Here is a 144,179-nt window from a genome sequence, read left to right on the forward strand (position 1 = left end):
GAAATACTCATTTGAATGCATTTTTGACCCTAAGTGAGCAAACACAGCAACCAACGAGGGGATAGCTTACACATGTCCAATTCTTCAGTCACCGAATGACAAATAGATTCCATTGAAATGCCCATAGCCTCTGCTATCTCTCTAACTTTAATTCAGGGGCCAACCAGTACCAATTGGTGTACTTTTTCGATGTTATCAGTGGTTGTTGCAGTTTTTGGCCATCCTGAACACTCATCGTCAGCCAAACTAGTACAGCCACATTTAAATTCCGCTGCTTGATACTTCACAGCCATAACTGATGCTATAGAGTCCTCGTAAACAGCTCGTCTTTGATTTGCGAAGGCATATTGTCTTCCAAAAACAAATATTTAATTAGAGCTCGATACTCCAAATTTTTCCATTTTCACAAAAACTCTTGCAAGGTTCCACTCAAACGATTGTCAAACAACAACTAAGAGTGTCTAAAATGACTGAAATTTTGGCAAGTACCGTTCAATGCATTCAAAAATACCACATTCCACAACTTTGGTTGATGAGTGACACAATCTTCATGTTGGTATGTTTTCAGATTACTCTTGTATGTTAAACATTATTTAGTCATCCAAAAATGACCTATTTATGGTCAAACACCATTAGATTTGCCGTCTTACGACAAATATAAGGTCCCTTATAAAAATGAGGAGATTCTAGAGATAGTTTTCTATTTTAAGTCAAGACATTTATCTCTTCTCCAGCTCAATTTTAACCCATATAAATAATAAACATTCAATGAATAATTCAGTCAAAAAATATGGTGGTTTATGCTTGATCAATAGTTCAACATGTGGATATCAAAACTGTCATGATTCAGCTTTAGGAATAAAGAACGCTGAACATGTAGTTATCCTTAAATTTTGAGACTCATTTTGAATAGACATTTGTATTTTATATACAGGAGCCTTAAACACAATCATTTTCTTTATTAAGTACCAACAACATACTTATTTTCTTCTATTTCTAGACTTTCCCATGCTGAAAAGTACACTTGAAGCATGCTTTGAGATGTGGCATTTTATGAGGTTGGTAAGGATAAATAGATGCAAAACACTGGATGAAATGTATGCAAGATACCCATAAGTCATTATTCCTTGTATTATCAAAAGTTTTTATTTATATCAGCAATTTTAACCCGTGTCACTTTAATACAAATGTAATTGAATTCGTACACAGGAATAATGTTTGCATACTTCATTTGGTTATTAGAGGGCACTTTTACTTTAATGTTTGATGATTTATGCCCACTATTTGTACATGATGGGAAAAATATTCTGATTCAAAACCAGTTTCCATAATCCAGGATAAGTACTATAAGAAATTCCAAAGAAACTGCGGGAGATGACACCACAATCGGCTAAATCTGAATCCCAAAAAGACCAAGTCGATAATCTTTGGAAGCACCGCCAATGTACATATGCTGCTCGCAAGTGATCTCCCTAAAATAAGTGTTTTAAATATTCAAATTGACTACTCAAATACAGTGAAAAGCATAGGAGTTTATCTAAGCAGCACCTTAACCTGGCACGAGCAAGTAAATGCCATTTCTAATAAAGTTCACAAAACTCTTTACAAAATGAGGCATTTCAGACACCTAATCCCTAAAACATCACGCCAGAAGCTTGCTCAAACGTTAGTATTACCACATCTCGACTATTGCTCAGTTGTCTACGCTGATGTGAACAAGGAGCTAAGAACAAAATTACAAAGGCTCCAAAATTCTTGTCCACGATTCATCTTTAATATGCATTTTAATGAACGTGTAACTCCTTACTATAAAATGTTGAATTGGCTAAAGCTCGATCAGAGGAGAATGCTTCAAAAGGCCTCACAATTATTTAAAGTTCTGAATTCTAAAACCCCTTCATATTTATATCAAAATTTTATATTCAATTCACTTACAACAAAGAGATCAACCCGCATTACAAAAACATTCCATCTTCCCAAATACTGCACGGACCAACCTTATTACTGTTCTATCAGGCTAAGTATTTAACTATTGTTCTTTGTATTTGCATGTATGTATCGTACCATATGTTTCGTTCAACTGATGTTAAATTATGTTTTGTGACCGGTTTCATTACCTTATTCTATGCATTATGTAAACCTGTTTCACTCCATAGGTTTCAAAACCTCATGTAACATGTATTCTGCTCCAAGGGACTTTGCTCCCAGAGCAATAGAAATTGTTTATTATTATTATTACAGTAATTTTTAACAGAGTCATCTGCTAATATGCATTCATATGCAACAATTTCAGAGTGTAAAAATTATTCACCTTGACCGGAATTCGAACCTGAATCCTTCAATGTCCGGTCAAGTGCTTTAGCCAATTAATTTCAGAGTTTAGGAGGACGCTTTGATAGCTTAACTGGCTAAAACACTCGACCAGACACTTGAGGGATTTGGGTTCGAATCTCGGTCAAGGAGAATGATTTTTACACTCTGAAATTGATGCATTACTATCAGTAAGTTATTCATAATTGATGCACTAGAAATTATTTTTTGTTCTCCTTTTGGATGGTACTTCCTTTAAATAAAAAGGATAAAAAACTGGAGGAGAGATTTCAAATTTTATTAAAAAATAAAATCAGTTTTGCAAGTACATACATAAAAACCAGGATGGTGGGCATCAGGTGGGAGTAGTATACCCCTTTCAGCATTACAAATTTTTCAGGGATCCCAGGAAAAAATAAAGGTATTATAAATAAAAAAATCCCAATAGCTACATAAAATGGAAAATTTCAAAGATGGCATCAACACTTTAAAGCAGACTGCTGACATGTGAGACATTTGTCATGAGCAGGGACACACAGACCATAATGAGCATTAAAAAGATTTTCAAACTTGGATTAGATAACGTAAACTTAACCATGAATTTGATGCTACTCATAATTAAACACAGATTAATCCCAGCCTCTTCACTCTTTTAACATTTTTATCGTTTAAAAGTTACCATACATTAAGTAAATATTTCAGATGCAGGAAACTGAACATATGAAGACTTAGAACTAGATTCAAACAGTAAAAATAATTAAGAAAACAAATAACAATTAAAAAAAATTAAAGTTCACAAACTTAGCAAGTTGGTATTCTTTTATGATATGCAAAAGCACACCACAAAACAAAAATCAAAATGCTGCCACTCATTTCAGTTAGTTAAAAACATAAGGAACTTTATTTTAAGTCTCTACTTCAAAAGAATGCTTCCCAAAAAAAACCTGATATGAAGACTAAAAATAGCAATCTTGTACAGGAATATATGCAAGGCAATTTGCCAGTAAATCAGATAGCAACCATAAAGAAGAAGAACATCAGCAGGAAATTACTACAACAATAAATGTTTGTATGCACTGCAATTATTGCCTTAAAAACGAAGATTTTAAGGCACCCACTAAATATATATATATATATATATATTTTTTTTTTGATTTGCTAACCACCAGGAATTAACATTCTGAAGCATTAGAGTTACACATTTATCAGCTTAACAATTACTTTCAACAACAAATGAACACATGATTGCTTTCTGAAAAATTATTTTAATGCTTTGCTGGTAACATCAATTTATTTAATCCACTTTTATGTATTATATGTAAAGGGCAACGAAACTAGAACAAATTAATAAGAATAATGTAGTACACTCAACCATTTTGTGCAGATATTCAGCATTATAAAAGCCCTGGTTTAGTGTATCACAGGAGCCAATGGTTGATTGGGAGAAGGATGGAAGTATGCATGACAAAAGTTAGTATATAAGCTATTTCAGAAAATTTCTTTGCGCTAGACGAAAGCTGATAAAATAAAAATACAGGACCGAGGATATTCCCCGATTTGAAAGCAATTTAGGTACTAATACATTGTAATCACACAGTAAAGGCATGTACAATAACCAGACATTAGTCTCGCATACCGTAATGTCCTCGAAAATGAGCTATTTTGTACATGCTGACAAAAATCAACATATTCTTCAGGCACAGCCATGCGTGAATTAAAAAATACACACCCTTTTTATTCCAAAATTTAATATAGTAAGAGAACCACGTGCAAAAATCAACAAAACGACCACGTATCTACAACGCTCGAATGCAATGGATCATTAATCACGAACATTTAAAAATTAATCTTCAAAGGGAATTTCACATATCCATAAATTATCTATGCATTACTCCAGACAAATGGACGGAGTAAGTAATTATTTAGTATGAATTATTTTAATACATCTACACTACTAATCCTGTCATTTCTATCCAAACACACTAAAGAGATTGAAAGTCATTTTCCCCCTGAGATTTCAAAAGATGCATCTAATGCATGACATTTGATGCTTTTAAACAAATCGATGACACACCACACTTTTTTTCCATTTAAATCACAGATAATTTGAAAACTTTATACCGGTTGGCACATGGTAGATAAAAAAAAAATCAAATCGATTCATGATGAAACGGGTAGATAAATAATACTTGGTAAAAACCTGACGAAATCAAATGAACAACGTATACATTTACCTGAAAGGAAGATGAGTTGGAATTGAAAATCTCTACAAAAATGCTTCAAAATGACAACGATGGAATAAAGTGCTGAAAAAATCGAAAATTAAATCGTTTAAAAAACATAAATACTATCTGTCAAATACATTTTATCCACATATGTAAAACAAAAGCTCAAGTTTAAAATTTAATTCACTCTTTTCTACATAACCTTTCGGAAAAATTGTAATTTGGAAATTATTTCCTTTAGGAACATCAATATTATTCACAAAAACCAAAGTGTTTGACATGAAAATTACCGATAATAAAGGTGAGTTTAAAGATTTTATAGAAATTAATACAAACATGGCCAGTAACATTCATAAATTATAATAAAAAATACAGTAAACCCTCATTATTCTGATAGTGCAGCATCCAAAAATGGCAAATAATTTAAAGCCATGACCAGTTCCACATTTCACAATACTTTTTTGTATCCTATTCACATAACATCTAGAACAGTTTACCTCCACTCATAGCAAAGGCTTTGCATTCTTTTCCCCCTTTTTTCCACGAAATCTAACAAATTGAATCATTTCTCTCAACTTAGGATAAATATTTTCACTGCAAATCAAGAATATTTCTCACGCTTTCAGGTTGATTAATTACTAGGCTTGTACCTAATTCACAAAACAAGGAGATGTTTGCAAGGTTAACAATCCAACATATGGTAAGCAAACATTTAAGTATTCAGCTTTATGAATCAGTCGCCAAGAACACCAGTTCATTCTGGGGTTTCCATGGCATGGATTCAACGAAATCCGCATGTTTTCCAGATTTTCATCACATTTGTCGACTTGCAACTGACAACGAATGCGGTGAAAACCTGAGAAACATGCAGTTTCCCTAAGAACACTTGTAGTGAAGAGTTATCGATCAATGAATTTCCTTCTAAACATTTTTATTTACTCTCTAATCTCTTTAGTTTTTCATAAAACTTTATCGGTTCATTTTCACTTTAGATTATGGACCTAAGTTACATTTTTTCCTTATATTTCACTCATAAAGGATATTTTATTGCCATAGATATAAATATCAGAGATACTACAAATTAAAGCAGACTATTGAGCCTGGGCATCATGAACCTATTATTAACAAAATTTTCTTCAGGCTGCATTCAGACTAGATATATATTTTGTGCCACGATCACAATATTTAGCTATCAGTAATTGAAAGAAACAAAATTGACATAAATTTTATGAGACACAAAATTTAGATGCATTTAAAAACAGTCACAATTGTTCCTTCTGCCCATTTGAAGAAGCATAAAAACAGCAATTAATTGACTTAGAATATGGAGTAATTTTATCAACATGAAATCATTTGGGAAGAATAAAATTCACTAATGGTTAAATATAATGACGAGCGAAAACTATACAATCAACAACTTAAGGATTCATACAAGATTTCAAAGCGGTATATCACATGAAATAGTCTTGAAAGTAAGAAACAAAAATATGAGGCGGTATCCAAAAATAAACGGAATAGTGCCATGGTTGGTGCAGTTTTATGTCATATGCATGTATGTCTTCCACTAGGTGAGCATAGCACAAATCAAATGTTTCCGAGCCCTGCATAGGCATTGTTGTCATCTCGTAAGGTTGTCTCCACTCACAAGAATCTGTATTGTGAAAGCAGTTTTGTTTTGCTCCTTGGTTTTCGTATTGGCAGATTTAAGTGAACAGCATGCCAATGTGAAATTTTGCTTCCTGCTTGGGAAAAACAGCAGAAAACTATTGTGATGTTAAAAACAGCTTACAAGGATTATGCCATGGAAAAAACTCAGGGGCACCAAAGGTTTTTCTCATTAAAAAAAAAAAGGTGAAAAGTCACTAGATGACAAACCTCGCTTTGTCTGTCAACAACAATCACGCCAATGGAAAAACTTCATAGTCACCTTGCCCAAAAAAGCTCACTCATTTGTTTTTATAATGTGAGAGGGATAGCGCATTCCAAATTTGTCTCAACAGGTTAGGCTGTTAATCAGGCTTGGAGGTTTTAAAGAGATTACCTAACAACGAGCGACAAAAAAGGCCTGATTTGCAGGAGACGAAGGACTGGTTTTTCCACCATGACAATGCAATGGCTCATGCAGCCATTTCAGTTCGCCAGTTTTTGGCCAAAAACAACATGCCTTTTACTCACATGACCTCACACTATGTGAATTCTTTTTGTTCCCTCAAATGAAGAGGGACATGAAAGGACAACGTTTTGATAACATTGAAGCAGCTAAGGAAAAAAAAACAAGCCATGGGCTATCAAGCATCTAAACAGATGAGTTTGAAAAATGTAGCCAGGAATGGAATTGCAAATTGGACAAATGTATTAAGCGTAATGGAGAGTAGTTTGAAGGTTATGAGGTTGTTTTGTAGAAAAGAATTAAATACAATAATTCTTTAAAGAAAATAATTTTGGATAGTTTTGGGTGACTGCTCGTATAAAGCTGAATCATCCACCATTTTCAAAAATCTGCCATTAATTATCTTCTCCTAAATCACTAAGAAGAATCATGAGCTCTACTATACATATTTAAAAGCTGCCTTTTGTTCACTCCTTTACAGTTGAATATACATTTCAATTATTATTTTACTCTAATAATGCTACTTCTTTTTGTCTTGCCTTGTTTTTTATATTTCTATGCATTCAAATGAGTCTACACTATTTGCTACAAGGGCACGCACGCATGTAAAATGAAAAATGCAACAAAATTCTTGAACTGTCAAAAATATGAGAAAATTTTCCTTTCATCAATGATTGGATAGATAAGCTATGACTTTAAAAGTGAAATTATGCTGGTATTGTGTCTCTAGTATTGCTAATTGGGTATTTCTGTGGGTGTTATTGTAAATGGATCTTGTACGAGTTCAAGAAGCATGACAATACATTTAAAATAGAAGCAAGGCAAAAGAAGAGATTACTGACGAGAGAAGAAATAGGACCATTGACCGCATCAGTTCAACTAGTAGTCCAAAGGTCACACATGATTCTCTTAACACCAGGGTCTCAACATGAAATGTCCAGTAAAATCTAACCCCATAAATACTGAAAATACAGACTAGCCTGGCTTGGATTCAATAGCATAGGTATCGATTTTTATAATTTCTAAGCCTAGCATTTGTGTCTGAAAGTGGTTTTATCTGTAGCCTATCATTAAAAAACCTAAAATACTTCTTCCTAAGGTCAACATGGCATGTAACTTAAAAGACAAGTGCAACATTTTGATTTTTATTCTGCGAAACTGGGATTAGGAGAAATATTTTCCTAAAAATTCACTTTTTTTTAAAAATCTCAACACTTCAGAAAAATATTTTTTGGTTCACTCAGCATCAAAATAATGAGGTTTTACTGGATGATAATTAAATGAACAAATTTTATCTACATGCCATTTTCAACCTGCTGTCGGACAAGAATACAGTGTTTTATTTATACTTCAAACACTTCACTAATTGGCTACCATACAACACTAGACATTAAAAAAAAAAAAAATTTGAAAAAGTTATTTATTAGGCAAAGCCCTCAGGTATATATAAATTTGTGCACCGCATCTTTTGATTTGGGATTGTAAAAAAAAAAAATTATAAAAATTAGAAGCATTGAGAGCCATTTTTTGTTGGTAAAAAAAAGTCAATTCAATAAGAAATTATACCACAGTCATTATTTGGTACAATATTTGTGGGAGTATCGAAACTGTTTCCAACGCTCCACTAAACATGACATCCTGATGTAAAATATTTTTACAAAAATTAGATATGACGTTCTTGATAAGTTTTTTATCATTTTACTTTGTGTAGTTATCGAAATTCTACCACTGCGACACAGTCAACATCATCCTTGCTGCTGAAATCATTCACTTATCATGTAGTGAATATTTCATTTTCAAGTATTTACAGAGCTCATCAACTGAAGGATGAGAATGAGATAATTTGCACCATTAGGGATGTGGTTAATTTGGTACAGGTAGGATTTATAGGAAAAGAGGGGAATGGTGGAGGGAAATTCTGCATCTATAATAGCTTACTATTAATGAAAAGGACCACGGGGTCATAAGATTTAACGTCCCATCCTACACACTTCACTCTAAACACTTTTCACATGGCAGCCAGTAAGTACCCCAGCCACTTCATCAACTCGATCCCCACATGGGGGAAATATAATGGAAATCAAATTTATGACAAACATAGATCAAAATAAGATAATGATCTGCAGGAAAATATATTACAACATGAACATTACATTATGGAAGCAGAATAATGGCAGAAATAAAATAAGAATGGTTAGCTTATGAAGAAGCATGACTACCTGTGATGAAGGAAAATGTGAATTACTTTGGGAAGAACAACTGAAGACGTTCCACTATTGTGTACTTACAGCTTATTACGCAAGAACAAACAATTAAACAAAACCGGGTAAGGAATACAGTAAAACCTTGTTTTTTTACAAAAAACCAAAATAATGAAAGCTTCCAAATACCTGGTGCTCAAAATAAACAAAACTTAAAAAAAAATTTTCCATGCAATACTGAATTTGATTTGAAAACAATCATGATGTCAATTCACATGACCATTACAACACAAGATAAATTGACCCGTGAGGTATGTAATTAATTTTTTTATGCTATCTAATGGAAAGAAGTATTAACCGTACAATGTGTGTTTTGATGAACAAATATATGAAAACGAGTTCCGTAAATTCAGATATTAGGGTAGGGGGGCCAGTTCCTTAATCCCTGTGCCCCCGACAGTTTCCAAAGAAGATCTGGTATCTGAAAAATTACACGGCTTGGGTGAAGCTGAGGGTGCCCAAAGGCATGCCCAGCAATCAACCAATCAAAATGGCATTAAAAAAACGAGCAAATTCAAGGAAGAGTGAAAATAAAAGATTTGCTTGTAGACCAGTGTGAAAGGAAAGATTAAACACAATATGACCTAAAACAATTTCTTAGGCAATGACATAAAAATCTGTTATTTGGATTTATCAGCCTTGATCAGATAAATTTCGAGACTTCCTTTATTATTTTAAAAATAAATATTGAGCGATGGTTTTAGTTTCCAAGGTACCCTTGTCCCTTCTAAATTCTTTGAATAATTTGGTTTAAAATCATTAATTACTTAATATCTGATAACATATCCATCTCTTTCGGGGAATCTCTTCCGACAGTCACCGATGGTGAAAGTCTAGAGTGATGGTAGGTGATTTTTGCCAGTTGTCAAGAAAAGGAGAAAGGAAAATTGAACATTTTGCCGAGATATATAATGAGTTGGCAATAAGGACAACTTGTGAAATTCAAGATATTAAGCTATTAAAAGTGATGCGGATTATATGCTAGCCCTAAGGTTGGTACTCTTTCACTTATTGTGCCAAGGGTACTGGGCCACAAACTCAAGGTTGGCATCAGTGCGTCTACTGGTTTGGTGTAACATTCATGTTGATGATTGGGAACTTACATTAAAGTAATAAATACTTCCCCATGCTCAACGTAAGTTGGATTTATGTCATTAATGGAATACACAATACAATACAATTCAAAGTAACTATTGTTCAGCAGGAAATAAGGCATCCACTACTAAAAAATTTGAACTCTCAATGCGATGGTGACTAATAGTGAAACGAAGAGGAAGAATTATAAAGATTGTAATTAATCTGTAGATTTCACAGAAAATATCTCATTTACAACTCATAAAGAACACCTCAGAATTGAAGGGGGAATTTGGCGGTCAGCTTCAGTGTCAGGCAAGGGGCCAATTTTAATAAAACAATGCAACAATTTAGAAATAATAACTTAAAAATTCAAAAGTACACAAAGCCAAAAAATGCTCATCAAATGGATGCGAAACATCAATTTCTTTTTGAAACAATGAGGAGGATGTGCAGGAAAGAAGGTAGACAGACGTTCATGAATACAAAAAAGAAAAAAGAACTGAACAGCGGAGAATAGCAGAAGACTAATCCTTAGGTTGGTAGATGCTTAAAGATAATGCGTCTCTAAATGCGAATTAACCTGCAGGATGGGCATATAAATTTCAATATTACAGGTACATTCATGGAGTCAATCTGAATTTTTTTCAACCTTGAATGCACTACCCAAACTCAACAAGAAAATTTAATAAATGGACAAAGTGAATGAAAATTCGAAAGTATAATAACAGGACAAGAAAAATACCAAAATAAAAATTTGAAAGTAGGTATAGTGATGGGATAAGAAGGAAAATAAATGAAGGTTTTAAATTAGCTATTGTGACAGTACAAGAAGGATTGAAAAGCATGGTGATGCCAAGAAGCATAATGAATGAAGATCTGAAAAGTGCAACAGGCTGGTTTGATTTATCATTAGGGGCAAACTTTGCACAAGCGTTTAAGAGGCTTTATACGTTGAGAGTCTTACTTTGTGCATAGTTGCGGTATAAATACATTTTGCACCCATAGAGACTTATTAGGATACAACAGAAAAATGAAAGCATCTAGCAGACGAAAGAAAAAGGAAATGAATGAAAAATCAACAAGATAGCATCTATGAAATGCATTTTGAAGTGAGAAACCATGCAAAAATACTCTTACATTTTAAAATTCAAGCAGATGAATAATCCTCAATGACAGACTCTAATAAATGATGAATAAAATATGAATAATGAGAAACATCAAGAGAAAGACGGGTAGGCATTAAGAAGCTAGTCGAAAGAAGAATTGATGGGATGAAAATATCTTAGGACTGAGAACCCAAGGGTATTAAGATGGTTGCAGTGGCTAAATGTACTGGCTTCCTACCGAAAGGGTCCAGGTTCGATTCTGGAGGTGGCAGATACTTTCTACTTGCACTTATTGGAGAGAGTGAGTATGCCATCTGTCGGATAGGACGTTAAACTGTAGACCCCTTGGTGCCTTTTCATAAGAGTGGGATAATGCCAACGCCGCTTGTTTCTCTCAGCCCACTCAGTTTCTCTTCACTCTTTTTCCTTTCTCATCCATCCCTAATGGCACAAATGACCTTAGCTGTCAGTTACCTCCCCTAAAAACTGCTTGAGAACCCAATATGATATTAATGATGATGTTTATGACTTAATCAATATCTTTTGCTAAATTTTCTCAACCTAAATGTTAATTTTTTCATGGGCAGTGTAGATTTATCCTCAAAATGAAGAACAAAAATAAGGATGAAACTGGAATCTTGAGTGAAAGACCTGAAAACTGTTGGAAAAGCAATTTTGTTTAAATTAAGTTCCACTCAAGAGAATTGAAAATGAAATACTCTCGTTTCTCAAGCTATCAGTTAAGACCAATGAAATAACATAATATAATGATTCTGTTAGGGAAGGCTTTCATGATCCTTTCAAAATATTTGTGCTATAATCATTTAGTGGCATAGCATAGGTATTACCATAGATAAGATATCTACTATCCATTGTTTCAAGATCAATCAAGCACTATCAAGAATATCTCCGGGTAAAAAATTGAGAGACAAATAAATAAGGTATTTTGATAAGAGCTTTTTGGAGAGAAAAATATGCATTCTGGATGAAAACGGAACAAGTTATACTTAATTTGAGTCAATCAATGACCATGAACCTGCAATAGTGCTCCTGATTTTCCAAAAAACGCGAGAGAAACAAAAAAAAAAGAATAATATGACGATCTCCTAAGCACGGAAAAACACCATTGGTGTGGTAATGGATGAATCAATGAAAATGATCGAGAATTTTCAAAAAGCAACAGAAAAATATGGCAGGGCTTGACAAATGTTTAGTGAGCAACAATACTGTTGTTCACTAAAATGTTTGTTCAATGGACATGCCACAGAGTAGACTTAAACTCAATTTACAAAATGGAAAGGAAAAATATGCGTAGTTCAGAACTGAAAAAAAAGAGAGATATGCATGATTAATTGGATAATATAGTTGCAACACTCCCTCGGACCTCTTGAGACATGTCGTTCTTCGTAATATTAAAAAATTATGCGTGCATTACAATCCAACTTTGTACTCTTGTCAAAAAAGTTACTTAATAATATTTTTTTATCGAGTATCAACCCAATCAATCTTCCTTTCAGGTAAATTTTGTGCTGCAAAATTTCCGTCACAGTCATTCAAAAATGCCAGTCACATATTTTAAGAGGCAAGTCAAATTCTATGTCTATATTTTTCATTAAAAAAAAAGCCCAAAGCATCTGATTAAAAAAAAACTAATTTTCAAAAAAATCACATTGTTGCGTTACACTTCGTGGCAATTTCTGTCAAAGAATCACATATTTTAAAATGAGAATCCATTTGCATTGGTCCCAAAATGCACTTGTCATCAAATACATAAATTTCAAACAATATGCGACAAGAAAAATGAAAAGGAAACCAATGGAAAACCTAAGGTAAAATTTAAAAAAAAGACTTGTTTTATATTTTTCAGTCGAATTTCGTTGACATTCTTAGAAACGACGACAATTTTTCTAACTTTAGGGCAAAATAGTTGAAGAACATTTAACAATAATAAAAAAAAAGATACACCATCACAATAAAAACAACAACAACAACACATTACTACTCTCAATCGTATTTTTTTTTTTTGGCACTCAGGAGAGAGAGATACGAGAATTTTCTCATAGTCACAACTGAAAATATTCTATTTTACACACATCACACACATCCAAGAGATGATACCTGCAACTGTAAAAACTAGAAATTATAAAAAATAGCAAACTCTTACCACTTTTTATATATATATAAAATATCACTCCTCATTCAAATGATAAAAAGTGGCAAATTTTGCCAAAATCGTTTTCTGAATATTAATGCACTCCACTAAAAGATACTCCCCACCTTTGTATAGGAATCACACAAGGCTTCAAAACCACTTTTGAGCTCTCTTGCTTCAACATCGTTTAACATGAAGATGTCATCCAAAACTCCATGAGTCCGTCTTTACTTTTAACGGGCATCAACAGGATTCACGAGTTCTGCACGGATACGTCGTGTGGTATAGGAGTAATAAATCATAACATCAACCACACTGAACATAGCTATGTCTTGTCTCGGAGATGCCCTCGTCACTGCTTTCCTTCCAGGAAGATACCACAGAATGGATATTGTATTCGTTCCATGTTTCTTATAACTTTGAACAGAGGCCGGGAGTTTCTGCGAAAATACCAAAAACAATGAGAGCAACGTAGCAAAGGCAATAAAATGCATGCACGTGATGATTACACACTCCACCCTTTATTACACAAAAATTGGTAACGATACCCATGAGATGTAAATTATTTGTCTTCAAACCATTTTAATATAAAATAACATTTCCTGGGCCCATAAGACAGACTTTTCTTTATTATTTCAAAGTGCAATTAAAATCCAGCTTGCGTCTTATCTCCTACATTAATAGAAATTTTAAAACACCAGTCAGCATACTCAACACATAATTCTTGAAACTTACATTTACATACACTCGGACCAAGATGCCAAACCTAAGGAGGATCGCATCGAAAGAGTAGTCCTTTGCATTAACCACAACAGCAGCTTCCCTTAAGCCACCTTCACTCCTACTCTCGTCTAAATCCCCAGCATTTTGACTCCCTTGAATACTGTTGATTAAGGGCAATCCATTCTTCTTCCCTTTTTCAACCTGGAGCCGAATCCAGAGGCGAAAGAAAAGTTCGTTACTTGCCTCTGAGGCTCTCTTGGCCCCATAATTTTGACTGTTACAGTTGGTGGCTATTCTGAAAAGGACGAAAAAGGAATGGTAAACAATAATCCTCTCAAATATGGTGACATTTGGCTACAGTATAGTGCAGTTAGGGCCAAATGAAATCACCACTGGTCAGAGAGATATACGAATGTACATAAAATCTCTCAGGATTCTAATTCCTAATTTACATTGGCATTAAACCCAAAATTGTCACCAGAGATTGCTGTTGACAAATTTCAAATCATGGCATCTTCACAATTTTAAATTAATTTATGATAATGATTCTTCAACCATATTAATGATGAAACAAGCACGTTTAGCTCAACACTTTTTAAATTACTGCAGCTTATTTCAATTGGGCACAACAACTAAATGATTAATGAATAATTGATCGAAGCACTTTTCCACTTGATAAAATTTTTATTTCACGACCGGGTTGCTGCAGAAGTAGCTGATAGGTTGCTGCAGAAGTAATGAAACATCGTTCAGAAATACAGTCAGGTTAGTAATAGCGGACTAGCCTTTCCCAAAGCCAGGTTGTTCACTGGTTAACATATGATCCATTAAAGGAGTTTACTTTTCTCTCACTAAACTAAAATATTTGAGCTATGGTAGATTGTTAATTGGACAACAGTTTCTCAAATGTTGTTTTTCCCCTTTTTTATGCACAGGGATTACAATGGAGGATGACACTAGAATAAGAATCAAATACTTCCCCAAAATTAGATTCTTTAATGCTGCGGAATTATTTTTCCAGCAAATCTAAAGGTGAATGCATTTCCTTTGTTTGAATTAAGACCATATATTTGTTGGAGTGGTTCGGAAATCAACGGCACACAAAGAGTTAACGGTGTCAACATTCTACTAATCACTCACTAAATTTCAAACACTCAAGCATCATCTATTCACTTCCCCTTATATTTCCTTACTTCTGTATTTCCATAGGGTCACTGGATGGTGGTGGAGAATATCCCAATGAAGCAGCAAGAAGACGATGCACCATTATGTCTGCGTAACGTCTTATGGGAGATGTGAAATGAGTGTAGAGGGGTACATTCAAGGCATAGTGCTGTGTATACACTTCATCCGACTCTTCTTCTTCTCTGTTCTCCAACTTCCACTTCAAATTCTTGTTTTCTGTTTTCTCAATTCCAGCTCCCAAGCAGTAGTAATCAGCACGCTAGTTTTGAAAGAGAGGATACATATTTTAACTCACTGGATGATTCACTCTGCAGGGTGATACTTATAATGTTTTAAATTCATTCCCATGAAAAGTCATGGTAGACTGGACGTCACACTTTTCAAATTAGATCAAATAAGAGGAAATCTGCTAAATTTAACCTTAAGCAACTTTCCTTGAATTCAATTCCAAGTGTTAAATAAATATCTAGTTATAATTTCGACAATGCGATATATCAGAAACTCAATGCTACAAGTCAATAATCCATGAATATCTTCGAGAAATGCAAAAAAGTTTACAACATATTTTCTTAATATTTTTTAACAATATTTGCTACATATGTTAACCTTTTATCAACAACTTAATAGCTAACTTACTACAAAGCAAGCAGGTAATATTCATGAATCATAATCTTGAAAGATACAATTGAAAATCAATAATTTCATCACATAAAATAATAAAATAAAAGCATGATGGAAGTAAACTTACCACCATAGGTTTTGCGCACAGATGGTTCAAAACTAAGTCGCGTGCTCTCGTCAATTCCTCTTCATTCGGAGGCATGCTTAAGGGAGATGGAACAAAGTTTTTACTCAGAGAGTTAAAGTTATTTCTCTTGGTCCTAACAGCCTTCCCTACTTTATGAACTGGTTGAGCATTTCCTCGATGGCCCACTTCATTCCCAGTCTCCTGGACACTTGGCTCCTTTTTAACGCGTGTGCTATCCCTTGGTCTTAAATTATATTCTCTCACGGGTTGATTGTCAGCCTTTTCATCATCTATAGTGGGCTTAAGACTTAAACTACCCACTTTTTCATCCAGGCCATCCATTTCAGACTTCAATGGAGATGTATGAGAGTCCTCTTTTGAAGTATTTGGTACCGGGCATGCTTCCAAATCTACGTCCTTGTCAATTTCTTCGATTGTGCTGGTCAAGCCTCCTTCCTAAAAGTGTCATCAATGTGATATTATAAATAAATATATATAAAAAAATATATTTATATTTATATATATACATATATGCATTATATATATATATATATATATATATATATACACACACACACACATATATATATATATATATATATATATATATATATATATATATATATACATATACACACACACATACATGTATTATATGTCTATATGTATGTATGTATATATATATGTATATATATGTATATATATATATATATATATATATATATATATATATATATATATATATATATATATATGTATATGTGTGTATGTATATATGCATATATATATATATATATATATATATATATATATATATATATATATATATATATATATATATACATATACATATATGTGTGTGTGTGTATATATATATATATGTATATATATATGTATATATATATATGTGTGTATGTATATATGCATATATATATATGTATATATATACACATATATATATATACACATATATATATATACATATATATATATATATATATATATATATATATATATATATATATATATATATATATATATATATATATATATATATATATATACACACACACACACATACATGTATAATTTCAGCACAAAATTAATTAGTACAATACAATAAACACACTTCACAATAAATTAATTAAAAATTTTAAAAGGTAAACTGTCATATGCAAAGATTTAATATGGATAGGATAACTTTTACAAAAGAAAAGCACTTACAAATGAAATGACATGTTGCCTTTTAATTTTGGAGCAGTAGAATATTTTTCAGACAATTAAAAATCTATTGAATTAAGGTTAACACATCTAGTTTACATTTTCACTACCAAGGATGCCAATGGGCAATCCCAAGCAACAGCCGCCATTGAACATTTTACTTAAATTTTCATTCACTCTGCGCATTTAAGGTTAAGACAGCCACAGAGAATAAACTATATTTAAATAAAGAGAAACATGATACCTGAATTATCTGCTCCTACATACAACATGAAGAAGCCTTTTTGTTTGTTCTTAATAGGTTTTTTGTCTTATCACTCATCTGAACTGAATTCAGCTCAATTCCCTCTTATGAAACCCAGGACATTACTACATTAAAATTGTCACCCAATCCTCACTCCTTCCCTCTAATTTCACCCTCTTGACACGTGCGTGAGTTCCCTTAAAGCAGTGAAATATCAAATTCGTCATGGAGGGACTGGAAAAAGTTTACCTCTAGTGCTTTAATGCAAGAGGCGAAGTGGGAGGGTGTACACAGAGAACCTTGTTTTTAAGCTTTAGACTACTCTGATTCTGAAAAATTTGTAACCTGTCAAATACCAATCCAACTCATAGCAAAGAGACATTCTCAAATACACTTTATTTAGCTGCATTTTAATTGAGCATGCTGCGTGAATGTATCTTTTTCTGGGTCAGCATCTCAATTTATTGAAATGCATTCATCTAACATGACCCAAACTGAAAAATCAAACACCACTGACCACACCTGAACAAAGACATGTACACCTGCTCGATGGAAACGAGACAAAATTAAATAGTTAATGGAGGAGTAAGAAACCATTATTAAATCATTATAGTTTACCCATAGTGGATAACTAATGTAATGGAATAATACACACTCACTCCAACTAAACCCCAAGAAAAATAACAAATGAAATGTTCAAACAATGAAAAAGTGCTTGTGAGTATCCAGGGTTCAAAGAAATAAAGAATAAACTCTATTTCTATCCACGGTGGATCTAGAAAACCTCTAAGGGGTGAGACATGTCAGCACTGAAAAAATATAATTTCGAAACATTTTTCCTCACAAATAAATTTGAAAATCACGTTGGATTCTACATTGATTGATTTATAATTTGGAATAAATTCATTATTCCAGGCTTGACTTTGAGGAACTTATACATAACAGAAACAAATAGTACAACTTTTTTTGTTCCACTTGTTGTTTTATCCTTACAACCTGGGGTTCAGTACATAAGTATAATCTTTGGGTCAATTTTCAAGCTTTGCCTTTAAATATACTTCTTACAGAATTGTAATCCGAGGAAAATCATCTTCAACAAATCAAGTATTTTTAGTTCAGGCAAGTAGTAAGACTCATATGTTATCAACCTCATCATGCATTTTGCCAACCTCTTTTTAAATATCTTGGAATATTAAGTGTACCTTGCGTACATATACTATCATGCAGTGACTTATGCTAAGAAAAACAAAGATTGATTTTACAATGAATAATAGTTATCACTGTTTAATCACAATACCAGAAGATGTAAAGATACACAATGACTGTCCAGAAAGTAACTTATGTTTTCAAATAAAATATGTACCTAGTGACAAGGCGATATTTTATTATTTAAATTTGAAAGACACAATCTTAAAACTATTTTTCCACAGAGTCGCCATTCAAATTGAGGCACTTATCATAACGATACACAAGCTTTTCAATTCCGTCTCCGAAGAAATCTGCCGCCTTACATTTTAACCACTCATTTACACCAGCATGTAATTCTACATCATTGTCTAAGTGCTGCATTGTAAGCCAAATCTAGCGAGAGAGATCCGTAATCATAAATTAGTGATTTCCATGAATTTTTTCGTTGATTTTTACCATCAGTTCATGTGTCACAAGGCTAAGCCGACCACTGAAGTCCCCGTCGTGAACATTGGTGTGGCCATTTTTAAACTGAATGTGCCCCTACCTCACTCCACCTTCACTCATTATTCTGTCTCTGTACACTTCAAAAAGTTGCTTATTAATTTCAATTGCCTTGTGGTTTTTCACCAGTAAAAACGTAATCATAGATCGCAGTTCAGTACTTGTGGGATTTTCAATTGCAGTGCACATTTTAACAGTTCGCGTTGAGCAAAGTAGAAGAACCACAGTCTGCACACTACCACAGCAGGATGTGTACTAAGTGTAGGGATGGTTAGACACCAAGATGGTGGCTCTAGCCCTATCTACTGACATGCTAGGCCGAAACGTAAGTTAATTTCTGGTCAGCCTGCACACATCTGAAAACAACAAACCTGTCTATGGTAGCTTAAGGACAAATAACAATGAGCACAAAATTGTTTAACAACCTACCTAGCCATTTGAAAAAAGAAGACAAGAATTACACCACTCAAGAAGAATCTATATGAATATCTGGTTGTTGAGTGTTATTATAGTATAAATTAATATTTTTGTAAAACTTAAGTGCATATTAGTTTCCTGTCATAACTGCATTTGTATTTATATTTGTAATTATGCGACACAAATGCAATAAAAATCAAAAAGATGGGTTACTTTTTTCAACACCTAATATTTAAAAAAAAAAACTCTGAGAACACATTAAATCTCAAGGGACAAATCACTGACCTCGATATTTACATTGCTGCAGGCAATTTGATGAACGGCTAAAGCTTCAAATTCCTCGGGCACATTCTCATTTTCTCCGCTTCCTCCGAGTGGACAAATAGTGGAGTCAACCTCGGTATCATGACAACCTTCGATAGAATCTTTGACGATTCTGGAGTCACGTTCGAGATATCCCATCCCATAGTGTCTCAACGAAGCATTTAGTGCACCGGCACTGGTCGTGGAGATATGTATGCCATAGTGCATCAGTTCTTGGGCAAGGCTCTTCAACATTCTCATCTTTGGTCTACCATGACGGCGTAGAAAGGCATGCTTCGGGTAGATAGAATGAAGTCGCTGGGCTGTTAGGATATTAGCCATTAGCATTAACTCTTCAATCATCCTGTAATTAAAGAGGATGAATGGGTAAAAAAAAGTTTTCATTTTTTTCATTTCGTGATTTTATTGATATCTGAAATCAATGGCAACATGAAGGTTGGGTGGTAGTAGTAGTAGTATTTTTGAGATTAGGCGACCGACAGCTGAGGTCATTTGCGCCATACGGGATGGATAGGAAAGGATGAAGGGTGGAGAGAAACCCGGCGTCGGTATTAGCCTACTCTTTACGAAAGGCGCCAAGGGGTCCGCAGCTTAACGTCCCATCCGACGGATGGGGTACTCACTCAAAGTGCCCTCCACAAAGCACCTCAAGTAGGGATCGAGATACCTCTGAAAAATATTCAACACCGCCGGGATTTGAACCCGGGCCCTCTAGGTGGGAAGCCAGTACGTTAGCCACCGCACCATCTCGATCCCCCACATGAAAGGGTGAGTAGTGTTTTGACCCAGGGGATGTAGCTGATTTTTTTTCACACGGCTTAGAAACTTGGTCATCACGACAAGAGGATAAGTATGGTTTGGAGGCTTTTGAGATGTGGATATGGAGAAGAATACAATAAAAAATACAATAGACAGAAAGGTGAGCAAATGGTGAAGTTCTGGGCATGTTGGGTGGAAGAGGGATGGCTGTAGAGGAGAAATTCATACAAGGCAGGGCAATCTCGATGCAGTAGATTCTGTAAGAAGCAATGGGATGCTGGAAGCGGTGATATGAAGGGGAAGAATGCTGGGAAAGTGAGGTATAAGGATTATAAGAAGGGGGATTTCAGTTAAAATTGAGGGATGTAGAAAGTATACGGACCAAAAGAATGAATTATTGTGATGTTTAGTATATTCTGTGTCATGTTAATTAGATCTTGCATGGTGCATCGTGCTAGGTTCCATTTAAAACCTACCCTGGTTGACTTTGGCTAATAATAAAGTGTGCACGATAAGAGTTAATTGATACCAAAACCAATAACAAATATATTTATAGGGTACTTAATAGTTTGCTTCTCGCCCCTCTCCGAGCTCCCCTTGGACTGAGCCCAAGGGCATGTGAAATTTGAATGTCAGGGTGGAAGGGGGGCCAGTTCCTTTCCCGTGTCGTCGGTGGTTTCCCAGGAAGATCTAGTAGCCAAAAAAATCAATCATGCAGCTAGGGTAAAGATGAGGGCGGCCAGGGAGTTATGCCCAAGAATCGAACCCAGGCCCTCCGGTCTACCAACTGGACTACCACATTCCCATGGTAGACTACCAAATAATAATGATAATATGACAAAGCATCAACCTTACCTGTGACTTTCCTTGCTCTCATAGACAAAGACATCTTTCGGCATGCAAGTGACGTCGTCCAACATGAAACACAATTTTGGCTGATAGATACTCAGAGCGCCACCACAGAAATCCTCACTGTCCTCTTCAGCATCATCCGCACTATATGCAAACCGTCTCTCTCTAAGGATAGCAGTGTACGGTCTTATGCTATTCACAGCCCGGCATAAGTCATTTATAGTATATCCATTATGAACTGTTGGAAAATCCTCATCTGACCAGTCACGGTCAGGGTTGTCGATGAAAGCCTGTAATCAAATTCACAAGAAAAAAATGACCATGTGCACAAGGAAACCAGTTTGCCTTGAAAGTTAACTAAGGGATAAGGAAAATAAAGTGATAACTATCTATCTTGATATCAACCTGCATATTCAATAACTGATTTTAATCTAGAGATAGATGGTTTCAATATACAACCCTGTTATTTCAGCTAAGTTTTCTTCCAAAATACACAAAAAATACACTTATTTAAATTTTTTCTTTGGAAAAATTTGTAGATGAATTCACGGTGAAACCATCCATTTTGAAAAAAAATGTCCTTCAAATCATCTTAATCTTGCAGTGCATGCTTTAATAATTTTTTTCACAAATATACATGGTTTGTATAAAAAGTAACATTTTTTCCTGATGTGCGCATTAAGTGCTGCATTCAGACCGTTTGTTAAGTGTGCGCATGATCGCAGATTGTATAGGCATTGATAAAATGACAGTGCAAACCATTATCACTGAAAATTTGGCAGCGTAAAAGATATACGCTGAATTCGTCCCAAAGGTCTTGACGGATGACCAAAAGCCAAGACGAGAGTGCTTGCGAAGACCTTCTACAATGGCATCATGACGATTCCCCAACCCCCTTACAGTCTCAACTTTGTACCAGCAGACTATTTTCCATTGCCAAAAGTGAAATACTCCCTCAAAGGAGACCTAAATACCATCAAAGAAGATTGATTGCGTGAGGACCTTCTGGAATCTACCTACCAAGGAGTCTTCGAGTCATGGAAAAGCTGCTGGCAAAAGTGTGTGTCGATGCTCAAGGTGTGTACTTTTAAGAATTTTGAGGCATTATAGCAATATCCGAAATAAATCTATTTTTCCAAAAATTTTCCTGATACTTTTCATACAATCCATGTATGATTTTAATCAAGTAATCATTAGTAAATCCATTTAAAATATTTGATTATTCAATGCAACAATTTCAGAGAGTAAAAATCATTTGCCTTGACTGGGATTCGAACCCAGGTCCCTCAATGTCCGGTCAAGTGCTTTAGCCACTCTAGCCACTTTAGCCAAAATTTCAGAGTTTAAGAGGATGCTTCGATAGCTTAAGTGGCTAAAGCACTTGACCGGACATTGAGGGACCTGGGTTCGAATCCCAGTAAAGGGGAATGATTTTTTCTCTCTGAAATTGTTGCATTGAAATGCACATTAGTGGATGACTCCTTTAAAAGTTACTGTTGCGGCATCTCCTGCAGTTTCTTTGGAATTTGATTATTATTTGGGGTTCTACAATTTAAGTTAAGTTTTGGATGAACAGACTAGATAACAGTATATCAGAACATTCATTGCCTCTCTTAAATGAACACAATCTGAAATGACAATAAAATAAGTCCTCCTTCATCTCTGCATACTTCCTTCCTCTTTTCTTTTATCTAAAATGCTTATCCAATCCCATTCCCTTGTTTAATTGCCAGACGTCCTCAACCTCTATATCACATCTTTAACATCCCATTGCCGATCAAAATGCTCAGCATTCATCTTAAATATTTACTTCCCATTTCTCCCAAAAAAAAAGCTCTCTTCCTCCACCATGCTTAGCACTCCCTCATTTGTTTTTCTAATCATCCATTCCACTTTTCCCTTTCTCCTTAGGTCCATACTACTTTGACCACCTTGGTCCAAAACACTACTGAGACAGGGAAACTATCCCACCCATTCTACTTTAAGAACTCATTTATTGATATTTAACTTACCTTTCCCCTTTCTAAAAAACCATATCACTTTCATTTTCTTTTGTATTTATCCTCATCCCATTTCTATTGATCTGACTTTCTAATTCACTCGGCAAATTTTGCTAACTCTTGGCTGACTGGTAAAATAAATTTTGTTCATCTGCAAAACCTGATTTTATCACATCAGGTAATGATGATTACTTTGTAAGTCGAAACCTAGGTCATGCACAATAAAATATACGTGAAAGAATAAAGTATTTTCTTTTCCGACATGAATCGCTTCCACAAATTGATGCCTTAAACCATTCTATTCCTGATGTTATCATTCTCCCCAGACTTTCATTCCCATCTTCAGTTCTTACCATGCCTACTAAACCATTTTCTCCACATAAACGTTGCACAGTCCGGATGTTAATGGACACCCCTGCCTTACTCCTCTTCCTAACACTGTTCATCTAGTCTCTCCATCCACCACTTACATCTGAGCAGTCTGAGACATGCACAGGTTGTGTATAAGTCTCCTATCCCTCCAATCTATTCCTATTTTCTACAGTAGTTGTAGTTTTGGGGAAGGCGACCAACAGCTAAGGTCATTTGTGCCATTAGGGATGGATGGGAAAGGAGGAAGGGTGGAGAGAAACCTGGCATCGGCATTAGCATACTCCTAACAAAAGGTGCCAAAGCATCCGCAGTTTAGTGTCCCATCCGACGGATGGTGTACTCACTCTAAGTGCTCTCCACAAAGTATCTCAAGTAGGGATTGGGATACCACTGAAAAATATCTGCCATCCCCAGGACTCAAACCTGGGCCCTCTCCATGCGAAGCCAGTACATTAGTCACTGCACCATCTTGATCCTCCTATTTTCTGCAGTAAATTAATTAATTCTACCAAATTCACTCTTTCAAATACTTTCTCAAAATCTACAAAAGAGGCAAATACATCCTGAATGCATTCATTCTATGTTCCTCTCTATTATTGATCTCATTACTGCTCTGGCATCATGCATACCTCTACCCTTCCTGAAGCCAAATTGAACATTCCCTAACTAAGTAATCATATGCCTTGGTCTCCATCCTCTTACATAAGGATCCTGCGGTCCACATTTGTTGTGTGCGAAATCAAACATTTAGAAAACAATGATTGTCGTACATATTGAATGGCAGGTGGTAAATGTATCGCACATGACTACCTTATTAATAAAACAAACTCAACATCCAACTCGGAACTAAAGAAATGACTTACTTGAGCATGTTCATAGGCCAACTGAGCACATGAACAGATGACGGAGCGAGAAAATTCGTGAGAAGTTACAGTCCAGGTTCTCATGTCAACCACCATGATTAGTGAGAATGCTAACTTATCTTCACCAGGCAATAGGGAACAAAGCATACACAGGTCCTTAGGCAGCATGTGGAAAACCTAGAGGGAAGAAACGGTCACAATGATACAAATTTTATACAGCCAAAAAAATGGAGGGAATAATTTACATTTAATTAAGAATTATACTTGTGGATAAGGTGCATTCAAGTTCTTAAGTCTTCTATGAGTACAATGGAAGATGAGGTAAGGTGTAAAAAATTAATGAATATGAACAAAACTGGATGTACAGTACACAGGGTTCGTACATCTGCTTGCCAGTAAGAAGCAATTTCAAACCTTAAAAATGGCATTGTCTATTGTATGAGGACAGCTTGTAATCATCTGTTTTGTTTGGAAAAGGCTACTTTGAGACTTCCACCGGGTCTTCCGCCTAAGGGTATCATCAATGGAGGAACTGACCCGGTGGAAGACCCAAGTAGCCTTTCCCACAGCAATTCGATGAGAAAGCACAAGATCAGTTTTCTTCACTTGCGTAGTTTACATTCAAAATCCATTTAAATTCATCTTCCATTGAATGAAACATGTGGTGATAGTGCTATGGATGTGAAATATGAGTGATCGTAGGTGCAAGACAGTTCAAAGAAGTCCAAACGTCATGCAATAACAAACCCAAAAAGTCTGGGGGTGAACGAATCTGAAAAATTTTCCAGGGAGGTTATTAAGGACCCCTTTCCCAGGAGTAATAATTGCAGCCATGGAATCATGGTGTTGACATTACAATGACAGGGGGACGATGACGAGAATTGAGAGAAATTTCAACTTTCTGGTGTTTCGAGTAGTTGGTCTTGTAACTCGAACGCACCTAGTAGTACTACCAAAACTCTTTTCTTTGGTGTAGGTTGTCATAGCCATTTTCCACTTTTTGTGGTCATATTTCATTACTATTTTCATTCATGCAAACATAATAGTGATTTCCTGAAGATAGTAACTAATCATGCATGTGGGTTGTTCAACAATTCCTTACAAAAATCCCAGATATGGCACTCTTAGTATTGGAAAAGGTTTGCTTTTCATAAGCATCATTTCTCCAACGTGTGCTCTAAAATTAGCCTGCGTTGTTAGGACTGAGAGGGTATAACTTCAAACTATAACATTCAACTGATTTCGCCAGAAAAATACTATTACGTAATTCTTTCTGACATCAGGAATAGGAATAGGGATGCCTTTATTACAGATTTCGTTAATATCACGGCTATGAGTCTGTATTTAGCAACTGAGTTTTAATATTTCCTAGGAACTCATTCCTAAAAAAATTCCCAAATAAATCGTAAATGTATACAATGCAGCGCATTTAGTTACATCTCACATGTGATGTTGCTGCAAAACTTATACGCATTAAGTTTACAGGTATGCCACACCTCTGCTAAAACATACATGCACTGAATCTCTCCTCATAAACTCAAGAGTCTACAAGCTATCAACTGGAAGTAGTAGGAATGTTCCATTAAAAAAAAAGAAAATGGTTGCAAATAATATGAAAATACATAATAAAATAAACAGTTAAAAATTACATTTAATTCATAGGATCTTAAGAGAGAAGAATATCATTCACTATTTCCTTTTAAACTTGAAGCCATGGATTACACTTAGGTGCATAGAGACAGAGGCAGGTGAGAGGAGTTTTGGCCCACTTCAAACTTGAAAAAGATGGTATGAGAAGCATAGGGCAAGAAGAAGTTAAGAGGAAGCAGAAAGTGGGATAAGATTTAGTAAAGACAGATAGGAGTAAAAACCATTACTTTCATGCACTCCTATTAATGACCAAAGCTTGAGGACCATGTTCATATCACAGGAAGTGCGGCACTACTGTTCCAACAAAAATATGATTTTAATGAAGAGACAAAATAAGTGATAGGTATCCTTAAACTGGTAAACTGTTAGATTTTTCTGAAAAGTCTGTTTCATACGAGGGTCATCCGGAAAGTAGTACCCGTTCGTGAAATAAAGACACAAAAGTAAATATTAACAAACAAAAAATTTTATTTGAAAGAGGATACTTTAAACTACTTCTCAACATAATCTCCAAGCAAATTAAGGCATTTGTCATAACGTGTGACAAGTTTCTGTATTCCTGCTGCATAGTCCTTCGCCGCCAGCTCATTGAGATACGCGAGGGACCCATCTTGCACAAATTTTTGCATAATGCAGATGGTGTTTAACAATTTCATGAACAATTGTTCGAGAAACATTGGGAAAATGCTCACAGATGTCATCAATTGTGACGCGCCGATCGTTCCTCACGAATTCGTCAACTGAGCTCACCAGTTGGTCTGTAATGACAGACGGTCTCCCCGAACGCTCATCGTCGTGTGTGTTCCCCTCCCCATGTTGAAGTTGCGACACCACAGCCGAACAGACGACTCGTCCATTACATTGTCTCCATACACCTCCTTTAATTGGCGATGAATATCACATGGGCGAACGTTTCTTGCATTGAGGAATTTAATCACTGCCCTCACTTCACAACTGGCGGCGTTCTCAATTTTTTTAAACATTGTAAACAATCACAGAAACAACACAGGCAATGCTAGCGTCACGCAACTTGGCTCAGAGAAGGCAGACAAGCCACTGAAGCTATCTGACCTCGTCCAGCGGCTACTCGCGTCGTCAGCACTTCATGCGGCACGAACGGGTACTACTTTCCGGATGACCCTCGTACATTACATTTGAAAAACATTTTAATGAGTTCCTATCATGTTTTATTGAATTTCCTCCCCCTGCTATCAGCCAGTTTTTCATGCATGTACTTTTGAGTCCATATTTTCTTTTGCAGTTCCCAAAAAAGCATACCTTTGAAGAATTACTACACTAGTCATGCAAACTTGAAATCAATGATACTGGATCCATGTAATACTATAACCCACAACCTTCAATCCTATGTTTGACTAAGGGAATGATATTTCAGCATTTGGTATTCATCTTGAATTAAAAAACATTGACGATTCAGATTGGGCAACATTCGCTACTACTTCCCTCTTATTGGACACCAAAAAGAAACACATCTCTATGATTTCTACTTTCTATACAATTGTGATTTTCTAAAAAAAAAAAGATATCCAACCGACATTTGCCAAGGACTGGAAAACACTCTGTGCTAAACTTACTTGCTGCACAAGATAAATGCTAGTGGCACGCTTCCTGACAAAAATATCTAGCTCTGAGCCTTCTTCCAAAAAGAACGATGGATCTGCAATATGCACCCCTATCTCCAAGTGGTGGTCATCTAACTGCCGAACTGACAAGGCATCGTCCAGGTCTTTGGCAGTAAGAGGATCTATGGTGAATATACACATTTTCCTGAAAATATGAAAATCAAACAGAAAAAAAAGGAGTGGAAATGAATTAAAACCATGGCAACTACAATCTAAATCTGCATCATCCTCTTCGAGCAACAACAATTTGGGACAGTGGCAGGGAATGTAAGAATGTCCAATCTCCAATTAAAAATTTCTAGGATATTACGAGATTGCATCATGAAGGATTGCATCACGTATGTGTGCAGATGGAAAAAAAAAACATGAAATTGAAAAGCCACATCTCTCAAGAAGTCACTAGGTGATACAAATTCAGACCAATTCCATGTTATACATAGAAGAAATATCATTAAATGAAGAACACAATGTATTTTTCCACTGTTCTTTATTTTTGCACTACTAGATTCAACGCTTATGCATTGAGTACACATCCAGGTATACATATATCAAAGGTACCCAATGATGACGACTAAGCGTTGAAACTAGTAATACCAAAATAAAGAACAGGGGAAAAGTACATTGTGATCTTCATTTAATGAATATGAACTTCCACAAAGTTGAGCCTGAATTGAATACATAGAAGAAATACTTTAGTTTAAGCATACTCTTGTTTTTGGCTGAAAATATTCCTGTTAAAGCTCAGGAAATCGGTAGAGGACATGGAGCGAAATTCCAGTTTATTTGACCGGCTATCCCATTTCCACTACTATCAATATTTGAGGCAAGAAAGATATGCAAGTGATTGTAATTTTGGCAGTTTTAGCGTGCAAGTCTGAATGGTACCATACTGGTATGTGGAATATTTATATGAAAAATAAGTCTGAAGAATATTTGCCACATGAAATCCTAATAATGTATAAATCTGAAAATTAATTTGTTTGTTTGAGGACCAATTGCACCGAGACTTTATAGAGTAAGGGCTTCTTATTTTCTGCGTAAAAAGGGTAAAAAGCATAGCCTTAAGCTAGGATTCATTTGGATACTACACTTTTCTGGAAATTTTTGAGATCGAAAAAACCAACCTAATTTTTTAAATAAAAAACGTTTATTTTTTTTTCACACAGATGACAGCCCATGTTTCATGCTGAGTTACGATTTCAATCAATTCACTTCAATGAGGAACTACAGTCAAACTGTTCCATCCCTTACCTAGCCAGTACCTAATTTACAAATGTATGTTATGATTTATGACTACAGCTGAGCAGATGCTTCACACATTGTAAACAGCTGCCGCTAAATTTGATGGTCTTGAAGTATATCTTTAAGAGTTGAGTCAACTTTTAAAAGAAAAATGTTGGCATAACTACTAAGGCTAGATAGAATTGATCAAATTATGCTATACATAAAACTGTTTAGTAATAATGATTAATTACATACATTAATTAATGTTACCATAGCAGTATTTCAGAATTACATTGCATGATAATAAAAGCAATAATTCTGCTCAGACTTATTGATATTTTTACCTACATAATACTACCTCCTTAAATGGATCGACACCAAAGCCTATTATAAGAACGAAATTCAGTTACACCTGTATAAATTGGTCTGGCAAAGATGGGCATAGCCATACCCATGTATATTTTTAAACTTATATTTTTCAGTAAATTATTACCTTGAAATTCAATGGTCTGGAATTTTTTCTTCAAGAGTAAACTTTTAAATTTTTTTCATTAGTTTTTTGAATTCACCGTTAAACATGCCGGTCAGAGTCTAACTACCTAACTATCTAGTACCCTCCAAGTCACCATTAGGGTGTGTGGTAGGGAGATGATTACACACACCAGGCGTTGAACATTAAAAATGAAGTTTTTTTTTAACTTTTAGTAAGCTAATAGTTTTATAAAATAATTCAAATAATGTTGATTATGTTAATTACATGTACATAGACTACAGTATGTAAGTTAAGAGCTTAGAAGAGCTGTTACGGGTCATGAGAACAGAAAAGCCCTTCCACTACATCAAGGTGGTACTCCATTTGGATCGATGTGTTAACTCGATAATTTATATTTCTGTCACGTATTCTTCAAAACACATTTGTTTTCTTATTCAAGACCTTAAGATAACTTCAAGCAAAGAAGAATCTTTTTAGTTTCCTTTTTAGCCAGATTAAAGCAAATTGAAAGGAGATCCATAAAAGATATAAAAGATTAAGGTTATTTAAATGGTTCCGAGAATCACAAAAAAACTTTAATATACAATAATACTATTGATATAAACTGCTTCTCAGATTAAGTATTTATCCCCATTTTTTTACCCCGAAGGCTTAAGGACTCATAAGATTCTCTCCTTATATATATTCTACTTGTTTTTTTCTACTTTCTAACAATTTATCCACATCATCCATCCATTAAGTTCAAATTGTTAATATTTGTGGCTACTATTTAATGTCCTCGAGAGTTAAGTCTCATGAGTTAAGACTCATATACCATCATTACTTTCGAAATAACATCCAAGTTCCAAGGCACAGTAGTCCCATGGATAGGCCACAGAGCCACTGACCCAGAGGGCCTGGGGGTTCAGTTCCAGGTGACACCACTGACCACCCTCAACTTCAATCCATCTACATGATAACTGCCCACACACCGCTAGATAGATAGAAAAACTTCTTTATTCGGGTGAAATTGAGACCGTAATGTTCCTTCTTACATTTAACCCTAATTAGGGTGTATATGTATGCGATGGGAGAATAAAAAACAAGCATGCGACATAAAAAAATTAAAGTGTGTCCTAATTTTTATTTCCCATACATCACTGTCAAATTTCTGGTTTTGTTTCGTATGGTGCGGACACATAGTCATTGAAGCAAGATGATGAAGCATATTTGAGGCTTTTGAAATATAGGAGTGGAGAAAGATTGAAGAGGTGAGGTTGACTGAAATGGGAAACAAATGAGGAAGTTGGGGACTGCTGGGAGATATCCAAAGAAGGCAGGAAAGACGATTTGAGAGTTCTTCGCGGGATATGTAAAATCGCACCTTCACAGACGACACTGAAACAAAGAAACTGACTACATATACAAAAAGCCCCATAACATGATACAAGCATAATCCCAAACCGCTGTACTGATAAACTGGGTTGGCAATGCTGGTCATGGCCACTAGTAATAATTATATATCAAGAAAAGGAGTGGATGACAAAGAACAAAGAAAGAATAGTTACATATACCCTGAAATAAACAGCAATGAGCACTACCACAGCATTAAAACGCTGAATGCATTCAAAATTAACTTACTACCCGAGCTTAAAAATGAGCGAGTTGAACACTGACCATACCATTATACCTGGAGGGATGTTATCGCAACTACAACTGCAAGATATATCCTAAAGGTAGTACGACTTATTTTTTTCTGGATAGATAGAAGGATGTGCATTGGTCTCTCTGGCTGGGTTCAAGTGAGGGGAGTCTCAGGAAAGGCTGGAGGCCAGTGGCAGTTGGCTCCCAGCCTTTGCAGTGTGCAAACTATTTGTTTGCGATAACTATAACTTGGCCTCATTACTTCACAAAGCACCTCAAGTAGGGATCAAGATACCCCTGAAAAATATTCGACGCCACTGGGATTTGAACCCGGGCCTTTTGGATGGGAAGCCAGTACAATAGCCACCACACCATCTCTATCCCCTCATTTGTTGACGAGAACATTGAAAGGATGACAGATAACTGGCAATGGAGATATTATGAAACATAGAGATTCCCAGTCCAAACAAAAATATTGCTTTTCAGGGTTCAAAATTACTAGATGGAGAGGCAAATTACTTCCCAGTGGTTATAAGTGATGTTATAGAAATTAAAAAAAAAACATCAAAATAATTTCAATAGGGAAGATGAATTCAGCACAACTGACTGCATGACATATAATTATTGATTCCATTATTTGATCAAAGGAAAAAGAGCAGTATAACTAGTTGAAATTTGCAGGGAAGGGCAAAAACATTACAAAATTGTGTGCCCAACATTGTGAAACATGGAAGAACAATAAAATAAACAGACACAATCAAGCTGAAAATCTTACTATAATATGCAATTTATTGTTCATAATATCATTTTTTTAAATGTTTTAAAAATTTCATCCTATTTCAACTGTTACCCTAGACTATTAAATATTCCAAAAATCATTTTAAAAAATGTCTAGGACAACTTAGTTAACTTTTCCAATGGTGAGGTCAAATTTGTTCTTTCTTTGGGTCTCAAAGAGTCTTCCAAATGTTTCACGTATGTGTCATGTCTCTGTTTGTGATAGGTTGCCTCATTAGGTGATTAAAAGAAACCACAATCAACCTATTAATTAGCGTGATAGGTGCATGTCAAGCTCACCAAATACATACCAAGACCAATAAAGCATATGAAATTCACACATTCATGGTATTTAAAGAGGTCCTTTCCCTGTGCAATCTGTGGCTTCCTCAGGAGGATCCGGTAATCAAAAAAAATCACATGGCTAGAGCGAATATGGAGGCGTCAACAATAACATGGAATCAACCAGGTAAATCAAAGAAAAAACCTGCCAAATGGTGAACACATATTCATTCACGTGAATTTGTGTTTGACTGCGTATTTGGACAATGTGGCTCATTTCTTTCTGGCTATACATGCCCAGAAATGCAGTTTATTTCTTTTACGACATAGTATGATTTCTTCCCCTACTATCCTTTCCTCTTGTGTCATGGTCCATTTCCCCTTGGGTTGGTGAAATAGCTCCCTAATTCCATTTTCTGGCCAAAAAATCAGGGCAGTTGGTTGCATAAACCACCTGCAGATTTAAGCGTAACTTACATTTCCTCGATGGCTTAAGTGGTTCAGAGCTTTGGCTTGGCAAGTTGAAGATCCATGGTTCAAATCCCGGTCAAGGAAACGTTTTTATGCTCTTAATCTGCTATATTCCCCGTTAAATTCAATTTTCTTTGTACTAAGTGCAAGCATCAAAATACATTGACACATTTTTTGTCTGATCCAAGTCTTTCCCATATATTCAAAGCAGAAAAGTCTTATGTGTAGGAGTGTCTAATGGGTTGGGAAATATGGCAAGCAGGAATGAGGCTTTAATGCACGTTGATAATTAACATAAAAGAAAATTGTTACAAATCTTCTCAAACAGGGTCGTGGTAATCCAGAGGTAGAGCATTGGACTTCTGAACAAAGGGCCCGGGTTCAATTCCCAAGAACACCACTCTGTGAACCCTCAGCTCCACCCAAGCTGAGTGATATTTTGGGTACCAGATCTTCTTGGGGAAACATAACTGGCACAGGGTAAAGAACTAGCCTCCCTACCCAGAAGAGTGAATTTCAAAAGCTGTCGGACTTAGTAATGGGTGAAATTGACCTCGGGTTATTTACTGAGCATGTAGTTTTTTGTAATCTTCTCAAACAACCACTTACATACTCCCAATCGTGCCCTTAATGGGTAGTATGGGTGCAACTTTATGTTTTTGTATTTTATTTTCACAAATATAGACACGTTCTCTATGTTTCTACATACTTTGCCCTTCATAACAATTACCAAATCACCTCCTTATTATGTTCAAAATCATTACAGACTTTTGTGTTTCTGCCATTTGCATTCTTTTCTCACTTCCTTCTAACAAAATATGTTTCATTCACTATATTTAATAAAAAGAGGAAAAGACTCTGACTGATTGACATTTTGACTGTAACATATATGATCCATACCTGAAGTCACGACGCTCATCTAATTCCTTCTGAGGAATTTGAAATGGTAAGGGAGGGAGTTTGAGAAGATCTTCAGGAAATGGGGTTACATCCAAGTTGTGTTCCAGAAGCAGTGCTGCTGTTTCTGAATCCAATTCATCTGCCTCGCCAACATATGCCAACAACACACTGAAAAGCATACATAATGGAAAAATCAAAGAAAAATGTATCGTGTCAGACGAATACATGAGAAAGAAAAGTTTCTTTTGGCGTGCTTGAAAAATCTGCATGATAAAATGAATAACTTCAACTAATGCATAATTACACTTCATAATTGCATTATTTAAAAGAGGGAGATGATCAAGAAACTTATTATTCTTGACTAAATGTAGTTGACTACTAGGTGTTAAGGTTACGACGCCAAATGTTTAATGGTGACAAAATGACAGTTGACTTTCAATAATTTGTGATTTTCAAAACATATGGAACACTTTCCATGCAATTAAGAGAAGGAAAATATATACATTGACACAGATACACACACCAATATGATTATGTGTAAACAAATACACAGAATGTAAATGTCTTCATTGTTTTATCAAATAAAAATATTAATACATAAGTATATATTCTACATAAACAAAAAAACAGTAAATTTTATTCTGTAACTGAAAGGAAGCTTTATTATCTAAAAATATCTTTCAACTTGTCATTTCTACCATCAGCCAACTGATTGGTACACTCATCTCTTATTACATCTACCTTAAGAAATGATTGAATATCTTAGATGACATACCCTTTTGCTATCGGCTGTTCATTCCATTCAGTGATGCGTACCAAAAATATATGATTTTGACAATTGGTTGGGTTGAGATCAATCGGGGTGCCAGAGGGTAGGTTCTTGGTATTGACCCACATTCGAGGGATTCGAGCATCTCTTGGAGAGAACAACACCATTTCCGGCATATTCCATTGTTCCACTTTGGCCTCAGGCTTCTGAGGAACTTCTGATGGGTCAGAGTCAGGGCTGTAATGAAGGAACGGAATGCATTCTTATCAAATAATGGAACAACAACCTGCAGAGGGACTGTTCTGTCAACAAGCCCAATGAAACGAAGGCTTATCAGACCCTAGTAAGACCAATTTCAGAGTACGCTTCTCTTGTATGGGACCCTCAGGAAGAAGGTCATATTAAAAAACTGGAAAACATGCAAAGAGAGGCTGCCCGATATGTACTGGGGAAGCATAGGAGGATGGAGAGTGTGTCTGACATGCTAGAAACGCTGGGCTGGGAACCTCTAGAAACTAGAAGGAAAGTAAGCAGACTTTGTGGAATGTTCCGAATTCTGAAGGGGGAGAAAGCTTGGGGAGATCTTAGGAAAGAGGCGGGGAACCCAAATTTTATAGGCAGAAATGATCACAAATTTAAGGTAAAATGCCGGGCCCAGAGAACAAATAAAAAAAAATTTCCTTTCTAAATAGAACAATTGTTGATTGGAACACCTTACCTGCAAAAATATTCGAGCCCTTTCCTAACAGAGTGTATACTTTTAAGAATAGATGTAAGGTAAAAATGTAATAATTTGATTGATATTTGGTGTATGATATTATATGTAATAGCTTAATTTTTTTAATTTATCTTTTTTACTTGCTGATTAATGTTGTAAATGGGATGGGGATTCGCTTGTTTTGTTAAAGAGATTTGTGTTTTGAAGTCTGATTTTATCTATTATCTTTTGCGAATATTTGGGACTTGTGCGCCACCTGACAATGTCTATCAGCACATGTGTATTTTTAATAATAATAAAAATAATAAAAAAACCATCCAATAGCGGTCTACACATCCTCCGCCATCTCTTGGCCAAAGAAACGGGGCACTTGGTTGCATAAAGAATCACAGATCTCACTGTAAATTAAGTTTCCTGGATAGCTCAAGTGGTTAAGAGCCTCCGCCCGGCAAGTGAAAAGATCCGGAGTTCAAATCCAGGTATAGGAAATGTTTTTGCATTCGTGATCTGCTTGATTCCACCTTCCCCACCTCTCCTGTGTTCGTAACGTATAATGTTCGTAAAAAAAAGAGCTCGAAAAAAGACTTTCAGTCAACTATGGGAATGTGTTTGCTGTGAAGGCTTTTGCTGACTGTAGCGATTGAAGATTCAAATCTTCTGAAATTTCTTTCGCATGGGTCCATTTTCATTTTAGCCAAAAAGAATTTGAGTTGATCAAATACAGTGGATCTTCTCAGGTGGGAGGATTATGCAAGACAAGCAAAAATAAGCATCAACCACTTCTGACTTGAAGACGCCGATTTCAACACTAGCAAAACTGTTGTCTAAGAAAATGGACCCACGTGGAAGAAATCCTGGAAGATTTGCATCTTCAATGGCACAGCATGTACTATCTAGGAAATGTGTGCCATTTAATTAAGCATATGAATGATTGGCTTGGCATAGCAATTGCTATCTCATTAAATACTACTGGTATATTAATCTATTATTTGTAATTAAGTATTTACTTTCAATTATGTTTTGAGGAACTTAAATGAGAAATTTACCATGTTGGGGCCAAGTGCAATTTAGTGATCTTTAAATTAGCAACCAGCATTGCATGACTGGATCCTCCCTGGATAATGTGTAGGCCTGAACTAGCTGGGTTTGGAATGAACAATGAGAAACTATTGCAAAACTGTACTCACACCAACTCCACTGTTTCCTGAGGGGACGTTGTTTGTGGAACTGAATTCCCAACAGAAGGCAAAGATTGATCCTCAGCTAACTCTTCAGCTGGGAGACTTGGCGTATCAGGGATTTGACATTCCTCTGTTGTACCTGCAAACAGTTTTATGTTCACCTATTAACAACAATTTCATAATATTTTAAGAGAGCAAACACTGGAATTAACCAAGCAAAACAAAACTCCATTAATTGTTTTGGAATTTCCGCAATTCTGGAAATCTTAATTTGGGTAAAAATTTAATCAACACCAGATACCATCATTTGAAAACCTTCCATAACACTTTATTGAAACAGTCCTGGTGACATTTACTTTAATATCCACATGAAAAGCCACCCAAGTGCAAATTTCTTCAACTGCAACGTGCACATGAATGAATTAACATAAATTCTAAATGGACATTGACACAATGCACACCTCTTTCAGTCAAAATTTATACAAGAGTTGCATTGAAATGATAGTCATCTTGAAAACATTTCAGAGATCCTCCAGCCCTCTGTTTCTTCTTGGGTAAAACAAACAAATGTATTGCAGGAAATAGAAATAGATTGGGAACATGTCTCAGACTGCTAGTAGTGAAAGATGGAGAATCTGGGTGGGAAGTGCTAGAAAAAGGGGTATAAGACAGGTATGTCCACTAATACCTAAGCTGTTGAATATACATGTGGAGTAAATTGTTAAAAAAGCATTGGAAAAACTAGAGATTGTAAAATAAACTCTGTGGACAACGCATAAAATCAGTTAAGTTTCTTGATGAGCAAGCTATAGTTTGCTATTAACCCAAGCAGTTGCAAATATTTCAAGCGTGATAGGTATTGGATGAGAATAAATGTTAACAGAACAAGGTTTATCAATTTTTCAAGATAGAGAAGGACTAAGAAACATATTCAAATATGTATTCATTAACTAGAGCAGGTGGCTCAGTTTATACATGTTTGAATAGTTACAGTCCAAGTTGGTCAAAGTAGCAGGATTGTAAAAAGAAGAATTACCATATGCCAAGAAGCATTTAGAAGAGGATAGATAGATAGATAGATAGTGGTCTTTATTTGGGCGAAATTGAGACCAAATGGTCCCTTCTTCCATTTAACCCATAAAGGAGGGAGTTGAAGACAGGGATGTTAACTTAGAATGCTACCAAAATACTTGCAAATAATTCAATATGGAGCGAAGTTTTGTATGGAACGGAAACATAGCCATTGAGGCCTAGATTAAAGACTTTTGAAATGATGATGTGGATGAGGATGGAAAAGGTGAAATGGACAAAAAAGGTAAACAAACAAACACGTACTAGGCATGGTCAAAGTTAACAAGTTTGTGCTAGAGTTGCAGGGGATTTTCTCCAAGCCACTAACGATGTAACAGATTTTCAAAAAATAAAAAGATCATAACTGGAGATGAGCCCTGAGCCTAAGTCTATGTCCCACGAACAAAAGCCCAGTCTTCCCAAGATTCAGTTGACGAGATAAAGGAGAATGCAAAAAGACAGCTGAAGCCCATTCTGAAAAAGAACTCTGCCAATTATTTTTAAAAGTAGAAAAGACAATATGATGAGGATGAGTGTGTGAGGCCCCAAGGGAAGAACTTTGAAGGGGACTAAAGCCTCATTATTGCTTTAGGTAGGCTATTTCTCTCAAATTATTGCAAGGCTGGATTGTTCCCAGACCGACTTGTACATACAGGAAGTATATCATCCTAAATAAGTTTCATTTCACCATACTGAACAAATGGAATCATTGAAATAGCTACAATGAAAAGATAGAGTAAGGTTCAAAAGATATTTTATAACATAAACATTTTTGTCAAAGACACTTGAGCTACCTGATGGTGGTGTAGGGTGCTCTATTCCTGACTGTAGCTCAGGCGGAAGGAGTTCCTCTGGCTCCGTGTCCTGTCTCTGTTCTCCCATCGGTTGAAGTGTCGTAGAATCAATTGTTTCCTCGTGCCTTTCACTTATTTCCGTAATGGTGCTGGAATGTGTCATTTCAGGGGATATCCCTACTGATGGAGACGTAAATGATAATTTTACAGCTACTTCTTTAGGCGTACAGTTTTCACTTTGAGGTTGTGAAGATGGAGTACTTGGATTCTTTCCGGGAGTTCCTTCTTTACTGGTATTTTTCTTGGGAGTATTACTTTTCCCAGCTTTGGCAGGGAGCTTTAGGTAACCCACTGTGCATCTGTTATGCTTCTTTTCTAAAATTTTAACGACCTGCAAAAAATAGGAAGATTAAGCATTGAGATAGAAGGAAAGAAGATTTTAAAGGCACTCTCATTTAACCCTGTTTTCCAGATATAGGATTTGGATAAATACGGATTTGAATTTTTTCTGCCATGTAGAAATCTAATACATGGGTGAATTAATGGTTTAGGCAAAGAGATGAAGATTGAATTGCCCAGGAAGAAGTGATGCTAATATATTATAGCATTCTTGGTTATAAGCTTGGCAATATATTATTAATTGTACAGCAGCATATTGACAGTATTACAAAGGCATCCTACATGGATAAAGGAAACATGGTTTGTGATCTCAAAAAACAACTCTCAAAAACAGAAGCACACACTGCATTTCCCAGCCTGTAGGACATCTCTTTTGCTCAAAAATTAGATTTAAAAATTGGCCTGAATCTAATGAATGGGCCAAGGATAAATATTTCTTTACAGCATGCCATGCCAATGGCACACATTAGTGATGATGAATTACTGGAATTTTACAAATCATAAAAATTATCATTATGACATTTCCTAAATTTCTAATGTAACAATCCATTTTCTTCCTACAAAAGTGTAAACATTAAAATATGTATAGATATTGATAATTGCAGTGCATATCATTGGCCATGGGCAAATACTGAAACAAATAAATGATTTTTGCTTAACAAATTCTATAATAAGATTTAAAATCATGGAGAAAAAAAACTTCTTCATGCAAAAAATGTACCAAAACTCATTTCCTCTTTAGTTTAAGTTAGGATCTACATGATTATTGTCAGCTAAAACCAAAAAGGGTAATTATGAGTTATCTGTAAAAGAGGGAATACATGGCTATGCATCCTACTATTCCTAAAGCATCACCTCACAAAAAATTTGCATCATAAATATGCTTCAACCCTCAAATTGTAAGGAATTAATGACAACTGCAGTTAAATAAGCCACCACACATAGCCCATCGACACGAGTACTTTGACCTAATTTTACTGATTTATCAATATGATCACTATAACTTGTGTACAGGCCTGATACTAGTGTAAATTCACATACAAAAGAGGCCAATGGCATTAACTGCATGTCTCCCAAGGGTACCACCAATTCACTGCCCCTTCCTATTTTACAAATATTTGTAAATTATCACACATCTGATATTCCCAAATTTATACCATAATTGCAGAGATAGGATATAATAATTTGAATTTTAACTCAACAGGTGTATGAATTAAACAACCGATAGGCATAAAACATTCAGTAAGCTGTTTATAAGATGGAAGATGTCAAGCCAGCAATGTACTTATGAAGGTGTGTAGTATCAAAAAAAAACAATTCCCTCAATGGTTAATCCCTTTGCAAAAGAACAGCCATAATAGTATCATCACTGTCATAAAGAAACCCCTCACTAGAGTGTATCGAAACCTGAAATGGTCCTTTCATTTTAAAAATTTATCAACATAATATTATGTCTCTCGAATGAACTTATAATGGCATAATTACCTTGACATCTTAAAATTGTGCATTTAGGAATGACCTAAAACTTTGTTACACAGAATAAATTTTGCATGGTTCAAATAATTTCCCTAATGATTAATTTCATGCATGGAAGCCAGTCATTTAGGCCAGTCAGTTAGTTATTTTGGTTTGAAAAATTTACAGACGCCTTTATGGTTTGGATCAATGAAAAATAGGAATAATGTTAGGACAAAAGACTTTTTCTCAAAATCAATTATCAAAGAACTATTACTTTAACAAGGTATACGAAAAAGGCCATATTTAGTCCCAAAATATATAGGCATGTAACTATAGGAATTCCTTACCATTCCAGTCTTTCGAATTACACTCCCGCCTTCACAATCCTCTTCTACCTGTGAATAAAAAAAGAACCATTTAATTGAAACAGAATCACAATGATATTAGCTGCAGATGGCACTTAATAGGTAAATCTCATGTCTGAGGTTAAAGTTAAGCTTAAGTCATGAAATTCAAACACATTAGCTAAAGTGGGGGGAGGGTAAATACCACTCCCTGTGTTACCTAAGTTTCCCAGGATAACATGGTATCCTGGAGACAAAAAATATTTTTCAGTGGTATCCTTATCCCTACTTGAAGTGCTTTGTGGAGAGCACTTTGAGTGAATATGATGTCTGTTGGATGGAACGTTTAACTGCAGACCCCTTGGCCAATATTTTTTTCCTTATTTGAAAACTGCTTACAACTTCCACCCAACATGTGCCAACAGCTTCCACCCAACATGTGTCATACCTTTCAAGAACTCTTCAGCCAAATCCCAAAATTTCTTAAGAAAGAAAGGTAAGTCTATTATGATATTAAACATACCTGCCATCTGGATGCATCATGTAATTTTAGAGCAACTTCATCCCCTTCCAGTGCCCTGTTTCTATCTATTATCCCATCAATGAGAATATCTTTGTCATCTTCGTCACCCTAGAAATATATACAAGAGATACATATAAATCACACTATTGTTATAAAACACTAAGGACTGATTACCACAGAAAACTAATTAACGGGAATTCCAAGTTAGCATTAGCATGATACTGAATGCTACTATTACCAGAAACTTACGTCCAGACTGATGTATGCTTTTTGATAATTTCTGGCATTGATGCGGATACAACCCTGAAATATAAAAGCATGTATCAATCGTAAAATAAAACTTATGTTCTCTTTTATAAAAAGTATATGCATGCATGACAAGGTTGACAATTATACATATTTAATGCTTAACTTATGATATACTCATATATTATACCAAGGACTTGATAGGCCGGTGGATAGAGCATTGGGCTACTGATCAGAGGGCCTGAGTTTGATTTCGGGTGATACCTCTGGACATCTTCAGCTTCATTCACTGAAGTGTATGATTTTCGAGGTACCAGGTCTCCCTACAAAACTATAGGCAGCAAAGTAAAAGCAACTAGCCTTACCTCATGCTTGAATTTTGCACACAGCTGGGCTTAATGCAAGATGAAGCTTTATCTTCACCTATCAAATCAACCTTTAGGTAGATAGCAATGGTTAACATATATTACACTATTTAATCACTAGGAGTAATGATGCCATCAGCTAATTTCTGTGACTGTGCATAGGAAACAGTGTTCATTTATCCAAAATTACATGTACAAGGAAGTACAGAAAAACAACCTGAATAGTGCTGCGGTTAGAGCAGCTTACGCAATTAGCATATCTTCTGCAGCCATTTCAATGTGCCAGTTTTAACCCAAAAACAACAAGACTCCCTTAACCCACGCCACTTATTCACCTGACCTTGCTCTGCGTGATTTCTTTTTGTTTCCTTGAATGAAACATGAAAGGACAAGTGTTTTGATGACGGGGAAGCAGTAAAGAAAAAACCAAGACAGGAGATGTAAGACATTTAAACAGATGAGTTTGAAAAATGTTTCCAGGAATGGAATTGAAGATTGGACAAATGAATTGAGTGTAATGGAGAGTGATTTGAAGGTGATAAGATTATTTTTTGAACAAATTAAATACATTGATTTAAAAAAAATTTGTTTTATTAATTTGGTTATTTTTAGAGTCAATTGCCTGCTCGTTTAGAACTTCTGAAACACCATTGTAATATATCCCTAACCTCCTTACAGTCCTAAATTGGCACCAGCAAAAATTACTTCCTATTCTTAAAAGTGAAGTCCTCCCTCAAAAGACAGCACCATTAGAACCTAAGCACCATCAAAAAAGCTTGAATATGAACCCTTACGGGCAATTCAGAATCTGCCAACCAGGTAGCCTCGGAGTCATGAAAAAACCACTGGCAAAAGTGAGTTGATGGTCAAGGAATAAACCTTGAAGAATTTTGAGGCATTGCAGCAATATCTGAAATCTATTTTGACATAACTTTTCCCAATACTTTTTATACAAATCATGCACGATGAAATATATTCTCCTCTGTTTTCTTCTAGCTTTGCTGCGGCATTTTTTTTCAGAAGAGACCCATTTTATCACAAATGAAGTCTGTTGTGACCTAGGTAATCCTAATGATCTAAGAGCTTCTTGAAGCACCAAGGAAGTTCTCTGTTGCCTTAGAATGAGAGCTCACAGCTTCATTATACCTCACAAAGCTGGTTCTTCACATTTAAGTTCCTTAAAAATTCAAAGCTTACCATAAATACTTCTTTTGTGACCACTGATCATCCTGTGGCATCTGCTAACCAAGCTCATTGACCATATGAGAACCACCTTTCAAAATCATTGAGAATAGATAAAATTGTTAGATACAGGTTGCGTAAATAAAGTTTCAAGACTGGTCTCAGAACACAAAATTCATTGAACACTTTTGTACATCGGACTAAAATTCATCAAAATAGGTGCCTTGAGAATCCACGCACCACTGCCATTTAGCCATCCGGTTGAGGAGTTCTCCCGAGAACTCCTCAACCGGAATGACCCTTGTTGAAGCCTTTTGGACTGCTGCGATGCTGTCAAACCACTTCTCTTTCAGGTCTCTCTTCATCTGGGGAACAAAAAGAACCCACTGGGGGCTATAGGATGGCTGCAGCAGTATCGCCATGTTGAACTGGGTTAAAACTTGAGTGATGGGGAAGCAGGTGTGAACGGTTGCATTGTCATGGCAGAGCAACCAGTCGTCTTTCTTCTCTGGGTGGACATGGTGGACTCAATCCCTCAAACAGCGTACCACTCCAATTTAATACTGACCATTGACAGTCCGTCCGGCAGGTGAAAACTCTTTGCGGATCAATCCTTTTGTGTCAAAGAAAGCAATGGCCATGCCCTTTGCACATGACTAGCTCATGCGGGTTCTCTTTGGCTTTGGCGATGCGGAGGTGTGCCACTCAGATCTTTGCTTCTTCGACTCTGGATCGTATTCAAAGACCCAGGTCTCATCACCAGTGATCACTTTGTCAAAAAAATCCAATTCGGTTCGCAAATGTTCGAGCATTTCCTGTGAAACATCCAAGCACCACTCCTTCTGTTCATCCCAGACCACTTTGAGGACAAGTTTCGCACACACTTTTCTCATCATTAAATCTTCTGTCACTAGCTGAAACACAGTTTGGAGATTGAAATATACTAAATCTGCAATCATTCTGATGCTGAGACATCAGTCACCGTTTAAAACTTAATGCACTTTGGCAAAATTTTTGTTAGTTCTGCTTGTTGAAGGTCTTCCAGAGCATTCAATGTCCTCCACGTCTTCGTTGCCATCTTTGAATATATTCTACCACATGAAAACCATGACATGTGACATGGCGTATTCTTTCTACGTCTCTTGAATCATTTTGAACATTTTCAAACTGGTTTCATTCAGTTTGACACAAAATTTGACCAAACGCTGCCACACCAAAAGGTGCTGGCTGCATTTTGGATGCTGCAATGTTTCTACGGCATTTGGAAACAGACAATCACTGCACTCAAGTTGTTCTCAAACAACCAAAGCTTAAGTAGCTTAGCCTACACCCCCTACCACCTCGTCCAGGCAGTGGGACTGGTCTCCACACGCTCCGCTACTCAGGAAAAAATCGGCCTTGAAACCTTATTTACACACCCTGTAGATATCCTTGTCATGTTATTTGAAGCATCTATCTCCTTAATTTTGTCCTCATTCATGAGAATAGTGCAAATCCTTGATGCTGACAAATCGTATGTGCTTAATAGATCAGCCATGCTCATACCTCATTATTGATTGCCCTTCAATGATTTTATTTTCATTTCAATGGCATTTTTTTTAATTCTCTTATGGCTGTCTTCTTTCTCACAACTTTTTCTTTCCGGATATATTTTCACAATTATTCACAAAATACTATTTAACTATGGACAAAAAATAACAAATAACATGCCTGTACAGAAGTTTTGGAAAAATCTGTGATCACTGACGACACAAAGATGCCACTGGAATGAGTATTAAATACAAACAGAAGCAACAGGCACATAATCATTCCAGAAATGCCCTTAACCTTGTCACTTGCTAGGCAAAAAGTCGCTTGCTAAGCAAGACATATTGGAAAAAAATTATTTTGTTCATTATGATAATTACTCATTACGCTAGGTGCTCATTAAGCAAGGTACCACAGAACCTGTACTTCTAACAAACTACTCACAATGATAAGCTAAAGTCCACTGCACAACTGCCTCTAAAGGCACAAACCACCTCAGCTGTTATTCGTATCTCCTATTAACTATTTCTAAATACTAGACTAAACGATCCTTAAGCATGTCCTTCCACTGATATTTGAAAATCCATCAAGATCAACAAATTATAAATATTATTTTTATCACATGTATTTTAACACATATTGCACTTTTAAAGGAAAAACATTTTGATTAAAATTTACCTTGATCAATGTTCCAGCGTTTATTCCAGCTTCCACTTGAGCGTCAGACCAGTAAGGTGAAAACCTTTCCTGTTTTGGTGTTTTTTCTTGCAATGGTGATCTCAAATAGGTCAGAGGCTGCACACCAGCTGGTATGTATTTCGGGGTGTTTGGAGAGTTTCCTTTCACAGGGACTCTTGGAGGTGTAGCTCTTACGGAATTCTCTGCATTGCTTGGAGTAAAAGGGAATTGACTAGGAGCCTGCAGGAAAAGTAAGAGATATAAAACTATAAGGAAACCATAAATTACCTCAAAACTCTATATATACTGGTAAAATAACGGTCAATTATTTAAAAAAAATCGTTTTTATAAGCACATGTACACACACACTCATATTATACATACATATTTATACATAAAAAGTTAGCACTAGCGGCCCAAGACAAAAACATAGAAAGACACAAGTGAGTATGCTTCAAAGGCATTTGACACCGGTGGGGAATACGAAATTCAGTGACGATGTGACCTTAAAAACACTAATGAGGATGGCAATGGAAAACCACCTCGTTTCACTATTACGTGCAAAAATGAAGGACATTGATCTCAGTACAAGTTTTGGCAACTATGGTACTAAGTACAATCGGTCATTTGTTATGCCTAGTAGTGGGGGAGGCAAGAATTCCTCGGTCGTCATCTCACAACATACCTGCAAAGTGAAACTGATAAGGGGTACACACAATACATAGAAGGAGACTGAACTATTTAGCATAGGGACTTGGAATGATAGGATGATGTTGAGGACTGGAAAATTAGAAAATATAATGCGAGACGATATATAGATATATTAGGGCAGTGCATGGTGAGATGGAAGGATAGCGGAGATTACTGGAGAAAGAGTTTTGGAGTAATGGACAGCAGAGGGGATGACAACGAGCAAGGAGCGATAATAATATTGAATAAAAAAGAAGAAAGAAGTGTAGTCAACATAGAGCAAGCAACCAAAAGCATTAGATAGTGATGTGGGATTGTAATACCAAATTAGGCTAAGGAAGAGAGGATAGTGAGGTGGGGGACTACGGTTTAGGAACAAGAAATGACTGCAGGGAGATAGCAATAGAGTTTTGAAGGAGACAAGAGCTAGTAGTCATAAAAAAAACTTAGTTCAGACATCAAATTAGATGTAGGTCTCATGCATGGAAAATGTCCGAGGATTTAAAAAGATATGCTAAGACTGGAAAACTACATATTTTAGATGCAAAAATAATTAATTTGATGAACTTACTTGAAAGGCACTCTCGTTTACGGCTGCTTTCTTTTTGGCATATCTCCCTTTCCTCTTCTCATTCACAACACTACCCGCAGTCAGTCCATGTCCTGCGGCTTGGTGAACTAAATCAGTTGTTGATTTATTGTACACTGCAGTGATAATTGCTGGATCGCTCGTGGGCCTTGCCGCAAAGACAGGGGATTCTTGTTTTGGTGAGCTGCTATTGAAGTTCAGACGCCCTCTTCTCTTGTCCTTCTTAGCAGCTGATGTGGTACTAGAAGAAGCTTGACTTTGATCCGAAGTAGAGAGACCTGAAGCCGAGATCCCTTCATGACCTTCGGTGAGGAATGAAGAACTTCCAGCGGATATTTCCACAGGAAGAGAGGCCTCTTGTTTTGATGTGCTGATTGAAAATTAAGAGAGAAAATTCAAATGAGTGTAGAGAGCTAGACAAATGCCTGAATGATAAAGGAAAGACGACATTTATGATGAGAAGAAAACTTTTGAAAAAGGTTTCAATGAGTCAACAACCGAGAGGTGGCTAACGTAGTGCCTTCCCATACAGACGTTCCGGGTTTGAATCCTGGAGATGGCAGATATTTTTACTTTCGCCTTTCGTTAAGAGTATTTATTTATTTATCGACTTAATTGGGCGAGGTTGGGACTGATAGTCCCTTCTTCCACCTAACCCTACATTACAGACATTTGACAATCACATACAACCAAGCCCTAGATGGAGGGAAATCCACCTAGGTGGGAATCGAACCCACGACCTCTGGGTTGGTAGGCGAGGACGTTACCCCGCCGCCACCGAGGGCGGCCAAGAGTAAGCTAATGCCAACGCTGGGTTTCTCTTCACACTGCCCCATCAATCTCTAATGGCGTAAATAGCCTTAGCTGTCGACTGCCTCCCTTGAAACTACTACTTCTACCGATAGTCAAGGTGGAAAAGCAACTTGAATTTAAAAGTAGCAAAGCGACTGGAATTAATGAAAAGCGAAGTCACGTGCATTTACATTCATAAATCAACTCTATATGTTCATTGAACTTAAATTAGCACTACATATAGGTGACATTACGTCCAGTGGTTTACGTCAAATAACATGAAAATAATAATAAGCTATGGAGATAGGCACAACGCAACTTCGTGAAAATCAAAATAAATGGGCATCATAAAATTTCTTTGGGCCACATTAAAGTTAGAGATCTTCCAGATTACCACATCGTGTCCTATAATACTACACATGTATTTGAGTCAAGGCCAAACTCAAGGACTAGATGGCTACTTTTTTATTCGATCATTATATAAAAGCAATATTCTGTACCAGCAAAAGATTCCATAACAGTACACTTAAAAGAATTATATGCAAAACTGAAATCATCTAAATATATCTAGAACAAAGGGTTCAAATTAAAAACAATTAAATCTACGAGGGCTTTTAAATACTGTTTATGGGGTAATATATGAAATATAGAAATGTATTGTAGAGTTAGCAAAAGGAATTAAAGCACTAAATTATAACAAACAAAAATATGTCAAGTACGATTATCCAGTCATATCCCTACTTTCATAACCAATTAGATTCAGACATGACCATACTAAAGTAGTTCCTAGGTTATATTTGATTTAATGCATGTCTAGGGATAAAAATTAGCAAATACATACCGAAATACTAATAAAATAAGGGAGTCCACACCAATTGAGAAGTTACAATAAAAGTAATTTGTATTCTATACATTAACATACCTATTTGTGTCCGATGAATTTCCAATATTCACATCTCGCACACGCGCTCTAGGCTTTTTCCTCTTCTTTCTCTTGTAAATTTCAGTTGATGAGGTAGTGTCCATTGAGTTATGCTCAGCTTCGTTTTCTCGGGTTTTGTTTCGATCATCACTGAGCTGTTAAAAGAAATACCAACAGATTACATTACGCCGACGAAGAGTTTGGAAATTGAAAGATTAATGAGAATAAATCCAAGTACGTACCACTTGTTTTGAAATCTCCATTTCCTTCGCAGTAAATTGATCGCGAACTTAAAGTTCATCTACACACAACAGACGAACATTAGACGTCTGTTACATATAAAACAAATGCGAAACGAATTATCACTTTGCCGTTGCACCAACTGAGGAAGTTGATTGGCGGGATAGGTGGCACTGGTGGTTTTTGTTTATGGTTTCAGACGTTGTCGGTAGAGGGAAAAATTATTTCCCGCCCAAAGATTACGGTCTGTTTTCAAGTGGCATTAAAAGAAGTGATTTGAGTTTCATATGTATGATGGGGTTTGTTTTATATGAATAGACGGTGAACAAAATATGCCGAAATTACGTGGTTTCGAAAGATTCAAGTGGAATTTTTTAATTTTCGGCTGCATTCAGTGAGTTGGGAAGTATCGGTATAGTGGCAAGATGTCCTTAAATTCTGCTTTAATAAAGGATATAACTCATTACTTTCGTCCATCGATTAAAAGTGATAAACAGTCTGACGGAGTTCTAAGAGGTGAAAATTTAGGAACGTCTAAATTTGTTCAGTGTGACGAAGACTCGAAAGGCTATGACTGCGATCTGTATTTGTCCGAAAGCGACGACGACTTGCCTGTGGTTAATTCGAAAAAGAAATCACATCTAGTTGTACAAATTCCTGGTCTCAGTGCGTGCGGAAGTTCTCAGCGGAAAAGGAAACTTAAAGAAGAAACCTCCATTGAAGTTAAGAAAAACAAAAGGCAATGTGACTCCCCTACAGTCCGTCACTGGAAAGTGACCTCTGACAGTGAAAATGTAGAAGAAACGTTTTACATGTCACCCCTTCGCCTGGAGAGTGATTCGTCGCCCGAAGGCTCACCTTCAGGCAAATGTAGTCCAAGAGTTAAGTCTCCAGTTTACTGCACGTCCTTAAAGAAAAAAAATTCACTTCGCGTCATGAAAAACCCATTTTTAGCGGTAACGAAAAATAACGCTAAACCTTTGAGTAACCCCCAAAATAATGGCAACTCTCTCTGTGCAGTGGGTTCTCAAGCCTGGAAGAAGAATGAGCTCTTGGGAGACAAAGGAAGTAATGGTTCTCTTCATAAGTATTTCGAAAATGTTTCTCCCCTGAAATCGAAGGATGAAATATCTCGTCAAGTCAAGTTTTCACGCGTTTCGTTAACTAAAGTGAATCCTTCAGCGTTGGTGATAACCGATTCTCTAGGGGGTGTTGCGAAATTAAATAGTCAGACCGTTCAGACCAGGCACACTCAACAAAAGCAGACGTCGATTAACCGTGTTTTGGATGACAAACACTCAGGAGAGAATTCCATATTGATTAATTCAGTCGATCAGAGTCCGCAGAAAATAATTTCCAAAGCCTTACGCGCCAAGGATGGTCATGAGGTCGCAATATCCAGTGCAAATAAGGGTGAAAAGAAGGTTTTTAAGGGGAACCATAAGGATGATTCTGATTGCTCTAAAACGAACAATCTCTTAAAATATTTTGACAAGAAGACAGCTCAGCACAATTCCAAAGCACGAAAAATTAAGAATAAGAAAGGTAAAAGGAAAGGAAAATGGACCGTCAAGGATTTCAGCTCAACTGATGCTACTTCGAAAGTAGAATCAAATGTCTCTGTGAATCAAGATCTACCAAGTAACTTGGATGTGCAAAATAATGACCATGAATTATCCTGTTGCTCCAATTCTAATTTAAACTCTGTTCCGAAAAGTCCTGGTAACTGTGGTTTAGATTCGGATGGCGAATTTGAAGTGCCGACTTCAGCATTGTACAAGAAAGCGGTGAGAAAAGAAAGCGTTAAGATCACAAGACAGAGTACGCGTAGGGAAGTGTGTTGTAGGATGACTTTAAGAGCACGCAAAAATTCTTCAGTTGGAGTATCACAGTCTGAAGACAGTGATGATTCATCGTGTATGCCTAAAAGAACAACAGGCAAGTAATTTCTGTTCATTGTATTTATCTCTTTAGCTGTTGGTCATGAAATTTAAACCATTTTACTTACTGCCTATTCGCCATATTTTAGGATGATTACTATGAGTATTAATGATTTTCGCTCAGTGTTAAGTTACTATGAGAAGATGAGATTAGACAAAAGCATTATTGCTAATTATAAACGTTGTTGTTTGAGTTTATGATGCAATAACAAGTCAAATCGTTGGGCCCTGATATGATAAATTATAACTTAGTGCCCCAAATTCACTGAACATATTTAAACGTCAATGGATTTCATGCCATTCTCCACCAAGTTAAGGCAAGACCCTGCCTATGTAGGTACACCATTCCGCACCAAAAGAAAAACTGGGTTAAAAAAATGCAATTTTGTTCCTTTCCCTTGGATGAAAATGGTCCTGTAGGCCAAAGCAATCTCATCCTTGAGTTAATTCAACGAGCAATCTTCCTTTGAATACCCTTACATAGGTGTACAATGTGATTAAGCTTAAATGACATGGTTGTGGCTTTTCGGCTGGTATCATTTGAGACTCTGTGTTAAGTTTAGAAGAAGCCTACCTTTCATTGAGCAGGAAAGATTATACCATCCTCAACCACTTCTTATGCTATGTCACTAACAGACATCACCTATACCCCATTGTTCAGCTGATGTGGCTGCATCAGATTTTCATTGCATTTGGGAGTAAGCAATGTTTAAGGATTTGGTCCCCACGTACACCCTCGTACTTCAATGTGATAGGTAAATGACAGTGTTATACTTCCTGTGGTAGTCTACCATTTAAGGTAGATTTTGGATGGACACAACTGATCATTGATGCACTTTTCTCTGCTCCATCCATAGAGGTACAACTTGACACACCACCGTACATTAAAGTTCTTCAATTCAGAATACTTATTCTCTCCCCTCATTCTGTTCAACATGCTTATTAATTTCCTTCCTCCACCTTGTTTACATAACATTTCCACCTATATCACAGTCTTATGTTATATGGTAGGTTTTTGGATGGAAGGAGACAACACACCTACCTTTCATTGGCTCACTTTAAAAGATTCAACCCAACAATCTAATGAATCCTCTTTCAATTTTGCTTAATTTCTTCCTCCATTCCATACAGTATTACTCTTCTTTTCCTTTCTGTACCTCGCCTACCAAATGTTATCCCCTCTATCATAGTCTCCGCAGGTCTCCTGCTAGTAGTGTTCTGGAATGCCCTTTACTTGTGGTGCTGAGATAGAATATTTTGTTATCTTTATACTCTATTCTCTATTAGCAGTTCTTTTGCTTACATTATTGCACTGTATGGAATACAACAATCTGTAGCTCTTAAATATCAAAATGAAAAAGCGTAGCTACCTTTATCGCCCTAAATTCCAATTTTGCACCACACAACCTAGATTTGGTTAGGATATCTGAATCATATGATTGATGATGCAGATCTTATTTTAAAGGAATGTAATTGATTTACAGAGAAGCAAGGAGACCAGCACCTCTCCCAATGATTTGATTGTACCCCACCAAGCAACATTCTTCTCCAAAACCCACTAAATGAGACTAATGTTATGTGAACTGACCATTACATGAAACAATCAGTCTACTTCACTTAATTCTTGCATTGTCCCTCTGTCTTAAACCCCCATCGAACTTGCATGAAATCTTCAAATATTCAAGGCAATCTGTGCACCCAACAGTCTCTTCTCCGACCTGCTTCTTACGGTGTAACTGCCATCTTTTTCAACCTGTCACTTCGATGACTCCAAAATACCAACACTAAAAGCTATTTCTTTGCCACCTGCACCTCGTAAACCTTATCTGTTGCTTCTCCATTAACTTCTGTCTTGCCTTCTAGGTGGGTGAATGCACCACCAACCTTACCACATGAATTCTCTACTGGATATGGTAGCTTTTGAATGAACACAAGAGTATATAACTGTGCAACAATGAATTTACTTGTCTCTCCTAACAAAACACGACCTGACATCTCGTACTACAGTAAGTCCCTCTTCATTTCACACTTCCTTTCTCCCTTCATTCCATCCAACATGCCCCTATCCCATTCCAACCCTTCCCTTGTTTGCTTTACAGTCTCCTTTCTATCACGACCTTTTACGTTCAAATACGAATCAGAATGCTCTGCATCCATCTTTCCTGTCTCCTTTGGATTTCTCTCTTCTCCCCCACCACACCACCACTTCCTAATTTGTATTCCTTTCTGACCACTTGATCTTATCTATCCTTCTCCACAACCACATTTCAAAAACCTTGAATCTATGCCTAGCATCTTGCCTCAATGACCATGTTTCCACACCACCCTCGACATTAAAGTTTTGAAGAGACTTATCGTAACATTAATACTCAACATCCCTGTCATCAATGCTCATTATCTTCTTTTTTTAATGCACATCTTCCTTCTCCTTTTATCCCCACTGATTAGACCATCCTGAGCAAAAAAAAGCCAAGATAGTTAAAGAGTTCTACCTGCTCTAGTTTCTGCCTTCCTATTTTAATGTCATGCCCTGGATATCTACTAGTGTTTTATATTTTGTGATGTGTGGAAGTTAACCCTGACACCTCTGTCCCTACTCCTTGGACCATTTTGGTTCAAAACACTTACTATATACGTGAACTGTTCTACCTGCTGCTCAAGTTTATGAACTCCTATTTTATGAACTTAGCTTTTCTCTTTCTCAAAAACCCCATGTATTTATTCTCATCACACACGTATTGCATTGATTTTCCAATGTGTTTAGAAATGCTTGCAATCCTTTGGCTGACTGGCACATTCCCTGCCAACTTTCATTCCTATCTCCAGTTCTTCCCATGGCACATTCATCATTTCTCTTGCATATAAGTGGAAAAGCACTGGTGATAATGGACTACTCTGCCTCAAACCTCTTCCGAATATTGCCAGCATAAGTCCCCATCCATGACTCGAACCTGAGCAGTATGAGGCATGTACAAAGAGCAGATAAGCCTCCTAGCCCTCCAATCTACTTCTATATTTTGTGGTTTATTCATTCTGCCAATATCAATCCATTGAATTCCTTCTCGAAATCTACAAAACTAATTAATATATTATTTGTTTGTATTGTATTCTTTGTTTCTCTATAAGTGACCTCATTACTGCTGTGGTATCACTTGCGTCCCTCCCTTTCTTGGATCCAAATTGATCATCCCCTGCCCTGATCTCATTTGTCTGCATCATTTGCCCTGCTCTCCATTTTTTTAATGATGTTCCTGAGAAGAGCTCCATTCAAAATTAAACTTATTTTTCTTTATTTGGTACAAATGCCTTTACCTTTTTTTGGAATAGGAACTAACACTTGTGATTAAATCTTCCTGCCAAATTCTGCTCTCAAAAATGTAAAAATTAGACCAAAATTAGACTTCCTCCCTGCTTTTCCTGAGTAGTTCTGTGGGAATATTGTCTGCCTCCATGGCCTTATTTGGTTTCAATTCCTTTAATGACCTTTATACACGAATCTCACCATCCAGTATGCCTGGACATAAGTTATCCTTATCTACTTTATATTCTTTTTCTATGTCTAGCATTGCTGGCTTAATGTCTTAACTATATACTACCATGACTATTCCTTCCGTCTTTCTAGAATATGCCCAGGTTCAAATAATATTTTTCCTGACTTATCTTTCTTTGTTTACAATAATATTCCCTTCCTGCTTCTTGACGGTGCTTTCACCTTCCTGTACGGTGTACCTATTTTACTTTTTCTCATTAAACTTTCCATAGCCTTGAACTATGTCTTTCCTCATGCTCCTTTCACCCTCTGCGTTTTGCACCTCAGTTTATTATTTAGGTCTTTAATTTTGCTTCTACCTAACTCAATCTTTTAACTAAATGTTTATATTCTTCCAGTTCCTTCTCACATCTACCTTTCTAATCATCTTGTAGGTAATCCATGGTTTCCTTGAGCTTTTGTTATTTACTATTCCTATAATTTCTCTTGCAGCTCTCGATATCCCATTTCTGATATGATGCCATTTTTCCCCTCTAGTATTCAGCTTCCTTTTTTCGATCATGATTTTCTGTAGAGCCAGCTGATACATCTTCTTTGTCAATCCATTTAATGCCTTCAATCCATATAACTGTCCTCCCTGTTTTATCTTTTTGAATCATATGCTTTCATAATTGCTAAAATTTTGATCAGTCTGCATCCGCCCGTGGCGCACTGTGCAAATTGATTGCTCTGTTCATAAATCTGTGGTTAACCATAATATAGACTAACTGACATCTTCCTTAGTCCCCTAAAATTTGCTGAGAGAGGGTAAATGTAACCTAAGAAGTGATAATATATTAAAATTTAAATTTAACTGGTAATTTGTGTAATTTGAAGGCAGTGAAATAAGGGAAAATTGGGAAAATGTACAATTTACGAAGACAAATTGTCCACCCTCAGGGAGGAAATCCGGAGTGAAAAAGAAGGCTAACTTGAAGGAGCGCTCAGCGTCTCATCTGAAAACTCATCTGAAAACTTCTGAAAAAATAAGTAAGTTGAGCTTCTTATGAAAATTGTGCAGATTTTGTGATGTAATTAAGACCATTTGAATTTCCCCTGTAACCCTCTTCCTTCCACATCTTACACTTAATCCATTTTAATGTTTTCCGTTCTTCTTCACACAGGCATTGTGAGCTTAATCAACAAAGTTTTCCCTATTAAACACTTATGTTATAACCAACTGTGGAATAATTTATCAGTGTTTTATTTTGAAAGTGAGAAAATGACTTTTTAAGAAAATTTTCCTTAGTCCTTTAATGTAAAGACTGAAAATTTTGTCTGATATAAATTTTAATATGCTGTCCATGGTTATCAAACCCTCTGTGCTATTCTTATTTAGATTGGAGATAGATGAACAAATACAAACGTGAATTTGAATTATTAAAGAAAACTTAGTTCCCTTTACTGATTTAATAATTTCTACTAATATCCTTGAGTTATTCTTTCATCACTGTCACCTCCAGGTGTACCTTTTCTGCTCCTTAAAGTTATATTTCGTCCTTCTGTGAGGTTCTATCACTGCATTCAGCCATGATTTTTTCAGCCTGTTGTCTTTCTTTTTGTTTCTCCGTGACTATTTACTTTTCTCTCATGAATGTATTTGGCGACTTAAACTCTCGATTCATTCTTATAGCGCGACCAAATCAGCTAAGCATACTCTCTTGTACTCCTTGTAGTTTCTGGTGTGATTTAGTGTAACCAGAGGTCAAATAATTGCAGTATCTCACTCGGTGAATGAATTTATCTCCAACTAGATACTTGTATTTACTGCATAATTTTCACGTATGTAACAAGTCCAAGCGTTGTCCAATGCATAAAATTTTATCAAGGAAGAAAGGGAACAGGGGGAAGTACAAATATTGGTTCAAGTTTTGAATAATTGATTGCTAAACATCCCAAGTGTGTAACCAGCACTTATCATTGGAACAGTTAACCTCCATGCTAATGCAAACATTGTCTTCCCTTGGGTGGAAAATGAGCATAATGCATATTTTGCATTGCATTGAAAATGAGTGTATAAAATTGCAAACATGCAAAATAATGTTTTTTTATTCAATGTCTTGACAAAATGGATTAAAGTTCACTGCATGCTTGACTCAACAAATCATAATTTTTTTTAATTTTCAGGTCAACCAAAGACTAAGAAAATGGAATCCAAGAAGGCAGGCAATAAAGTTGTCAAACAAAGACACAATGTGAGCGCAAGCCAACGAAGTGCGGCCCGAATTGTACGTCGGGCATGCCAGAAAAGATCTGTGGATAAAAGGGTTATAAATTCGAGCCCGCCAATCATAAGTACCTCGGATGATGTGATAATTTTGTCGGAGAAGCTTGGAAGTGGAGAAACGAAGAAAATTGTCATAAGTAAGTATGAATTTGTGATATCGGTGCAAAAAAAAAAAACTGCCTGGCAAAAATTCCTCAGTCAACCCACAGCTGACTTGAAAGAAAATACATTCTGGTGAATGAAAAGTAGATTTTTGTAGTTAAAATCCATCAGCGTTGAAATAAGAATACTGAACCTCCTGTGAATTATCGGAGTGTGTTGCTTATCTTCTCTTGCAAAAAATATTCTGTGTAGACTATATTCTAACTTGATTTGACATGGGAAAGTAAAACTCGACATCTCAGTAGCCAATCAATTTCTTTTGAAAGCCAATTTTAGCCATATCATCTAATATGCTTTGCATTAACAGAATTTCTAATATAATATGAGCACTGGAGGGCTGAAATTTTGACGTTAACAGCAAGACTTTTGAAGTTAAAACTTGAATATCTACTACTAACTACTTACTTGAATATCATTGGCATGAGCCAGTAAAATCTACAAGGACATCTAGGTGACAGTGGAGAAATAGGTGTGGAGTGATAAAAAAGTCTGCAATATTCACAAGTGTCTCTTTGTGTGCAATCAAAGTGTCTCATAGCAGTTATTTTTTTTCAGTTTTTCCTACAATGTGATTTCATTGACCTTTTTTCAAGTCTTTAACACTTTCAATAGATCATGCAATTGAAAGTACTGCTCCAATTTCATTTAACAACTTTCATCTAGTGTTCAAAGTCGGATATGAATCATTTGCCATCTTGCCTAATTTAAGTTTTACTTGGAATTCTCTTATGATAAGTATAAAAAGGATTTTTCGGTTCAACGAAATAATTTAGTGACCCAAGGTCATGCTGTTCATAATCATTTATTTATTTTCCATTAGTCCGAAAACAGCACTTCGACCTTTACATTGGGCTTTGAACATTGATATAACAATTTGACAATTACATACACCCAAGCCCTAGGTGGAGGAAAAACTAACTAGGCGGGAATCGAACCCACAACCCCTGGGTTGGCAGACAAGGACGTTACCCTGCCACCACCCGGGCCGGCATGCATGATAAGCAAATAATGCATTTCATAATGGCATTATGATTATTCAAAGCATCAAAACCATGGTCATGTGTTAACGAAATTATTTTCATGTAATTGCTGTTTTTTAACCTTTATCAATAGATGCTGTGGTAATAGCGGTGTTTGTTTGATAATGGACTGATACCGCTGTTGAGCATTTATAAGTATTTCTTGATTAACCCTAGATTCATAAACTATATTTACGGTTACATTGTTCATAAAATGTCTCCGATACACCTTACTTTTAAGGTCACCTAATTTAAGTATTACGGGAGATATTAATAATAATCTACAAATATTAGTTAGAAACAACTTTTATCGACGATTTAAACGTGAAAAAAATTGAAAGCTGAAGCTTGAATCCAATTGTTATCTTAATCTTCCTTTAAATTGTTTTCTCCTTAAAACATAATGCAGACGTGACAATTTTTTTCCGCATTTTTTACCAACCAAACTTCAATTAAGTGAGAATTCTAAAAAAGATGATAGTGTAAAAGTCCCCTGTGTCCATCCAAGACCTACCTTAACCAGTAGATTACCAGTAATAATAGGAATTCCTGGAAAGACAGTATTTCCCGACCTAAAGGTGCATTATGATTGTTCCTGTGAGAATTTTAAAAAAATGCTTGGATCAGACTGAAAATTATTTAAATGTTGACACTTTTCAGGAGGAAAATAGAATTGTTAAATTTATCAAAAATTAGCAACCATGTATTTATGTTCATAGTAGAATCTCAAAGATTCATCATCACTGCAGCTGAAATGTTTTAGTCAATGTGCCCAGCTAGTTATGCATTCTGTATGTCAATGTGTAGTCAGACTAAGATCCATTTCCGATTGCATTCAGAAGTTCTAGATGAACATGAACTCAAAGAAATACTCATATGTCAACGGAAATCTATATTAAATGTGATTTTGGGAGAAAAGAATAAATTATAAACTGTGCAAATAATTCATCACAATTTATCTACGGATTAAATCGACTGTAAGATCACTCGAAAGGAAATTACAAAGTCTAATCCTTTCCTTATCCCATTTGTTGATTCAGGGCCATCTTTTGTGAAACTGGCTCCACTTTTCTTGGCGAAAGAGGAACTTCAAAAGAAAAAATTTTTCTTGCAAAGCGGTGCTCCTGAGATTGTTGTTCGCAGAATGAAGGAGCAGAAGAGGTAAATATAATTTTTTTCCTCTCCTAGCCCACGTTTTACTTGGTGGTACTCAAAACTTAGTTTTGAGGTTTGCCTCAGAAGTTTTGGTTTGCAGATGTGGTCTTTACCCACCTTTGAAGACACTCTCACAGCCACCTAAGCTAAATGTTATTATGTGTGTACTGCTAAATCTTTATCCCTGATATTGGATGTTGTTGGTAACAAGAGTCGATGTTGTTTGTGTGATGTTCTGTATTCATTAACTTAGAAGATTTTCATGGGTAAATTAAAATTTTTAATTTTCCTATCATTCTCATTCATGGATGGTTGTCGATTTTTATCTCCTTAATTTTTTTTGCATGAGGCATTAGGGTCATAAAAAGATAAATTAAAAGTGCTTTGTCATCTTTGTCAAACTTTGTCATTTCCCATGTTTTCAGCCATTAGTGGTAGATATATTTCATAATTCTGTGTCTTTCATAATTTTCTGTGTGCCTTTTGCATTTTAGAATTGAAATAGAACTGGAGGAAGCGAGTGAATATCCCAGTGTCTCTCATACGCTGCAAAAAGATTCATCTTTCCCATGGTGCCTGGATAAGAATACAAAATTGACGAAGAAATTTTCATGGGTCCATGTTGATCACATTGAGGAGTCGGAAAGAATTTCCAGCATATCATCAAAAACGTTGTCCTTGGGAAATATTTCCGGCCTGCCATCATTCCTTGCTTCAATGCTTGTCTATTTAAGTAAGTTGCATGAACTTTTGACCTTTGGATTAACAGTTTCTGTCGAATTTGGAAGAAAAATCTTCTAAAAATAAGAAAATATTATTAAATATTCTTACATACTGGGTGGGGCAGAATGTGGACTCCCTGACTTGACTGGGAGTCCACATTCTGGGAGAATTGTAAAAAAAAACCAACCAAGATAATTAAGAAAAGTGTTTATATCTGAAAACTGCATCCCATGTTATTTTATTTTTATTAGGTTTTGAAAATTATTTTATCCAGGTGATGACCTTGGTGACTGATGCACGTGTTGAGTTGTTCAAAAAAGGTTTTCGAAAACTCTTCTCAGCATTTCTTGGGTTATTCCAGCGATGACATTAGTATTTGCCTCCTTAAGAGCTTCCAAGGTCCTTGGTTGAACTTTGTAAACCTCAGCTTTGAGATATTCCCGAAGAAAAAAAATCACATGGGCTCTAATCCGGGGGGGGGGGGCGAGGGGGCCATGAAACATCCCCTCGTAAGGAGATCAGGCGGCTGGGAAATTGTTCTTGCAGCATCTCACGGCAGCACTTGGAGTTCACAGTAACAATTCTGAACTTCTAAATTTAAAAAAGTCCAAGAATTCAAACCAAACTGTCACTTTGGGGCTATGAAGAGGTCTTGGATGAAGTTCACGAGGGTTGTCATTTGCCCAGTGATGAAAATTTTGCATATTTACTGAGCCGGAGAGGTGAGAATACGCTTCATCGCTAGACCACATGGCCCTCTGCGTCGCCACCATGCCATTATTTTTCTTAAATAATGTTTCCACATCAAAGCATGAATACTCACCAGGCCACTGCACGTTTACCAATGAAAATGGCGTCGTTTCCCCCAGCTAATGCCATTACTCCCACTCTGCTTATTCACCAGCGTGCTCTTAAGTGATTTTTTGAAACTAAGGAGTCCATTCTGTTCTGTCCTGTATAATAAAATATTCTACCAAGAAGGGTAATTTTTATCATGAATGATTACCCCTAGTGTTCGGCTATCCTTCATATCTGTCAATAGGTTTATTTCATGCTGGATTTCTTCAAATGTTCCCCTGCCTTTTTTTTGGTTGCTTTAGTCTGCAGTTTACTGTGATCCCTGACACCAAGGCCGAAAATGTTTGTGGCCAGTGTTTGGGATGTAAAAACACCACTGACTGCACAGCAGTGCAGCATCATGACTCTTGGATACAAATGGAAATTCCCATTTTTTCTCTCACAATGACTGTACAGTGGAGTCTCGTGCAATGAGTATAATTTGTTCGAGTCTTTCTTGTAAAGGGAAACACTATTTTAGTAAAATACCTTTTTGCATGTAAATTAAATGAATTATCTTAATGTATTCCATGCTGAAAAAAATCATTAATTATGTCCAAGGTTTATTGTATGAAATTATACATAAATACATTGTTTAGGATTGTGCTTCTTGTTGATCTTTTCTTCTATCGTGAAATGAAGTAACTCATAACGTTGAACATAGCTTGTAAAAATAATAGAGAATCAAAAATAATAGTTAGTTATTCATGATATGTACTTAATTTCTTTTTACTAGAATGTTGACTGGAGACACCTGTTTCACCATTTTGTCACCACCTGTGAAATCATGGTGGAGGAATATTTAAAAAATTTAGGGTTACATGTCGACCAGCATTTTTAGTGGGATGAACATATCTCCCAGGTATAATAGAAAATTGATTCAGTCAATATCCAGGTACCTGTTTTTAAACACACAGTAAGTTAAGATGCCCCAAACATATTGTATTATGGCTTGTTTTACTTTGTGAATCGGGGAACATTATCCTGATTAAGTCAAGTATTTTAGCCTCATGAAAAAATAGTAAGACTTCACCTCATCATGCACAATGTCGACCTCGTTAAATATCTATCTATATCTATCATGCTGTGACTTGTGTTAAGAAAAACAAGAGTGATTATGCACTGAATAATATGTATCACTGTCACAAAACCAGAAGATGTTAAGGTACAGAAAACATGCATGTGAATACATATACATGTGAAAACATCCCACCTGTCTATGGTTGCTAAATGACCAGCATCAATGTGCACAAAATTGTTTTAAAAAATCTTCTTAACCGTTGAAAAAAATGAGACAAGTTCAATATTGAAGGAGAATCTATTTTCATATCTGACTGATTAGTGTCATTGTAGTGTAAATGAATATTTATGTAAAATTTAAGTGTATATCGGTTTCCTGTCATAACTATTTGGTAATTATGTCATCTATATCCCATTGATTTGTCCTGTACACCTGTCATGTATTCTTAATACTGTACACTGTGTCTGCTGGACAACTAAATGTGTAAATGAAAAAGAAAAACTTTGTTCCAATCCACCACTTTATTTCAGGTACGACTAGTTTCGACGCTACGGCGTCATCCTCAGGTACCCCCGTATGCCGTAGCGTCAAAACTAGTCGTACCTGAAATAAAGTGGTGGATTGGAACAAAGTTTTTCTTTTTCATTTATTAAAATGAATTTCCACAAAGTTGAGGCTGAAACTATTGAGATAACTAAAGGTGTTATTATTATTATTAAGTTAATCACCATTGTTCCTGTTCTCTTTGACTGAGTTACTCCATTATTAGGTTGAAGTTAATTGCATTTTGCTCATCTTGTCTTTTGTTTCTCCTTGTTAACAGGACCACCCATTCCAAGCATCACCTCACCAGAGCGTAGCCCTGTTTTGTCACCCAATGAAGATGGTCTGATGTCTCATTGTTTCTGCGTAGGGGTGTCCCCTGACCCTGCTAATGGGAAATCTCACGAGTACAGTGCATCGGACGTGGAGATGTTTGAAAGGGTGCATGCCTGGCTCATGAGGTCCCTCCTCCCTCCTGGGGTTGCCTTCAAGATGTGTGTCGATTTGACCTCCTTCCTGCCGATACCCACATCTTCTGGATTTCACAACAATCACATTGTGGCGATACCATCCAATAGCTTGGGTCCGCTCCTGAGGAAGCAGATGCTCTTGAAGCTCAAAGAAGAATATCCGTCATTCCCTGTGAACAGAAGGTACCAGATGTTTTATCAGCGGAAAAAGTGTGCTGGCGGACTCCATTCTTACGGTGAACTCCCAGTTGGGAATGTGATAACGCTTGATTCTACGTCTCCAACCCGCGAGAATGGCAAGTTCAGCCATAACAAGGTCGAATCCAATGGCATCAACGAGATGATGACGCCCATTGCCTTGCGAAGGTCAAGGAGAAGGAATAACAATGATGAACCCACTTCTCAAGCTGAAGTTAAGAGTTTGGCAGACATCTCCTCTGACGTTGGCGGTAGTTCAGTGCTATCGATTAATGACACGGCAGTGAAGGCAACATGTAGTTCATTGCTGTCATCTGAGTGCTGGAGTGATATATTTGCCCCAGCCTCTTACATGGATGCATGTTCCCTTGGAAGAAATCTTAAAACTTTGGATAAGCTAAAAAGTTGGTTAGAAAATTGGGCAAGGAGGAGTTCCTTGAAGGGTTCCTCTAGAAACAAAAAAAAAAGTGGTCTCAGTGATTCTGAAGAAGGTATGTATTACTGTGTGTCCATATGAGTCGTGAATAGTTTTTAAATGTGAAACAAAACCCACCTTAACTTGAAGATTACCAAAGAAACAGTGAAGAATGAACATGATAAAGTAACAGTGGGTGGTATTTTATGTATATTTCTTGCATGTAGACGATGGTGCATTTTCTAAGTAGTGGTCTCATTCCCCACAAATTTATCTAGTGAGAAAAAAACTCAATTTTTGGAGCCATCGTTTTTAAAATTCACTTTTTTGTTATTTTCCTTTGAAGCTAAATTAATTTTTTTTTTAAACTGTATCATTACAAAGGGGTATTGTAAACTTTTTTTGATGGCTACTACTAAAAAAATAATCAAGATAGAAATTTAATTTATCCTCAAGACTTTTCTGCATAGTCTGCACATTCAGAGTGATGTACATTTCCCTTTCCAGAAGTTCATTTCTTTATCAAAGTACTACCATTGGGAATAAGTAGGGTGTCCTTTAACTGTTCACTTAAAGTCAATGTGACACAAATGCTATCATGATTATTTTTTTCGATGAGAGGGTATTTTTTTCAATGCCAGATCTTCCCTGAAAACCACAATGTCCAGGGAAAAGAATTGGACCCCCCTTGTGAGACATTATCTAAATTTATTACTAAAAATAATCAAGACAGGCAGTTAATTTTTATTTTTTTATTCTCAAGGCTTATCTGCATAGTCACCATCCAGAGTTGTACATTTCTCCCAGTGTTTCTTGACCTTCTGAAGGTCATCATTGTAGAACTCAAGCGGTTATCGTCGAAAACCATTTTTTTCCACCTCTTGAATGGCATCGTTTGTGTTGCCAAATGTCTGACTCTGCAAAAGCTTTTTGAGTTCTAATGTTGAGAGAAAGTCAATTGTGGTGAGATTAGGAAAATAGGGTGGATGTGATACCATTTCAAAACCGCATCCCTTCGATAGTGTGTCGTCTAGTGGTCATGACTGAGGGTCGCATCACGATTGCAGGTTTCGTCATGTTTGCTTCAGTCCTGAAATCCAGTTGCTGACACCTTTGAAATGTGCATTACTTTAAGAATAATTTTCCACACACTGTCGTATCTAAGACCGGTCTCATTCATGATCATTTGAATGGTTTCTCTTATGTCTAATAGGATAAAGTCCTCCACTTTCTACTCTGTGGGATATATAATGGCCTATCATTTCTATGAACAGCTATCATATCATTATTGATTTTCCAGACATTGTAACCTTTCAAATGAAGGAACTCAATCACCTCTATCTTCTCTGTGAGTTAATCTATGGCTTCCTGTAACAAAACAAATCAACATTAATAGCTATAATTTACAAAATTTGATATTCGATACTTTAGTACCCTGCAAGCAACTGCTAGGGTGTGTGGCATTGGGTGAATACACGCCAGCCTAATTTTGACTCAAATATGGTGCTACCATGGTCAGACAATGTAATTCTGATCCCTTATTGTTCGTGGAGAAAATTACATCTTAAATCTACCTGTTCTACACTTAATCTCTCTAATTTTACTGACATGATCTCTCCTACCGTTTTACGATGGGGGTAATAATACAATTTCAACATCACTGCTAAAGAGACCTCCTTCCAACTTATGCAAGAGCTTCAATCTGTAATTTAACCTTCGCTCTGTGAGTGATTCCCAGGTTAGCTGCTCTAATATTTTCGATACACTACTAAGTTTATCATAACAACGTTTAACAAATCTAGCGGGGATCGAGATGGTGCGGGGGCTAACGTACTGGCTTCCCACCCTGAGGGCGCGGGTTCAAATCCCGGCGGTGTTGAATATTTTTCAGAGGTATCTCGATCCCTACTTGAGGTGCTTTGTGGAGGGCACTTTGAGTGAGTACGCCGTCCGTCGGATGGGACGTTAAACTGCGGACCCCTTGGCGCCTTTCGTAAAGAGCAGGCTAATGCTGACGCCGGGTTTCTCTCCACCCTTCATCCTTTCCTGTCCATCCCCTATGGCGCAAATGACCTTAGCTGTCGGTCGCCTCCCCTTAAAACTACTACTACTACTACAAATCTAGCTCCTCTACGCTGCACGCGATCCAATTCAGCAATTAATCAAAATTCGTGAGGATCCAATATACTTGCATCATGTTCTAAAAAAGGCCTAACCGGCAAAAGATAACATTGCTCTTTTTCCTTCTTGTCACATTTCCCCAATGCTCTTCTAATAAATGCAAATTTTTCATTAGCTTGTCCACTTATTCTCTGTATGTGTTTCACTCAGGAGAGGTCATGAGTAAGGGTAATGCCTAGGTATTGAATTGAGTCTACATATTCCATTTTGGTGTTCCTTATACAGTAGGCATTCAGGAGGGAATCTCTCTTAAATTCCTCAATATGCACTTTTTTCTAAGTTAAAATCAAATGGCCAAGTGTGGCACCAGTATTGGAAAGTATTAAGATCATTAGAGAAAGCTGCTGGGTCCTTAGGATTATGAATATCACAGTAAATCACTGCATCGTCGGCAAATACACGTAGATTACTAGTGACTACGGAGTCAATGTCGTTAACGTTAAGTAGGAATTGAAGAGATCTGATAACAATTCCCTGGGGGAAAACATTAAGTGCATACGGATCAATGAATGTGAAGAATGAATTTCATGCAGATGTATCAGTCATTTATTAGTAATTATTACAAAAACCGATACCAACATACATTTGCTTTTTCCAGAGACATCCATTTTTCTAAAAATGACATAGTTTGGTTTAAGTTGTTCTTGGGTCTCTGGGTAACTGGTTGTCTACCAACAGATTCTAACTAGAGTGTTATAACTTAGATGTTTTTAACTTGACCTTGCTGCATTTTATTTGATTGCAATTGTTTATCTATTATAACAGTGGCATTTGCTGTTTAGATTAAGTAGTAAAAATTATTAAATCTGAATTTAGAACCCATGAAGAAGTCTAACATGAGATGTTGCTTATACCTATTTAAACTTCCCTATACTTTTTGCAGAAAGATAGTTGTAGAAACTCTTGTAAATTTTTCAAACTGATATCAGAGTATATTCTATTGTTTCAGGCTTCACTTCGTGGAAGTATTGATATCAGAGTATTTCAGCTCTGGTGTATAAGCAAGAATTCTTAATTAAGAGAATAGCTACAGTTATCTTTAAAATTTGTGCGTGCTATATTGGAAAAAAAGTATTTTCATTATGTTAGTTATGATCTTCCTAGTGTAAGAATTATTAAGAGTATATAAGTCAAAGAAGTGGGGGAAAAATGACGGTGAAGTCATTTTAATTTTTAACTCTGTGAGGTCACATGGAATAAAAGACCCTGTAGTAAATAGTTTGCCTTGTTAATAATGAATGCATATAGTATACAAACAAAAGGAAATGTCTTGACTGTTAAATTTACATAATTTTAGTATTCTTTAATTCATCCTGGTTTAAACCTTTATTTGATTAGTTGTAGTCCTATTTGCATATAAAGGTGTTCCTTATATTTACCTAGTTGTTCTGTATTATTTATGAATTCATTCAATGGTTTCTTTTCGTACATATCATTGTCATTTCTATTTATTTTAGATTATTCAAGCAGCATTGAATTCTGCAGTTCTGATGATGATGATGAGACAAAGGAAAATAAAAGCCTTCCTACTAATGTGGCTATCTTAATTGGCTCCTGTGGCTCTGGTAAAACCTCATCAGTGTATGCCCTAGCAAAGGAAATGAATTTCAAGGTAAATAGCTTTTGTTGCCATTTTAAGCTTAGCACAATTGTACTGATTAGTTCTTTAAATTTGGAATTCGTAATTGCTTTACATTTATTCCATATTTATCATTTTTCGTGCATCCTAAATTTTCATTATTCCTTCCCGTCGTCATTTAGTCACGATTAAATCATTTTAATTGTGTGGTTGAAATGCTGCAATTATAATTTGCCAATTGATGTTTCTCTAAAGTTTAATCTAGTATTATTTGTATGCTTGTTCAGCCAATATGCATTGCTTTGCTCAATGTTTAGCAATATATAATTGCTAAATGTTTTGATGTTTTTCGTTCACAAATGACTTCATTTCATTTTTATGCATTTTTGGAGAACTTTATTTCTGGTGTTGGGAAATTCACCATTATACTGTGATCACTTGATCCACATACATTTCCTTGCAACAGTTTTTTATTTGGCTATCACTAATCATGTACAATTTGGCAATGAGGCATTTGAAGTTTTTTTTTATCAGACGTCATCTCTTCTTATTCATGATGTTTTTTTTTAAAAATGTAATTATATGTAACTACTAAGAGCTAACATCTCATGACAATGCAGTATCTCTGCCATTGTTCAGTTTGCCCTAAGACTTGGATTAGTCTGAAAGTCTTGAGATCTCATCGTACATGTTGATAGCTGTTTGGCCATTTTCTCTCAAGCAAAAGTAGTCCCTGGATCGGAAACTATACCTGCATCCTTTCTTAAATAGAATTAAGCTGTTAATTAGAGCTTTAAGATAACAATAATAGCACAACGATCACATAATATTCCAAATTCAATATCATGCCACTGCTTTAATAGTTTAGAAGTTTGATTCAATACAGAATGATCTTAATTCATTATTTTCATTTGCATAACTTGTTACCCAAGCATATAATCTTTTGTTATGTCGTTAGCCTAATGTATAATATGCATGCGTGAGAAGTTTGGCAGATTTAACCTGATTATTCTTCCAACAGCAGACTTTGCAAGTTTAACATGTTCAGTTTGCATTTGGTAATTATGGAGGTGACACCCAACAAGCTATATGTTATGCGAAAAATTTCCTCATGTTTGAACAATAATGTGACATTCATTTAAATTTTTGCTTAAATTATGTGAATAAAAAAATCTATGATGTTATCATGGTTAGGTTTCCTGCAGGGAAGCATTTGATAGTGCTCTGGGATTGGAATGTAATGGTAGAGGAAGGAAGAGATGACGATGAGGTGGGGGACAACCATTTAGGTACAAGGAATGGCCGCCGGAAGAAAGCAATTCAGTTCTACAGGAGACAGGGGTTAGTCATGATGAGCACTTGGTTTTTAGACACCACAAAAGGCATCGGTAAACATGGAAAATGCCAGGAGACTCGGAAAGGTATCAGTTAGATTATATTCTGGTTAGGCACAGATTCAGGAACAGTGTGAGCAGCTTCCCTGGAGTGGATGTGGCCTCAGACCACAATTTATTTACTATGTGTAGCATCCAATTCAAAAAGATAAGGCAAGGAAGGCGATATAGGAAATGGAATGTGAAAGCATTGACTGGAATGACAAGGAATTAGTATTAGCCGGTTGTAGAGAAAATCATTAGTGGGGAAAGGAAAAATGGTGGCATATCAAGAGGGATGGAAGGAAAATATAGATGAACTAAAGAGAGTGATAAGAATATCTATGCAACGGTTATGTATTCCCAACAATGTTGAAAGGTTGCTTTTCATATGGATAAACAAAGCAATCGCAATTCTGCACTATTAACGAGAATATCATTCGTGAAAAGGCAAAGTGATTTTTGCCGACCTCGTTGGAAGATGTCAGGATCATCAAAGACCTAAGAAGTATTTAAGGGTAGCCTTGTGTGGTTCTAGAAGTTGAAGAGAAAAACTGGTTTCCACGGCATTTTGAGGCAAGGTGAAGCAGCAAGCTCTGAGTCAAAGGCAGCAGAGAACTTCATCAGCAACTTCAAGAAGCTAGTCGATTCTTAGGGTTACCTGCTACAACAGGTTTTTAATTGTGATGAAACTCTGGTCTCTTCTGGAAGAGGACTTCAAAGCAAACATATATTTGTTCATGTAACAACAGAGGAAAAAGCATTGCCCTGCCACTAGCCAATGAAAGGCCATCTCACGCTGATATTTTATGCCAATGTAAGTGGCAATTTGAAAACTAAACCCCTGCTTCTTTGCCATTCAGAAACTCCATTTGCCTTCAAGAAGTGTTAAGTCCAAAATAGCAGGCTAAATGTGGTGCGGTGATGGTGGGAAACCATTGAATCGTACAATGCATATGAAGCATCACCCTAATAAGGCAGTTGCTATGCTCACTACTAATTTATTTACTGAAAGTTATGTATCGCATTTTCATTGCATTTTGAATAGCCAAGAAAAAAATGTCTCTGGACGGCTTTCTGGAAAAAATCTAATAGGAGTGCAGGATATATAATAAACTTAATTATTTTGATTCATTTTTTCTGCTAATTGAATTTGCATTCCAGGTTGGTTCAATCTGTGATAGAAGAGTAGATGGAGATGACTCATTCTCTGTCACATTGTACATTGTGAAGAATTGCTTTAATTCCAAAGAAACTGTGGTAATTAGGCAGTGGCTATGCTTGTGCTACCAAATTATTGTATGCAAATAATATTTTACCACTTGTTTTCACTCTAGAATTTTACCAAGTCAAAAGATTCGGTTACTATAGCTATGGACCCATTGTTTAATTAAGCTTTGTAATGTTAGCATAGAAGCTGGTATCAGTTATTCTAATGAGTATCTATAGTGTTTTTTTTGTGGGACATCAGATATTAAGTAGAATAATCATCCTACCAGTGGTAAAAAAAATTCTCAAATTACATGGAAGGAAATGTTGGATTGAAAATTTTTTAATTTGCTGCATTTCCTGGCTCAATGTTCAAAGTGCTAAGCAATGTTTTTTTTTCCAACAGGTATTGGAAATAAATGCTTCATCCAAACGGTCAGGGAAGTATATATTAGCTACTGTAAAGGAGGCAACAAGGTCTTATCAAGTAATGTCTTCCGGTGGTCCAAGCTCTTCTGCTTCAATCGGGTCCTTCTTCAAGAAATCATCTCAAAATAGTAAGCCAAAGATGTTTTGATAATGTTTAACAGAATTAATTTCAGGTGTATAAAGAAAGTTATTGGGCATAGAAGCTAAAAGAAATCCTTAATCATGATGGCCAAAGTCAAGTCTCAATTGACATAACCGGGATCAGTTATGTTACAGCAATTGAACTTATTATATTTTCAGGAACTATTGAAAATATGGCTTTGGGTAATGGCTAATGCGCTGGACTCCCAATGATAATTGTGAGATATTATTGTGACTATGTTTGGCTCTACCATTGGAGTAATTTCATCATTTTTTTCTTTTTTATTTTCTCACCACATCACAGTAATTTCTTTTGTAAATAAAATATATTTGAATTAGTTAATGAAGCCAAAAATGGCCAAGTTTTTATCCAATAACCCAAGGGGACCATAATTTAAGATTCGCTAGCATTCTTCAATCATTCTGGTTTCCACAGGCCATAAAAAGTATTGTATAATAATATGGGATTGTATTAAAATTATGATATTAAATATTATGAATTTCTAAAAAAATAATACAAGGTGCGGCCCAGTAACTTCCTTTTTTCAAACACAAAACACTTTCAAAAAAGGAAGTTATGTTGCCACACCCTGTATTTATAATTGTTCTAAAAAATATTGCTAGTCATATAAATCAAAAGTGCATATTGACTCTGTTAAATGATGAGATCTTTTCTGAAGACTGAATCATCTTTTTTCTAGAAACGAATGATTCCATTGAAAGGAAGACTCTTTCAAAAGATACTAAATCCAGCGGAAAGGCTTCTTCAGCAATGTCATTAATTTTTGTTGAAGATGTAAGTACCTACTTGAACTTTTTCACTTATTTGGTTTTGATTGAATCACATTCATGCATAATTAAGAAATTATTCAATTTTTGTTAAAATTAAATAGTATTGCTGTATTTTTGTGTGAAAACAAGTGTATGAGGCTGTCAATTATATATTCTGTGTTGTTGGTAATATTCGTTCTACAATAATTTTCCATTTAAGGTGGACGTAGTGTTTGAAAATGAAGATGAAGGTTTCATTGGGGCCCTAACTTCACTGACAACTTCTACAAAAAGGCCGGTCATTCTAGAAGTCCATACATCTAAGCCTCTTCGAATGGGAACAACAAATAACTGGCTCTTGGAAGAAATCTTGACTGAGTCGTGTCCTCATTTGATCAACTTCTTAGCCAAGCAGAATCGAACTCCACTCATATTGCCATTTGAGCGCAGTCGCAACAATATGTATGCAGGTAACTATATGACCATCTGTTAGAAATAGCTATGTATGTATCTTATCAATCATTATAATTACAGGACAATGCAATGCAGTGATTTAAAAGTGTAATAATCATTTTCCTAGTCTAGAAAAATGATTTTTACTCTTTGAAATTGTTGCGTTTTAATGTGAGTTAGCTGATGACTACACTTAAGTTATTGTTGCAGAATCTCCCTCAGTATCTTTGAATTAAAGGATAATTAGATGATCTTTGGTATGACTTTATGGAATCGATTCATATTGGAATGAAAAACTATAATTTAGTGTTATGCAAAGTATTTTATTTAGGAGGGATCCTGGTTTTGATGCCTAAAGTCATCTTCAGAAAATGCCCCTCTATCCCACCTTGGTCAAGCATCTATCAATGTAAGTTACATTCAGTTAGGGAACAGAGAGTTAGCAAGGGTAGGGAGGTTGGGTCAGTTAAGCATCTGAGGAGTCCTTCAGGGAAGGGTGGTTGGAGGAGGACCACTATAAGGGAGCATCCATTTTGAAGGGTGAAGATATTTTGGGGGGGGGGGGAGGTAGCTGTTCATTGACAATATATAATATATATTTCGGAGGTCAAGGGAGAGGGTGTTGAAGCAGAGGGGGGTTGTTCTATCAGGAACAAAAGTGTTGGATAGTGGAAGGTTTTGAAGGGGATAGTAAGAGGTGTGTAAAAAGTCCTCTCCTTTGAGCATTCACTATTTAAAATTGCCAATTCCTCTGTTTATTTTCACCTTACCTAATTTCAAATGTAAAGTTACTGCAAAACATTGTTTGTCCTGGAAGTTTTCAATTAGATGAGATTATCTGTTAAGTTAGATTTTCAATTCAATGATTCGTAGGTTGTTTGACATTCTGATGTTCAAAACCAAATTCAAACGAGAATTCTGTGGGATTAAAGTTATAGTTAAGAAGACTGCAGTGAGGTGTATGTTGAAAAATTGAAACATTAGAAAACTAAAAAAAAACTGGCAGTCTTAGACATTTATAAAATCCAATTGGGACAAGGTTCTACCGGCCAAATGGTGGAGAATCCTATATTTGGATGATGTGACTCGCAAATTTTGCAAGAAGAAGCTAACATGAGATAAAAATGCCATATTATGATAAATTGAGCCACAGGAGCTTGCTTACTCTCCCTCTAAATTGACAAAATTCCAAATTAAGGGAAACAGTTGAGTATATCAAAAGGAGCACCCAGGTAGTAGAAGGAACGAGAAGTCAAGAACATATTTTACAACACATTCAATAGAACACAACCACAATAGTGTCTTTAAATTTGAAATTTTATGAGAGGCAAATAAATGATAGAAAGTGGACACATCATAGGAATTGGAAATTTTAATTAGTGTGTGCTCTTAAGGAGAATATTGTCAATGGCTTATTGTACACCCCTCCCAACTCCCCAACACCTCTGCTCTTGATAGAACAACCCCTCTCTGCTTCCCTCACTTTCTCCCTCTATCCCACCTTCATCGAGATATGTAAAGGGTCTTACATTATTGTCAGTGTTTAGCTTACCACCCGCCCCCACATTATCCCATTCCCTCAAGCACTTAATTCCTTGCTGACCTTCCTACCTTCCCGTGCCCTTTACCAGATAATAACGCATGTAGAGATGGATGCCTGTAAGAGTTGATACCTTAAGATGATGTTAATCATCTTCAGGTATCAACTCTTGATGAAGTTGATGAAAAGTCAAGACCATGGTCCTATCCAGGTAAAACACTGTGTAATCACAAATTGATAGTTTTTCATTCTCTCAAGACAATTTGTTTCTGCTCATTTTTGGGGTCAATTAAGTATAACCATTCCCTTTCAAAAACTTGGCCCTGAAAGTGTACGCACTATGAAACTGAGGTGTAAGGAGACATAGTGGGTAGAGCATTTGGTGGTTGACCAAAGCTCTGCCTTATCATCAGGTAGCTAATGACCTGGCTATTAGGGGAGGTAACCGAAAGCTAAGGTCATTTACACCATTAGGGTTAGGTGGGTAATTTGGTAGGGATAAGATTTTCAGGGAATTGAAAGAGGTAGGAGAGAATTTGGTGTCAGCATTAGCCTACTCTCCTGGCGAAAGACACCAAGGAGCCACTTAATACCTCAATTAAGAGATCAGGATATCACTGAATAAGATTCTGCCACCACCTGGTATTGAACTCAGGTCATCAGGGTGGGAAGCCAGTACATTTGCCACTGCACCATCCAGATCCCCATTTAATTTAGTTCTGGGTTTAAATCCAGGTGATACCTCTTGATATCCTTTGCTGAACTAGTCCTGTACAGGTGGCCCACCCACATGCCTGAGCCATGAGTTAGGCCCAACTTAGTCCACGGTATGAGCTTGGTAATGTTCAGCTTGGCCATGATGGGCATTCAGCCATGATATTCTCGAGAATATCATGGCTGATTTTAATATTTAACAATTTCAATTTATACCCCCTTTCATTATCTCTTTTATCAATCCTGCAGAAATCAACAATTTATGCTCCACTCAGCATAACTTATTCACACCCTCATATTATGTTTTGTTCTTTATGCCTAACTTTGTCTCAATTTTTTATTGTGGGTTGCCACTGACCTATATATTCATATATATTTCATGATAAGATTGATAATTTCTGTTTTATCTGCAGGCATAGCAGAAAAGGGCATGGCTGAACTATCACACATGTTGAAAATTTTAATGTTGTTATCTGTTTTTTTTCAGCATCATGCATCATTTTTGATTGTTATACTCATTGAATGTTTTTTAAATTTATTTTCAGAGGCTTTATTGCGTATTGCTTGCCTATCGGAAGGGGTGTGGGTGAGCAAAAAATGGTCTGAGACCTTATTCAAACACACGGCTGGTGATTTTCGCCGGGCTATTCAGGAGGCTCAATTTTGGGCAGGGAGTGTTGCTAGATCCTCAGTCCTTTTGGATAACCTCTCTCGTTACCCAAGAGAAGTAACGCAGAAGGGTGAGATTTTGGACAGTGATTCAGAAGATGTCATTCACAGACATGCTCCGGTCAACTTGTGTGGTTGTGTGGGAAAAAGAGCTTGTTCGTACCCATACTTGTGGATGTACAAGGATTATATTCAGGAGATATGGTTGAAGCTGGATCAAATTGTGGATACAGCATTGATGGCCATGCAGAATGCTGTCTATTCTAGAAGCAAATGTAAGTTCTTTTATTTTTTTCAGTTGGCTTAAAATAATAGTTCAGATTCAAATTACATTCTTCTTCCTGCAGTAGTTAAAATTTCATAATGAAATGCATAATGTTATCATATTTTGTTTGGATTAATTGGGATTTTCAATAATCACGTTAATTATATCCCTTTTATCCTGGATAATCAGTAGTATATATACCATACATTGTTTCATTGTGTGACCAAATTTACGCTTGCATAAACCATTTCAGTCCTCTTCTGTGCCTGCTCTGCTTTTGATTTCACTTTGCAAGGCTTTAGTAAGACCTGGTCAATTACTGTGGAAGCCTTGCCTCTCTCTTGCTCCCAGGCACGACTCGCATTCGAGTAGGCTGAGTCCCATAATTGCCAGGCCATCCTTAGCGACTTGGGTAAAATATTTGAGTTGGTTTCCCATTGTTTTCCTCAATAGTGGTTTTTAATTTGACATCATCACTCAATGGCCACTCCACTGGGGTCAGATGCCTTTGCAGCCGCTGCACTAAGAAACAGACGCTGCTCAGACTTACTTTCGTTTGGCTCCTCCCCTTTGGCCTATCTGACATGGTTGACCCTACCAGAAGCAATTATCTTTATTGCTGCCAGCACAGCTCTAGGGGTCATCGGAAGGCAGAAGCTCTTCCACATCGGCAAGGTCATAATCAAAAGTTGTGATGTAGCTCCAGAATACCATATCTTTGCCAAAGAATCTTGGCTCTTGGTCCCATGTACCCCATGAAGATTTCAGGGATAATTACATTGCCTCGATAGCTTAGTTGGGAGAGCATTGGCTGGGCAAGTTTAGGAGCATAACAACCCTGTATTACAGTAGAAATAACATGCACAGTACACCATAATAAACTCACTGTTGTTATTTGTGTCACAACAAATGTGTGTTGTGTATGTGTCACAACAAATGTTATTTTCCTCTCATCTCTCATGTGATTCTTTACCTTTCTTAAATCTCCTAGGTGATAAAGCATCTGATTCATTGAATTCTCCAGGATCATGTGAGAAGTCAGTGGTAATAGGTGGAAAAATTACCCTGAGAGACAACTCAATTATCATTTCACCTAGACGGGGGACACCACTGAAATCGTCTCCTTATGAGAAGCTTTCGATATCTAGTGGTAATATCAAAATTAAAACAGAGGAATTAAGTACCACAGACGTAAAATGTCGAGATTTACCCGTGAGACAAAGCCAGAGGGCCAACAAGGGCAACAGGCGATATATTCATTCCTTGGATCGTCATATGAAATTTAAACATGAAATGAATTCTTCCCCTATATCAATCAGTGCCCGACGAAAGATAGAGTTTATTTCTGAAAATACACCAGAAAGAATCGTGAAGGATACGAGTGAAAAATTGAATTCATTATCGAGTGGGCAGAAAAGTGTTGCAGAAAGACAAAATTTTTCCAAGAAGACAAGTATTGTGATTTTTAGTGATTATTTAGATTTACTCTGCACCTCGGATGTATTACTGAAGAAGTTCAACAATGCCGGAAACCTTGAAGTTGGCCAAAACCTGGTGTTTGAAATGGGAAACTTGGCAAATCTCATTAATATGTCAATGCAAGTCTCCACTTCCGAGAAAAGCCGGTGAGTTGTCACAGTGCATGTAAATTTTGTTTTTTTTTCTTCATGGTTTAAAATCTTGTCTGCTCTTTATTTCTTTCAAGTATGTCTTTGGAAACTAAATTTACAATAATCAGGAAAGAAAGATGTGTTAAATATTGCTTGATATTATGCTTACAGAATATTATTAAAAAATGAATTCATTTATTTAATTTATTAACAGTTTCCAAGCACAAGATAGAATGCTTCCTCTTCACTCATATAAATATATTAGTATGAATTTAATAAAATAATGAACTGGAGACAGATATGCAGTGATTAATAGTACTAGAGGTTCTAAAACAATGTAATAGTATGTATATTTTGTTTGAACCCAGCGGTGTTAATAGTTTTTAAAATAACTTGTAGACTTAGAAAAACTTGTATTGGTTAAACATTTAAGAGGATCAAAGAACCTCCAAGAGAATATAACTCATGCGTTAACTCGTGAATTCATATATAGCTCATGATATTCATTGAAAATGAAAATATAACTCATTGGCTTAAATTCGAGCAAAAAATTGATTTCATTTACTCAGAGCTTTACAATCTAATTATTTTACGGAATAAAGTTTTGCATTATTTTTCATTCAAGTCGAAGGAAGTTTCTATTAATTATTATATGAAATTTTCTAAGTGATACCTGTCATAATCAAAGTACTTCCAAAGGTTTGTTGCCTATCAAATTCAGTGTGCTCCTGTTGGTAACCTGGCCTTTTTGGAGCATGAGGAAAGAAACTCTCTAAGGGAGTGTGTGAAAAATATTCTCATCAAATAATGCACATTATTTTCACCTTGATATTGTTGTCATAACATTCCACAGCTATGCATGAAAACATTAATTCAATTGTGAAAGATAAACAAAGAAACATCTAGCATGGTGTATTGTATGTATCTTTGTCACTTTTCATGTATTATTATAGTTAAAAGGAAATTGCTATAAGTTTTCCAGGTGGTTATATGCATTCAATTTACATTCACACATAAAATTTCACCCGTACATGTAAATACCATGTACATTTTTTTCATCTTTATATGTATTTACATGGCTTAGGAAGGGCTTAAATAGTTCTGCAGGTAAACTGTTCCAGTCAATGATAGTTTTGTTTGGAAATCATTTTTGGTTTACATTACTTCTTTGTACCTGGCTTTTCACTTCGTACTCGTACAAGTTATTTCTCCCTGTAAATTAAGGGTTTCCCATGTCCTTCCTTTAATTCTCTTCCCAAGCTTCATCTCCCTCTATGTATGTGGAACTTTCCACAGAGTCTGCTTCTTTTTTGGTTTTGGGTTTTAAACATTCCCTGCCCAGTATTTTTTTAATAAAATTTCTGTAACTTTCTCCATCCTCTTCTGCGACTCCCCAAGATATGTCTGGCAGCCTTTCTCTGTGCCTTCTCTAGATATGAAATAAGACCTTAACGTCGGTCCCATACTTCTGATGAGTGCTGTGAAATTGGTCTTACCTGGGACTTACAGGTATATGCCTATTCCTTAGTTGCTCTACTGCTCCCGGTGAGGTTTCTCATTACCCATTACAATATTTTGAAAGCTTTCTTAGCAATAAATTCCATGCTTGGCCCCCATCCCTTTCATTTTACCCCCTCATCTGGAGAGATAAAGACCTGATACCCACTTTCTCTCCGGACTTTCCGATTAAGGGGGACATTGTTTACTGTGGAAATACCGAGTGATGCATGAGCTATCAGAGTATAGCACTTGTGGGTCTTAAACATAGCAACAGTTAATCTCTCTCTACTTCAGTGTAGTATAATAATTTCGCTGCGTTACTTTTTTTTAAATTGCTTCAAAGCACAATGCCTACAAAAGGACAGTATGTTTGCTGTAACATGTATAATTTCCAGTAAATTATTATAAATGATAATGTTTTTACAGACATTTTTCATAAATTCTACATTTCTCATTGAAATAGCCCTGCAATTTTTGCATGAAATGAAGTGATTATGCACGGTACCCAAAGGGATAAATATGCGGGGGGTAGATGAATATAGTATGTGTATATATGTTTCACACAAAGAAATATGTTAGATATTTCAAAATTTTAAAGTTGTTGCGGTACCTAATTAATGATTATTTCAAGAACAAAGATTGCTATGTGGGATACTGTTCACTTAATATTCCATCTGGATAAATGTGTAAAATAAGATAATCTCAAGCTTAAGGAGAGTCAAACCCCCCTACCTCCCCGTTTGTTTAAAGAAATTATCTAAATCCTCAATCCAAGGTACATTTGATGGCTCTTTAAAATTTCTTATATTTCCCATTTTGAATCTATAGCATTTAATGTTAAACAGGTTTAGGATTTGGTTCACATTTCTAGGTCATCACGGAAGAAAATAATCTTTGCTTCTGCATTTATATATTTTTTAAGCCTTTGCCAATTCTATCATTTTGAAATGGTTTCTTTTGAAATATTCCAAAACCCACCTAACAGCACTGCATATTTGTGTGGAAACTTCACACAGTTTAACCTATGTTAACTTCCTAGTAGTAGTAGTGGTTTTGAGGGGAGGTGACAGACAGCTGAGGTAATTTGCGCCGTAGGGGATGGATAGGAAAGGAAGAAGGGTGGAGAGAAACCCGGCGTCGGCATTAGCCTACTCTTTACGAAAGGCGCCAAGGGGTCCGTAGGTTAACGTCCCATCCGACGGATGGCGTTCTCACTCAAAGTGCCCTCCACAAAGCACCTCAAGTAGGGATGGAGATACCTCTGAAAAATATTCAGCACCGCCGGGATTTGAACCCGGGCCCTCTGGGTGGGAAGCCAGTACGATAGCCACCTCACCATCTTGATCCCCTGTCAACTTCCTGTTCTCAATTTTAATCATAATGGACCATATTTTCAAATCGTTTCTCATTTTGAGTAGTTTATCAAATGATGACAGCAAACTTAACATGATTGGTTGTTTTTACCCCCCCCGGCTCAACTTATGTGAATTAGTAAATAGAAGAGAATTAAACATCTTTGTTTTTGAAATTATCGGAGCAGCATCATACTGGAGTTTTTTTTGCCAGTAGTATATAATATAATGCTTGAGGGAAATTCTTTTTATATGCTTGTTCAATTCACTTGCCTCATTTATTTTTTTTTAAACTCTTTTGGTCTTTTACTTACAAGTGGTTATTTTTTCTGTTGCAGGGAGATGGAAGCAAAGCAGGCAAAGGACTCATACACGGCGGCGCAATATCAGATGATTCTACCAATTGTGCCGGACTATTGGCTTTTAAATTGTCCAGTTTTGGCTATGGATGTGGCACCTCATATTAGGGAAACATGCAGGATCCTCGATGAGCTTACCAAGAGTGGAAAGACTCGGACTAGATTGTCTCACAGAATTCCTACAATCAATCGTATCGGACCAACTCTCAGAGAGGCCTTAATTAAGACCTTGGTTGATGATTCAAACATGAACGCTTTGCTTAAAGTCGAAGCTAATCCGCTCAAGAACAATGATGAATAAAATAAATGAGTTCATGCCAGTTAGATAGATTCATTTTTTTGTATTATATATTTTTATTATTAACTGAATGAAGGTTAACATTTAATGTATAGGTGATGTAATGCTCGTGGTTCAAATTTTCATATACTTAATAAAGTTCCAGGTAGGTTTTCTGTAGTGAAGATTTCATTTTTAATCAATTTTCGTAGCCATTAACAGCTAAATAATCATATTACACTAGTAGCCTGATGCTGACGCTAAGGAATGCCACCTGTTACAACCATAAGAAGTATATCTAGTCTTTGATTTTATGTCTTAACAAATGTCCAGGTTTTTATTTTTGGGTTGGAAATTCTTGGTCAAGTGGTACGTTTACATGCAATTTTTTTTTTAATGTCATATAATTTGAAGAGATAATTTTTGATGTTGGGGATATATAAATATATATTGCTTTAGAATAGTACGTGTGTGAAACAATGAATATTTTGTAAAAGAATTTCACCATTAAAGTTTTATAAAAAATAATCGAAAAATTCATTCAATTAAACTGATATTTATCATCTCAGCCGATTCCTCCCACCCTACGAACCAGAAAATGTTAGTAAGTCTTACTCGGATTCAATGATGCACCGACTTGCTAATTTACCCCTAACTATAAAAAATTTCAACCATGAGCTGGACACCATAAAATTAATAGCAGTATCCAATGGCTATAGTGTAAATATTGTCGCAAATCTCTTAAAGAAAAAATTAAAATCTAAAACTATTTCACAGTCATGCTCCCTTGCCCCCACACAATCAAAGCCCAAAAATTGGTGTCATCTACATCAATACCCTGCGAGCCACCAAAAAGGTGTGTGGCAGGGGGTGCAGCACCAGGAGTAAAGGGATGAGGGGGTTTGGGTTTTTCAAATGGATAGGGAAAGGTGGGCGAACCTGCAAAAAAAATGTATAAATATTCTAATATAACCATGCTCAATCGCTACCTTGTAGGTTTATACTTATTATATCTTCCTATACCTAATTTTACCTATTATGCCTTCTTGCTATTTAAATTCTAGCTTGCTCTTTATTGGATAAATTTCCTACTGCTTCCTAAGGTGCAATAATTTGTTAGAAGATAGTGTATGTATTTGCATTCGTGTCAAATGAAAGGATTTTTGCATGCGCCACTGTGGATATGGGTTTGCATGTATGTGTTGGTTATCTACATCTACATAATATGTCATGTATTGTTTGTAGGTCATCTTTCCTATAAGATTGCCTGAAAATGTAATAAAAGAAAGTTAAATATATCATTTCATAATCTGCATACCCTGGAAAAATCCTTTGCTGCAGAAAAGACAAACGAGAACCCCTCTTACAATCTGGCATTTATAAAGTGAAGTGTGATTCCTGTGGTATTTGGTGCATGGGCCAGGGCCGTAGAAATTTCAAGACTAGAATAAAAGAGTATGAAAGATGCCAGAGGACTTTTGATGAAACATCACTCCTAGCTAAGGATCTACTTCAATCATCCCACTCATTTAAATTTAATCCTGAGATGCTACACTACAAAAATAAGGGCAAAAGACGATATTTTAGAGCAACTTGGAATTGTAAAATTACATATGAATGTTCCACTTCAAATCCATGCTGAAAGGGCGTCGCCAGGGCACGGAGGAAGTGTTACAACATGCCGTGATGAGGGTGCGTTCTGGGCACCACCTTCCAGAAATATACGAGGCACGAATAACCTGCTGGCAGTGGGGTGTGAATGTGCAAGGGTGGTGCTTCAAAGGCCTTTGAATGAATGTATCAATTCTGACAAATTTTTATTTAATTGACTTAGTCCTACTACTTTTGGGACAGACGTTGTATTCCACTGAGATGTGGGTTGAAGAACTTTGAACATATTGCAGGGGCTAGGCAGTATTTCTGTGGAATGAATTAAGAGGTTAGAAAACTGTAAAGGAGGAATTTTGTCGGACTGATTCATGGCATTAATTAGAGAGCAAGGCTGTTGGAAGACTTGGTGTAATCAGATGAATTCCCATCCCAAGAAAAGGAAAAGCAGTAGTATATCATTACTATCAGATAATAAATTTGATTTAGCACGCAGATTAAGTAGATAGTATTGAGAATCATAAGGGCAAAAGACGATATTTTAGAGCAACTTGAAATTGTAAAATTACATATGAATGTTCTTTTAAATGACAATATTTTTATAGACCACTCTCCTCAAAATCCCATTTCCACAGCAAACTGTGAAACAACTCCCTCTCTCCAACTGACTCCACCCTTTGAGTATTTTCCCATTTTACCACCCCCTACCCTCCACTCTCAGTATTAGTCGAACAACCCTTCCCTGATAATGTCCTTAGAATCACTTATCCCTCACCCTGCCTCTATCCCTTCCATGTCCCCTTCCCCCTTAATTCTTCTTTATTCTCTCCTTCTTACCGTCAGGATAACAGCTTCCTGCTCTTGTCCTTTCAATAATGACCTCAAAGTGCTTATCTTTGCCATTTGATGAATTTACCTTAAAAAGTTTTGAAAATATTTTACACCATGATTTCGTGTCGCCATTATGGTGAAACGGAGGGTAGATAGCCCTTGGTGCTTAGAATTTCCCCTGAAAGCCTTGACTATTAATTATTCAGTACATGACAGTCATTCGAATTAGACCCCGAGATGTATAACTTTTTAATTAATAATTATAACTTCTTATAATTATTATTTAATTAATAATTATAACTTCTTATAAATTATAATTTATAACTTCTTATTAATAATTCATCTGTTATTTTGATGGCACTGCCATATTTATTAGAAGGACATGCTCTCAATTGCTGCTTAGTTTGGAAACAATTAATGAAAGTGTAGGTTGCCTGATATTAATTATAAGGAACAGGTTGTGCAAGAAGTACGGCAGCCCACAATGTACAAGGTCTGCCCCAAAATAGTATGACATTTTTTCCTGGATAGATGGATGGCAGTTTCTCTGGCTGGGTTCGAGGGAGGTGAATCTCAGGAAAGGCTGGAGGCCGGTGGCAGTTGGATCTCAGACTTAACAGAATGTGGATCATTCATTTGCGAAACCTCTATTACGTGATCTTGTTACACTCCATCATGCACTGTTTATTGGAACAGTGCTGCACCATAAAATTCTGTCTGAAGCTGGGCAAAATCTGGAAAGAGACACATGAAATGCTCAAGGCACCTTAGGGTGGTAACGCCATGGGTAGATAGGGTGTTTTTGATTGGCCCAAGTTGTTTTGGAAGGGTGGAGAAGATGTTAAAGATGCCAAACGTACAGGATGCCCTTCGACCTCAAAGGTGATGAAAATCTTGCGAGAGTGAAGACTTTGTTGGACAGGGATCACAGAGTAAGTGTTCGCATGATTTCTGATGAATTTAGCATCCCTAAAGGTGATGTACATTGACTTGTGACCGAAAACATGGGCATGAGAAAGGCATGTGCAAAGTTGGAGCTGCAAGTATTCTCGGATGAGCAAAAGGAAAGTCGCATGCAGAGATGTCGAGAACATCTCGACCGTGTTAGTAAAGATCAAATTTAAATTTTTTAGGCAATGCCTCACCAGACTTCTTCCTCTTCCCCCACTTCAAATCCATGTGGAAAGAACGTCACCAGGGCATGGTGGAAGGGTTTCAACAGGCCTTGATGAGGGTGCATTCTGGGCACCACCCTCCAGAAGCACCTGCTGGCAGTGGTGTGTGAATGTGCAAGAGTGGTACTTCAAAGGCTTTTGAGTGAATGTATCAATTCTGACAATAAATTTTTATTTAATTGACTTAGTCCTACTGCTTTTGGAACAGACCTTGTATTCCACTGAGATGTGGGTTAAAGAACTTTGAACATATTGCAGGGGCTAGGCAGTATTTCTGTGGAATGAATTAAGAGGTTAGAAAACTGTAAAGGAGGAATTTTGTCGGACTGATTCATGGCATTAATTAGAGAGCAAGGCTGTTGGAAGACTTGGTGTAATCAGATTGATTCCCAAGAAAAAGAAAAGCAGTAGTATGTCATGACTATTGGATAATAAGTTTGATTTAGCACACAGATAAAGTAGATAGTATTGACAATCATCAACAAAAGGATGTAGAGGGGGGGAAATTGATTAATTATGGAAAGTGTCAATTTGCATAGAGTGAAGCAAAGGCGCTGGCATCGTATTGCCAATGTATAAGGGCGTTATTTTGCAGAATTTTTGTAATTTGTGCTGATATCTGAAATAAATTTTATTCCTGGATTGATTCTACCTAGTTTGGGACAGACCATAATGAGTTGTAAGTTACCTCAAAATTCCGGTTAGTAAGAATTTCGAATTTGCTTATTTATGAAACCTTCAATTTCTCAACAAAAAGAATCTTGTTTTGTGCTGATAAATTAAATTTGGGAAAAAATTCCGATTTATCAGTTGAGAAGTTCTCCATGCAAAAGACGAGGTGAAATAATAGCGGCACCAGACCACGAGGTGAATGAAAAGAATATCTGTTCTGCATATCGGGCGATCATCAAAATTAATGAAAATTATCAATATTCTGCCCAAAAAATCAGCATATACTTTTTAATTAACCAATAGTTTGCTTTTATAAAAAGTAATGTTTCTCAGAAACCCTATATGTAATCATATATTTCAACACGATAATTATGTTACTTTCTCTCCGGTATTTGATCTTCGCGGTACTGGATACTGCGAATTATATAGCGCTGTCATCCCAGCAAGAATTAAACGAATTTCATTTGTTTCGGTTCTGTTGATGAAATAAGTCTTCCGTGGATGTCGCGAGTTGTTACAGAACGATGTTTTGTATATATACCATATATACTTAAGCTGGGCGGGTCATTCCAGGTAATTTGCCTTCAAATAGTTCCAGGTTATGTCCTCTATGGAAACAACAGATATTAACAAACAAGAGACGGAACAATACCTTAAAAGAAAAGCCTTTTTTGCTGCCAAGGATGGATTGGCATTGACATTACACTGCGTTCTAATCGAGTTGAGAAAATTTCATGCGGATGATTTATCTAAAGATTATGTTCAAGAATGTGTTGACGAGGTATGCCTTCTTATTGTTTGTTCACAACTTGAAGTCACTTGAAAAGTACACATAAGGTTACAATTTACTCTAAAGTTATTTAAAGATGATGGCCAAGAGTGCACCCCCCTGATAATTGCATCTCGAAGAGGACATGTCGAAGTTGTGCAAACGCTACTCACCTTCTTCAAACCAGATCTAGAGAAAGAAGGAACGGTGAGATTCGATGGATCCATTATTAAAGGGGCTAGTGCCCTTTGGTGTGCTGCTGGTGGGTAGTCATTGTCTTCCAGCTATAAAATGTTGTTCTGAATTCCGTATTTAACTTTTGTTAATCAGCGTTGTAATTTCTTCTAAACTGATGCATTTCCATTTCGTATAAGGTGTTTCATTTAAAAGGTCAGCCGCAAGGACTTGTATTTTTCATTTGCCATTTGATGAATTTACCTTAAAAAGTTTTGAAAATATTTTACACCATGATTTCGTGTCGCCATTATGGTGAAACGGAGGGTAGATAGCCCTTGGTGCTTAGAATTTCCCCTGAAAGCCTTGACTATTAATTATTCAGTACATGACAGTCATTCGAATTAGACCCCGAGATGTATAACTTTTTAATTTTTATCGATATTTGTCAGATATGAATAGTTATTAGGAGAGTATGGAACGGAATTCGTTGATGTAAGGAAACACTTTTTGTTAAGTATTCGAGACAGTCAAGGGCAGAGCAGAAGCAATCATAATAATTGCTCCTCTAGAGTTAGTTCAGACATTATTTTTTCATTAAAATTTGAACGATGAGATTGTCATTCAGAATGCATTTAGTATAAATAAACAGTTGTAATGAGACACCAAACTCGTGTTATCCCGAGGCACTTGAATGAAGATCCTAATTGAAGGAAAATACAAAGACGGGAAGAATTTCAGAGGTGGGCCAGTGGTGAATTATAAGGAAAGGGTGATTGAGAAATATTGCTAGGAGCTATGAGTGTTCGATGATATTATCAGGGAACAAGATAGTTTTGAGTGCCACTAAATACCAATCCTAAGATTGATAACTTGAATTAATGATTTAGTCACATTTGCTTTTAGCTTGGTACTAATAATGTTCCCTTTTATGAATATAATTCAGCTCCACCGAAGAATTGTGATTTTTCGGGTACCATTTCTTCCTGGGAAATCATAGATGGCACAGGGGAAGGAACTGCCCCCCCCCCCCTACCCTGACTTGTGAATTTCACATGATATAAATGGCTTAGTTATAGGTGAGCGCTACCCTCATCTACCAAACCAACTTTTAGGTTGATAATTGTGGCTGGATGAATATAATAAGTGTTATAATCATAATGTTCACTTTAATTACTCACTAAATCGTAATGTTCACTTACTACTCGTAAAAATAGTTCTATTGGAGTGTTAAATTAAGATTTGGATGTTGTATTATTTTTTCTAATAAGATTAAATCATTCAGTTTGAGTATTTAGGAATTATCTATATCATTGGAATTTTTTCACAGGCTCGGGGCGCTTGGGGGTCGTTAAACTATTGGTTGAAGCCGGAGCAGATGTAAATCATCCAACAGCTACTGAATCTACTCCTCTAAGAGCTGCTTGCTTTGATGGACGCCTTGACATTGTTCAGTACCTTGTGGAGAATTCTGCAGATATCCACTGTGCTAACAAGTACAATAACACTTGCTTGATGATTGCTGGTTACAAGGTTGGTTAATGATCTAGTCTGATTTCATTGTAAAATGTGAATATGCACCATGAATACAGAATTGTGAGTGTTCTGGAAGGAAATATTTTACAGTTGTGGGGAATTGGAACGTTACGTGTTAGGCAAAAGAAGAGATGTTAGTGAGGTGGAGGACTATGACTTAGGAATGATAAATGACCATAAGGAGAAAGCAATAGATTTCTGCAAGGATATATGTGAGGACTACAGGACAATAAGTTTGATATCCCATGCAGCTAAAGTTATTCTTAGGGTCATCAACAAAAGGATGGAGAGTTGGGCAAATGATTACTCAGGGGATGATCAGTTTGGGTTGAGGAAGGGCAGAGATACAAGTGATGCCATTGCAGTAATGAGATTATTAATCGAGAGGAATATAGAACACAACCAGGAGGTATTTGCCTGTTTCGTAGATTTAGAAAAAGCATTTGATAGAGTGAATTGGGAAAAACTAATGAGTGTTCTACAGAAAATAGGAAAAGATAGGAGGGAAAGGAGGCTAATCCGCAACCTGTACATGTCTCAGACTGCTCAGTTACGAGTGGGGAACGGGGAGTCCGGTTGGGCAGTGTTAGGAAGAGGTGTAAGGCAGGGTTGCCCATTATCACCGTTGCTGTCCAACCTGTATGCAGAGGAAATGATCAAAGAGTCATGGGAAGAACTGGAGGTAGGAATGAAGGTGGGCGGGGAATTCGTAAAATCAGTTAGGTTCGCTGATGACCAAGCTTTAGTTTGTCAGTCAGCCAAGTGGATGCAAGCATTGCTGAGTGAATTGGAAATACAGTGCGACAGGTATGGGATGAGAATCAATATTAATAAAACAAAGGTTATGCGATTTTCTAGAAAGAAAAAGGCTAAGCTAAACATTAAAATAGGAGGGCAAAAACTAGAGCAGGTAGAACAGTTTAGGTATCTCCGAAGTGTTTTGGACCAACACGGTCAAAGTAGTGTGGACGTAAGGAGAAGAATTGCGCTAGGCAAAGAGACTTTCACCAGGAGGGAGTTGATGATGGGGATGTTGAGTGTGGATGTTAAGAAAAGACTTAAAAACTTTGATATGGAGCATAGCTATGTATGGAGCGGAAAGGTGGTCATTGAAGCAGGAAGATAGATGTAGACTGGAGGCTTTTGGAATGTGGTTGTGGAGAAGAAGAGAGAAGGTGAAATGGACAGAGAAGAAAACAAATGAGGAAGTACTTGGTATGGTGGGCGATGAGAGGGGTTTGTTGGGAGCAATCCTATGGAGGCAGGAAAAGTGGCTGAAGGGGGTATTGACCGGCAGCGGGATGTTGAAGACTGTGATAGAGGGTAGAATGTTGGGCAAAAGAAGAAAGGGAAGGAACAGGATAGGAATGTTGGACGGGATGAAAGGAGGAAGAAAGTACTCAGAGATGAAGATGGACCTCATGTAGAGTAGGATGTTGGGTTTAGTATTTTGTTAGGAGTCACAAAATATTTATTTGGTAGTTGTGCCCATCTAAAAACCTACCATAACCATTAGATTACCTTTTAATAATGGGGGTTATTCATAACAAACACTTGGTTTAGACACCACAAAAGGCATAGAAATATATGGAAAATGCCTTTCGATTCAGAAAGTTATAAGTAATGGAATGAGAATGATCCTAAGGAAACAAAAGTAACGAGATTCTTGAGAAGTAGGGTGGTTGAGATGAAGCATTGAAGTTTTGGTACACAAACCAGAACTGGTAGAAACGGTTTGCATATTTTGGAAGTGTTTTGGATGCAGTTGGGTAGAGTGGTGGGGACCTTAAGAGAATAATTTTGTTTGATAAAGATGCATTTAAAAAGAAGTGAGAGAAGGATTTTTCAAGGAGAAATTCAAAGGAGACAGGACAAGTTGATGCAAGGGAATACTGAGAGAGGCAATGGGATACTTAAGATGATGATAATGTAGGGGAGTATGCTAGGAAAGCAAGATGTAGGGAGGGGGGGTATTAATTTTGAATGTAATTGAGTGAGTTAGCAAGTATGCAGAGCTAAAGAATAAGTTTTAGTAATATGGGGGTCGTAAGGATATTTTGTGTTAAGTTAATGTTTAGCAGTGTGTGGTGCCAAAGACCAATACCATCCACCCTAAGTTGGTAGACTAAAATATATAATAATAAGCCCATGGGTTGATGTGGTTTCCCTCAAATCAATGTGTCAAATAATTCATATATTCTAATATGTTTTAATAAATTGTGGAAGTATAAGTTCAGCCCACTCGCTGACTTTCTGCATGTTTGAAAATGAAGAACTGATCACATCAACCGATGCAATGCACTCTTGAAAGCTGCACACAAAATTCTCTCTGCAGCTGTTGGAGATAATTGTTGATGTATTTGTCCTTCCGGCAGGGACACCTGCATGTGGTGAAATATTTGCTGTCAGTCGGCATCAATCCAAATGAGAGTGCTCACTGTGGGGCCACAGCTTTGCATTTCGCTGCCGAATGCGGAGAGGATCATGTCGCTCGTGCTCTGGTCGAGGATGGAGGGGCAAAGCTGAATGCTAAGAATGGTATTGGCATGACACCGTTGATGGTAGCTGCTGTGCGTACTCGTGCTTCAGTTGTGGAGTACCTTCTTACCAGGAGAGAGGTGATTAGTTGTTTATTTAAGATAGCATTTGCCTGCTCAGATTATCTTGCGTATGTATATGCCTCAATGTGATAATATGAAAAGTTCCATAGATTGTTCAATATGTTTTTCTCAAAATGTTGAACCTTTTTTTTTTGAATGGATGTTTGGACATTAATTATGTAACACCTTATTCAGTTCTTGTCAGCCCTCAGTAAAATCAAGCAATGACAGTCGTATGCTAATATCCCTTACTATTTCATGATCAGTACTTTATAAGCCTTTGTCTTAAATTTACCAGGTGTCAAGAGAGGAAAAAATAGATGCTATGGAGCTCCTTGGTGCATCATATGCCAATGACAAGGATAACTACTGTCCAGAACTTGCTTTTCATTATTTGCGCTGTACAATGGAACTTAGATTTCCAGGCAGTGGGGAGCCTTCGATTCCCAAGCCGAAATGTCTTCCGATTCCAGCATATGGAAATCACATCGAGTGCCAGAATATTGAAGAGCTCGACGCCATACGCTTTGATCTCAATGCACTGCACATGGAGAGTTTATGCATTCGGGAAAGGATACTTGGCCCAGCAAACCCAGAGGTGCTATGGAGAATTCATTTTTTATATATTTTAAATTCTAATAAACTTTGGCACATTGCTTTACCCACTCTTATTTTGTAAGCATGTAAAAATAACAAAGGAGATGACCTGATGATGACAATGATGAAGGAAAATCTCTATCATTAAGTACAAGTGTGATCTGTATTTTTTTGATGTGTTACTGGGGTTGAGCAGCGATCTCTCTGAATAGATAAGGAATTTCCAGTGCTACTCTTACTTGGAAATCTTATTAGGTTTTATAAATTCAAAAATGAAAGGGAGAGCTTCTTAGCTGTGGCAACATTGTTGCTGATCATGATGTTAAACAAATTATTTGTTGAAAAATGTATTAAACATTTACTAAATTAAGATCTCAATGCACCACTTCTACTGTAGGCTGTCAAATGAAAACCAAACCCCTGCCATAACGCATAGTCCTTGCAAAAGAGGGCAACACTTTTGTTGCGTATTGATACTGCCATCGGTAGGAGAACTGCATAGTGACAACTCACAGATGCATGCAATTGTTGGGTTATGCCCTTGTTGGTGAGGGTCGTGAGGTTGATGCTATTGGGTTCAGTTTTCAATTGACTACCCCTCATACACTGGAACGTGTGCAACTGATCATGGTTTATGGTACTCTACCATTTAAGGCAGGCTTTGAATGGTCCTAAGGATTAAAACTGCTCTACTTCTAAGCCTGATACTGTATGCTGTAATTAATCCTTATACATTTCCTTATACTTTTTACCATACTTCATTCTATCCTTTTCCTTCTCTCATGTCACCTTCCTAACATTCTCCCTTATGTATGTGGTCTGTGCAATAAATGCAAGAACTGGTGTAATCTGGCGGCCATGATGCGGACTACAGCCCCGCCCACTAGTGGCGCTAGTTGCCTGAGACCCAATGAGACGTCTGTGCTTGGCGGATTATCGAGCTGTGTGTGTGGTGTCAGTTATGTTAGTTTCTGTTGTCCTTGTTTTTACTATTCGTCCAGCATGGAAATTGACAAAATCATAGAGCAACAAATCAGTATCAAGTTTTTGTTGAAGTGCAGTGAAAGTTATCTAGAAATTACTGAAATGTTGACAGCCGTTTACGGTGATAATGCTCTGAAGAAAACATCCTTTTTCAAGTGGATGAAGTGTTTTTAAGATGGCTGAAGAGATGCCATGGATGATGCAAGGCCGAGACGACCTTCAACCACCTGTGTTGACGACAACATTGATCGTGTGCGGTCCCCTGTCCTTATTGATCATCGAAAAACTGTCCGAACGATAGCTGATGAACTGAATTTAGGAAAATGAACAGTGAACACTATTTTAACCAAACATGATGGATGGATCCTTCACACCATGACAATGCACCTGCACATTCAGCACTGATTGTTCGCCAATTTCTGGCAAAAAATTCAATCACCATCCTTGATCATCCTCCTTATTCATCAGATCTCACCCCCCGCGACTTTTTCATATTCCCAAATTGCAAAAATGTGATAAGAGGACATCACTGGGAAGATGTGGACACAATAAAGCAAGAAAAGATGAGAAAACTAAAAAGCCTCACTGCCAAGAGGACTTCTAAGGATGCTTTAAACAGTGGAAAAGAAGATAAAAGTTACTGTTGTGGCATCTCCCGCCGTTTCTTTGGAATTTATGAATGGAGAGTACTTTGAAGGGGACAAAATCGATGGAGACTAAATTTTGCAACATAAAGTTTTTATGGCCTCAGTTTGCATATTTATTGGACAGACCTCATATCACAGCCTTCAACACTCCAACACCTATCAAAATTGCCATCCAATAATTCTTGTCTCCTTTGGATTTTGGTCTCCCCTGTACCTAGTGCTTCTTCATTTATTGTCCTTTCCATCCATTTTACTTTTTCCATCCTTCTCTAAACACAGATCTCATAACCATCCCATCTAAGCCTATCATCTTGCCGAATTGGTCAAATCTCCATGCTGTCTTTTTTTTTAGCATCTTCACTCAACATCCCTAGTGCCATCGTAGAAAAATGAATTGAATTTTTGATAAAACAGTGTGGGATCCTTGAGGTTCTCAATCTGACCAAATTTTGTTGTTTTCACGCGGAGGTATCTTTGAAATCCCTCTAAAGAACTGACGCCACTGGGGATTGCAAATAAAGTGACGTTTGTGTAAGTTGTTCCTATGACTGGGACCAATCTACCATCTCACTATTAACTTATTTCCTAAAGGAGATAACTTCAGGCGTCACTTTGTGGAAACAATACATATTGCAAAAGAAACACTTGGTTTTTCCACATAAAATATTTATTCACGACCTAGGTTTCGACGCTCAGCGTCATCAGATGACGCTGAGCGTCGAAACCTAGGTCGTGAATAAATATTTTATGTGGAAAAACCAAGTGTTTCTTTTGCAAACTTATTTCCTCTCAGAGAGGTGATTTTGACATCTGAGAGCCAAGGAATCCTATCACACAATTCTCACTCAAGGTTCACACTTTTTTTATGTTGTAGAAGTTTGGTACCAATAAATTATCAACCACACATCTATATGCAGAAAATTTTAGCTGAAAATGTTGATGAATGTCAGTCAATCTGTGGTTTTTTTATGGGAAAATTAATTCTAAACGCAGTCACTTAAGCCTTCTCATTCATGACTAGCATACATTAAGGATGGGATTTGTAATGGTTGACTTACCAAGCTTACATGAGCAGCTTTAGTTGTTAAATAAATTTCTTCTCAGTGGCTTAACGAGGAAGTTTATCCAACTACCGGCATTAATATCCAACTTCTATGAAGAAATCAATTAGCCACCCGTCATTCATATGCTTTTTCTTATTTTCTAAGGCCACACCAGTTTGCCACTCCAAAGTAAATAAATGCCTGGTTTTATTTTACTTTACCTGAAAATTTGTTCACAGGTCCTGGGCTTGAGAACTAATGCCTATGACGATTCATTTCAGGTGTCCACTCATGTGGTGTTTCGTGGGGCAGTGTTTGCCGATGCTTCTCAATTTGATCGCAGCATTGAACTGTGGATGCATGCACTCCGTTTGCGTCTGAAAAATGATGTGCCCATTGTGAAGGACCTGCTTCGTTTTGCTCAGGTGAAATCTAATTGTTCGTTACCTGGATTTAATATGTATAAATGTGCAGTGACTTCCTTATTTGTTTCTGGAAGCCAACTCCTTTTAACTTAGGGGATCTGGTTGCTGCAATGGTTAGTGTACTTGCTCCCAACTCATGAGATCTCCCAAGATTTGAATCACTGAAGAGGCAGATTTTTTTTAGAGATATCCCGATCTGTTCTTTGGGGGTCTGTGTGCAGAGAGCACTTCAATTGGAGTATGCCATCTGTCGGATGGGATGTTAAATTGTGTAACCTCTTGACACCTATTGTTATCGGAGCAGGCTAATGTTGATGCTGGGTTTCTCGTCACTTAATCTTCCTCCATACCCTGGGCATCCAATCTCCACCAAATTACCCACCTATGGGGTAAATTACCTCAACTGTTGATCACATCCTTCTAATAAATACTGGTACTGCAACACCTACATTAGCCCCAAGGCATAGTAAAAGCAAAGGGCGTTGAATGTCTACTGTAGTTTCTCATTATCTTTTGTGGAAGAGTTGAATGGGTATCAAAATACTGATCCATTCAGGTTAATTGATGTATGAGATGATGATCACGATAATGGAGCCAAAGGCTTAGACGTCTAGCCAGAATATGGGGCTGTTTTACTACCTGTAATTAATTGTGTTCTTCTACGCTTGAGTAGGGAACAAAATTTTATTGTGTTAATTTGGTAAAATATTAATCGAGGGATAAAGGATTATCAGTTCATATTTTAATAATAAGATGCATTGTCAACTCAAAAAATTTATCATAGATACTATCTCATTTGAATCTTTACAGGTATTCTCCCTGATGATTCATTCGAACCTGCCTCCATCTCTTTCATGTTTGGAGGAAGTGCTCGAATCTGCTATTGCGGAGCTGAGGAATAATAAAGCCAACTTGCAATGTCCTGGACCAAAGGGAGACCCAGAACAGATATTGGTTTGTTTGACTGATGAACTTTTGTCTTCCCTCCCACCTTGTATTTAATCACAAAATCTCTCTTTCTCTTGTTTTATAATAATTTCCTTCTGCAATTTATTTCTAAAGACTAATCAGTCAAAGGCCTTTAGGTGGTGGCCCTTTGAAAATGTATGAAGGCTACATCAACACTGAAATCTGTTAATTGAAATATTGTTGGTTAAATTAGCAGTGACTCATGAATAGACCTAAATTCTGCTTGATTTTGAGAACGAAATGGCGATTATATTGTATTAAATTTCAAGAAGCGATCCTAATGTAAGCTTTGCAAGTTATATATTGAATTTAAAATTATCTACTTGTTCCTATTCCTAACAAAAGTGGACGTGCATGTTTGGAATTTCATTTCAATACCATCTCAGCCCCATAGTGAAGAGAGCAGCTAACTCATTTTTGCGATGAATTGCTGATTGCAACACTTTTCCACTTGGTAAAATTTTTATTTCACGACTGGGTTTCCATGTATTACATCATCATCAGGTGTAATACATGTAAACCCGGTTGTAAAATAAAAATTTTATCAAGTGGAAAAGTACAGCCACGATCAGTCATTCATTATGTTCGACTTGCACTACATCACGCCTGACGCTACTCAATTTGTTCATTTTTGGTAGTTTCTGACATCTGCCGCACATGCAAATGACCCTTGACTATTCTTACAAGTCGTTAACAGTGAGCAATCACTACGTTTGGTGTGCTTTTTATTTAGGGGCAAATACTATAGCTCATTGACATGCATGTATTTCTAATTGAATGGGCGCTGCTTCAATATTGAGCATCATTACAGGATGAGAATGAGGATGAGAACTTGTAGCCCTTGTGAACTTCAGGAAACTGAAAATCTCATTATTGTTGATAATGGTTTACCCTGGTGATGGATGGAAATAATTGAAATAAATATTGATAATTTTCAACTCGGTAACCACCATTGAGAGTTTTATGCTTTTATCATATTTTTTAGTCCAATTACCTGAGAATATGCATCAAACAAAAGTTCATAATTTATAATTATTGGGTATTGGAAAAATATAAATGGTAATCTTAAGTACTTCTTTTTGAAGCACTTTTTAATTACTAATTTTAAGCACTGTATCAGCCAATTAACAAGCATATACAGTAAATCTTTTTAGTGGATATCTGCAAGTAACCATTAAGGAGTGATGTGATCATTGTGAGTCAAGTTTTGGTATCAACATAGGTGTGTACGAGGGCGGTTCAATAAGCACCCGTGTTTGACGACAAAGGGCATACCTGAGGGAAGTTTATGTTATCATCGTGTGCTGCCATCTATCAAACGATGGTGAAACAAATTTCAGACTGTTTTAAAGGTTAGTTTGGATTTGGCAGCCATTCGAGTGTAAGACGTGTTTCGTGATTTTCGCTAAGATGGAAAAAGAGCAGTATCGTTCGGAAATTTGCTTTTTGTTTTTGGATGGGAAGAAATGCGAGGAGATAAAAGCAAAGTTGGATGCTGTTTATGGGGACACTTCGCCATCTATGACCACAGTTAGATATTGGTTCGACGAATTTAAACGTGGGCGAATATCTGTTTTTGATGAGGAGCCACCAGGACGCCCAGCAGACATGGTTACCGAGGAAATCATTCAAAAAGTCCACGCCATGATTCTTGCTGATCGACGAACGAAAGTGTGCGAAGTAGCAGAGGCCGGGGGTGTGTCGACCGGAACGGCGATTAATATTTTGCATGATAAGTTGGCGATGAAAAAATCGTCCGCCAGATGGGTGCCGCGATTGCTCACGGTGGACAACAAGCTGATCTGGCTGTCAACTTCATGAAATGCATGAACTACGTTATGAATTGCTACCGCACCTCCTGTATTCACCCGATTTGGCTCCCTGTGACTTTTTCTCATTCCCTAACATGAAGAAATGGCTTGCGGGAAAAAATTTAACTCAAACGAGGAAACAATTTCAGAGTGCAAAAGCGCCTTGACTAGGCGAATGATTTTTTACTCTCTGAAATTGTTGCATTGAAATGCACATTAGCGGATGACTCCGTTAAAAGTTACTGTTGCGGCATCTCCCGCAGTTTCTTTGGAATTTGTCAAAGTATAAACACTATAAGTGTTTAAAGTTGGCTTTAACCTTGTGGACAGTGGCGCGTCGCACACGACTACGAATGCCTGTGACATTGTATGTACGGTATTTCGTCACAACATCTAGTTCCTTTAAAAGCCCCAAAGTTTCAGAGTTTAAGAGGACGTCTCGGTAGCTTTAGTGGCTAAAGCACTCGACCGGATATTGAGGGATCTGGGTTCGAATTCCAGTCAAGGCGAATGATTTTTACACTCTGAAAGTGTTGCATTGAAATGCACATTAGCGGACTACTCCGTTAAAAGTTACTGTTGCGGCATCTCCCGCAGTTTCTTTGGAATTTGTCAAATGAGGAAGTTTTCGCGGAGACAGAGATGTATTTTGGAGAGTTCGACAAATGCTATTTTTTTGGAAAGGTTAAGGAAATGGCTGGAACGTTGGGAGAAGTGTATCTTTCTAAAAGGGGACTATGTTGAGAAATAAAAAAAATTTTTTCGAAAAATTTGTTTCTTCATTTCTAACACGGGTACTTATTGAACTGCCCTCGTAAAAGATAATTGATGGTTTCTGGCATATTTTTATGGAACCGATTCATTATAAATAAATGAAAGGATTAACTTTGTAGTTCCACACAAAACAATTTATTCACACGACCCGGGTTTCGAAGTAGAACCTGATGATGAAGTTTTACTTCGAAACCCAGGTCGTGTGAATAAATTGTTCGTGTGGAACTACAAAGTTAGTCCTTTCATTTATTTATAACTTGTAAAAGATAGTTAATTGGATTATTTAGCTAAGCTATAGAAGAACGTATACAAGCCAAAATGTATGACTGTAATCCCCATTTTTATTTGTATGAAATGACTTTAAAAAAAAACTGCTCACTAAAAAAATAGTTGAGTTAGGCATATTAACTTAAAATAAATATAATATAAAATGAAGTTATGAAACAAGAAATTTTCTGTTCACTTTTATAAAGGATTGTTCATTGTTTGTTTGAATCCAAATGCCTCTTTAAACACCACTCACATCGCAAAGCATTAAATAAATTATATTGTTGTATGAAAATTACACCAAAGAGTTACAAGAAACCAAAGGGAAGCTTAATTTTGAGTCGTTTACATGACATTTTTTAAAGATGAGATGAAAAAGTTGTAGCTGATGCCATTTCTCAATGCTGATGCCATGTTCTCTGACGGAATAATTTCTGATAACATACTGTATGATTGGCAACCGGGGCTTAAGAATAACAGAGTAATCCCTCCAGTGTATGTTCCTGATTTCTCACATGTTCAAAGATTAAAGGTGAGATTTTTATGTTCTGTCTGTACTATTAAGTTTTCTGAGAATAGACGTAAGAGAATCAGGGCACAGCTTTTGTTCTTATGGTTACTCTGTCAGACTTTCACCACACGATGCAAATTGATAAACATTAGTTCATAGCTGTAAAGTGATGGTTCAGTTGTCTTGCAACCAATCTAATCACTACAAGAGCAGTTATAAGAATGCCTTGTGCCTTTAATAAATGTTTTTGAATAGCCGTATGTCAACCATGACTCCTCAAGTTAGTTAGAAAAAGGACATGTAGCCAAGTGGTTACAGTAGGTCTAAATATCCTTGCTGGGGTTCCTATTGGAACAAAACAACAGTCTTTTAACGGATTCCATAGAAACTGCGGGAGATGCCGCAACAGTAACTTTTAACAGAGTCATCCGCTAATGTGCATTTCAATGCAACAATTTCAGAGTGTAAAAATCATCAAGGCGAATGATTTTTACGCTCTGAAATTGTTGCACTGAAATGCACATTAGCGGAGGACTCCGTTTAAAGTTACTGTTGCGGCATCTCCCGCAGTTTCTTTGGAATTTCTCAAAGTGAAAACACCTTAAGTGTTTAAAGTTGGCTTTAACCTCGTGGACTGTGGCGCCTCGCGTACGACTACGAATGCCTGTGACATTGTATGTGCGGTATTTCGTCACAGCATCTTGTTCCTTTAAAAAGCCCCAAAATTTCAGAGTTTAAGAGTCTTTAAGCGGGTTACACTGAACCAGAGTACCATTTTAGAGTTCCTTTTATTCATTCTGCTTGTCATTATTGTTTAAGAGACCCTCAAGACAGCCAGAATTCAATATCAAGAAGGGAAATATATTTTCCAAAGTGGGGCAATCCTAATTGTAATTGCTGTTTCATTGGCATGTGATTTGTTAAATTTTTTAACTGATGAAACATGTTGTGTACTTCTATCCCATCATTGTGTGCAGCAGTCGAGCTTCTTCGTATGACTTATATTAGATTGCTAGAATCTCACCTGCTTTACATTTTGCGATTGAAACTGAGATGACTTTTTGTTAACAGCCCACATTTTTGTTTCTTTTTTTTTCAGGAAGATTTGCAGAGTAATTTGGTCGCAGTGCTTTACATTCTGATGGTATTAACCAAGCTTATGCGGGAACAGAACGGGAGTCATGCAGTCACCTCAGTTCAATCAACGGAGGATACAAAGTACCGGGTGTATCGTTTGGTGTTTCAGCTGAACAAGTTGCAAGTTAGGAGAAGGGATGGAAAGACATTACTGCACATGGCTGTAAACTCAAATGAGTTTTTGGTCCACAACGTTCGCAACTGTAACATGTGCAGGTGTGACATGAATTTTGAAAATTTTAGATGCAACGAGTTGTCTCACGTTCAAGATGCTAATAAAAATCCTCCTCTCCCATTTATTTCAGTTACTTATCTGTAGAAGTTGCCTTGTTGCTGATTAGGTGTGGAGCCGATATCAATGCGATGGACATGGAAAGAAACACACCTATCCACATTGTAGCCCAGTACTTGTCGTTGGCAAGGTTTGATACTTGATACATGTACCAAAAGATATGATTTCATAGTGATCTTGAGGGCAATTTTTTTAATTGTTATTTCCACTCTGCTGTGTCAGTTTTGTTAATGTGACTCTTTTAAATTATTGACTCGCAGAGAGCATCAATTCATCAAGTTAAGGAGAGTAAAAAATGGCATACATTTCATAATAATAACATAATTTTTGTTAAAATTCTTAATGAAATAAAAAAATGTGATTGTAGTAATGGCAACCCTTCTCTAAAAATCAAGGGCTAGGACTATGGAAGTCATGATTTTCTCTCCCTAACCTCCTCCTTCCTTTGGGGAATATATTATTGGCTTTAATAAAATTCAAAATTAATGTAACTTATGTGCTGGGCACTAGTTTTAAATACCTGCGCTACCCTGAGCAACAACAAAATTTCTTCTGCATGGTGCATTGCTATCTGCAAATTAGTGTGATTACGGGGCATACTCGAAACGTAAGGCCTGTTTTCTTATATTTAAATATTGGGGTGGGTCGGAACAAAGTTGTATGCACACAGTGTCATCTATTGATTGTTTCTGAAGCTATTGTTTTGATTCAGTAGTCATGTGCCCAAGGGTGAATGACAAGATAATGATGCATGCAAAAATCATCACATCCGCCAGTTGTGAAGTGATTATAGAAATGGCAGCCCTTCACTCAAAATCAAGGGCTAGGACTATGGAGGCCATGCTGTGATTCGATTCTTGTGTGCAAAACGACTATCAGTTACTCAAAATTCATTGAGAGTTGTGTCTAGTTTTTGGTGCTACAGTAATGAGTGAGTGAAGTGATACAATGGTGTCTATGTTACTTCAAAAAATGGCCACACTAATGTGTAATGATGAAGAGCAAAGTGGTAGGCCCAGTATCCAGGCCAATGAAATCATTTAAACGAGTGGACCGAGAACTATGATACAATTGAAGATTAATGATCTGGCTGACAAATTTCCTCTCGTTGGACGTACCACTAAAAACACGATTGTTATGTCAAAGCTCGGATATCACATACGTGGGCGGTTCAATAAGTACCCGTGTTTGATGACAAAGGGCATTCCTGAGGGAAGTTTATGTTATCATCGTGTGCTGCCATCTATCAAACGACGGTGAAACAAATTTCAGACTGTTTCAAAGGTTAGTTTGGATTTGGCAGCCATTCGAGTGTAAGACGTGTTTCGTGATTTTTGCTAAGATGGAAAAAAAGCAGTATTGGTCGGTAATTTGCATTTTGTTTTTGGATGGGAAGAAATGCAAGTAGATAAAAGCAAAGTTGGATGCTGTTTATGGGGACACTTCGCCATCTATGACCACAGTTAGATATTGGTTCAACGAATTTAAACGTGGGCGAACATCTGTTTTTGATGAGGAGCGACCAGGACGCCCGGCAGACATGATTACTGAGGAAATCATTGAAAAAGTCCACGCCATGATTCTCGCTGATCGACGAACGAAAGTGCGCGAAGTAGCAGAGGCTGGGGGTGTGTCGACCGGAACGGCAATTAATATTTTACATGATAAGTTGGCGATGAAAAAATTGTCGGCCCGATGGGTGCCGGGATTGCTCACGGTGGACCACAAGCTGATCCGGCTGTCAACTTCATGAACTGCGTGAACTATGTTATGAATTGCTGTCGCCCTGCCCCCGTATTCACCCGATCTGGCTCCCTGCGATCTTTTCTTATTCCCTAACATGAAGAAATGGCTCGCGGGAAAAAAATTTAGCTCAAACAAGGAAGTTATCGCCGAGACAAAGGCGTATTTTGGAGACTTCGACAAATCCTATTTTTTAGGAGGGGTTAAAAAAATGGCTGGAACGTTGGGAGAGGTGTATCTTTCTAAAAGGGGACTGTTTTGAAAAATAAAAGAAACGTTTTTTGAAAAAATGGTTTCTTCATTTCTAACCCGGGTACTTATTGAACCGCCCTCGTACTGTGTGCAAACTGATAAATTTGAGTGGATGTGTGTTTTTGGACTCTTATACAGTCTTGACCATGCAACTTGTGACTATCTCCACTTCTTCCTCTTAAAACAGTGACTTGATGGATAATGGTTTGAAGACAATGAGGAGGAACTCATGACCACAATTTTTTCTACTGGCTCAAATCTCCCAGGTGGCAAACTTCTATGCCGAGGAAAGAAAAAAAAGCTGGTGCAGACTTATGAAAAGTGCCAAGAAGTGAACGGGGACTCTGTAGAAAAGTGAAGTAGATTTGTGAGAAACTGAAACTATTTGCAAAAACTTTTTCTAATGTGTGTATTTTTTGTATGACCAAACAACCCTTACTTTTCGAATATGCCTCATACTTTCAAATTTAACATGATTTTCAACTTTTTCCGAGAAGAATAGGTTGTAAAATTCTTTTTTTTTATGCATGAAAATGACCTCCCTCACCCAAAGAAGTTTTGTAGATGCTATATGTTTTGACGTTTCTGAGCGATGATCTCACAGATAGCTTTTTTTCCTTTGCATAGGTACTTGAGTTGTTGATGTGACTGCTTACAAAGTTGACTCATTTGGCATTTCCAATGTTTTGTCAGTTATTTAGCAATATTATGTTTGTAATGCTGAATGAATAAACTTGGCATTTTTTTCACACAAAAAAATTTATGAAGTTTTTTCGTTATAAAAAACACCAAGTTTATTTATTCAGTGATCATGAGTAGTTTCATTAATCTAGTGAAACCCTGATAAATGCTCACTAGATAGATTAATGCGGAGTTTAGTTCAGCTGGAAGCACTCTGGAGCATGTCTATCACAATTCATGACTGATTTATCGATGGAGCTCATGCACAAAGGGATATACAAAATTTCGTCAATGTTTTTAGTCAGGAAAATAATTGTGAATATGTCTCATTCATGTATAGAAGTTTTAAATGTTTTCCAATTTGTTTTTTTGTAGGGATCACTCAAATCTCGAAACAATATTATTGGCTTTGGTTGAAGCTGGGGCGCACACAGACACAGTCAACAACAAAGGAAAAACTCCCATAGATCTGGCATTAACACGTGAGTGACTATTATTCAATAACATTTAATTCCTTGTTGATTTAATTTTTTATTGCATGCCTACAAAGACTGACATTTATGGGAGATATAAAATGATAGACTGTGTGAATAGTGAGTATTACAAATCCTGTTTCTAAAAATGTTGACGTGAATTCTTCACTCCCAAAAAACCATGAGTTTTAACCAGAACATATTAGGCATACTGGACGAAAATCAAGCCAGCATGTATTAAGTGGGTGGTACATGTGTTATAACTTTTTGTTAAGGATGATTCTTGCATTATTGCTGTAGAAAAATGTGTCACATGTCAAACTATGAGGGTTGTCTGAAAAGTTTCTAGCCTAACAAATAAATGAGTCATTTTTTCTTCAAATTTATTTTTGTTTTTGATCAAAGTTGCACCTTTTTTTAAGTTGATACACTTTTTCCAGCAATGCTCTTTAACTTTTTTTAAGCCCATCCAAATATTAGGTGACGTCTTTCTCCACAAAATAGGCATGACGTATGTAATAACCCCCTCGTCCGATGAAAATCTCTGTCCTTTGAATGAAAGGCTAGAGATTGGAAAAGTCGCTTTGGGGGGGCAGATCTGGTGAATATGGTGAGTGTTGAAGCAATTCTAAGTGCATTTCATGAATTTTAGCTATGGTGATGTCTAAAATGTGTGAGCAGGTACATTGTCCTGTCGGAAAAGCACTTTCTTCTTCTTCAAATCCAGTCATTTTGTTGCTATTTCCATCTTCAGCTTGTCAAGCAAGGATTCGCAATACTCTCCCATTATTGTGTTAAAACCTTTTTGAAGAAAATCAGTGAGCATGATTCCGTGACTATTCCAAAAAACTGGTTGCCATAACCTTTCCGTTCAATGAAACCGTTTTCAATTTTTTCGGCATGGGTTCACCCTTTGGATTCCACTGTTTGACTGTTCTTTTATCTCAGGAGTGTAGTAGTGGATCTAATTTTGATCTACAGCTATGAAATTACTCAAAAATTTATCTTGACTTGCTTTGCTAAAACTGCTCCTACATGGCCTCGGTAATGTTCATTTGAATTTGGTTTTGACCCAAAGTGAGCAAGAACAGAACCCAACGTGCGGATAGCTTATATAGATGTCTAATTCTTCTGTCAACATATGACAAGTACATTCTTTTGATATACCCATAGCCTCTGCTATCTATTAACCTTTATTTGACAATTGTTCAGTACCATTTACTGAGCTTTTTTTGATGTTAATGGTGGTTTTCGAGATTTTTTTGGTTGTCCTGAATGCTCATCATCAGCCAAGCTGGTTAGGCCATGTTTTAAATTCAACTGCTCAAAAGTTCACAGTCATAAATGATGCTGCAGAGTCCCTATGCACAGTGTCCAACTCGTCTTTGATTTGTGTAGTCTCATTACATTTCATAAACAAATATTCAATGACAGCTTCATATTCAATTTTTTCCATTTTCACAAATACCCTCACAACTACTCACTCAAACTAATGTCAAACAACAACTGTGAGTGTCTGAATTGGAGGATGTGGAGCTATCGGCTGTTAAAGAAATAATCTCAAGGAAGAAGATCCTAAGGCCAATAAAAATAATTACGAAGAACTCCTATACCGGTATTTCGGGCACCAGGTGACCATCAACGGGGAGAAAATCAAATAGGGCACTTGAACTTGGAGGAAGAATGTGCACCAGGCACTGTCCAAAGTCAAGTGGCAAGTCAAGGCAAGTCCAAAGCCAAGTCCACTTGACTTTGGACAGTGCCTGGTGCACATTCTTCCTCCAAGTTCAAGTGCCCTATTTGATTTTCTCCCCGTTGATGGTCACCTGGTGACCAAAATACCGGTATAGGAGTTCTTCGTAATTATTTTTATTGGCCTTAGGATCTTCTTCCTTGAGATTAGTGTCTGAATGGCTGAAATTTTGGTGATTGCCTTTCAGCACATGTGCAATTACATTCCCAAAATCTTTTGTTGAATTAGTGCTGTCATCTCGGATGTTTAGGATGGAAGTTTTTTTTCAGACAACCCTTGTTGTGTAACTGTTTTGGAATTTCGTACTCATTTTTTTTCGAGTGCTTTTTTCTAAAATGTCAAGTCTTCTCATTATTTCAGGTGAAGCAAGAATGATTCTTCGGTCACACATGAATCTCAGCTTGAAATGCATGGCAGCGAAAGCGGTCGACGCAAAAGTGCTTAAGAGTCAGAATGGTTTGGTGGTACCTGAAGCACTAAGGACTTTCATACAGTTACACAGTGTTCATGCGAGGAAAGAGTGGAACTGGGGCTGTGAAGGGTGAAGTGGAAAGTGAGGGGGTTGAAGAAAGAAAGGTTTTTTAAAGATGGAATCGTTCGATTGATTGGGGAAGGAAAAAATAGTTGTTCGATTGTTTTCCCATGGTAATCGTTGCCACTCCATTCAGGCTCTATCCTCCTGTACTTTTCCTCGGTTGATAAGTCATCTCGTCACAACAAAAAAAGACTCCATTTTTTCATGTCGCACACAATGTGATATGCGACTAGTTGTGTCTAAATCTGTAAATTTCATTATATCAACCAAGAGGTATTTTTAGTATGGAATTTATAGTCTAACTTTGTTATTTTTCTTCACCCTGTGAAGTTTTTTGTAATATTTTCTGCTCTTTAAACGAGTATTTCTCCAGAGTGATCACATTTAGTTAAGTCACGCAGTGGTTTTTGCTCATTGTGATTGGGTGGATTTATATTTTGTCATTGATGCCACAGATGTAAATTATTGATTAAATATTTTCTCTTAATATTTTGTGTTGTTGAATTCTTGGTTATAATGCTCATCATTTCTTCTCGGTTAAAGTGCTCCTCTTTATCATACCTTAGCACTTAAAAGTCTGACACACAGGTGGACCAGCCAACCTTGAATTCATGGAAATAGGTGGAATTAACTGGGAAAAATGTGGAATTGAACTGCAAAACATTAGAATTTTGGAGAAATAATGTCATTTCACCAGGAAATAGTGGACCGCAGGAGGAATAATTGCAGATATGTGAATGTAATGAATTAATCTAGCGATTAAAAACAAACAAGTGTTGTTCAAAGTATTCTGTATTCTTCTGGAAAGTAGAAAATGTTGCAATATTATTTGTGTATTTCGAAAGGGCACAGTTGACATTCATCTTGATGCTTTTTCCATAAGCTTATAATCTGCCCATGAATTTCTATGCTGCAGAGGGTAATCGCTTAAATATTTATGCATGTAAATTTAGTGGCATCGGAACATTTTTGGCATTTTACACTGTGCATTAGAGTCAGCGAGAGTTGCACAAAACCTTGCAAAAAGGATTTTTATCCTTTTAAAGAACCGGGAACCAAAAGTGATCTAATTTCAGAATGCCATTGTGTCTTGTCTGAAATGAATTCTGACTTTCTGGAGGCTAATATTAATATATCAGTTATGTGGTATCGGCCATTTGCATTCACAAATGTCTGCAGGAGATGGGGAAGTCTGCTTAGAGATAGTTCATAGGGGAAAGGTGTAGGCTTAATATGTTATTAGAGAATCCTCTTCAGATACCAATTATATTATTTTTTTGCCACCACTGTCATAGTAAAATGAAACGGTAATTCACACACTCTTATTAAAATTTTGTTTCTTATTATTTCCAATGAATAATTTATGATTAAAGTTTACAAATTGAAAAATTTTCAATTGCTAGTTGGTCTATGTATATATTGGACTTTGGGCCATAATAGCTTTTAGAGCAAACTTCATATTGATTAGAAATTGAGGGTCCATTCTACTGCTTGAACGATGCAAAATGAGTGGGTGACTGAAGTCTTAATGCATCTTAGTGATTGAAGGGGTTACTGCTACTCAATCTGACCTTGAAAGAGAGTTAAAGAACAATTGCAAGCGATGGAAACAATTGTCATGGTCTTATCTTAAGGATGTGGTTTGGGTCTCCCCTCTAGATGAAATGACAATATTGGGTATTTGTTGAAACCAATTTTTAAGAATGACAGTGAACTTGGTTTTATGACATATAACCGCAGTTAATAATCCCAAAGGTCTAGGATAGGTGATGCACTATAACCTAAGCACTCACTCAGCACTTGGCCTGATGACGTGTGAAATTCGAATCTCAGGGTAAGGGGGGGCCTGTTCTTTCGCCTGTACCACCTATGGTTTCTCAGGAAGTTCTGGTATTTGAAAAATTGCACACTTTGGGTGTGAGCTGGGAGTTTCCAGAGGTGTGCACTGGAAACATATATTCCTCATATTTTTTATTAAAATGATCTGATAAAAACATAACATCAACATCAGGTAAGTGCTGTAGTTGTTCTTATGGGAGACTGATTGAGAGGGGGGGGGAGAGGAGGAGATGGTGCCGAGAAGTGGGGGAGGGTGCCAAGGGTTCTGGTATTGAACCTCGTCAAGCTCTTGCCTCAATGAAGGGTTGGTGAAAAAAAAACGGGTTAGTTGAAGTAATAGAGTATCAGTGACTACATATTTCCAATTTGGATGTAACGCTTTTAAATATTTTATACCTCCTAATGGGACACCCATTCTTAAGTATCTTAACCTTAAGGTGAACAATGTTATTTATGAAGTCACTTTCATGGCAACTGTCTAATTTTTGCCAAATAGCGAAGCTGTAATTTTATTTTTAAAAGGGGAACGTTGTTCTTTGATTCTTTCATTAATCTTTTCTATGCACTTGCGCTAATTCCACAGATAAGCATTTATATTTATGTTAAGCTTGTTAGCTCCACATTTTTTCCGGCTTTCCTGAGTTATATAGTATTTTGTGTGGGTAATGAAATTTTTTTAAAAGGTAATCATAACTGCTCTAATGTTATTGTTTTGACATCCATTTGGCCTTTCTAGACTCTTCTTTTATGAAATGGAATTCATTTCAGCATTATCAATCAAGGTTCAACTATAATTGGAATTAATTGATATTTTAAACTGTTAGTTCCAGTACAGTTTTTAATTAACTGATGTCAGTTTATTATTAATAGTTATTTTCCTTAGTGTATAGGTATCTATACCCTTTTATGCCCCTACTGGCATCTGCATATGGAACCAGCATTTCAACATTCAAAACAAAATGACTATTATTGGGCATCAAGCAAACCTTTTTACTCAGTCAATACATTCCTTGAGACTTACCCTAGTGAGTTAGAATTCAAGCAACATGTGTAAAAATGTATATATAGGTACTCTCACTTGTGTTTTTTAACATTTTTGATGCCATCTGTTGTGGCATGTAAAATTTAATGATAAATAAAGATTATGATTACAGAAATGGATGGGAAGGGATGGTGTGTGACAGTGGTTAATGACTGTTAGAAAATATGGGGAAGAAAAGAGAAATGTGGGTAAGACCGGAGACAGAAATACACTGTTAATAGGGTGGAAATATTTCGTTTCGACAGTTTACAGTTCCTAAATCGTCACACATAATGCTTCGTATTAGGCTATTGGAGGAGACACCGTCAGTCGAGGTCCAACAGTTGGGTAATTTGGTGGGAGTATGACATTCTGGGAAACGGTGGAGAGAAACCCGGCGTTGGAATTGCCCAATCTTGACAGTATGTGCCAAGGGGTCCACAGTTCAACGTCCCGTTTGACGGACGGCATACTCACCTAATTACTGGCCACAAAGCACCAACAAGTTTGGAGGTATCAGGACACCAGTGAAAAAGATCCTGGCACCGCCGGGATTCGAACCCCTTCCTTTTGGGTGGGAAGCAAGTAGAGTAGCCACCGCGCCATTCCGATCCCAGTAATGTCTTCTTGTTCCGTTCGAAGCGTCGAAGTGAAAGAAACATTTTGGTAATCTTGCTCACATTAACTGGGCCAAAGTATAGGTATACGTATAACACACTTTCCATCCTTAAATTGATATTCCAAATGAGAGATTCCTGGGGAAACATGTCGTCTGAGTTTAGGGAGGGGGGTCAGCTGCCATCCTTTGTCCCGCAGTGCATACGCCTGTGATCTTAATACGCAACTTTGAAGTAGTAGCAGTTATAATGGCATGCGACCGACCGCTGACGTTATTTGCGTCAGAAGAGATAGGTGGGTGATTCGGTAGGGGTAGGATATTCCGGGAATGGAGGAATGTGTGAGAGAAACCTGGCGTCGGCATTAACCTACTCTATCAACGAAAGGCGCCAAGGGGTTCACATCCGGCGGACGGCGTACTCACCTAAAGTACGCTCCACAAAGCACCCCTAGTAGAAATCAGAATGCCACTGAAATATTTGACCACTACCGATTCGAACCCGGGCCCTCTGGATGGGAAGCCAGGACGCTAGTCATCCCGACATAACTTTCTGTGGACGCCAATCATGAAGAGAGGAAGAATAAATCGTAAAACAATCAAAAGAACAATGGATGACTACAACATTGAAGCAACAGAGATGCAGTAGGAAGCCAATTATAAAGATAGGAAGAAAATGGCGTTAAACAATTGAAATGACAATGGTCTCTTGGAATTGGGGGAAATAGGTCACGCTCAAAATGAAATTTTGGCTGTGTTACCTACCTGATTCAGCTTCGGAATTAACTAACATCGAGTTTAAGTTGACTCATATGTGGGTCGCGGCATGTGCCATAAGAAAACAATTACTTGTGGCGATATATTTGCCTAAGACCACCAAAGTAAAAATAGTACTAACGTAGATGTAAGGAAGCGATTCATTAATGAAATATAAGTATTAAGTTTTCTTCAGTGTGGTTTTGAGACGTTTTGGGGCGGAGCTCTCATAAGTTTTTGATAGGCTGAACCAAATTCCAGGGTGACTTTCACTACAAGAAAAATTATTTTTTTTCATTAAATATTATTATACTTTCTTACCTTGCCTCCCTATATAGGTTTCCCTGACAGCCTTTTGAGGGCAAGATTAAAAGGACTTGCCCGGCCGGATCACACCTGCGGGCACCATTGAAATTAAAACCATTTCCGGCTTGCGTAATTCTGAGAGGGAGGTTTTAAAACGGCACTCACGTAAAAATTCTCCTTCGTTCAGTTAAAAATATACGTCATATGTGTAATATAGCTTTGTTTTTACAATACTCGATTGGATCCCACCATCCTAGACCTCCTTCAGGCTTTGATTCTGCAGTTAAATGGATGTGGGGGGGGTGATGTGAATAATCATGGACGATATGCAGTTAATTGCAAATCATCGAACATGAGCTGGCTTCGTTGAAATCGCTCCAACAATGAAGTATTGCATAAATGCTTGCATAATTTTTGCAATTTTCCTTGATTATTATTGCACACTTGCAGCGAGTGGGTAATTGGGTTACTCAATTTCACTTCAGGGATTGTCGTAATGATTTTTTTAATGCTTACGAGTTTGATCGTTTTCCTCTGAATTTTCATTAATCCTTTGATAAATATTGCTTCGCGAGAAGGTATTCAGCGGCGTGGGCCACAAGCTGATGCAAGCATTGAAGAATGTAGGAGACTTGACTGACAGGATAGGACATATACTTCAAAGGTGAAGTGAGAAGCTTTATGGAAGCGACGCGAAGGAGAAAGAAATTGATTGGACATCCTGAAGTATCTTACTGAAAACCACGAAGAAAATAGAAAAGGGCAGAAATAAAGAGGAAGGCCTAGGACCTTTTAGAAGAAGCAAGTAATGGAAAATTTCGATTTCTAGGAGTTATTTTGAGGGAACAGTATTAGATTGGAAGCACGTTCTACAACGCTCATCTCAACTCCTGTTAGGAGGTGATGTTCCATTTTTGTGGTTATTGAAATTGGTTTGCCCTTTCATGTTTTAAACTCTTAGAGTTACGACGGCTGTCCAGAAAATAACTTACGTTTTGAAATGAAATATGAACCTAGTGACAAGGCGATGTTTTATCATATACATTTACTGATGGAAAATCATATAAGTTTAAAGAAGCTGTCGCAAGGAGTAATGAATTGATGACAGGGACGTTGACTAAGGATGCTAAGAAAAGGTTTATTAATACTTAGTTAAGGAGCGTGGTATTGTACTGCGTGGAAACATGGTCACTGAAGCAAGATGATAGGCACAGATAGGAATGAGGTTGTGGAGAAGGATGAAAAAGGTGAAATGGAACGAAAGGAAAACAAGCGAGGAAGTGCTGGGCATGGTGGAAGGGGAGGAAAGAAGGGATTGTTGGTGGAAATCCAAAGGAGGCAGGAAAGATGGCTGAAAAGTATTTTGAGTAGAAATGGGATGTTGAGACCGTGATAGAGGGGAGAATGTTAGACAAACTAAGAAGTGGCAGGAATAGGATAGATATGTTGGACGGAATGAAGGGAGGAAAGAAGTATACTGAATTGAATAGGACTTACTGGAATGTTCAATGTCACGTTGTATTTTGCTTGGAGGCATAAGGAAACGTGGTTTCGAATCTTGAATGGAGCAGGATTTTACAGAGCCATCGAGATCCCTACTTATGGTACTGTAGGTGTTGAGAGCATTTCAATTGGAGTGAACCGTCCGCTGGGTTGGGCGTAAAATCAGGTTTCTCTCCATCGTTCTTTAAGAAAATTCTCTCTCTGAATCCTTACACACACATTTTTTTCAAACCCCAACGCTGCAGATGACCTCAGCTGTTAGTCACCTCTCCTTGTATCTATGACTAATACTTCTAAGTTGAAGTAGTATGGTCGTAAGGGCGGAAAGAGTACAGTATGGTTATATTACAGCAGTTATCGAAGTTTAGGGAGGATCTGTGGTTATTAATGCGGATATTCAGAGGTTTGGTGGATGAAAAAGGTAAGATAGAGTTTGTACTTGAGGAAATAGACAGTAGCGGTGCTAAAGGAGTTGAATGAGATGAGATGGGGGTGGGAGAAAACTGACAAGGTTCCTTTGGGAAAACGAGTGAATAGAATGGGGACAGGTTTTGCAACTTGCGGGAATACAAGGGGTTGATGAGATCTTGAGTCGAGGGAAGGTGGTGATCGTTGAGGAGTCTAGTGTGGTTTTTAGGATGCAGTCAAGGTTTGTGGGACGGTTACTTTCTGAAGCTTTAAGTCGGCCCTCGCCTCAGGGTCATATTCTGTAAATTTCAGTATAGTTATCTCTTGAAGTACGTGTTTTTGAAATGGCACGATTAAAAATGGACTCAGCGAGTCACTTTTTGGACAATTCTAGCTTAAATTTGGCGCTTTTCAACGTGACCTCATATAGTACGCTCTATAACACCGCCCTAAAAACGTTCTGTTGATTCATTATTATCAGTATTCCAACACTAAAATTAGTTTACTGCAGTCCTCCATTCTTCTCTATACAGTGTTGTTAATTCCCTCACACTCTGATACATGTAACTTCTCTGTTTTACGTCCTTCATAACTTAAACTATGTCCACATGTATTTTGGTCTTAGCAGAATATTACCGTCAATTTTTCCTCCTATGTTATGTTTCTAACTAATCCATTGTTACTCAAGGTGAATCCAATACAACTAGTTTTTCTTTGCTGTAGAGTTCTCTTACCATATGGAGTCCTTTCCTCTTCTGCTCTACTGTATACTCCCCGTTACTCACTTTGCCTGTCAATTTAATCTTCAACACTATGTTTCCAAGGCTTCTAATCTTCCCATATTCACTTTTCTTATGTTCCACCTATCTGATCCGTGGAGTACCGTACTCCATATAAACTTTTTGACGGATTGCTTCCTTGATTGCAATCTTAGTTTCTCTGAATATAGCAGTTGACGCGTCTCCATGAACGCCTTCGTAGGATTAGCTATTCTTTTCTTGATGTCGGTTTAACTTTTCCCATCCCAAGTTATACTGATGCCCAGGTAGACGAAGGATTCCACATATTCTAGTTTAGTTTAACCCCTCGAATTGTGATATCTGCCTTCAGCGCCTCACTTTCAAAAGGTGAATAATTAAAAAAACAAAATGTCTATTTGTCATTTTTATCATTTAAAAATAAAATATTCTATTGTAAATATTCATAATTATATAATGCCAGTTTCTTTCAGAGAAACGAAATATACATCACCAGTAGTGGAACTGAAGTCAAATTAATCTACTCCTTATATCATTTATTGACGATCATATCTGAATATCCATTGTGATCTACCATATCGGCAGTTTGATATCATTTCTAAATGCTAAGGCGTAATGCAAGTGATAAACTTGTACATGACTAATATTTTGTTTCTATTTTATATCAAGGGAAGTGAATGAAAATAGTTTGCAAATTAATACAGCCAGGTCAGAGTAACCTTATACTCGTTTAAGGTGCGTTTGAAAGGTAAATTCTGCGCAAAATAAACCGTTGCCGTGCCAAATACCAAGTCTTTTGTCTTTCGAGCAGCTCTTGGGAAAACAAGTGTACTGGAATCATGCGACGTGTTGAAGATACCGAAATGTGATTGCATATCAAGTTGGCGGTCTTGACGTGAGAACACTTGTGAGCTAAATTCCCAACCGAATGCGAATTCCCTCCTCCAAAAACATATACGAGGTTTGGAAAAAATGTGATTATAGGCCTTAGGAAGTTCGCAAAAACTTGAAACCCAATTTTGTCGATCTAGGCTTTAATCCAAAAACCTTGGCGATGGAAATGGTGCACGCTTTTGCAGAACAATTTAAATTTCTTTAATTATAATTGAACCATGAAAAAAACACCAAATTACCAAAAGCTCAGCAAGCAGGAATTCGACTCTTTTAAGAAAAATCACAACGTTGAGTATTTTTTAGATGACGCGTTTTAAATATTTCTTCTCTGTTCCAAGACTTGAAAAATAGGTTTGAATGTCATTTTAAAAGTAATTTTTAATTTGATTATCGCATCTTTTACGCTTACCTTGGCACATTATTTAAAATTTTTGTGCATGAAAATGGAGTTTTACATAAGGAATCACTTGAGAGGCACTACAGTTATGTGAATATTGGCGACATTTTCGACTATTTAAAAAAATGTTGAGAAATTTTTTTAATTAATGAAACACTTTATCATTCGGCTTTGATTTTGATGGATATCAATTGATTTTATGAAAGTTACAAAGAAATCTTGAGGCGAAGATTTGAAAAGAAAATGGCATTTTGTTGTTGTTTGAATTCATCTACATCTACATAATACCCCGCAAGCCGCCGCAAGGGCGTGTGGCGGGGGGCTGTTAGGTCACCAACCGTAAAAAGGAACAATACCACATGTAAAACAACAACATGGAAAATTACACCCACAGCAGCGTACATACTCATGCAAAAATCCCTTTATCCAAAACTCATGCAAACACATATGCCATAAATCAACAAACAACTGCACCCCAGGATGCAGCACGAAAGCCATCCAGCAACACACAAGCCAGGGCACAACAAGCAAGAATGTGAAACACCACTACCACATGAACATGCACCACAAAACACTCTACCCCCCGAGGAGACTGTAAAAGGCAGGGAATGCGACCCAACGTTGCAGGTAGCAGGAATTTCCCCTCGGGGAGAGGGACGAGGGATTGAGGGGGAGACTTAAAAACAGATGAACGAGTAATTAATTGATTCAAGCGTGAATATGCTGACTTTAAATGTGAAAATGTATTTTATTGACAGGGAATGTCTCTAGATTAGCCTTCTCTTAGTATACTAGTTGGAACTCACATAGAATTTTAGTGTTCCAAGATCTATACTACCCTGACCTCCTCCCCATCTTTCTCCGGCGTGATGACACCTTGGTTGACGTACCTCGTAGAAAGTAATATTTGATGCCTCGGATCACAAAACTGGGAATTATGGGTGGGGACGTATTGGTTCTTCGTCACTTTCATTTTAAGGCGGTGCTCTCGTTGAGTTTATCGTTCCCATTAAACTTCGGCGTCGTGGTTCAACGTCTTATTAATTATTTATTCAGTTATTTGGCACCTCCGATCCTCTGCCCAATTGAGTCAGCGTCCCCATTGATCGACGATAGGTCCTAATGCCGTTCGATTTGATGTTCTGCATTTGAAATTAATCATATGGCCTGAGCTTCCAAAAGTTTCCATCGACGCTTCTAACGGTATCTGAAAAGATTATTATTTTTTTAGTGAAATTTTCACCATTTGGATTCAACTTTGGGGCCACTAAAGAGACCAAGTCAAGTACTTATACAGTTATAATTTTAATTTTTCAAGTTTATATTTTTCTCCTCTCGAAAAAGTACCAATTTGGAGTCATAACAGTCCTCCAAATTAATGATATGCAAACATGAAACAAGGATTTGTGACATTTATTCCTTTAAGAAATCATTATTTTTACATGGAAATGTTATTCAAGAAACAGTATTTAGTTATCATCTGTAAGTCACTGAGAAAAGTTTTTTAAAATTTTTAACATGGTAATTTCACTTGCATTCCAGAATTGCGGTACTCACTTGATGAGGCTTAAACTACTGTATACCTAAACTGACAGGCAGTCATGTTCAAATTACTTACTTCTTGTTAAATAGTAAATATTAAATGACCTAATAATTCTTCATAGTTAAACTTCGACGTGCGAATGCTCCCGCTGATGTAACATGTAATATTAATAATTCTATTGGTGTCAAAAGTATATTAAACGACATCAGCTTGGCTTACTGACATGACATCCTCACGCGTGCAATCCTAATTGAGAAGAAGTAATTACTTTGGGTGTGTTTCTAATACTATGATGCAATCCAATTGCATCATATTCATCAATCAAAGGCACTTCAGTTCAATCAATTCGTCAAAGGCACCATCTTCATCAATCACGGGTTATAATTACGAGGATTGTTTGCGGCAGCCCTCCAGTCTGTACCCAGTTCCAATTGCCAATCTCTGTATCCCCTCACAATAGCATCTTGCACCAATATTTTCCGTCACCTGCATCTAACAGTTCATCCTTTGCCTTCCTTTACGATTCCTTCCCTTTCAATGTTTCCTTCAATGTATGGCTTTCAGTGAAACAATCGTCCCTACTGATGTGCCCGATGAATTTACTTCTTTTTTGTCTAGTATCCTCCATAGGCTTTTCTTTTCGTCAACTCTTAGAAGTACTTTTTCATTTTTTACTCTGTTCAATCCATTCTATTCTCATCATCCTTATTTAATATCACATTTCCATTGCTTTGAATCTTTTTTTTTTCCTCTGCTGCAGATATCGTCCAAGTCTCACATACGTAGGAATTTAAACTTCAAATATAAGTTTAAATGAGTCGCTTCCAAATGTTTTGTGTGAGCACTGTTTGATGTAAGTAGTTGCTTCTTCTGATAGAAGGCCGTTTTCGACATTCCTATACCCTGCTTAACACTTTCCCTTTTGCTTCTTTCATTGCTAGTGATATTAAAGCCTAAATAGCAAAAACTCTTCAACTTGTTCAAGTGTGTTTAACTTAGAGATAATTTCCTGACTTCGTCTGAATACTATTACTTTCGTTTTAATCATGTTTATCCAGATATTTAAAAAAATTTAGTGGAGAAAGTAAGTTGGGCAGAAAGAAAGACAAACACAAAGGTTTTTTAAAAAAGGGTGGGCTAAGATAATAAGTTCCCAGAGGAATTCAGGAGAAGAGAGAGAAAAATAAAGAGTTGGTGGAAATATGTTGAGAAGGTGGGATGTTGATAAGGTCGTGATAAATGAGATAATGTTTGGTAAGAGAGGATAAAGGAAGAAAGAAAGTGGCTTTTACAGGAAGCATGAAGGCAGGAAGAAATCACGAAGAAATGAAGAAAGAAATTAAATAAAGGAAAAGAAAGATGATGTTCTCTCGGTGCTTCAAGGTAAATAGTAATGAGAGACCATCCAAACCTTACCTTTAAATGGATCAAGGATACCCTGAATGCAGGGTATCGTCCCTTTTCCATAGTTATTAGTACCCTTGCCCAGGTCTTTTCTTTTCTACTGATATACGTGTTATTAAATACAGGGTGTTATTAAATATGAAGATAGTGACATTATGAAAGGAGGTAACGACAACCAAAGAAAATGCACTCTTAATTTGTCAAGTGGTGTCATTTTTTCGCTATGGTGGGGCTCTTCAGTCAACATCCCAGCGCTTTATTCCCAAGACTACCACGCCTATGGTGGCTAGCTGTTCCCCGTTTCAGGGTATAATACCCAATTTTCTAAATAAAATATATAAAATACTTCTTCATTAAATTCAGAAGCAGCGCACGAAAATTACTGGTGTTTTACGGACACAAAAGTATTTGCTCAACTTCAGACAGAGTGGCAAGGGATATCTAATACATAATTGATGACAAGACGACGAGCTGAAGGCGCAACATTCAAATGAATTCGGAAATTTTGAACAAATTTCGGAACTCACAAGGGAAGACATACGCTATTATTTTCGGGAGATATATTTTGAGCAAAGCATTAAAAAAAAAATATCCTCATTGTAATTGTTCGTTCTTTACGCTTGATACACGTAGTGCAATTATTCCAAGAGGTACAACTGTGGATATCGCAAAACCTACTAGAAATGATATTTGTTCTCTCAGGCGTGACTTTCCAATTCCACACGCAAACTTTATTGAAACATGTTGTTACAAATACATACTACTTTACCAGAAAAGATATTTCAAAGTGTTTTTTTTCAATTGGACACCCTAACCACACCCCAACACAGAAACCAATTAATTTTTTTGATAGGAGGAAAAACACAAATTGAGGTTTGAGAAGAAAACAAAAAAATCCTCAATTCTCGGACAAAAGGTTTTTTAAAACATCTTTGTATCAGTCGGCTGTTGGAAGACAAAAGAGTTCAACCCTCTTACCCCTCCCCCCCTCTTTCCCATCCTCTCTTTCTATCCCCCCTCCACCTTTCTGCAACATCTCCTCCCTCCCCCTTTCCCTCTCTTTTTTTCTTCCCCACCCCGTCCCTCCCTCCGGGACCCGGATCCCTCCCTCCTTCCTAACCCTCCTCCACTTTCGCTCTCCGTCCCGCCGCTGTCCGGGCAGGTGGGGTGGGTTGGGAGGGGAGTGTTGCCCGCACGACTCAGACCGCGCTTGCAGCCAGTAGTGCCGCCTCAGCCGCCGTGAGCGGACGAGTCACCGTTCTCGTCGTTCGCTGTTCCGTTTTCACGTCCGCGTGTGTTGACTCATCACCCGTTTCTTTCCCCTGTTCCAACCCCGTGTCGTCTGTCTCAGCAGTGGTTTGTCTTGTCCGAGAGAGCGGTCTCCTCTTCGCCCTTCTCCGAGATACGCCATCATATCGCAATCCCCCGCTCCGGACGACGTGCCCTTACAGACAGCCGGTGTGCCTACATGAGCGGACCGCAATATTATCACCCCTCGGAGTCTGCCACCGCCTCGTCTTCTTCACCGGTGAGGAGGACCTTCCCTGCGCCGCCACTAAAAGCAGTCGCAACCTCCCGGGATCGCCAAGTCACGAGTGAGTCTCTTCTTCCTACTACTCCTTTACAAAACCACCTGCTGCAACCCCAAGAGAGTGTGTTATCCTCTCCTTCCATCACCCCCCTCCCCATTTGGCGGAGGGTGACGTACCGCACGGATTTTCCCACTTCAGAGGCGGGGACAATTCGCGAATTCCGGTAAATTCGGCGACGGATGGAGGTACGGGGGGTTGTGTGCGTGGGTTATCTGCGGTGTGTGCGTGCGTGTGCGCGTTGGTGTGTGGGTTTTCGGAACGGTCAGAGCTCGGGGTGATTCTTCTTTTTTTTGTCTTCCTTCCGCCGCGAAGTGCATTGTCCGTGAAGGACTCGCGAGTTGTGTGTGGCAACTCAGCTTCTTCTCCTCCATCCTCCGCCAAGTTCTCTCTTCATCAGCTGGTGTGGTAATTAATTAATCCAAACCATCCGATCTCCCTCACTCAGCGGTCTTCTCGAAGGTTGTGGGTTTGGATAGGTGAGGACTGTGCTCGCCTAATGCCAAGCCTCCTGTGCGGCATGTGAAATTCACACGATAACAAGATAAAGGGGCCAGTTCTTTATTCCTTATACCGACTGTGATTTCTCAGGAACAGCTGGTGTCCGAAAAATCGCACAGATTGGGGTGAAACTACTGAGAATCAAAAAGGTCAATGGAAATACTATAGCATTCGAATAGGTTTAAGCTAGAACTCAACTTATACTAAGACCTATTAACAAACTAAAGTAATCAACCCGACGGTTGATTAAATAGGGGAATCGCGATGGTGTAGTGGTTCATGCGCTGGCTTTCCACCCCGATGTCCCGGGTTCGGAATCCCGGAGATGGTAGGTGCTTTCAGTGTCATCCAGATCCTTACTTGTAGTTCTATGTGGAGAGCGATTTAACTGAGTACACCGTCCGCTGGATGGGATATTAAAATGTGTGACCCCTTGGCGTCTTTCTATGATAGAATAGGCTAAAAACCGAGTTCCTCACCATCTTTCCTCCATAAATTCCCTGAACCTTCCACCAAGACAAAAAAATCGACCCTATCCCTAATGGCGCAAATGACCTCGGCTGTCAATTACCTTTCCTAATAACCACTACTACTTCGTTAGATAGGTTAGGCTAGAGCTCACCTGCCACTAAGCTAAGGGTGCCGAGAGGCGTCAGACCCAGGGATCGAACTCGAGCCCTCCGGTCAGTAGTATCCCATCGCTTTACCCATGGAAATATCGCGTCCCCATACTCAGGTTGTTGTGGGCTATATTCTCTCTTCTATACTTCACTCTTCCTCTTCGGCTCCTTTGGCAACCTCCATTTCTTATATCACCCTTGATTGCCTCGTATTTCCTCAATAAGTTATTATATTCTTTGATGCTTTTTTTCTTTTTTTTAACATTTCCTGTCATTTTCCCTCATTATCAAATCCTCTAGGTATTTGTCTTCATCCACGTTCAGTTTTCATATTCATTATGTCATAATCCCCTTCTCACATAACTTCCTCCAAAGTCTCAGGGCAATTTAATCGTAGGCACACTGGCGTTGAGGTGTCCAGGCGATTTAATTTTTAACTCGCCACTCGTGCATCATCCAATGCGTCAACATCACAACCGCATAAACCGCATTTTGAGAGCGCGTTTTGACCTCCCCATGCACTTCTTTCCCTTCCCATTCGTACCTCGATCGAATCACGGTCACCATTATTATTATTATTTTTATTTCTAAGAGTAATCAAGCGACCAAGGTAGGTCTTTGACCTTTTACGTATTGCAATTTTGTTCGTAAGACCCACTTAACGCCTAACTCTATGAAAAGTCCTAACCCACATCTGAAAAGCCTCCTGTCTATTCTTATCCTGTTGCTTGAACGATGAAGTTTCCGCAGCGCACAATGGTACACATGATATTTGGTGTAATTGTACGCTTTTACCGTCCCAACGTGACCGTGCCATGTATTTCACTCAAGAAGAAGAGTCTTGAGAGGAGTAGGTGCATGTTTTCTTTGCATTTTTCATCTCCGCTAGGTCGTCTTTACAAAGCTCGTGGAATGTCACCTTCAGGTTCGGTTTGAACCCTGTCTCTTCGTAATGAATAAGAATTACATAATTTTTCCACACAATCTTTTGTGTGGAAAAATTAAGTAATTCTTATTCATTATGAATCGTTTCCACAAAGTGACGGCGGATACTATACAGCCTGTCTTTTCGAGTAGTTTCGAAAAAAATGTTTTATATATATGTCTGTGTGTGTGTGTGTATATATGCATGTTTTTACAAAATGTAGAGTGATGTGACACATACATATATATCTCGTACATATATATATGCATTTCTGTACTTTCGCATATATATATATATATATATATATTTATATGTATATATATGTGTGCTTTTGTGAGTATAAATATATACATATATTTATATACATACGTATGTGTGCGTATATACATGTCTATATATATATGTATACATTCACATATTCAAATAGATATATGTATATAAACTATACACACAGTAATCAACCCGAAGGTCGGTTTGGTAGGTGATGATAGAGTCCACCCAGTACTAAGCCCGACGGCGTGTGGAACTCACATAGGGTAGGTGGGCCAGTTCCTTTCATTGTGCCGGTTTTGATTTCCCAGAAAGATCTGGTACCCGAAAAATCACATAGCTTAGGTGGAGCTGCAGGTGCCCACAGACTTGCCCGGGAATCGAACCCGGGACCCTCCGGTCAGTCGTCCAACGGTCTACCCCTGGACTACCGCGACCCGATATGTATATATATATGTGCGAATATATGTGTGTGTATATGTATATATATATGTATGTATATATATGTATGTGTGTATATGTGTGCGTATATATATGTATGCACACACAAACACATATACATATTTTTCCTCTTCTCAGAATCATTTTACACTTAGTTTTCTACTCAATTTTCTCACCCTTTCCCTTCAATTATGCCTCAGGGAGTTCCCCTCCTCTCCCCTTTTGTGCCCTTTCCTGGAAAAAGGTTTGCCGTGGCCATGCCGCGTCGAATGCGTTCGTCAAATATTTGCCCACTCAGGTGGTCGGGATGGTGGTCGTCGGTCCCTCCTCCTCGTGATTGAAGAGGAAATGTCCCGCGTAGAGTTTTCCCGGGTGCGCATTCCTCTCTCTCCCTCTGTCGGATGCCCCGGTCCAGGAGTGAGTTGATTTAGAAATCTGGGCTAGCGTCCCTTTTTATTTTATTTTAACGAGTATGTGGGAAAGTCCCTGTTGTTCCCCCCCCCCCCTTCGCCCCTTGATGTCGCCGGGAGTGATGGGTGTCCCATCCTCGGAAGGGTTTTCTTCTGAAGGGCCAAGGGTGATGCGTCGCCAGAGTAACCAGACTCTCGGAAAGGAAGAAAAAAAATATGACTAGAGGCGTGCGCGAGCATAACCCAAAGTCACCGTTGAAAAGAAACTCCATGGGGATCAACTGGATGCTGTGGCTTTTTAAAGGGGTTGGATCGTGACTGTGAACAAATCAAATGTGTCGCCTTGGTTCTTCTGTCAATGACCAGTGATGAATTTGTTGCGCCAATTCATGCGTAGTTCTTAAGCAGATGTAATGTTAATGTAACAGTTGCTAAGGACCCTTATTAAGAATGCAAGGGGCATTAGAAATGATCATCTTCTCCAGGGAAATTTCATTTTTGACGACTTTTGTTTCCCCAACCACCGGGGAAACCTTAATTTAATATCAGGTTTCTTATCCCAAGAGTGAGAGAGAGAGAAAGAGAGATAGAAAGAGAATCCTCAACCACATTCACTCTCTTCCTCTGCCCTCATCCATACGTAATCACCGCCATGCATCATAATGTCGCGTTCGAAAATGGCCACCGGGAACTCGGGAATTCGCTCACGTCATTTCCCTTGACGACGCCTGGCGCTTGAAATTCACGTCATAATAAACAAGCCTTGCCAAATTTATCACCGTAGCGTGCTTCCTCAAAAAAAATTTTATCCTGATGGAATATTATTTCTGCAGTGTATTCCCTGCGAAAGAATTCATCAAGAAGTGTGGAAGATAAGTGGTTTTTATGTAACTAAAAATCAATTTTGTGATTCATTTTAATGGAAGGTATAATAACTATTTAAAGGAATGTATTTGAACGGTCTATGATGAATAATATATTCTACCCATCACGAGAGTTACCTTTTGTTTGCCATGCATTTTCAAGCGTACTTTATTAATATTAAAATAAGGAAAAATTATGTATTGAATACAATAAACAAAAGAAATATGTATGTTTTGAGCAATATGCACGTATAGGAAGGAGAGATATGGTGAAAACATTTCTTGGCGCTACCCGAGCGAGGAAAGGGCAAGCCAGTTTTACATAAATTCCCATTTTTACGTAATATTTTCCCAGTCAAAGAAAATCGACACACATATAAATATGTATGTATGTATATATATAGCGTAGATGTAGAAGCTCTCAGGAGAGCAATATGACACTTGGACGACACACAAGAACAAAACTATATAGAAAACGCGTAAAAGGGCATTCACATCGCAGATAGTTTAAGCTCTCGGCCTTTCTCTTAGGTCTTCTGAAGGTCAGACTGCTATGACTCGCACGTATATATATATATATATATATATATATACATATATATATATACATGTATATGTATTTATATGTGTTTATATATATATATATATGTATATGTATATGTGTGTGTGTGTATATATATATATATATATATATATATATATATGTATATACACACAATTACAATTATCTTTACAATACATATGCATATGTATACACAAAATATAGTTGTCATATTGTGAGCACAATATGAATAAGAACCTATTGAATGGCATCGAAATATTTAAATAGCCAGAGCCAAATGGCCCGCAAGCCGACGCAGCGAGTTGATCGTGAAGCACGCGAAATATTCGCGATTGAAACAGCAGGCATGAATATTTCCACTCCTTAATTTTGCTTCACGCGGTGACACCTTTGTTAATTAGAGCGCGGTGAGACCATGCGTCTTTCTCCATGACTGCCCTGCAGCTGTCTGACTCCTTTGGAGGACGTACGAGTTTGTCGTCCGTTTGGAATTCTACCAAGGTTCTCTCTCCGTTCATGTCGTCCAGAGGAATCATTTATCAAAATGGACAGCTGAACTTTGCCGAAATTATTTCAAACGCTACTAATGATTCAATCTAAAAACTTTTCGATCGTGTTTTCCTTATGGTCCCCCCCCCCACCCACATAAGGAAACACCCAGCGTCTTCTTTGTTGAGGTTTGTAGCCCACGCGTGGTACGGTGGTGCTCATGTGCCAGCAATTAATATGACCCAATGTATGAACGTTGGAGCGAGATCTTGTAGTTATGATGCCTTGTTGTTGCATGTCTGGTTTGTGACCATCCCCTGCCACACTCCACAGCGGTAGCTTGTAGGTTACCATATTCATATATGTAGGTAAATTGATAGAAAAGGTAACCACAGCAATCATTTGTCACAGAGCATTTAAGCTGGTATGAATATCAAATCTTCTATCAAAATTTATGCTTATTTGCCATCGCAGAGATTGAGAGGTAGTTTCCAGTATGACAACATTTTTGACTTCTGCTTTATTATATAAATAATAGCTACATTAAAAGTTTTATAACTGAATTCTACAAGGATTTTTGTTTATAGGAGGTTCGTATGTAAATATTTCTCTCTAGTGGCGATTTAAATGAAATTAAAGAATTAAAATAATTCTTCCATGCGAAAAAAACGAAATTATTCTTCGATAGAATAAATCTGGACTTATAGATAAATGAAAATACTAAGTCATTGAAATATGCTGTAATATAAAAGGAACCACTAGTCTTGAAGTTATTGTAGCAAAGGTCGTCTACTCAGGATCGGTGGGTAATTTGTTGGAGACGTTGGATTTATTCAGAGTAAGAGTATAATTGAAGAAGGGTGGAGAGAGAAATCCAAAATGTCAGAATCAGTCTGTGATACGAAAGGTGCCAAAGGGTCAAAACATTTTACGTCCCATACAACGGACGGAGTACTGCACTCCCCTCTACATGATCTCCCAAGAGAGGATCGGTATATTACGGAAAATAAATTCTGTCACAGCCTAGATGCGAACTATAGCCCTTTAGTTGGAAAGCCAGTATATTGAACACCGTAACACCCAACCAGTTCGCGTCAATTACTCAACCCTCGCTAAGGATTCACTTGCTAAGTCGGCCTTCACATACTTTCACAAGGCAGTTCGCCCGTTGATATCGTCCCAGATGATGGTTTCGGGGATGTCCGCTTCGCGAAGTGATATGGTCTCCATTTTATTCACGCGATTCACGACTAAGATTCACTTAGCGTTCCAACACCGCGATCGGAAGCTGTCATTGCGAAAGATCGCGAAGGAAATGGCATTTTGGATGACTAACCATCGTTGAGAAATAACTCAATCCTTCTACGCTAACCTCAAACCTGCTAATACATCGACAGGCATTCTTTCCTATGCCAATTTTATCCTTATATATTGCCATATTGATATGGTACAATGATAAAGCCTTCCAATATCGAAATAAGTCAATTTGACCTAACTTCGAACTTGGCGTGTCTTCGGGGAAGATCAATAGATCGCTGTATTCCTCTCTCTCTCTCTTGATTATAGACTTCCAATTGATTCCCCTCCCGTCGATTGAACCGTCGTGAAGCCGTCGAATTATCTTGACGTCGTTACTAAGTCACAAAAACGCAGAATCCATTTCACTGTTGGGTTAGCGTAAAATTGCCTCCTCAGAGTCTTAAGAAGTTGCGGGGTATATTAATGTTAATAAAAAATTATTGGTGTTCTGATATTTGGGGACGCGGTAGTACTGTGGGTTAAGCGATTCATCACTGACCGAAGGGCCTGGGTATGTAGCCGAATGATCTTAATTGGCCACCTTCAGCTTCTCCAAAACTCGGTGATTTCTCGAGTGCCAGATCTTTACTGGGAAGCCATGATCGGCACAGGGAATGAAGAACTGACCCCGCTCATTACCCTGTTACTGTATTAATTTCACAAAACGTTAATGGCTTAGTATAAGCTTTATCTTCAGCTATCAAGCTAACCTTCGGGTCGATCATAGTGAACGAATGGATCATAAATGTTGTGTATTCCACTTAGTGTCTTAATCCTGGTCAGAAGAAATTAAAATTATTTAAAAAAAAAAAGTCAATTGAACGATGATCAAAGAAAAAAGTGACCTCCGGTAGACAGACAAAGTGGTTTTAGAACGTAATTTACATTAATACGCACTTATGATGTTATGGTTTCGTTCGTCTCAGACAGTAAATTATTCTGAAAGTCGTTGAGTACAGGAAGCGGAGAGAGAGAAAAAATATATATTCTGGAAGACTCATAAATAAACGGGCAACAAATTTGACTCAAGATGGGAGAACAAAGATCCTTCGACCTTTACTGGGGTAAGTTCTTGTTTATGAGTTCGCTGAAATAAAAAAAGGAACCGCAAGTTTTTTTCTTTTTTTGCATTTTCCCATTAGTGTCACGCAATACGTTCGCTCTCAATGCATCGACTTGAGACTACTTTAACACCGCTTTCTCCTCCTCCTTCCCCCCATCTCATGCTGGCACGAGTGTGACGAGGAATTTCGGGAGGGTGAGAGAGGGCGCTCGGAAAGAAGGCATAGGTTTTGCAATGAAGCAGAAGGATACTGAGCTTCCAAATCAGAGCAGACACCCGTTGCATTACATCCTCTCTCCACACAGCGTTTTTTGGACGTAACACTGACTTTTTCAAACTACACAATGCGAAACAAGGATTATTCATATGTTTTTTCGCGTGATTTATTGATGTTATGAGAGAGCTGATGCAAGAGGGCAAATGGGGTAGTGGGACTCAAAGAGGCCATGAACCCACCCTTTATCCCCATTTGTTAACCAACTAATCGAAGAGCTTCAATCATCAAGTGCTACCGTTTAATGAATTCAGACAATTTGACTATCGAGAAAACATTGTCATTCTACTGGAATGTATCGTTTTCTGATACGTTTCTCCTGTTCTAGGTTTTTTCGTATTGAAATATAAATGGTGATATAATTAAAAAAAAATAATTTTCCAGCAACAGGAAATTCTCCCATGATTGTTGAAAAAATTTGAGATTTGGGGGAATAATTTTTTATTTACATAAAATGTCCAAACATATATAGTATTACTCATATGCCCGAGTCTACTTTTAAATACCTTTTGTCCTGCCGAAGGAATTAAGTTTATCTACCGAAGAGTGCATAGCGGTCTCTGAATTAGCGCGATTACTTAAATTTTAACACGATTTATCGAGTTTATTTGATGGGAAAAGGTTTTTAAATCATTTCTGTGCATGGTTGAAAGAACCTAATTCCTCTTTTTAGAGGTTTTACAGATCGACGACCGGTGAGGAGGGCTCTAAATGCGATAAACCAATAAGGGGTTGTGAATTGAAGGATACAGGTAGGTTCGTCAAACAGTCTTCAGGGAGGTCGCTTTTTTACGAAGATCTCCGTGAAATAGCCATTTTATAGAGGCGAATACTTTAAAGAGGGGCTACTCTGTAGTCATGTCCCTTAGTTCTGTCCAATATTCGGATCCCTTTCCTCCCTCTGCATCGACAACATAACGTTCTCCCCTGTATCAAATTCTTCAAGATTCTATCGTCAATCAAATTCCACTGCATCCACTATCCCTAACGTCTTTGGACTTGTCCCACCGGCCCTGCCTCCTTTTCTTTTACAATGAAAAATACCTATTTGCTTGTTTTCCTTTACTTCAATCAAAACTTTTCCGTTCAACTGCAGACTCACATTTAAAAAGCCTACACTATAAGTTACGCCTATCGTCTTGCCTCATTGACCATGTTTCCAAACCGTACAAAACCACGCCCCATATAAAAGTAATCACTGCTCCTTCCTTCATATCCTTACTGGATGTCCTTACAGGGGATCGAGATGGTGCAGTGGCTAACGTACTGGCTTCCCACCCAGAGGGCGCGGGTTCAAATCCCGGCGGTGTTGAATATTTTTCAGAGGTATCTCGATCCCTACTTGAGGTGCTTTGTGGAGGGCACTTTGAGTGAGTACGCCGTCCGTCGGATGGGACGATAAGCTGCGGACCCCTTGGCGCCTTTCGTAAAGAGTAGGCTAATGCCGACGCCTTTCCTGTCCATCCCCTATGGCGCAAATGACCTCAGCAAATGGTTGCCTCCCCTCAAAACTACTACTAATACTGGATGTCCCGGTTTGTCTCCTCCTGGCGAGCGCTTCTTTGCCCAACGTAATTCTTCGTCTTATAGTATGTCTTTGCTACTTAGACCGTTTTGATCAAAAACACTTCCGAGATATGTAAAATGCTCCACCTGCTCTAATTTTACCCTCCTTTGAATATTTGCGTTTTGATATAATGATAATGTGATCAATGTAATAGGATTATTTTATAAATTAGGTATAATCTAAAAATCACAATTCGATTGTTAAGATGGCCCGTGGTTTTCTTAAGGAAGGAATGTGGTGGCTTGTTCTGAAACCGTTCTTCAACTCTTAAATAATATTCTTCAAAGTGATGTAACACGATAAGAATATATTTCCAAATCCCTGTTGGCCTTGATGATGTTATATACGTACCGAAGATCTTGTTTCAAATAACGCCTTTTTGGTGAAAAATTTGAAATCGAGTTTAATCTAGAAAGTGAATTTTTCTCAGTTATTTTATCCAGTTTCCAATCTCGAGAATTCGGAATTGACTCTCGTCCATCAGTTTTTTTCCTACAGTAAGTAGGCTGTTAAAATCAAGGCATTTTTTTTGCAAAAGACTAAACACCTAATACCCCACCCAAATGTATTGTGACCGACCGGTTTCGAAGCATTGGGTAATCTTCGTGGAGCAAAGGGGGGGGGGGGTGAGTGGGTCGGGGAGGGGGAGTACACGCACAAACACACACAGACACACATCAGGCACTGTGCTTCACTGTGGACCTTGAAAATGACGCGATGATGAAAAAGATACGTTCAAACCGGTCGGTTAAGTACCGTAAATTCGGGTGAGTTGTAACAACGTGTTTTCATGTCTTTTGAATACCTGGAAATTCCACGTTTTCCAAAGCCTACCATTAGCTCTGACGGCGCTGTAGTTATCATCACCTTAAAATATTCCAAATGGGGTCCTTTTTTTGACGAGTATCCATAGAGAAAATTTTTATATACTCTTTAAGGAATTACAATGCCACCATATGTAACGGTTCCAGAATAATATTTCAGTGTCATGGGATTACTGATGGCCATAAATCTTCGGTTGTGTCTTTCTCAGAAATTCGATTGCGGATTCCTAAAGTGGAAGGGCGCTCATTTTTCCGATCAGCATTTTTTTAATGTCCTGCCTACGATTTATATATATATATATATATATATATATATATATATATATATATATATATATATATATATATATATATAGGTATACATGGAAAATGCCAGGTGACTCGGGAAGATATCAGCTAGATTATATCCTGGTTAGACACAGGTTTAGGAACAGTGTGATAAATTCCCACAGCTTCCCGGGAGCGGATGCGGACTCAGACCACAATTTAGTTGTTATGAAATGTAGCGTACGTTTTAAAAAGATAAGGCAGGGGCGGCGAGTTAGAAAATGGAATGTAGAAGCATTAAATGGGTTGAAAAGAAAGGAATACAAACAGGCGGTAGAGAAAATCATGGAGGACGGTAAAGAGCTAAGTACTATTGAAGAAAAATGGGAATGTATCAAAAAAGGGTTGTCTAAAGCGGCAAAAGACACTATTGGAACCGTTAACGCTAAAAGGACTCGTAAACCATGGATCACGGATGAGATGATTACAAAAATGGATGAGCGGCGAAAATGGAAGAATATAAATACAGAATTAGGCAAAATGAAGTACAAAGAATTGAACAATAAATTGAGGCGGGTAACAAATAAAGCAAAGGAAGCATGGTGGAAGACGCAGTGCGAGAATATGGAAAGTCTGCAGAGGAAGGGGGAAATCGGTGCGCTTTACAGCGTAGTTAAATCTTTATCTGGAAGTAAGAAAGGGAGATCAACGATAGCAGTTAGAGATAAGGCCGGTAAGGTAATAGTTGACGCAGGAAAGATCCAAGAGAGATGGAAGGAATATGTAGAAGACCTGTATAGTAAAGAGCTTAGACCAACAAAGTTAGACATTGAAAAGGAACATGACGTAGAGGAAGATAGCTTAGGTCCAGGCATACTAGACAATGAGATAGAAAGGGCATTAAGGGAGATGAAACTAAATAAGGCCGTGGGGGTAGATAACATTCCCGTGGAACTTTTGAAATGCTTGGGAAAATGTGGGAGGAAGAGGCTATATGGGCTGATCCGTAGTATTTATGAGGAGGGAATCTGGCCGGAAGACTTTGTGAGATCAGTTTTAGTTCCTATTCCGAAAAAGGTAAAGGCCACGTCATGTGAGGACTATAGGACAATTAGTTTGATATCCCACGCAGCTAAGGTTGTTCTCAGGATCATAAACAAAAGGATAGAGAGTAGGGCAAATGATTACTTAGGGGATGATCAGTTTGGGTTTAGGAAGGGGAGAGGTACGCGTGATGCCATTGCAGTAATGAGATTATTAATCGAGAGGAATATAGAACACAACCAGGAGGTATTTGCCTGTTTCGTAGATTTCGAAAAAGCGTTTGATAGAGTAAATTGGGAAAAACTAATGAGTATATTGCAGAAAATAGGAATAGATTGGAGGGAAAGGAGGCTAATCCGCAACCTGTACATGTCTCAGACTGCTCAGGTGAGGGTGGGAAACGGGGAGTCAGGATGGGCAGTGTTAGGAAGGGGTGTAAGGCAGGGTTGCCCATTATCACCGTTGCTGTTCAACCTGTACGCAGAAGAAATGATCAAAGAGGCATGGGAAGAACTCGAGGTAGGAATGAAAGTGGGCGGGGAATTCGTAAAATCAGTTAGGTTTGCTGATGACCAAGCTTTAGTTTGTCAGTCAGCCAAGGGGCTGCAAGCATTGCTTAGTGAATTGGAAATTCAGTGCGACAGGTATGGGATGAGAATCAATATTAATAAAACAAAGGTTATGCGATTTTCTAGAAAGAAAAAGGCCAAGCTTAACATTAAAATAGGAGGGCAAAAGCTAGAGCAGGTAGAACAGTTTACGTATCTCGGTAGTGTTTTGGACCAACACGGTCAAAGTAGTAGGGACGTAAGGAGAAGAATTGCGCTAGGCAAAGAGGCTTTCACAAGGAGGAGGGAGTTGATGACAGGGACTTTGAGTAAGGATGTTAAGAAAAGACTCGTAAAAACTTTGATATGGAGCGTAGCTATGTACGGAGCGGAAACGTGGTCATTGAAGCAGGAGGATAGACGTAGATTGGAGGCTTTTGAAATGTGGGTGTGGAGAAGAATGGAGAAGGTGAAATGGACAGAGAAGAAAACAAATGAGGAAGTACTTGGTATGGTGGGCGAAGAGAGGGGTTTGTTGGGAGCAATCCTATGGAGGCAGGAAAAGTGGATGAAGGGGGTGTTGACCGGCAGTGGGATGTTGAAGACTGTGATAGAGGGTAGAATGTTGGGCAAAAGAGGAAAGGGAAGGAACAGGATAGGGTTGTTGGACGGGATGAAGGGAGGAAGGAAGTACTCAGAGATGAAGAGGGACCTGATATAGAGCAGGATGATTGATTTTGTGTTTTGTTAGGAGTAATAAAATATTTGTTTGGTAGTTATGTCAGTCCAAAAACCTACCTTAACCGGTAGATTACTTAAAAAAAAAATATATATATATATATATGCTTTCGTAGACGTAACACGGAAGTGCCGAATAGTACAATACACAGTAACACACAATATAGAAACACAAAAAAAGAAGAACACTCACACGTTCTCACACGTTATTTCTTGATATTTCGACGGAAACAATCCGTCTTCCTCTGAAGATATAGAAGTAAATCATATACGAGTATATATATAGTATATAGTATAGTATATAGTATAGTATATATATATATATAGTATATATAGTATATAGTATAGTATATATATATATATATATATTTATTTATTTATTGGATTTTGTGTTTGGAGTCACAAAATGTTTTATTTAGTAGCTGTGTCCATCCAAAAACCTACCTTAACCGGTATATTGCATGACGCTTATGGTTCCGAGACTTGGAACATTGGAAAAGTGGACCAACGAAGAATAGCAGCCTTTGAAATATGGTACTGGAGAAGAATGCCGAAGATTAAATGGACAGACAGAGTAACGATCGAGAAAGTACGTATATAGAAGAACAGAGAATTCTACGGCAAAGAAGAAATAAATGGGTTAGACACGCACTGGATTGATTAGGAATATAATAGAAAGGAAGATTCCACGAGGAAGGCCAAGAGGCATGGGCATAAGGCAAATTGAGAAGGAATTTAAATAGATATATATATATATATATATATATATATATATATATACATACATACATACATACATATATTTATAGGAAGATCTGGTACCCGAAAAGTCACAATGCATGGATGGAGCTGAGGATACCCATAGAGACTACCGCGACCCATATATATATATATATATATATATATATATATATATATATATATATATATATATATATATATATATATATATATACACACACGCAGACTCATACATATAAAAATTTCAGAAACTCTTGTTTTTGTCACAACTCCTTATCCGATTTTATACGTTAGGTCGTTTTAAGTAGTTTTGGAAAAGGTGTCGGGGAGCGCTAATATAGATTACACGACTATTACTGATAGCAGTCGTGTAATATATGTGTGTGTATATATCTACCTATATAAAATTATAGTATTCTATAAAATAAAACGTCAGGTCGTTTTAAGTAGCATTGGAAAATGGGAAAGGGTGGGCTACCCACCGTCTTACGTGGTGGCTTCGGGAATTATGTTCACCTTGGACATGGGTTTTGTCATCTAACACCATTTAATGGATAGGCCTTGTATGGCTCGGAGACTCTTTTCCCTACCTCACCAAAACGGCGATGGAGGAAATCAATTGACGATTATCTTCCATAATTTCTCTTCCATACCTGGGGATTATATTTCGTGACACTTCCTGCCATCCTTCACGTGACCATACTAAAAGCGTCTGCTGTCTCCTCATCTCGGCTAACCTTCCTTCCATCACTTTCTCTCTTTCGTCCGACGATGTTCAATGTCCGCCGGTTCCTTATTTCAATACTAAGGAGTTTGGCTTGTGATTGCCAAAGTCTTTGCACACCACCCCATTTTGTTTATAAATGCCTAGCGACGAACCCATTGTTGCAAATATTTTTAAAGACATATGATAAGAACATAGAGTTTATTTGAAACACAATTGAGATGTTTTGAGTATTTTTGAATGTGCTTTCTAAAATTAATTATAAACCATTTTTAAAGGGCCAAATTTTGAAACTAATATGTGATTTTGGCTATTTTTTTCCCTGCAAGATTAATTAATACGATCGAAAAAAGGAAGGTTTAGGCTAAGTAAAATCTGGTGAAAAAAGGAAGTTATAGGTTACTACGGGGACACTACAACTTTTTTATAATTGAGCACATTATGCTATTTTTTCGTGAATGCGACTTGTGTATCTGGGACCACCATCAACCCATAATTCTTCTGGTGATAGGTTTTCATTCTCATAAGAGCATAGGTAAACTCTTTGATTTCAGACTTCAATTTTCGCGAAAGCTAAAGAGGGAAGATAATTTTTTTGTCATAATCATTTAACGGAGTGCTCGTCAGACTTATAGATTCGTAAAATGTTATCAAGTTGACATATAACAGAGAAACATCTTCAATGTAACCTCCTTAGCACTTCATTCGATTCCCTACACGACCATTGTCCAATGCCATTTGATTCCCGTTAATATTTTACTCTTTCTCTCGCCGGCCTATTCCAAATTACCCGTGCCAAAGAGGTCCCTGGTTTGAATAGGACTTGGGAGTCGTAATTTGGTGTTCTTTATTGTTGCGTTTAAGTGTGCTAGTGACGCGGAGTGACCTCGGGACGTCGGCGAACACGATAACCCGAGCGTTAAAAGTCACTGAAGGCATGGGATGGAATTAATCGCGGAAACTTGCGAAAACATGTACTGAGAAAGTATTTTGACTAGTCAGTTTATTTCTCATTTTTTTTGTTTTTTATTTAAATTTCAAGTTGGTGACCAAGACACGAATTTACTTGACTCTGGGGTTAGTCGGAGGGTCGCGCGCGATTAGTTCTCATGGCTAAATTCTTTTTTGTCACTCTTCCTCGCCTCTTCTCGTTCCGAATTCGCGAAGCGTCCCCGGAATTTTATTTCTCGTCGGCAATTTCAAGGTGGTTCTTACCTGAGGGTTACTTTTATTCAAGATATTATGAAAATATGGGTGTAGAATTATTAATATATGTTGTATATATTGGCATGATTAAAAAATGGGTTTCCCGAGTGACGTTTTGCCGAATTCTTAATTTGATTTTTTTTGCGCTTCTTAAGTGGCCTCTCACGGACATTATTTCTACCGTCACTCACAAAACATTTATTTGGGTGGGTAAATATATATTTCAGTTAGTAAGGATAACTGGCTATTATTAGTCATAAATTACTAAGTTTATATATATATATATATATATATATATATATATATATATATCCAAAACCAAACCTGACCATATATATATATATATCTTCGATATGGAACGCTCTTCGGCGATGCAGAAATATATAAAAACACATGTGTGGATTTTTAAACCATAGAAACGGTCGTCGTCATCAGAATCTGATGACGACGACAGTGCCGTCGAAACTTGAAAACAACATATGCGAGTGTCATTTCTTTGTGTTTCAAAAGTTAAAAAATCTACATCCGTGTTTATGAACATATATGTATATTATTTCGTCGAAGTAACACGGAAGTGTTGAATAACAAACTTGGACAGTAACGAACAATATATGAACACATAAAAAGAACAATCACACGTTATTACTTAATAATTTCTCCGTCTTCATCTGAAGAAATAGAAGTACTCAATACATACATATATATATATATATATATATATTATTTTTATATATGCTATCTGGCGACATACGTGCTACACAAGCAATCTGTTCCTTGGAACTGAAGATGAGAAATTTGCAGTTCTTATAATATCGTATGGTAGTCTACCTTTTAAGATAGGTTTTTAATGGATACCCCCTACACTTCTTAGCCTCGCCGAAGACACATCCCACTATCCAATACTACCGCCGCTCTTCAATTCCGCACATTTCCTCCCTGCCTTCATTTCGGCCAACATCCCTATCCTATTCCTATCCCTTCCTCCTTTGCCTAACATTCTCATCTCTATAATACAGTATCCTTCACCATCCCTTTGCAAATAAAAATGCTCTGCATCCGTCTTTTTTGCCTCAATCATATTTTTTCCAACAATTCCCTCTTCTCTTTTACCATGCCTAGCATACCTCTTTTGTTTTATTCCCTTTCTGCCCATTTTACCTTTTCCATCCTACGCCACACCCATATAAGCTAAAGCCTCCAATGTACGTCTTTGTGTATAATCTTGATTCAACGACTAAAGTTTCCGCGAAGTACAAAACCACGCTCCGTATCAAAGTCCAAATCACAATATAACTAGGCAATATTTACTTAAAATTATATGATATTATATATATTTTAAATAAAATTTAATGTTACAGTTAATATTTATAATTGTTTATTACCTATTTATTTTAAAAGAACGATATATAACAATACGATTGGAGCCGAAGTAATGTTACGTCATTCGCGTAGCATATCATGTCGATCATACTATATTCATATGCAATGTGATTTTTCATAATGACAGTGGGATATCACTTCTGCATACTAAGACTTGTTGAACAATTCAAACGTTATTCAAGTATTTTTACGGAAGTGAAAGAAAATAGTTGGCGAATCGACGTGTTCAGACCTAAGAAACTTAAATGCCAAACAACTGAGTACGGCGATGATTTGAAGTTGTCATTGTGGTTACAATCGTGATAGGAGAGTTAGAATGTTAGGTAGAGAAAGAGAGTAGCCCTTTTTAGAAGCCGTTAAGGGTGGGATTGAAGATACGAAGAAGGAAATGATGTAGGTCAAAGAAGAGGAAGTTCATTCGATAAATGGAACATAATATTCGTCGAAAACATACCTCTAATTGGGAGATTACCTTGAATGAATGAATGTGGGCAGTTCTGTGAAATGCGATCCTCTCCTCCTACTTGTAAAATCACGTATACAAGTGGGTGACTAACAAACCTCACGTTGTCAATCCGATGGTTGAGAGAGGTGAGGAAAAGGGGGGTTTTAATTTTATGATGGCGGGTTTTCTCGTCGATTAAATAATATTTTACATCTCCTCTCGTAAAATTTCATTGTTGCATTGAGAGTAGTGAGCTTGTTTGCGCAACAATAAATATCAATTTGCAAATGGCTGCGAATTATCCTCCCGGAGGGAAACTTGACTTTTGATTTGATTATTCTTGGACGCTCTGTTCTAACATTTAGACGCTAATGTTTCGCATTCGGAGATCCAACGCGAGATAAGGAGGATAATACATCGAACCACTCAAAGACTTGAACGGCGAAGATCGATGTCTTTAAAGACGTTCGCAAGAAAAGCAGGACGGTCGAATGTTACGAATTGCCAACCGATTGGTTAGATGTCGCAACCATCTTTCGGCGTTTAGCGGGCGGTGGAAACCTAAGCTAAACACAGTGTTTATCACGTAACAAAGAGGTAGTTTTGTCTTATCAAATGCTCTTTTTTCCCTTTAAGGACTATTCCGTATAGAATATAACAGAAATAGGATAAAATCACACCATTTTCTTCCAGATTTTTCTCGCAATTTTGTTTTTGTAGTAATAACTCGATTGACCAATAGCAATTATGTGAACAATAATGTCAATAGATGCTTTCGCGGAACACGTTTGCCTTTTGTGGGCAAGAAAGCTTTTTCTCAAAACGATACTTCTTTTTCTTTCGCATTTCTGTGTGACGTCTTCTGGACCATCATCATCATCATCGTATCTACCTATGCATACTTAAAAAGGAATTTTTACTTTCTCCGTTTGGGGAGAGGGACTGTGTGAATGGAGAAAGTATTGTTTTTTTTTGGCGAGTAAATTAAGGCGGAAATTCTTACAAATTCACGTTTGGAACCTCGACGAATACGTTTAAGTTTTTTTTTGGAATATTTCCGCATATTTGAGAGGGTGGAGTTATAAAAGTCGAGAGAGAGAGATATATAAAAGGGTTTCATTGTTTGAGGAAGTCGAGAAGAAAGTATACACTCAATATTTTTTGGGATATCTTTCTGCGGCTTCTTTGAGAGAATTTTTGCGGAGAAATGTATTTTTATGTGTTATCTAGATTTTGTTAATATAAAAATTTAAGAATGTGAAAGGATTATGCTACGTTCGTTGGAGATATCGCGTAGAAAAATGATTAAATGTTAAATTGAATTCAATAGCCCACCCGAAAACAAAGGTAACGCGATTTTCTAGAAAGAAAAAGGCTAAGCTAAACAATAAAATAGGAGGGCAAAAACGGGTAGAACAGTTTACGTATCTCGGAAGTGTTTTGAACCAACACGGTCAAAGTAGTAAGGACGTAAGGAGAAGAATTGCGCTAGGCAAAGAGGCTTTCACAAGGGAGGGAGTTGATGACGGGGACGTTGAGTAAGGATGTTAAGAAAAGACTCGTAAAAACTTTGATATGGAGCGTAGCTATGTACGGCGCGGAAACGTGGTCTTCGAAGCAGGAGGATAGACGTAGATTGGAGGCTTTTGAAATGTGGGTGTGGAGAAGAATGGAGAAGGTGAAATGGACAGAGAAGAAAACAAACGAGGAAGTACTTGGTATGGTGGGCGAAGAGAGGGGTTTGTTGGGAGCAATCCTATGGAGGCAGGAAAAGTGGATGAACGGGGTATTGACCGGCAGCGGGATGTTGAAGACTGTAATTGAGGGGAGAATGTTAGGCAAACGAGGAAAGGGAAGGAACAGGATAGGGATGTTGGACGGGATGAAGGGAGGAAGAAGGTACTCACAGCTGAAGAGGGACCTGATGTAAAGTAGGATTTTGTGTTTTGCTAGGGGTCACAAATTATTTAATTAGTAATTATGTCCATCCAGAAACCTACCTTAACCGGTAGATTAACTAATAATAATAATAGCCCACCCGATTCGAGTTGATTTTGAGTATTTTTATGATTTACCAAAACAGGTGAACACATGGTTCCATGTCAATTGATCAGTACGTCGCAGTATGAGCAATTTATGACCTTCAACCTCTTTAATTTACTCCAAATCGATGAATTTGGAACAATGGTGGACATTATTTCCTCTTTATCAGATCTACTGGTGTTAATTAGAAATTGAGAAATTGCATTCGCCTTGAAACAATGCAAATTATCTTTTTTTTAAAAAGATATTCACAATGTTTTATCGCAATTTCATGACAATATCCTACACTAATCAAGTATTAATTGCTTTAGAATTAAAATTGTTTCAATTATAAGGTAAAGTGTATGGTTGTTTATTGGCAGTAGTTCCTTCAATTAGTGATTCTCTTGACTTAGTTCATAATAAATGTAATCAAAGGTAAAAATAATCATATTATTTTTGAAAGTCCACCTAAATGTTTACTATCAAGAAAATTTCTGTTTTTTTGCTAATTTCAACCAAAAGATATGCAATTGGAACTTAAAAAAATGATATTTAAAAAAAATTCTTTATTCTCTTTTCGTTAAGCCAAAATAATCTTAACTCGATAGTCTTGAGTTAATATCGAATGTTGTAGTAGTAGTATTTAGGGGAGGCGACTGACAGTTGAGGTCATTTGCGCCATAGAGGATGGACAGGAAAGGAGGAAGGGTGGATAGAAACCCGGCTTCGGCATTAGCATACTCTTTACGAAAGGCGCCAAGGGGTCCGCAGCTTAACGTCCGATCCGACGGACGGCGTACTCACTCAAAGTGCCCTCCACAAAGCACCTCAAGTAGGGATAGAGACACCACTGAAAAATATTCAACACCGCCGGGATTTGAACCCAGACCCTCTGGCTGGGAAGCCAGTGCGTTAGCCACCGCACCACCTCGATCCCCTATCGAATGTTTTATTTTGCTAAAACCGTTATGTATTTTATGTAATGAATTTCGACTAAGAGTGCAACATTAGTTTTTGGCGCTTTGATGTTTGAGTAGATTACGTTTATAGGAAATATTTGGTTTTCGCATTCACCCGCCCAAGTAGGAAAAAGAAGATTATCAATTCTCCCGTTTAAACATTATCCTTCCTCGATGAAAGATTTGTCTGAAATTCCTTTTAAATTTCGAGTCTTTATTTCAAAATAAGAGTCGTTTTTACTGATGCTTGCTTCACTAATGTGACACTAATAAGTGGAATCTGTGTAATACTCCGTCCTCATTATTCCATAAGTTATAGGTTTGAATCCTTCATATTTGAAGTCGGGAATTTAGTTTCCCTCTCTCTTTTCCATCTTAAAAAATACATTGTAAAATATTGACGAATACTGGGTCCAAGCGGTCTTAATTATGAACGTTATAGAATTTCAATTAGTATAACCAACCAAGAAAAGTTACATACTCTCAGACATTCATATCCGAAAGTTTTATGAATTCATCTTCAACTCTTCTTGAGATTGAAAACTATAGGTTTGACTCTTACTAACGTGACTGGTATAAGGTATATTTCTCATGAATTAACAATTCCTTCTCCTCACCCCACCATACCTCGAACTTCTTCCTTTGTTTTTCATTCTGTCCACTTAACCATTTCCATCCTTCTTCACACAGCCACATAATCTCAAATGCCTCAAAATTTGCACCAATCACCTTGCCTCGACGACCGTTTTTCCATGCCGTATAAAGCCGCAAGCACCGTAACCCAATGTCTACCAATTTTCTATCCTTACTTAACGTCCCTGTTATCTATTCTCTCCTCCTTTTGTAAGTCCATTTGCCTAACGCAATTCTACTTCTCATGTCCCATCTACTTTAATTATTTTTATTCAAAAACACTGCCGATATAGAGAAACTTATTACACCTGCTTTAGTTTTTAACCCTCCTATTTAAAAATTTAATTTAGCTCTTCTCTCTTTCTCTAAAACCTTCTCATGGTATCTATTTTGTTTACTTTTACATTCCCATACCATACGTTTCACAGTAATTTTCATTCCAAAATGAAACTTAGCGGGAAAAATTGATCCAAATTACGGTTGCAATTAAATTTGCAGACGACACTCGGGAAAAACAGTGCAAAATCAGACGTTAGTTTCAATAAATCCACTCAACAAAGATGAAAAATAATCGAATTGATCACATTGAGAGACATTTTAGGCGGGATGTGTGGGTAGGGGAGAGGGAAGTGGAAGAGAATATAGGGGTGATTTGGTGAGAATTTAAGGGGATAATATTTTCGCAACTCCCATGGGGGCAGTCGCTCTGCGGTAGGTTAGTGTTTTTCCTACGGTTTGCGCGTGAGCATTCCCGTTGTTATGGAAATGGGATGGCCGAAAACACCCGAATGACGCCGAGCGTGCCCGAAATTTAGGGCACCACCACCAACAAACAACAACTCCGGACCCCCTCCCCCCCCCAGACGCACCTCTCTCTCTCTCCTCTCCCCTCCTCTCACCTCCACCTACTTTCTCTTCCGGACCTCAGCCTCCAATATGATAACCGGCTCCGTAAGTCGGGCGTGGAATTTCGTATGAGATTCGATTTGAGTCGAGTCGGTTATAGTGAGCGTCGTTTTGCACAGAGGTATTAAAAAAAATTTTTTTTTGATAGTTTCACTGCTGACCACGTACCTTTCATTTATCTCTGGTTCAAACACAAAAGAAGTGGAGGGAGGCGGAGGAGGACCTCGTGGGACTGTCGGTGTCGGGGTAACAACAAGAGAACCGCGGCGGTGCAATTACTCCGGTGCCACCTACCTGAATTCTCCACGTTCTGTCCCATTGGATTAGAGAGAGAGAGAAAAAAACATCGTTCTGGGAGTACACACGACGCTTTTTCTCCACACACCGAGAAAGATTCCGGATTGGGGGGGGGGTAGACGTAGGGGGATTCGTTAACCCCGTGGTCCTAGACGCTCGCAAAAGTAGCATTTAGGGGAGGCGACCGACAGCTGAGGTCATTTGCGCCATAGGGACTGGACAGGAAATGATGAAGGGCGGAGAGAAACCCGGCGTCGGCATTAGCCTACTCTTAACGAAAGGCGCCAAGGGGTCCGCCGCTTAACGTCCCATCCGACGGACGGCGTACTCACTCAAAGTGCCCTCCACAAAGCACCTCAAAGTAGGGATCGAGATACCTCTGAAAAATATTCAATATCGCCGGGATTTGAACCCGAACCCTCTGGGTGGGAAGCCAGTACGTTAGCCACCGCACCAATCCCAATACCCCACTCGCAAAAGGAATGGTTATTTGAGAACACCATGATTTTTCGCTGAGGCGTCTGACGTCTGTAAATGTTTTGAAAGTTGCCGAGCTGCTCATAGACATGAGCGAGATTTTGGCTAATCAACTTTTTTCTTTATTTTTTTTTTAACTGTGTTAGACCGATTGTCGACTTCGGGATTTCAGTTTTAACCTTTACATATTCCGCTTCGATTCTTTTGGTCACCTCCAGCTTTGTGAAATGGTTACGCAGAAGCAGATGGGGGAGTTTTATTTTTTTTTGCAAAAGAACAGTGTTTTCCAAACCGACCTTGCCCGTAATATCTTTTTTTTGGTCGATTAACGTCATGGGAAATTAAAATTTTGCAAACAAGAAATCAATATTGTGTTGCTATAACCGGTTTTGTTGTCCCTCAAAGTGACTGAATATTGGTATATAAATTTATATGTAAACCAGTGAATGACAGTTCTTTACTTTTTATAATAATAATTTGTGATGCCAACACTTGTTTTCCTTTGAAAGATATTCCCTGAATTTTGCTAAGGTAACTTAAGTTCGGATTTATTGCGAAACAGTCGCGTCCTCGTTTATTTTCTCGGAAAAATTTCACTATATGCTAATTATCGCAATTTTTTATAGTCAGAAACGCCCGCCCCTCTTCTGTCCTTGTCGGGGTTAAATATTAGCATACATGTTTGAATTGTGTGGGTACATTTCAGGAAGTCTTTTTTTAAATATGGTTCAATGTTTTTTTAATCAAATCTGTGTGTGAAACGGAGTGTTGGAACCGTACTGAAATGCTGTTATTATTTATTTCTTAATTAATTTCACCTTGAATCTTGAGTGTCGCAAATGAAATTACGCGTAAGACACCTAATTTTTACTCTCGAAAAGATTGAAATGGAAAATATCTTCATATATGTGTGTGTCATTATTGGAAAAGATTTGAGTTATGAGTCAGAATGCATCCGCTCTAGACTATTCGACTTGTCAGTCGAGTCAAAAGAGTCATTTTTAGAAAGGGGGCACGGCGTCATTAAAACAAAAAAAAAACGAAAACCGAGACCACTACTTGTCCAGCGGAAGGTCGGTATCAATGTGTATGTATGTATGTATGTGCCATTAACGTTTCGCAGTAATTGGGGTGAGTTGGAGTGAGCATTCACTTAAATTCACAGTTTGGAGTTATGTTTGTTGCTGACTGATATCGCCAGAGGCTTGGAATGACTTAAAACCGTTTACTTTTTGTGTGTGGAAGCTCAGAATTATATTGCTTATCAGAGTGGAAAACGGAAATACCCTTTATTCCGGAGTATTCCTTTTATTTTTGTTACTCACTTCGAGTAGTTTACCGCAGTAATCAACCCGATGGCTGCTTTTTAAGAGGTCATGGCAGAGTTGATCTCGAACTAAACCCCAACAATCCAGGGTAGAGGGTAAGGGCTGTTGTCGAGATCCTTGACTCTTTTGCCATAACTTAACACACCATGAAGTTTTGATGACTGTAAAAAATCTCTCCGCTTCTTGGCCTTATGAAGGGATTTTTCGAGGCAATTCAGCCGGAATTCGAACCTGGGCCGTAAACTCTATCCATGAGATTACCGCTTCACCTATTTTTGGAAAATAGTCCACTCATATTATTTTTACATTTCTCCTAACTCCCAAAATACACTCTTGCTCTTATTTTACCCCCTTTACTCTTAGTTGAATTGGGTTCTCCCCCAAGCGAGTCTCTTTCTGAACCTCGACCCTGATCCTTGTGGTACTCCCCTACATGGAGGTGCTTACTTTTGGATGTGATAGATGTAAAAATGTAACGATGTATCGGAAACGATACATTTAATACATTTTGATGCCTGTTTATCGTATGATATATAAGGTTGTTCAATTGAATAAATGAAAAACTCCAATAGCCGTAAACAGTTTACCTTTCAAAACAAAGTACAAATGAAATTAGTTTGCTAACGCCACAAGTCAAAGGATGGGGTAAAAAGTAAAAATGAAAGGGATAAGAAAGGTGAATACGAATACGTGTATTTCGGCCACAAAGTGGCCCTCCTCAGCGTACTGAAGGTGAATCGTCACGGCAACACAAGTCGAAGTGAGGAACGAACATGTCGAAGTGTGGTTTCACGGCTATTGGAGTTTTTCCATTTATTCAATACTACTAGCCGTAAGAGCTCAATTCTATCAATAAGGTTGTTTAATATCTATTGAGAACATCATTAAGATACGATAATTGATTTATGGAATTTGCTAAATATTTGTCAAGATAGGGAAATCGTTTTATTTTAAATTTTCATTGCAATACTTTTTTTACGGGTACACTAAGTAAAGATGCGAAGAAAAGATAGTAAAGACTTTAAAATATGTAGCTTAGTGCTTCATGGGTTAGAGATATGGTCTTTTGAGGCAAAGGGATTGAGCATAGATTGGATTAGCCTTTCAGATGTGGATGTGACGGAGAATGGAGAAAATAAATTGAAAAACGAGAAAGACAAATGCTGAAGTTTTAAGTAGGATGGGCTAAGAGAGGAAATTGAAAATAGGGAGGGAGAGAAAGTGGGTGGAGGTAATATTGAAAGTTAATGATATGCTGATGAGAACGTGATATAAGGGGGAACGTTGGGTAATAATCGTCTCAGAGGAAGGAAGAGAGTGGTAGATTATTTAGACAACACGAAGGCAGACAGATAGATGTTGACGGAGAAATGAGGAAAGAAATAGGAAGTTCCCATAAATACTTAGAAATGAATAATAGTTAAGGACCGTACAAAAACATATAACCTCAAAATAGGTAGAATAACTTCATTGATTGATTGATAGGAATTTTCATTGCTGCCCTATCCCTGATTGTAGTTGCTGATTATTTGTGCTTAGGAACTTCATGAATTCACAGGACTCCACGTAAATTTCCACAGAATTCCGTTGAAAATTTTGTTGTTCTTTATGTTATTTTGAGTATATGTACCTATCCTTAAGCACAAAGTAGTTCTAAAACCTTACCAAACCCATAAAGTAAAATATGTTTAAGAGAATGAAGAAATTGGTGGGAGAGATCTCATTAAAAGGTGATCACATATCTGATACTAAGATGAAATAGCGGCTGATGCCTGCACCTATGTACTGAGAAATGCCAAGGATATTAGTTCTGAGTAAATAGGCGTATTATCATTGGTACTGTGAATCTAGGCCCTGATTAATACCTAGGATTTTTATGCTATATACCTGTGACTAGGCACGGTAGGGATAGAGTTTAAGGAGGTGTTCTTTTTTTTTGTCTATGCCCTATTCCAATCGCTACTAGTGTGTTTAAGTTTTACGAATCAAATTGGGTGATATAACTACTTTACTTTAGCCCATAAAATTATGTTTATAGTAACTCCTTATTAGTTACACCTAAAAATAAGAACATTGTGAGTTAGAAAATGTATCGATGCAGGATATTGAAAATAATCATCGGTTATGTCTATCTCGGTACCCAAAATATATCGGTGTAATGATATGGATAAGGAAAAATATGTGGTTGCGCTGGTTTGTATCTACCATTGCCTAGTGGTGTTCACATGGCTCTCTCCCAGTGGCAGTCGGTGTACCCTCCCCTTGGGAGAGACGCAACGCAAGAGTAACCCTCTCTCCCCCTCATTAACCTGCTCCTCAGCCCCCGTCCCGCATATCCTCACGGAGGAGGGAGGTTGGAGGTCACTTCACCCACGAAAATGCCCTCACCCACAAAACGTGACACCCTTTACTGCTGAAGGGTTCACCGATGTTTCCGATCGTTAAACGCTAGTGGTCACGCACGCAATTCGTAACCTCGGGAACGAATTTAGGGACATTAGTGGTCACAGAGACTGAGAATACGGCAATGTCCTAATTCTTATCACTGGGAATGATTTTGGTGCTGTATCAGTAATGGTTTGATTTAGACGGTTGATTCTATCCTCAAATTTGGCAAGAATCTAGCTCTTTCGGGATAATTTTCTTCAAAAAGGAACTGGAGACAATCGCAAACAACTTATATTTCAAGACTCCTGAAGAAAAAGACAATACCTTGCTGCACAATATATAATGGAAAGCATTGATATTTTAATCCGTAGACAGCAAATCTTGCTGATACTGACGATGACTTACAGTTACTTCGCGGGAAAACGTGTAAGTGGCTAGATAGTCTTGTCGTCATAAAATATAATATCCTACTGTAGGGCAAAGTGGTCAAGGCAGAAGTGAAGACGTTATTGGAAGTCAGAGGAGAAGAACTGAGGAAGGTCTAGAGGGGAACGGGTCAAACTGGTAATTGGAGACGAAGACGTAAGACGACCCGGAGAAACGTGGAACCTAACTGACGGGAGAACTTGAGAACTCTGCTGTGTACCAGACCTTAAGGCAGTGGAATTCTGACGATGAAGAGTGCATAATTGCGACGTTATTTTCCGTCGCGTCCTTGTTTGCCGAGTTAAATTATGTGACATGCGTGTCTAATACTATCAATCCCTGATATTTAAAATAGGAAAAGTTGGGAGAAAGGGGGATTATATATACATATATATATATATATATATATATATATATATATATATATATATATACAGGTGTAATTGAGGGATCTAGTTGGTGCGATGACTAATATACTGATTTCTTACCCCAAGGACCAGGATTCAAATCCCAGAGTTAGCAGGATTTTTTAGTTGTATTTTAATCCTTACTTGAGGTGCAATATGAAGAGTATTAAGTGGAGTAAGTCGTCAGTCGGATGGGACGTTAAATTGGGTGACCCCTTGGCACCTCTCTTTAGAAACAGGTTAGTAACGACACCGTGTTTTTCTCTCCACCCTTCCGCATTTCCTGAAAAAAATCCTACCTCTATACCAAATTACTCAAATCCCTAATGGCGCATATGACCTCAGCTGCTGGTTTTCTCCCCCTAAAGAACTAACACTAGTGCTCATTGTAATAACTCCTCTAGAAGCCACTTCGTATTGCTCTACACTATTTTATAGTCTTGGCTGTAGTTTTAACATCTAAGCGTAATTGTCAAGGGTGAGAAATCACTAAAGGTAGCTAGGAGACCGCGTTTAAATAGAGAATATGGAGGGGGATGGATTTGGAGAGACGTGGCTGAGGAAAGGTCGGGGCGTTAGCGTGGCAAGGAAGAAACATGAGCAGTACATAACGTACATCCGGACAATAAATTGGTCCGGAACAAAAATATCAACTTTGGTTTTAATTATACCATTTGGTGTAAGTTTTCAGTAGATACTGGATAGATAGGAGATGTTGTTTTAGAAAATCGATTGTTTTAGTGAAAACAAGTGCTTAACAAAGACGATTAATTTTGGAGTATTTTTTTTCAGTTTTAGATCATATTCATTTATTCTTTCGCTCTTTCTGGCACTATTAACATTTTGACTGGCGATGGAATGTTAAAGACTGCAAGATACAGAGGGGAGAACATTAGGCAAGTGAGGTAGAGATCGGAAAAGGATTGGCATGTTGGACGGAATGAAGGGGAAAAAGGAAGCTTGCGGAATTACAAAAGGGTTCATTACCG

The 144,179-nt window shown here is 37.4% G+C and overlaps 3 protein-coding genes across 3 annotated transcripts; 2 read left to right on the plus strand and 1 right to left on the minus strand.

Moving 5' to 3' along the window:
- Positions 1 to 13,258: 13,258 nt before the first annotated feature.
- Positions 13,259 to 48,292, minus strand: LOC139697141 (DIS3-like exonuclease 2). Its single transcript, XM_071595887.1, has 20 exons — positions 48,192 to 48,292; positions 47,950 to 48,104; positions 46,218 to 46,605; positions 44,957 to 45,196; positions 41,208 to 41,261; positions 40,959 to 41,066; positions 40,439 to 40,486; positions 38,235 to 38,625; positions 36,376 to 36,508; positions 34,477 to 34,707; positions 33,702 to 33,869; positions 27,884 to 28,076; positions 24,642 to 24,818; positions 21,563 to 21,696; positions 21,410 to 21,526; positions 19,757 to 20,138; positions 15,898 to 16,353; positions 15,158 to 15,408; positions 13,977 to 14,259; positions 13,259 to 13,681 (listed from the first exon to the last, which is right to left on the minus strand). The coding sequence occupies exons 1-20, from the start codon at positions 48,210 to 48,212 to the stop codon at positions 13,475 to 13,477; spliced, it is 4,137 nt and encodes a 1,378-aa protein (XP_071451988.1). The 5' UTR covers positions 48,213 to 48,292; the 3' UTR covers positions 13,259 to 13,474.
- A 322-nt stretch (positions 48,293 to 48,614) lies between these two features.
- Positions 48,615 to 79,425, plus strand: elg1 (enhanced level of genomic instability 1). The gene is made up of 13 exons (XM_071595888.1): positions 48,615 to 49,053; positions 54,496 to 54,648; positions 55,786 to 56,022; positions 58,107 to 58,227; positions 58,716 to 58,954; positions 61,626 to 62,504; positions 66,067 to 66,221; positions 69,177 to 69,327; positions 70,042 to 70,136; positions 70,332 to 70,581; positions 73,364 to 73,762; positions 74,744 to 75,377; positions 78,553 to 79,425. The coding sequence occupies exons 1-13, from the start codon at positions 48,615 to 48,617 to the stop codon at positions 78,872 to 78,874; spliced, it is 4,074 nt and encodes a 1,357-aa protein (XP_071451989.1). The 3' UTR covers positions 78,875 to 79,425.
- A 4,201-nt stretch (positions 79,426 to 83,626) lies between these two features.
- On the plus strand, positions 83,627 to 103,598 carry Fem-1 (protein fem-1 homolog B). The gene is made up of 11 exons (XM_071586390.1): positions 83,627 to 83,917; positions 83,993 to 84,167; positions 85,410 to 85,612; positions 87,991 to 88,233; positions 88,514 to 88,813; positions 91,768 to 91,911; positions 92,722 to 92,865; positions 97,343 to 97,596; positions 97,686 to 97,802; positions 100,724 to 100,830; positions 102,935 to 103,598. The coding sequence occupies exons 1-11, from the start codon at positions 83,738 to 83,740 to the stop codon at positions 103,117 to 103,119; spliced, it is 2,052 nt and encodes a 683-aa protein (XP_071442491.1). The 5' UTR covers positions 83,627 to 83,737; the 3' UTR covers positions 103,120 to 103,598.
- The last annotated feature ends 40,581 nt before the right edge of the window (positions 103,599 to 144,179 follow it).

Source organism: Hetaerina americana, unplaced genomic scaffold (genome assembly GCF_022747635.1).
Source record: "Hetaerina americana unplaced genomic scaffold, ioHetAmer1.1.p SCAF_1, whole genome shotgun sequence".
In the NCBI taxonomy this organism is placed as follows: Eukaryota; Metazoa; Arthropoda; class Insecta; order Odonata; family Calopterygidae; genus Hetaerina; species Hetaerina americana.

Excerpts from the sequence above, each read along its gene's own strand:
- elg1 (XM_071595888.1), top strand. The coding sequence starts at position 48,615 with ATGTCCTTAAATTCTGCTTTAATAAAGGATATAACTCATTACTTTCGT. Across the intron at positions 49,054-54,495 it reads GCCCGAAGGCTCACCTTCAG|GCAGTGAAATAAGGGAAAAT; the intron begins GCAAATGTAGTC and ends TGTAATTTGAAG. Across the intron at positions 58,955-61,625 it reads TTCAATGCTTGTCTATTTAA|GACCACCCATTCCAAGCATC; the intron begins GTAAGTTGCATG and ends CCTTGTTAACAG.
- LOC139697141 (XM_071595887.1), bottom strand. The coding sequence starts at position 48,212 with ATGGAGATTTCAAAACAAGTG. Across the intron at positions 33,870-34,476 it reads GAACAGCCGATAGCAAAAGG|TGTGTTGTTGGCATATGTTG; the intron begins GTATGTCATCTA and ends TATGCTTTTCAG. Across the intron at positions 16,354-19,756 it reads GCAGCAATGTAAATATCGAG|GAAGGAGGCTTGACCAGCAC; the intron begins GTCAGTGATTTG and ends TGACACTTTTAG.
- Fem-1 (XM_071586390.1), top strand. The coding sequence starts at position 83,738 with ATGTCCTCTATGGAAACAACAGATATTAACAAACAAGAGACGGAACAA. Across the intron at positions 88,814-91,767 it reads TTGGCCCAGCAAACCCAGAG|GTGTCCACTCATGTGGTGTT; the intron begins GTGCTATGGAGA and ends GATTCATTTCAG. Across the intron at positions 97,597-97,685 it reads CGCAACTGTAACATGTGCAG|TTACTTATCTGTAGAAGTTG; the intron begins GTGTGACATGAA and ends CATTTATTTCAG.